This window comes from Chenopodium album, chromosome 9, assembly GCF_948465745.1.
Source record: "Chenopodium album chromosome 9, dcCheAlbu1.1, whole genome shotgun sequence".
Classification (NCBI taxonomy): domain Eukaryota; kingdom Viridiplantae; phylum Streptophyta; class Magnoliopsida; order Caryophyllales; family Amaranthaceae; genus Chenopodium; species Chenopodium album.
Window position 1 is genome coordinate 15,703,133 of NC_137842.1, and position 144,179 is coordinate 15,847,311.

The window sequence follows — 144,179 nt, forward strand, 5'->3', positions numbered from 1 at the left end:
GCTTAACATGACTCCAATTAACAAAATTTAAAGAAGAACTGAAGAAAAGAATATCAACTAAGAGAGAATCTAGATCAGAGAAGAAGATAGAGCCCTTGCACAACCGTTTAATGAGGACTTCACAGTCGGTTTCGATGATGATATGCGACAGATCAAAGCGCTTGGCTAACCTCAGAGCAAGAAGCACAACCTTCCTCTCGGTAATGATAGGAGGCCAGTGAACCCTGTACCTGATCCCTCCGTATATTTTCTTCGAGTAAGCCATATAATCAACAACTAGACGAGAGACGCGATCAATAATTGTGGGATGATACAATTCCTTGTCATTAAAAACCATTTTCATTCCTTCTGAACCATATATTCCACAAAAGAAAAGCTCCCCTACATTTCTTCTTATTGTCCAGCTTTGACCATGAGACAATTAAATCCAGAAAAGACATTCCACAAGGCCAAGTAGACATCTCAACGCAAAAAATCATACTTTAAGAGTAGCAAAACTAAAATATTAACAATCTAACTTTTAATTCCAATACCACATACGACAAATCCAAAACACCTAAAAAAAACTTCATATTAGCCAAAAAATAGTAGATTTTCTCCAACTAAAAATATAAAATATGAAAAATATTCATAAAATATTAGTTTTGAATTATTTTTTTTTTAAAAAAATCAAATCATAGCCATTGTCTGGTTAATCCATATAGAAAAAATAAATAAATAAAAAATTATTGTACCAATACAATACTACTTTATGTACATACGAAGTATAAAATTACGAGCTCTAGGTGTTGCATCATCAAAATACCTTTATTTTACAGTCATAGTGCTCTAGGTGTTGCATCATCAAAGCTGCAAAATACCTTTATTTCCTTCTCAACATAGTGCACTAGGTGTTGCATCATCAAAGCTGGAAAATTTATCTTAATTTTTTTTTACATATTCAAAATTAAGGCCATATCCAAATAACAGAGTTTATTTTTCTTTTTTGCTCTAGGAACTATGGATTTTTTCACAAGATTGAACAATAATTTATGTAGAGGAGACAATTCATTATGATTCATAACACTCACACCCTTCCTACCACCTAAATAGCTGATTACTTTAGTCTTAGTGTGTCTAGCAACCTTAATAGTCACTGCCCCTTCATATAGATGTCAAACCCCTCACAAGGAATCTGCAACATATATATAGTTCCTAACCTCAGGATCAAATTCTATATCCACCCCATTGATTTTACTAAAGCACATTCCCTCTTCAAACACACTTTCTTTGAAAAATTCATCCATAGCTAAAGGATATAAGTAAGAAATCCACACTTTGACACCCACGATTCCGTAACGAATTTTTAGCTTTCACCAAAAACAGAACTTTCCACCCCTGAAATTTTATTAGATCTAGAAATTCCAGAAAATTCACTTTCCTACACCAATCAAAGTCTATTATGTAGCCTACAACATACCTTTCAACCTGTTTCCCCAAAGCTTTCTGATCATCTTCCCCCTCAAAGTCGTCCTTTTTCCTCCCATAGCATCAACTTCCTCCATTTGTTCTTTGAGAGACTTCTCAGCTTTCTCTGCTTTTATCATTTTCCTTGCATTGAGTCGGTCTATGACATTGGGTAAGCTTGCAGTTGAAGAGGTCTCGATTTCTTCAATTTCCTTTGGCTTGGTATTTTTGATTTATGAGGTGAGAGATACCATAATATCGAGAATTACCATGGCAATTGGCTGTATGGTAGTTGGATCTTGTGTTTTGGTGGGTGAATTTTCGATTTGGTCTTTAAGGTTTTGGTTTTCGGATTCCAAGGTTAGGGATGGTTTAGCTGTAATATTATTTTTGTTGTTGAGAGAGAGTTTCAGGTTTAATGTGATTTGACATATGTGGTTGGGTGAGTATTTATAGTGAAGGTAATTATATGAGGCAGTATGTGGAATGTGAAGAGATACATTTTTGGAATAATGCATTTACTTTAATTTTAAAATAGTTTATCCAGATGGATTTTCGAATTCAATATTTATCTTTTCACAAATTTTGAGATAAAAGTTTTAGTTTATAAATATTAAATATTTTGAAAAAGGAATTTAGAAAGAAACATCCAAGAACGTGCCACATACATGTCTACATTAACTTGAAAATTATGTACACTCTCTTAAGTAATAATTGCAATGACCTCCAAGAATTTACCAACGATGACATTTCGGTTATGTTTATCACACCAAGTTTGTGATAGATGTTTTATTTCTTCTAATTGATCATGTAATTGACAACGCCATATCTGGGAACTTTAATTACAATCAATTCAACTTGATCATCCCAAGTTCCAGTCATATTTACTCAAAGCGTTCTCTGCTCAAAGGGTTAGTTAGAATATAAGCAATTTGATTCTTAGTTGAACAAAATAATAACTTAATATTGCCTTTTTCCACATTATCTTTCAAAAAATGATGTCTATTGTGGATATGCTTAACCTTAGAGTGTTGCACTGGATTTTTTGATATACAGATAGCACTTGTATTGTCACAATAAATTGGAACACATTCAAATTTTAAACCAAAATCACGTATTTGTTGTTTTATCCACAGCATTTGTGAGCAACATGCAGCAACAAATACATATTCAGCTTCTACTGTGGACAAAGCAACAATATTTTGCTTCTTAGAACCCCAAGAAACTATTCATGGTCCAAGGAATTGTGTCACAATTGACGGGTTCTTTTTGTTAACTAAATCACCTACATAGTCGGCATCAGTGTATCCTACCAAATCAATTGACTCATTTAACGGATAGTATAGGCATAAGTCATCAGTTCCTTTTAGACACTTCAGTATCCTCTTAACTTCTTTAAGATGTGATTCTTTTGGATTTGCTTGGAATCTTACACATAGTCCTACATTGAATGATAGGTCAGGTCTACTAGCAGTTAAATATAGTAAGGAACCTACCATACCTCGATACATATATCTTCTGATCTATGCAAGTCCCACCTGAGTCTTCATCCGGCCTGATGTTAGTTCCCATAGGTGATCTAATAACCTTGGAACTTTCCATCTGGTACTTCTTCACGAGTTCCTTCACATATTTTTGCTGGTGAATCATTACCCTCTCTTGGTTTATTTAATTTGCAGACCAAGAAAGTAATTCAGCTCACCCAACATGCTCATTTCAAACTCTCCACTCATAAGGTCGGCAAAATACTTTCACAAAGTTTCGTTAGTTGCACCAAAAATAATATCATCAACATAATTTTGCACAGCTAAAATGTCAGTTCATTTATATTTCAAAAACAATGTTTTGTCTATTTTACCACGTTTAAAATCTTTATCTAACAGGAACTTGGAAAATCTCTCGTACCATGCTCTTGGTGCTTGTTTCAGCCCATAAAGTGCTTTATTCTGTTTATAAACATGATCCGAGAATTTTGGATTTTCAAATCCAGGTGGTTGTTCCACATAGACGTCCTCTTGTAAGAGTTCATTCAAGAATGTATATTTGAAGTCCATTTGGAACAACTTAAAACCTATGAAAGCTGCAAAAGCAATAAGAATGCATATATCTTCTAACCTGGCAACTGGTGTAAACGTCTCATCAAAGTCTATGCCTTCTTTTTTATTGTACCCCTTGATAACCAACCTAGCTTTGTTTCTTACAATGATTCCATGTTCATCAAGATTTTTCCTATATACCCATTTTAGACCTATGCCATTCTAATCTAGTCTAGGAATTATGTGCCAGACTTTGTTTCTCTCGAATTCACTTAATTCAGCTTGTATTGCCATTATCCAATCATCATCTTGCAAGGCTTCATCACAGTTCTTTGGTTCCATTGTAGAGAAGAATGAGAAGAATGCATAGAAGTTTCTCATCTAGGAACAAGTCTGAGTTCATTTAGTTATATCACTCATGATCATGTCCACTGGTTGAGATTTTTAATGTTTCTAATGTTTAGGGGTAAAGTCTTTTATTGGATACAATTTCTCAGATTCATCGTTGTTGTCTTCTCCCTCCTGATTCAGTGATTCAAGATCCTTAGATTTTGGATTCTCAAGCTATGGATGTTCCTCATGAGGAACTTCTGTTTCAGCTACCGTCTAGTTTTTAGCTACATGATTTTTGTTTTGCTGCTTCATGGATGTTGATGATTCTTCATCTTGGTCATATCTTCTTACTAACCCTATTTCAAAATCATCATCATTCTGCACATTAATCACATAATCAGTTTCATAAAAAATTATATGTATAGATTCTTTAACACACATTGTTCTTTTATTATAAACTCTGTAAGCTTTACTATTTGAGGCATATCCGAAGAAAACTGCCTCATCATTTTTTTAATCAAAATTTCCCAATTTCCTCTTTCCACTGTTGTGTACAAAGCACCTACAACCAAATATTTGTTTTTCCTCCTTTCATCATCTCGTAAGGTGTCTTATTCGTTATTGCTCGAACAGAGACCCTATTTAATATATAACATGCCGTGTTTACTGCTTCAGTCCACAAGTTCCTAGGCAGTCTACTAGAAATCAGCATAGTTCTTGCCATATATTCTAGGATCCTATTTTTCCGTTCAACTCCATTTTGTTGTGGAGTCCTGGGGCTGAGAAGTTATGATCCATTCCATATTCCTTGTAGAACTCATCAAACTTGGAGTTCTCAAATTAGTTCATGATCTGATCTCAGATGAACTAGTTGGCAACCTGTTCTTCTCTGTTCTTTCTTGACAAAAGCAACAAACTCATCAAACGTTTCATCCTTGCTTACAAGAAAGAAAACCCAGGTGAATTTAGAAAAATCATTTACAATAACCATTACATACCTTTTGCCACTTCTGCTTTGTATCCTCATAGGACCACACAAATTCATGTGTACAAGTTGCCAATGGTTTTGTGGTACTTATCATATTCTTACATTTAAAAGATATTCAAGTCTACTTACCTTTAACACATGCACTACAGACTTTATCTTTTAGGAACTTGATGGATGGAAATCCTTCCACAAGTCCTTTTGATTTAAGTTTATCAAGTAACGGGAAACTAGCATGGCCAAAGCGTTTGTGCTATAATAGGGGATCATCCTCAATGACACTAAGACAGGTCAAGCTACTTCTTGGAACTTCATTGAGATCCACAACATATGTGTTCCCTTTTCGAGTTCCTTCAATAATAATTCTGTTAGTGTCATTCTTGATGATTCTACATAGAATAGAAGTAACGCTAGCTGAGTTACCTTTATCACAGAATTGAGAAATGCTTAACAAATTGTGCTTAAGACCCTCGACTAAAAAACATTTTCTATACCATGGGAACCTCACCTTCCTGTTTTTCAAATAGCAATAATTTCACCTTTCTTGTTATCTCCAAAGGTCACAGCTCCTTTGTAGTAGGCATTTAGTGAGAGAAATTTAGATTCTTCTCTAGTCATATGCTTAGAACAACCAATGTCGAGGTACCAAGTGTTTTTCCCCCTCACTAGAACCTTCATGAAAACTAAGCGTTAGAATCTTGAACCCACGTTTCCTTGTGTAGACACCCATTTGTGTCTCCCCAAAACCAAACCCGGTGATGAGTACCTTTCACGTCGAATCATAATTAAATAAAGTGAAAGTGTGGAAAGTCTAGTGTTGCGGATAGTTTTAATTTCTTTTCTTTTATCTTTGTTTTTGATATTTTAAGAAAACAGCCAACCAGTTTGGTTGGGTCCATAGAAAGGGTCCAATAATGGTGTAGTTGGATGGGGCTTGAAAAGAGCTTTCCACCGATATATTATAATCCCAATTCCGATGAATAATGAGGAAGTTATGGCCAAATTATTAAACTGGGCCCGGTTTGATACTTATATGCGGCCCAATGATCTAGAGGAGGGCCTAATATGGATTTATCATTCCTAATGCAATTAGAATTGATTTTAGTCTTCTAGATTCTTCTAGAAGGTTCTTTTCATTTCTAATTCAATTAGCATTGATAAATTGACTTTGGTTGACTTTTTAGAGTTTTAATCAGAATAAAAGAGTATTTTTAAGGAAAATACGATTTTGCCCCTCTATACGGCTAAATTTTATTAGAATTAAGAAAACGCATGAAAATAATAATTAGCGCCTGACGACAGACGCGTGAAAATAATAATTGGCGCTAACCTGTTTTATCCTCGTTGAAACTCTGATTTGTTTTTCTATCCGTTTGGCTGATTTTCTCTATAAATAGCCTCCTAAAACCTCCGTTTTTCATCATCAACTATCACCAATTCTCATCAACAACAATTATTTTTCTTCTCTCTCTCTAGCTTTTAAGAATTCTTCTCTCTCTCTAGCTTTCTCAACAAAATTCCGCATTCACAAGATCTAGAAATACCTAGCATTGTTTGAAGTTGCCTTCGCCCTAGACGTGAAAGGTTTTAATTTATGAGGGTTTGGTCCCTAATCTAGTCTAAACTTTCTTAATTCTTTCTCTTTCAATTATTTAATTTAATTGTTTTAACTATTATTTTCCTTGAAGTTACTAACACGTGTATTTTGTTATAAGAAAGAGATACGAGGCATCCAAGCAAGTGCTTTTAATTGATTTATTGATATTATGATATAGAAATCATATCTAGGTTGTTATTATGATTCCTAGTGTCATGTTAGGGCGTTTTGATCTTCCTAGTATCATGTTTAGGATAAAGAATAAGTTCCTTAAATTAAGTATGATTGTTGTGATGCTTCCTAATACTGTTTCTAATATTCATGTTTGTATCATGTTAGGGCTAAAACTTTGATCTTTAATGTTTAGTGACATGCTAGGTTTTGTTATTAATCTTGTTAGTATCATGCCTAGGATCTTGCTATTAATATTATGCTTTAACATGATTATGATTATGATTATAATTGTTTTGATTATTATTATGTTGCTTGATACATTATTTATTGTTATTGCTTGATCACGCCTTTTATGCATAAAGGGAATTGGTACTTGTAATCACGCTTATATAAGATAATTAATAATCTTGTTTAGGGTTAATTTAATTATAATTCAAGTGATCGCTAATAATAGTTTATTTGTGCATTAATATTTAACCAACATAGATTAAATAGGTTTAGGGTAAACCTAATGATTGCATGTTGGTCAGAAAGCGCACATGAATACGATCAGAATAAAGTAGAGGCCTATTATTAGGGCTGGTTCAATCTCTTTTAGGTTAGATTTGTACCTTCATCCCCGAACTACCAGTCATGGTTCCAGACCTATAGGAGTTGATGATCTCTTGGATCGTTATGGGGTGTAACCTTCACCCTGTGAACGGTTTACAAGTTCTTAAAACTTGTTGGCAACTCTTTTGCTCTATCTTCTTTCCCTTTGGACGCCACCGTACTTTAGTGTATGATCATAGTGGGGTTCAAGTTTGGGGTTATGCTTGAAATATTCCCTACACCTTGGGTTCCATTGTTTTGGAGGAAGAGTCGGATTTCTTCATCCAAACCTGTTTAGCATGTTCAGTATTCTTAAGAGTATCTTTAATTCTTTTAGGACATGCAGCTCGAAGATGTCCTGTAAGATTACAAAAGTGACATAACTTTTTACTAGCAGATCTACATATTTCTTGTCTTTTCTAGAGTTTTTTTTATATCCTAGTCATTCCTTATGTTTGTTCGGAGCATTAGCTATCCAGAATGGAATTACTTGATTGATAACTTCCTTACCTTTCCTATATAGAAGTTATACAACAAAGCAAACTGAGAGTTTTAAGCGTGAAAAACACTTAGTGCTTAAGAGTAAGTTTGCCAAAAGGTTAGTCTTTGTTATTTTAGTTCCGGGTTTCATGTGTAGCTTTACATTTATATATTAGAGTGAGTCTTTGTGTTATAATTGGTTTTGGGGTTTTTGTTAATTCTTGACAATTCACATTTGAGTTAGGAGTTTGAAAGTCCCTAAAATTTAAGTTGTAGCTGTGAGAGCTCATTGAATGAGCTTCAGGTAGGAAGCCGAGTGTAGGCACTTCGAGAGTGCTGAGTGAACCTAAGTGGGACTTAGGTTAGGTAGGATAGGGTCCTATCAGGTAGCAAGTGTCCATGGTGGAACTTGTGAGAAATTTATGTAATAATAGGTTATACTAGGAAAGTTGCCTATTATAGTGAAGTTTGTTTGCAAATCCTGAGAAGGGTCGAGGTTTTACTTCTAGTTAGGCCCTAGAAGGTTCCCTCGTACAATCTTGTTGTGCTCTTTAAGTTCCTTTTATGTTATGTCTTTAAATTCTGCAAAAGTTTATCTAATTGAAACCTACTAATATTCACCCCCTCTCGTAGTAGTTCATCTAAACTAACAATTGGTATCAGAGAAAGTTCTCACGAAAACACAAGCAACCTTGTAGAGTAAGTTCCTGGAGAGATGAATGCCCACGAGATACTTGAAAAAGGGTACTCGACCCAAAGACCACCAATGTTCAATGGAAAGTTCTATTCTTACTGGAAGAATAGAATGGAAATCTTCATCAAAGCTAAGAAGTACTAAGTATGGAGAGTCATTGAATCTGTTGACTTTAAGGTAACAAAACCAATGAAAACAAAGAGGTAATTCCTAAACCACTTTCTGAATTTGAAAAAGAAGATTATGAAAAATTTGAGCTAAATGCTTAAGTAGTGAAAATCTTGCATTGTGGAGTAGGACCTCATGGGAAAAACATAATCATGGGTTGTAAGTCTGCAAAGCAGATTTGGGATTTATTACAAATAACACATGACGGAACGAATTGAATGAAGTTAAACATTCCAAAATTGACTTTATTACTGATATCAAAGTCTGAAAGATTTGAAATGGTACACAAGGAATCCAATTAGGATATGTTCACAATATTTAATAACATAGTCAATAAGTTAGAATCTGTAGGCAAGTCCATACCCATTGATGAACAGGTAAGAAAAGTACTTAGAAGTGTTCCTTAAGATGAGAGGTGGAAATCTAAGGTAACTACTCTACAGGATTCCAAGTACTTCACCAAGTTCAACCTTGAACAACTCAATGGATCCCTGATCACTCATGAACTTCACCTTGGAGCAAATACTGAAAGTTCCAAGAGTAAAGCCTTGCTCTAAAGGCTTATGAATCAAGCGACTCAGAAGACAATGATGTTGAAACAACTATGCTTGTTCGAAAGTTCAGGAGTATGTTGGGTAAGAGAGGAGATAGGAGCAAACGAGGACAATCAAGTTCCAAGGAGATAAACTATTACAGATGTGGTTCCAAGGAACATCTTATTAGAGAATATCCTCAGCCTAAGGAAGACGAGAAACCCAAATATATATGGAAGGAGCAAAACAAGTTCTATAAGCCATCGTTCTCCAAGATAGATGTCAAAAAGGCCATGATGGCTGCATGGGGAAATTATGATTTAGAAGATGTAGAAGAAAGATAACCTGTGGAAGAAATAGCCAACTTATGTTTGATGGAAAAAACCGACAATGAAGCTCATCTAAAGGAACTTGAATCTGAGGTATGGTATGATTATAGACAACTTAAAAATTTGAATAAAGGAAATCTTGTGGACATTGTTTTGGAACTTCAAAATGACTATATTGAACTAAATAGATCAAAGTTCCAAACTGATCAAGCTTTAAAAATCCACAAAGAACATAGTGAATGGGTTAATAATATGAAAACAGATGTTCGACTAGATTTTTCGATTCATATGATAAAAATGTCCTTCTAAAAGAATAAGTTGAAAAACTAAAACATGATAACATTATGTTAAATGTAGAGCTAGCTCAACTAAAACTTGGAATTGACTCTCTTGATTTTGAAGTTCCTCATGCAAACCAACTTCCAAACTGAAAACAGATTTGGAAGAAGTAAATATGAAAAATCAAACTTTGGAGGGGGAACTTGTACGAACTAGCTATATTTATAAAAGTTCCTCATCTAACAAAGTAAGGTTTCCAAAAAATGATAAGTTAAACAGAAATTCATTTTTATCATTTAAAACCGAAACTAACTTAATCTCGATTTTAAGAAAACCTTTTTGTGTAAAATTTGTTTTATTTAAAGATAAAGTTTTATGAAAAAATAAAACTAATTAAACCAGATTATAAAAGATAAAATCATATAAAATATTTTTCATAAATCTAAACTTCTCTTTTACGAATTACTTAGCTTGCAAGGCTTTATCCGATTTCTAATAAGTTCCATGTATAACAACCAGATATATATTTACATCAACCTAGAAAACAAACTTATCTTTAATACAACCTAAGTTATGAAGTCCATCTTTTTCTGTTGATATCTCGAGCTCTGCACTGGTCCTTGATTGTGCTCCAGAATTACACCGGAACCAGGTCTTTACAACCCGTTGATAAGTTCCTATTAGGGAACTCCTTGTAGTTCCAACCAGGTGAATTCAGAGAACTACTTTCTGGAACTCTTCTTCTGACTTTACTTGTCATCCTGGACCTTCTAAGGTTCTTCTGTTTCAGTTCCTACTTCAACTCCTAGAGTTTACTTAACTTGTAAACATCACAACACTAGAAAATCCTTATTAGATGGAAGTTTGCTCAATAATAAACATCATCCTCAAAACCTCATAAGGGTCAACAGTAAAATAAAATTTAACCACATTACTATTCTTCAAAATATATATTATGATTATAACCATCACATTCTTGCAATAACTTGCTGGACACAAATAATTGAAGTCAAAATAGCATATAGAGTTTTGTTTAGAATGACAATGTTAAACAAAGCAATGTGATAACATTTCCTTCCAAAAAAAAAAAAAAAAAAAAAAAAAAAAAAAAAAAAAAAACAACGCAATAAACATAGAAATCCCATTTTTTTTTTTCTGTGAGAAAATAGAAATCCTTATTTTGTATCATCAATTTATACTACGCTAAAATTATCATTGTTTTTTCTTTTTCTTTTTTTATTTGACAAGATGAATTATCATTGTTCTGCTGTTTCTACTTAAAATTCTGATGGCTTTCATATGATATCGTAAAATCTAATAATATATATATATATATATATATATATATATATATATATATATATATATATATATATATAAAGGGGAGTTTTTTCCCGAGTTTTTATTGAGCCACATAGGATTTATTTTTTTCAGCATGCCACGTAGGATAATAAATTGTAGTAGTAGCCAATTAAATACAAGATTATTAATTTCTTATTGAATTAAATAATTTAACTGATACGTAAGCAAAATTGGCGATTATCTAGTTTAAATTAATTAAATATAAAATATTATCTTTTGATGTCAGGAATTTTATCTAAATATACAACAAATTTTAGCACATAAATATAAATATAAATATAAATATAAATATAAATATAAATATATATATATATATATATATATATATATATAATTATTTTAAAAAATTTCAGACAAACCGTGCATCGCACATGCTTCATCAAGTAGTATAATATAAGCTTTCAATAATCCACCAATTACAAAAATCTAAGATTATAATAAAATTGAAGGGAGTATTAAATGTGTACAACCTTAAATAATATTCATTTTTACTCACAATTTTCATATTAATTATTCTACTCGTAACAAAATTGTTTGAAAATTATTATGAGTTTAATGTCAATTAAACTTCTAATGTTGTACATGCATTTTATGCGTTCCATAACTTGGATGGACATTTCAACAAATTAAATATTTTTCTCTTCCACGAAATTTTAGAATTAGGGTTATTAAAAATTTAGCAACTACTATGTACAAAGCTTGTAGAATTTATGGATGCAAGGTGGGGGCTTGTGTTAGCTATGTAACTCGAGTTCAACAAGGTAGAGTAGGAAAGTGGTGCTCTTGACATGGTAAATGTGTCAATCAGATGTATATTGGTCGATCTCCACTTGATCTCGTCATTGAGAATATTAAGGAAACTAGAAACATCCTTGTTAGCTTTAGTTATAACCATGTTAAGTGTTGTGGTAATGTCGTAACACATTTGTCTGCTAGATTATCGCCTCCTAGTTGATCAAAACATGTATTTTTAACTCGTTTCCCCAAGTATCATAGCCTTGGCCGAACTCGATTTGGTTTGATTAATAAAGTGCGATCCTAACTTGCTTTTTAAAAAAAAAAAGCAAAATAGATGTCACTAAATAAAAATTACTAACCAATCATTGTATTGGTAGCGTTGAAAACCGTATTCAAGAAAGTGATGTTTCCCTCTCTAAGAGATACCACATTGGTGTTTTCCTCAGTGATTGTTGGCAGCATTTTAGTGATTTCACTCTCCATTGTATTAAGTTTTTTCACTCAAAAATAAAGTCTAGTATTGAATTTATTTTTATTTTTATTGTTCTTGTGTTAATGTAATTCTTAAAGTTGAGCTTATATATAAGGTCTTCAGGTAGTTAAATCTTTATTTTATTTTATTTTGAATAGCAGGTAGTTAAGTTTGGTGCACGCTTCTTTGGTGTTTTATTTATTTATTTATTAATTATTATTTTTTTTGTGGCATATGCATTTAGATTTTTATTGTGAAAAGTGCATTAAAATCTAAACACTAAATTCATTTTTTTTTAATATTGGTTTATTGATATGTTAAGCATAGAGATCAATTTATTGCCCTTATTAGAACAATGACAAAAACAAATTACTTGAATGAGAAATGTAATTAGTTTAAAATGCATAATAAAATTCTTAATAGAAAGATCTGTGGCAAATCTACCATTTTATATAAGTGATTCAAATTAACTCAAAATTAAATACATTGTATTTAAATTAATTATAAATTAACAAATTACATAAAACTTTATTTACATTATTGACGACACATATAATTATAGGTATTAATAAATTATCATAATTTTATATTACTTTTCTCATATTATAAATTTTATGTAGAATAACTTATTATACCTTATATTTCAAATATTTGTAATAAGAATTTATTTTTTTACAAAATAAATGGGGTCAATTGACCTTATTACATTGAACATAGATCCACCCCTAAGAGATATATAAGATTAAGTGAATAGGTTAAATTTCATAGCAAATTTTACGTGAAGAATCAAATAAGAAATTTCAATTAATTAAATTTCTATTTTCTTCAAAATGTATAGAGTACATAGTCACGTTAGAACATGTTTTTGGGAATTAGAAATAAAAAATTATGTTTCACTTTTGCATGATGCCCTGATTTTGACATAATGAACGAGAAGGTACTACATACAACTATTATAAAGGTAATTCTCGTAAAACATGTTAATTTTTTAGTATGATTGATTGTTAGTGTGTGAAAATGTGACAATGCTCATGGGGGAGGTGTTTAGAGAATGAGTAATGGTGGATAACTCACAACCATAACAAGTCACCTTAAGTTACCATTATGATTCACCATATTTTTTTATCTGCAATGATAACATTACTCACCACTCTTTCTCCTAATTTTATCAATACCCCACCAATTATTCTTTTTCTTGATTTGTAGTCATTGAACTTACATAATTAAGTCCTGTTAAAAAAAAATTAAATATGTAAGCTATTTTTTAGGAAAAAATATGTAAATTATTTCCTTTTTATTATTTATTTATTTTTAATAATTTTCAAAATGAAAAATACAAAAATAATTTTAAATTTAAATAACATATTTTATAAAACAAAGAGATACATAAAAATTTAAAATACAATCTTCATTCAAAACTACTATGATCATTCTAGACACCTACTTTTGGATTCTTGTCCCAAAGGGAAGTGCGATGATGTTACAAAAATCCGCTTTTCATGCTAGATCAAAGTTGAAGTGTTTTATGGACTCTGAAATGCATTATAAAGTAATTTAAAACCCATATTTGAGACCAAGTTATCTTAGAGCCTTGTTGAATTACTAAATACGCCTAAAACGTGCTCATACATGCTTAATCTTGATTAATAATAGATCTAAGTGCATCATATGCAATGATTGGATCAAATGGATCTTACATTGTTGAAAACCGAGCCAATCAAATAAATTAGCTATCTAATTTCTATGCAAGACCTATTGTAGACACCTAAAAATGTCTCCCCAAAACCAAACCTGATGATGAACAACCTTTCACCGCCATTATTGGTTGGGTTGAGTATTTAATCCTTGGAGTGCTTAATCCATATTTCCATTCAATACATTTCATAAACCAATCCAATTCCTATCTCATTTCCCTAAACCATAACTTATTACTCACTTTTCGTGTCCACATCACAAAATCGAGAGAAACTGATTTTGTGGTCCTATAATTTTGATCCAATTATTATTTGGTTGATAGGTCTTGAAATAAGCTTTCCAACAATATATCATAAGCCCAATTCTGATTTAAAACAAAGAAGATATGAGCAAATAACCATTCAAGAGTTAGTAGATGCCAACAAACTTCCCGTCCCTCCAGGTGGTAAGAAGTGATAAGCAACAATGAAGACAAGGCACATGGCGAGCCCTTCATGCTAGATTTCATGATGTCTTCTTATTATTAGTTTCTTTTTCCCCAATTCAAGTCTAGCATAGATTTCCCTTTCTATAATTTGATAATTTTGTTAGCTTATTCACTATTTTCAACAATAAAATTGTGTATTCTTTACATCTCGATCATTTTCAAAAAAAAAGAAAAAAAAACCATTACCGAACTAAACATAAGGTACACCAATGACTTGAGGCACCTTTGCAACCGTGTCATTCCCTATTAACCATTCAATCACATATCCATTTCTTCGTCAACCACTTTCAGCCTTGTTTAACGATTGACCTTATTATTTATTCAACACACATTCACTTAACCCTGGGATGGGAAGGTGTGCAATTTGTGTAACAATCAGAAAGAAAGTTCAAATTAAAAAAAAAAAGAATAAGCAAATAAAAAAATGTCTAAAGGCAAGTGTTCCAACGTCTTCGATATGAACAAGTCTCAAATTGCATCTCTCATCGAGTGCTTGTGCCTGAGAAACAAGAATGCTAAGTGAGTGATGGACCGCATGATCTGAGATTGCCTACATTGATTCAAAAGAATACGAAAAAAAAAAGAATAAAAGAAATTCAAAACAAAAGAAATATGAAAAATAAAACTCGCAAAGTCAAATACACAATTGCATATCTTTAGGGGGCTTCTCTTGGGTCTTGAGCCTTTACCCTTTTCTTATTTAAACCATCATCTTAACCACATTACAACCTTTGAAAGACCTTTTTGAAGTGTACATATACTTATGCAAATTCGATTAGAGCTACGTTCGGCCTGATTCCTAACGGATACGTAGGCAACCTCCCAATGAGGTGCGGCCACAATCATACTCACATACATATCCACAAATGATAGAGTCATTTCCAATGCTTATCCCTACCCATATATAGAGATAGACTTGGGGGCTTGAACACACGTCACTTAGCTTACCTAGCCTAAAGATTCACCATCTCGACTCTTCTCACATCTCTTTCCATTACCACAGTCTTTGCAGCAAGCCTTAGTATCACATTCACACACGTCTTTCACACATACATAGCCATATCATCCTTCCCTTAGGAACCCTTTATCATGAAATCTTGTTCCCTACCACGCATGCTTCATCATCTTTCAAGACAACATTCATTAAAAGAATCATTTAATACTTGCTTAGCTTCCTGACCTAAGCAATATTCATTGTATCACGCATCGCATAATGTGTTGAGCAATATTTATATATCAATGATTTGTGATCATACAAAGCATATCGTGCTTAGCTCCTTGACCTAAGCAATGTTCATTATGCAATAATTACTTCATCTATATACGTTCTTAGCTTCAAAACCTAAGTGACATTCAAGATCGTTTCTTTACACCATATACGATGCTTAGCTTCATGACCTAAGTTCATTCATCTATTATGTCACATGATGTAATTGTCCTTAGCCTCCTGGCCTAAGAACATGCATCATGCATACATTATTTTCAAAACAGGCAATTCAATCCATAAGATTTATTTCGTCTTGCTCAACGAGGAAGTTAAAAACTTCTTCTCTTTTTAATCTTTCTCTTTAGAGGAAGTTCAAAAAATTTTCCAAAAATTTTTTCACGGGAAAGTTAAAAACAAAACTTTTTTTCACGTCTTTCTTTTTCGGGAGAAAGTCGGTACCCTCCACTCATGACAAAAATGACGAAATTTTTTTGCTTTTGCATCTTATTTTGGTTGTGTCTGCACACACACTCACAAGTCATACACACGTCATGTCAGGTCAAGTCAAACTTGGTCAAGTCAGTTGCTCAAGTCAATCACAATATATACGAGTCTCTTGGCAAATTTATTTTTGCAGGTCTCATTTACTGCCCACGTTTGGGGACAAGCGGACCAACTACATCCCACGTTCGGGGACAAGCGAACCATTTACAGCCCACGTTCGGGGACAAGCGAACCATCTACAACCCATGTTCGGGGACAGGCGAACCATCTACAGCCCACGTTCGGGAACAAGCGAACCATATACAACCCACGTTTGGGGATAAGGGAACCATGTACAACCCACGTTCGGGGACAAGCGAACGATCTACATCCCACGTTCGGGGACAATCGAACCATCATAATTTTAGTGATCATCTCCCCATCGAAGACCCACCTTCATCGTTGGTTGACCCTCCCCTTCTTCGTCCCTTTCCCCTTCCCATGGCAGCAACCCTCTCACCCACCGGACCCGTCGCCCATATCTTCCCACCTCTGAAGACCCACCTTCATCGTCGGTTGAACCTCCCCTTTCCCTTTTATCCCCGTTGGAAACCAACTTAAATGAATCACATTAACGATTAAAACTAGATTGTAAAACTGATATTAGATGATTAAAAAAAAAAATCTTACCTCAGTTGCTTGCTTCAATGGAGGAGAGAAAGCTCACAAGCTTCTTTAATGGAGAGTTTAGAGTACTTTTCAATAAAGAAAGAGACAAATTTATTTTGAGAGAAGTCGGAGAATTTCAGAATTTAAAAGAAGTAACCATTTCAGAACCCGACCCGACTCGTCAATTCCCCGTATAAGCTCACCCCGTTAAAAGTCCGATCCTTTACAATATGTTTCAAGTTTAACCGGGTTTTTACAGGGGTTGGTACGATCCGGCTTATTATAGCAACTCCAATGGCGGACATGCTAAATATGTTTTTAAGCTAATTGTCATTTTAGCTATTTTGAGCTCTAATGGCTAGCTATTAACTTACAATTTAAAAAAATCTCAGTTCCTTAGTTAACTTTTTATATTCATTTTATTTAATCTACTAGTTGAAAACCCGTGACATGCACGGTTTTGCAGTATTGGCAACATTCGTTCATTAGAAAAGTTACATACTAAACATAATAAGTGGAAGTAAAAAAAAAAAAAACGTAGAAAAAAAAACATATTAATGTGATATACCATAGGATGAATCTCAATAAATATACAAAAATAATATAAAATGAAATACAAAAATAAAAATATCATAATAATTGAATGATCCTTAATTTATTAGTCACACTATCAATGGGTGTCATGTAGTTGGCGGGATACTTAATAGCTGATATCCCTACAAAAAAAGAAAATAAATAAATTAATAAATAAATAAATAAATATATATATATATATATATATATATATATATATATATATATATATATATTGCCTTCGTTGAAATTTGAATGGCAATGTTATGTCAGATGGACTTAAGATCATGCGAGGAATAAAAACTTTATGCCCAATGTTGCTTCCCGATATAATGTTTGCCTCCATGATATGATTGCCCAATTGTGTTATTGTAACACCGTACCCTAGAAATTCCTTTCTTTTAAAATACCTGTTTTGCCCTATTTAAAACTTTAAATAGGAATATCTAAGATATTACCGCCACCGTGAAAACGGCTAAGACAACTATCAAAGACATACAGTGGAATACTAATTTCAAAACCATCCTAAACAAGTCAACTTGAAAAGTCAACTAACGAAATTAAATTCAAACCCAAGTCAAACAAAGTAAAATAAAATCAACCTACAACTTGGAACCATTATAGGCCCTTATAAAAACCAAACCATCTTTAAAACTTTTGCGTTAGTCATGCATAATAATATTATAAATAATTAAAGCATTAAACACATCATATACTAATGGAAACTAGCATGATTCGCTCTTCACTCATGTCCATTCATGAATATGCTTCATCACCTAAAAAGCTTCTCTCTACTTGTTTCCACTACTCTCCATTAGAAATGGGTCATCATAGGGCCAAGATAAAGACAAGGCCAACAAACACACAAAACACACAATCAGCAAAGCTGAGTACATAAGCGTAATTAACACACTAACATGCATTTACCTATCAACACACAACTTACCTTGTCGTATCTATTTTTCAATCATACAACATCCAACAAAACTTCTCAACCAGACAACTACATAATTTATTTAGCGTTGATTACGCATCGAACGGGTTTCCCACTCAACCTCCCCCAATAAATGCGGTTACTGACACGGGAGCTAACCGTGCCAGCATCAAAACCACTCATAGGTGGCGGAATTTCTGCGCATAATAATAATAATAAAAAGAATGTGCAGCGTCCTGTACTCCAGTAGAAGTTACGATAAAATATAAAGTCACATAACTCCCCCCATATGTTCATACTCAAGGTATATACGTTCCAAGAGTTTTGGTGCGTAATCTCTTTCACTTTACGTTATTTACAGATTATTAAACTTGGTGATGACTCTCAAACCATAATCATTCAATCAACAACAATTATTCAATCAATTAAATATACCAATTTAATTCTTGAATAATTAGTGACCACATAATATTTAATGTTGAATCCTTTTTAATTCTACCTCGGTGCCAATGACACCTTAAACGCATAAAGCGCCACAAATCCTATCCCTCGGTGTTAAAAACACCTTAAGTGCACTAAGGCACCAAAATATAATTCATTCCTCGTGTACAAAGACACTTAACTAACTCCTTCCTCATGCTTATACCATCAATAAAAAATATATGAACCATAATAAAATTCTCCTTTTCAATATTCTAAACAAAATTAAATATTTAGTTTAATTAAACTTGCTCTCTAACAAGCCAAAAATAAATATGTGGATCATAAATAATACGCCAAACCATTATTTTCCATTTAATAATCTATCACAAATAAATCATGCTTCATAATCCAATCACCAATAACATCCAAATCATGATTTCCATTCCAAATCTAGCATGATACTACTTGTAATCAATTAAACACATTTAGCATGCTACTACATCAAAATAATTATGCTAAGTACGCGAAGGTACCACCAATAAGCTATTAAAATAGCCGAGTACACTACAAGAATTCCCGAACTAAGTCTCCTACATAAAGGGACCATAATACTATATTACTTCTTCTTGTATACATAATTTCCAGCAATTTAAATCCACTTTAGACTACTTAAAATAATCTGAAAATTATAGTAAAACCCTGAATTTATCCCTTCTTTAATGGGTAATTAAACCCTATTCATAAAACCATCATAAGTAGTACTTTGGGCAAAAATTCCAGCATTATTGTTTAATTGAAAACTCATCAAAACTCCAGAAAGATTCAATCTTTAAGCTTTATTAACACTTCCAATGAATGGGTATATAAAACCCCCAAATTAATTGCAAGATAGAATCCTAAAAATAAATTCTCTTATAATTAAAAAAACTAACTTTTAATACTTTATAAAATTTGAAAATAAAACACTTAATAATCTAAAATTTACAATCTTTAATCATCAAAACACAATTATAAAATATATTAATCATGTTTAAACAATTAAAATAAAAAACCTAAATTATAAAATTATAGGATAATAATTAAAACAAGATAAAGGAGGAGAGAGAGAACCACTGAGGGGTAGTGGCTACGACTGGGCGCCGGTTAGGCGTGAGGTCGTGGATGGTCGCCGGAGATGACATGGCCTCGTGTTGCGTAAGGTGGGTGCAAGTCTTGGCCATTGAAATCCCACATGTGCACGCACAAGCAAGAAATCAAATATAAGATAAAAAACAAAAAGAAAAGAAGAATAAGAAAAGGAAGAAAGAAATAAAAGAGAAATAAAAGAAAAAAAGGAAAAAGGGAAAAGTTACTTACATCTCAAAATCTAATTTGTAAGTCTCTTTTTGAGTGGGAAAATTTTGGGGTTTTGAGAGGTATTTATAGAGTAGAGAGTAGAGTTTAATTTTGGGCTTAATGAATAAATGGGCTTGAATTATAAAACATTTGACCCACAAGGTTTCAAATAAAGGGTTGAGCTTATTTAAATGAAATGGTTTATTCCAATAAGAGTATGTAGGAATAATTTACATACAATATTTTAAACAAGGCCCTGATGGGTGTCATAAATGGCACCCATTTGATGATCATTTAAGTTGTTTTTACCTTCTTTTCATGGCTTTCATGCTTAATAAATACTTATTTTTATGCTTTTGGTCGTAGTCTTACCTTTCCTCTCTTTTTTTGTAGCTTTTGTGCATTTCTATGATTTTTCTAGTCTTTTATCCTTTATTTGCTCTATTTTCGTGGTTGTAGGTATTGTACGAGGTTTGGGTCTTGATATTGGTGATTTACTAAGGTGAAGGAAGCCTTTGGAGCAAGCTTATGGCAATAGAAAAGCTCAAGATGCAAGGAAGTGGATTTTCCAAGTTCTAGCTCTTGCGCTCTCAAGTCGTGCTCTCATGAATATGGGGTGTAGAACCCACAATCATGTGCTTTTGGGACTGCCTCACTCAGTGTTCATCATCATCATGATTGTGCGTTCATTCGAAAACCTTAGCGAACGCACAAAGCCGCGAGAAGATCGAAGAAACCCAGCGATGCGCGGGCGCGCCACCCCTGCAGCATGGGCGCGCCTCTCCTGCAGCATGGGCGCGCCTCTCCTGCAGCGTGGGCACGCCTTCTTGGGTATTTGTTTGCTCGATTTTTGTTTTCGCGCCTCTATAAATACCTTTAAAACCCGATTTTTGGGCAAGTTTCGAATAAGTTTCATTTAGATTTTGATCATAATTTTAGCTTAGTTGAGAGCTTCTCTCTCTAGTTTTAGGGTTAGTTTAGGAGTAGATTTTAGAGAGAGAAAGTGAGGAATTTCAATGTTGATTGAGATATTGATGATTCAATGGTGACAATTGTGTTGAAGATCTTCTTTATTATCAATGAGCATTCTTAACTCTATCTCATTTTATTGTTTTGTTTTATATTCAAGTTTGTTTGATTTGATTTTGATGTTTGATTGTTTATTAGTGTAATTGTTCTTCATATATTGTTGATTCTTGATTTCTTTAGTTGTTAGTTGATTAGATGATGATGTTAGAGTAGTTGTTTGCTAGGAATTGGGTGAAACCTGTATGATTGATTGATTATGCTTAATTTGGGGATTGTGTTGATTAGTTGTTGAGATTAAAGTGATTAATGGAAGTTTGCATGTGTGTAATTCGATTAGGCCTTGAGAATTATGCTAGATTGCATTATAGTTTCTAATGATACAGACCATTGATTTAGGAATTGCAATTGTCGATTGAGCTTGATTAGTGATGCTCCTAGTTACAGTCTCTCGTAGTTGGCGCTAGTTTGACCTTTATGAGATAGCTTGTTGACTCTTTTGATTGAGCTTTCCATTTGTCTTCACAACCATTGATTTGCATATTGTTCCCGAGTTGGTACAATTGTCATGATTACTTGTTGATCCCCGTTCCTAGTGCTTTATTTGTTTGGTTTCTTTGTTTGCTAGTTGTTAGAGTTCTCTCCTTATCTTTGTCTTTGACCTAGCTTAGTGTAGACACCCATTTGTGTCTCCCCAAAACCAAACCCAGTGATGAGTACCTTTCACGTCGAATCATAATCGAATGAAACGAAAGTGTGGAAAGGTCTAGCGTTGCGGAAAGTTTTATTTCTTTTCTTTTCTCTTCTCCCTGTTTTTGAAAACTTTATTTTTAAGAAAACAGCCAATCCAGTTTGGTTGGTCCATAATATGGGTCCAATAGTGGTGTAGTTGGATGGGGTTTGCAAAGACCTTTCCAACGATATATTATAAGCCCAATTCCGATGAATATTGAGGAAGTTATGGCCAATTTACTAAACTGGGCCCGGTTTGAGCTTTAAGTACGGCCCAATGATCTAGGGGAGGGCCTAGTATGATTTATCATTCCTAATGTAATTGAATGGTTTTGGTCTTCTAGAACATTCTAGAAGGTTTTATCATTCTTAATTCAGTTAGGACTCTTCAGAGTTTTAATTAGATCAAATAGCATTTTCGACTGAAATTATATTATTTTATCTTCCAGTACGGGAAGTTTATCAGATTTTCAAAAACGCATTGAACGCCGGTTTGGCGTCCAACCCCAGGCCTTGGCGCCTGGAATCAGGATTTGCGCCAGACGCCAGCATTGGCGCCTGGCGCTAGCCACTGGTCCTGGCGCCAAGGTGTTTTTGTGGTCTTCAGACTCTGTTTTGATAAATTATCTTTTTTGGATGGTTTTCTCTATAAATATCGTATCAAAAACTCCGTTTTCATTCACGGATTGTCCATATTCATTCATCTACAATTATCATTCATCAATTTTCAATAACATTCATGCATTCTTTCTTCTTTGCTTTTTAATACAAAATTCCGCATTCACAAGATCTAGAAATACCTAGCCATATTCGAAGTTGCCTTCGCCCTAGACGTGAAAGGTTTTAATTTCTGAGGGTTTGGTCCCAAATCTCTCTTTTAGTTATTTAATTTAATTGCTTTGATTATTATTTTTCCTTGAAGTTACTAACGTGTGTATTTTGTAATTAGAAAGAGGTACGAGGCATCCAAGTAAGTACTTTAATTGGTTTTATTGATTTATGATGTAGATATCATGCTTATATTGTTATTTTGATTCCTAGTATCATGTCTAGGGTATTTTTAATATCAAATATGATTGCTATGATGCCTTTTATTCTCTTCCTAATATTTATGATTGTTAGTATCATGTTAGGGTTAAAGATTTGATTTTTATTGCTTAGTGACATGCTAGGGTTTGTTATTAATCTTATTACTATCATGCCTAGGATCTTGCTATTATTATTATGCTTTAATATTAACATGAACATGATTATGATTATAATTGTTATAATGATTATTTTATTTACGATTATTATTGTTTTGATAATGATTATTTTCTTTTATAATTATTATTCATGATGATGATTATTATTTATTATGTTGCTTGATGATTTATTTATTTATTGCTTGATCACCTTTATTGCATGTTAAAGGGAATTGGTATTTGCAATCACGCTTAATAAGATATTAATAATCTTGTTTAGGGTTAATTGTGATTATAATTTCAAGTGATCGCCAATAATAATTTATTTGTGCATTATATTCAACCAACATAGATTAAACAGGCTTAGGGTTAATCTATTGATTGTATGTTAGTCAGAAAGCGCACATGAATACGAGCAGAATAAAGTAGAGGCCTATTATTAGGGCAGGTTCAATCTCTTTTAGGTTGGATTTGTACCATCATCCCCGAACCCTTATTTGGTTCATGACCTTATAGAGTTGACGATCTCTTGGATCGTTAAGGGGTGTAACCTTCACCTCGTGAATGGTTTACAAGTTCCTTAAAAAACTTGTTGACGACTCTTTTGCTCTATCTTCTTCCCTTTTGGACGCCACCGTACTTTAGTGTATGATCACAGTGGGGTTCAAGCTAGTGGGATTTTAAAGGCTTGAAATTATTCCCTACAGTTTTTGGCGACTCCACTGGGGAGGATTTCTATTTTAATTCCTGAATTTGTTTCGGCAATGATTTAGAATGAGTGGATGAGACTCGAAAAGTTCTAAGTATTTCATGTGCGTAATTTTGATTAACATTGTGTCATATGCATAAAAAGGTTCTCATTGGAAAGACCATCCGTAATGAGTCAAAAACATAGGATTTTACACGTAGGAAATTTGAGAAATGTCTTTCACAACTAGGACTGAAATAACGCCGCGCAAAACAGGATGATTTTATTGAGCACAGAAAGCTGCTGAGGCATGTGGGAAGTAGCGTCAGGGGCCAGAGCTTGGCGCCAAAATTTTAGCCGTAGCGCCAGACGCTAGTATTGGCGCCAGGCGCTATAGTTAAAAATTGGCGCCAGTCTCTGTTTGCTGGCGCCAATTTCCCCCAATACCGAGCCAGAAATATGCGTTCTAATTTCGACCGGTTTTTCGCGTTGTTTGCTCGATCCTACTTCCTGATTGAATTTTTTCTCACTTTTCTGAAACCCATATGTGTTCTACATATGGACATAACCCTCTGGGAATTCATGCTCTATCTACCCGATTGAACGCTCCTGGCAACAAAGGGTACATCTGAGAGGTTGAATTCACCAAACCATGGAAGTGAGTTTTTTTTTTCTAAAAAACTCGCGGTGTTCTATCCACACGCGTTAACCCTTCACGATTAGGCTTCTACGCGGTGCATCTGAACAATTAACCATGGACCCTATTTGACTAAACCATATCTCAAATTTTAGAGAACTAGAGCCATGGTTAGGTTGGGAACTCATTGCATCATATTGTGCCTACTTGACTAAATTGTGCATTATTTGTTGTGCATATATATCCTATGCTCCTCCTAACCGTTTGTTGATTTGTGTTGAGATTAAAATTAATGACTTAAAGAGCTTTGCCTAATTAATTAATTAATTAATTAATTCGAGTCCATAACGTTTTTTCTTCTTTTAATCGGAATTGACCTAGTACGACTTTAGGCATACCCCAGTTGACTAATAATACCGAAAACAGTCCCGGATCAAGGCTCCAAAGTTGGTGCCAAAATCTGAGCTGTAGCGCCACTGTATGGTGTGTAGCGCCAGACATTTACTAAAAAGTCTGGCGCCAACCACCATATTGTGACGCCAGTCCTGTCGCTTGGCCGACAGTTCGGATTATTTGTCGAGTCATCACCTAATGTCTAATTAATCAGTTTCCTATTTAATTCGGTTAATTTTGCCGGCAATAATGCTTAATTGAATTTCGAGTTTAGGCACTAAGTCTCATGGTCTTACACAAGAGTCCAAGCATGTCACTTACACTCAATACACACATTAATACACATGTCTTGACCATGATTAAGGGAGTCTTGTGTGCGCGCGTTATTTTTCGTCATTTTTTTTTAGGGGGGTAAGTCGGATATTAATCCTCCAAATAAATAATAATACTTAAGTTCCCTAAAACACATGTACATTATTGCTCCCTAAAAATATGCATACCTTTTTTATAATAAAAGCCATAAAGTCAAACTGATTCGAGTCAAGTAATTAAAACGCAAACTGGCTTAATTTACAGCGCGTGGTCAAGAAAGGAAGGACGATTAATCAAAGATAACCTCTTCGTACAAGTCCAACTTTTCGACAAACCTATAGCTCGCAAGAGGAAGGCAAGAGTTATAATGGCAACTCAGGAAGAAGTTAATGATCTCAAGAACCAACTGGCTACTGTAACTGAGACACTGAAACTTCTCGCACTTAAGATCGAAGATCCCGCGAAACAACAACAAATGGACCTCATGCAAGAAAGCCTAAGCAAATTGTCCAGCGACTACAAGTTTCAAGAACTCACATCCCAAGGGGTCTCGGTGGATAAGGATCTTCTTCCACAGAAGTTCAGTGCCAACGACATCCCAAAGTTTAGGGCAATCGACAACCCCTACTTCCATCTAAGGGCATTTGAAACAATAGTGAGTATCAAGGGTATCGATAAGAAAGTTTTCCCTTCTCTGTTCTCGCTATCTCTCGAGACCGTTTGCCAACAATGGTTCTTTTCTCTTGAAAAAGAAAAGACCTCTACCTGGGAATCCATAGCAAACGCTTTCGTCGATAGGTACAAGTGCAACGTTTAAGTCGAAACTGACCATAAAGAACTTGAAATTCTCAAACAGAAAGAGAATGAAGGCTTCACATCTTTCTTTAACAAGTGGAGAGAAACCTCAGCTAAAATGATTGAGGTACCAAGTGAGAAAGAGTCCGTGAGATTGTTCATTAAAAACCTCCAAGAAAAATATTCAAAACATCTTAAATATCAAAATAACCTTCATACCTTTAAGGCTGTTTATGATATTGGGATTAATATTGAAGATGACTTAGCTAAATCTAAAGCCGCCAACAATAACTCCAACAGTGGCTGGAAAGGAAAGAAGAACGACAATCCTTCTTCTTCCAAAACCGCCCACTCAAATAATGTTAGCGCCTTTAATCTGGGAGAAGTCCTCGCCATGAACAACCAAGGACAAAAGAAATCGTTTAGGAGAAACTTCACTCCTATTGGCATGAGTTATGACATCGCGTTTGATCGGCTAAATGCAAAAGGTCTTATAACTCCCATTGGACCATTTGGAGATCCACCAGTTGAGAAGAGGTCGCCTAACTGGAACCCCAATGCGCATTGCAAATATCATCAAGGTAGGGGCCATTCTACTGAAAGCTGTTGGAAGCTTAAAGAAGCTATTCAAGACTTAATTGACAGTAACAAGCTGCCGTTGCCTCCTGCCAGTAAGAAACCGAGTATTGACAACGCACCTCTAGCCCACACATTGGCTATCTCCGATGAAGAAAACGAAGTTGACCCTTCATCTCTCATTAAACCTGTCAAAGAAACCAATGTCGAAGAGGAAGAAGAAGAGACCTTTTTCGATGTCGAAGATAATCTTCCAGAACCAGCAAATGAGGTAGAGATACGAATACTCACACTATATCTGAGGGAGACATCACAACTGTTACAGGAAAATCTCAAAATTTTGAATGAACTTCACAAGGAATATGATGAAGAACCTAAGAGAGAATTCACACCAGTAAAAATGACTTATGAGGAAAAATACTTTCCCTTACAAGTCACCGAAAGATCCAAGAAGAGCAATAAATTTTATACTCCAATTGGGATCCCGTATGCACAAATGTTTAAAATGCTCTCTGAGAGTGGCAAGGTCAAACCTCTCGAACCGAGACCATTTGAATCATTAAAAAGGACAGATAGATATTACTGTCAATATCATCAGTTAGGAGGACACTTCCTTGGGATGACCTTAGGAAAGAATAAGGGGATAGCAAAATCGATAGAGTCACCTGGCCTCCCTAAACTAGATACTTTCGGACTTGGTTTCGAACCGACTCAGAAAGATCTCAAGCGAGCCCAGGACAAATTGAAAGCACGCAGGGACGCTCGCATTCAAAAGAAAGCAATTCCAATGGATGAGTACCCTCTTACGCTTAATGGACAGTTTATAAAAGAAGGAGAAGATTATCCATGCCATGAATTTCCCGAACCATTTGTTGTAAATGGCATACGACAACCAGGATTCGAGATTTTCTTGGATTGCTACTTCACTGACGAAATCCCAACTCCCGTCCACAAGGAGAAAGCACCTCCATGCTTTGACTTTAACATCATGGGATTACTGTTTGGGCGAGAAAAGAATGAGCCAGTTTATGAGGAAGATAACTCCTCACTCATTCAAACGGTCCTACAAAGTGAAAACTTCGACCCCTCAAAGCTAATTACTCCAGCTGAAGGATCACTGCAAGGGTGGCGCAAGACTATCAAGGTGACCACTCCGAGTGGGAGGAAGATATCAATCACGATAGGACAAGGGCCAATGTTTGAAGAATCGTTAGAGTCAGAGTCAGAGTCTGAGTCAGAGTCTTTCCCTTTAGAATCTTCTGAGTCTTTAATGCCTCCCCTTCTTTGTTCCTCTCCTAGGATAGTTAATGATCTAGTCCCTGAGGACATATCACTCTTTGATGTAATGATCTCAGAGTATAATAATATCGCTCATTCTCCGTACTTCTCGTGTTCTTCCCTAACCCAAGATGATGAACTTTGCTTAGCTAACGATGAAAAAGATAAAGAATTTATTAAAGCAATGGAAACACTTGAAAAGAAAACACCAGTAATTGAAGAGACTGAAACAGTTGACATCTCAAATGATTCAACTCATAAAAGAGAAGTTAAAATCGGACTAACATTGAATAAACAAGAAAGAACCGATTTAATTAACTTGCTTAAAGAATTTATCGATGTATTTGCTTGGTCATATGAAGATATGCCAGGCATTAACAGAGAAATAGCTCAACACACTATACCATTAATACCAGGAATGAAACCTGTAAAACAAAAGTTACGTCGAATGAAACCCGACGTAGCACTTAAAATAAAAGAAGAAGTTCAAAAACAAATAACTGCAGGTTTCATCAAGGTATCCAAATACCCCGAATGGGTCGCCAACGTCGTCCCAGTTCCAAAGAAAGACGGAAGGGTAAGGATGTGTGTCGACTATCGAGATCTAAATAAGGCAAGTCCAAAAGACGACTTCCCTTTGCCACACATCGATATTCTGGCAGACAACACAGCAAATCACGCACTTCTCTCATTCATGGACGGATACGCAGGGTACAATCAAATTCTCATGGCGGAAGAAGACATGGAGAAAACAACTTTTATCACACCATGGGGCACTTACTGTTACACGGTAATGCCATTTGGGTTGAAAAACGCAGGTGCTACTTACCAACGTGCAGCAACTGCCTTGCTCCATGACATGATGCACAAAGAAGTTGAAGTATATGTCGACGACATGATTGTGAAATCAAAGGACCGTCCAGGCCATCAAGTAGCCTTAAGGAAATTTTTCGAAAGGTTAAGAAAATACAATATGAGGTTGAATCCATCAAAATGTGCTTTTGGAGTCACCTCAGGCAAGCTCTTGGGGTACATCATAAGCTCTAAAGGAATAGAGATAGATCCAACCAAGATTAAAGCAATCATGTCAATGCCACCGCCCAAAACCGAGAAACAGATTCGAGGATTCATTGGCCGGTTACAATACATAAGTAGGTTCATATCAAAACTAACAACGATATGCGAACCAATCTTCGAAAAGCTCAAGAAGAACGTACCAGTAGTATGGGATGACGAGTGTCAAAAATCCTTTGACCGGATCAAAGCCTATCTCGCAAATCCTCCCGTATTAGCGCCAGCACTTCCCGGAATACCTCTTAGGTTATATTTGACGGTTACCAAAGAGACGATGGGAGCCATGCTAGCACAAGAGGTAGAAAACAAAGAGAATGCAATCTATTACTTAAGTAAGAAGATGCTTGAATACGAAACACGCTATACACCACTCGAGAAATTGTGCCTCGCTTTGGTGTGGGCCACAACTAAGTTAAGACATTACATGTTGGTGCATACCATTTTCGTGGTATCTCGATTGGATCCACTCAAATACTTGTTCGAGAAATCAACACTCAATGGACGTATTTCAAGATGGATAGTCAACTTAGCCCAGTTTGATGTGCGGTTTATGCCACAAAAAGCTATTAAAGGATCTGTGGTGTCAGACTTTCTGGCAGATTTTCCAATAGAAGACTCGACACCAATACAGGACAACAAATTTCCAGATGAAGATTTGATGGTCACCGAAGATGATACTTGGACCTTGTATTTCGACGGAGCCTCAAACAAAAAGGGATGTGGTGTCGGAGTGCTACTAGTATCACCTAAGGAAGAACACGTCCCAATCTCAATAAAGCTTGATTTCGACGTTACCAACAATGCTGCTGAATATGAAGCATGTGTGGTAGGCCTTGAAACAGCTCTGGCATTGGGAGTAAAGAAGTTAAGGATATTCGGAGATTCCTCTTTAATCATCAATCAAATATCTAAAAGGTTGAAAGTAAGGAGCGAAAGCCTAGCCCCTTACCAAACTTATCTGGAAACTCTTACCGATCAGTTAGAGAAGGTAGAATACACGTATTTACCTAGAGAAGAAAATCAATTTGCTGATGCCTTGGCAAGATTAGCCTCAATGGTTAGGATTCCCACGGATATTGAGCAAATGCCTCTAACTATCAAAAAAAGGCACAAACCGGCGTATATACAGGCTATAGAAGACGACGACCCAGTCCAAGACGAAGATGAAGAACAAGAAGAAGAACCATGGTATACAGACATTCTCAACTATGTCACCAAGGGAGAATACCCTCCTCATGTTGACAAAAGAGCAAAACGAGCCTTGAGACTTTTGGCTTCTCAATATGTACTCATAGACAACGAGCTACATAAAAGGGTACCTAAAGGTCGAGCTCTCCTATGTGTAGGGAAAGTGGATGCACAAAGAATAATGAGAATGGTCCACGAAGGAATTTGTGGAACTCATATAAATGGCAAAATGTTAGTCCAGAAAATAATGCGAGAAGGGTATTATTGGACTACCATGAATAGGGACTGCCATCAATATGTGAAAAGATGCCCTAAGTGTCAAATTTATGCCAACTTACAACACGTTCCTCCATCTTTGCTCTACACCTACACATCACCATGGCCATTTTCTACATGGGGAATTGACATAATTGGCAAGATCGCTCCTCCAGGGACAGGAGGCCATGAATTTATTCTAGTAGCAATTGATTACTTTACGAAGTGGGTTGAAGCGCAATCATATGCTAAGCTCACTACAAAACATGTAGCACTCTTTATCGAGAGGAATATTATTTGTCGATATCGAGTCCCACATGAAATGATAAGTGACAATGGAACTCACTTTCAAGCCGAATGTGAAGAATTGCTACATAAATATGGTATCCAACATCATCATTCGTCCCCTTATAGACCTCAAGCAAACGGAGCAGTCGAGGCAACTAATAAGAATTTAAAGACTATCATCGAGAAAATGACAGAGAATTATAAGGATTGACCTGACAAGCTTCACTTTGCATTGTGGGGTCATCGCACGTCAATCCGTACGTCGACATGAAATACACCATTTTCTTTGGTATATGGAATGGATGCCGTACAACCTGTCGAACTAGAAATACCATCTCTACGTATTGCACTAGAAAGTAAACTCGATGAAGTCGAATGGACTAGGGCACGATATGAAGAATTGATCCTACTCGACGAAAAACGACTAGAAGCTCTACATCACACTCAGTGCTATCAAACTCGTATGGCTAGACATTTTAATAAGAAGGTCAAGACAAGAAATATCAAAATAGGAGATTTGGTATTAAAAGCGCTAAGAAAAAAATGTTTTAGATCCAAGGGGAAAGTTTAGACCTAATTGGTCTGGCCCCTACATTGTCAAAACAATCCTGTCAGGTGGTGCAGCAAAATTAACTGACATGGATGGCAATGAATTCTCAAACATGACCAATCTTGACCAACTTAAAAAATACTACCCATAATTGCTTGAGTAGGACACTCAAGAGAGCTACGTTCGGCCTGATTCCTTAGGAAAGGATACGTAGGCAACCCATTACGGGTGCGGCCACTTTATTTTTCGACATCTCCGCGTTCCAGAATCAACAAAAAGTCAACAAAAGTCGGAAAAGCAACTGGCGTCACAGAACAGAGTCTGGCGCCAGACAAAAGCCATTAGCGCCAGACGATGGAATTGGCGCCTAGCGCCAGACCTCAATATCTAGCGCCAATCTACAATCACTGACGCCAATTCAGTCATAAAATCTGGGCGAATTTCGGTGTTTTTTCGGAAAATTTTCGACTTCCGTACTCGTAAGAATTTCTGGAAAATTATTTTTTTTTTCGGTTTTTCATTGCTTTAATAAAATAAATTTAAAGTAACAATTTAATTGAAAGCTGAAATTTCATTAATAAAATAAAATTGCATTGTTAATGGAATTTAAATAAGGCTGAAATAAATTAACTTTAAATAAAAATGAACAATCTAATAAATCTAAAGCTAAGCAATGTTCTAGTCTTTCTTCTCCTTCTTTGCTCTTTTTCAATTCTTTTCCACCTCCTCCTCTTCATCCATTACTTTAGCCAGTAGACATCCTTTAGAGGACCTACATTCAATTTTAGAATAGATTGTTTCTCCTTTAGCTAGCACCCCATGCTTCTTTTCCACCCACATCTTCTTGTCTATAGCTTCCCTTTTCCCCTTGTCTTTAGTAGTATTCTTCTTCTTAGGCATTATGGGTATTTTGAACTCAATTCTTGCACCTAAGCGTTCCTTGGCCGGTGTCACCCTGTCACCTAGACGATTCTTCACATCGGTTCTACCCTGATCAATTGAAGACTTCTTCAACAACCACTTCTTTACATCATTAGGTAAAGAAGGGGGAACTTTTTGGGTAATCACTTCCCATAAAGGTCTAGCGCTCCAATAAGTGTCAAATTTATCTACTTCTTGAGATATGGGATACTCATAGGGAGGACGAAGATCCCCGGAAGGAATATTTTGAAGCAAGCCATATTGTCTCCTTACTGTGCAAGGGTAATAATATGTCATGCGAGACAAGCTTGGAAGACGGCAGAAAGGTTGCTTGTTAACACCAACCATCCTTTTTATTTTCCACCATGGGATGACCCACTTGATAGCGAAATCACGTGATTCAAAGACTTTCTTCCACCCATGGCGCCCAATTTTAGGGATGCGCTTCTTTCTTCTTACAAAGCAAGTGGGCGTATAATTTTCAATGTCGTCTGGAGGGCTAATTAATCCTAGCCTCTCCATTAGCCACATCTGTAAAAAAAAAATTTCCAATGCAAATAAATCAATATTGCAATACAAAAATATATTTTTTGAATTCTGTAATTAAAAATATTATTTTTCTACCTGTAATAAAATTGGAGAACCGTGAAGAGGTGCTTTTGGGTCCCTTTTCAACTCATCTAGACTAATCATAGTCTCTCCAACTATCAATGGCATTGGGTTTCTCCCTGATTCAATTTGTTCTAGCACAATGGTTATAATTGATTGACCCTCGTTAATTCTACCACTACTAAGACAATATTGATTAAGCATGCAGAATAAAAACGCCCTCCTTCTATATATGTGAAAAGATTCAGAAAGCGGTTTATCAAAATAATAGCGTGCGAATTCTTTTAAGTTCACTGCATTACCACCTACTATCTTTGATAAATCCCTTTCCTTCAAGTTAAAAAAGCGCTCAAAATCCTTATAATAATATGCATCTACTCTAGGGATTACTACCAGGTCTATTGCAGGGAAGCCTAAAATAGCACCAAATTCCTCTGGAAAAGGGCTAATTTCATCATACCCTATTCTAAAACAATGAGTATCAATATTCCAATATTCTAAAGCGGTATGTATGAAGTCTATGTCTAGATCTACCCCTTTAATGCCATATATTCCCCCCAAGTGAAATAAATCCAATTCTTTTTTTTCTCTAGCATTAAGAGATCGACACCATTCATGACAATATTGGTTGAAGGTTTTAGTGGCTAAAGACATGATTATTATTTTTTCTAAAGAGAAGAATAATTTTTTTTCGCTGGAATTATGTGAATAATAGGCTGAGCAGGGGGCTATTTATGCACAAATTGCGAGGAATTTCAACCTGACTGGAATACGAAGTCAGCATCAATTGGCGTCACACACCCGAAATTGGCGTCACCCATCAGCTATTGGCGCCACACGCTATGTGTAGCACCTAGCGCCACGCGCCACAGGCTGACGCCAGCTGGCGCCAAGTAAGCAGGACGGCCGCGCGTGCTCAGTTTGCGTTTTGATATTAAATTGGAGTCGGTTAATGGGTTTATGACCCCGCTTTAATTTCTTCTAAAAATTTTTCTATTCTTTTCTTAATTAATTAAATATAGCAGTTATTTTTAGTTAATTTTTATTTTCTTTTGAGTTTATATTAATTCTCAAAAATCAGCTTTTTTCTCCGTTTCGCTTTTCCTTTTTATTTTTCTTTTTGGGGGAGAGAGTCGGATAACACCCTCCATCAATAATAAAAATGACGGAATTTCTGCGCAAAACTGTTATCACATTTTCACACACTAACATACACTAACATAATAATAGATAAATTCACAATAACAGAAAGTACAAAGTGTCTAAATAACAAGTCAAAGGCAAAGTTCTATAAAAAGTCAAAATAAAATACAGAAATAAACTACGGCGCCGGAGGACGTAGACCCATCATGCCATAAAACTGCGCCGTCCGAGGAGTCACCTCTCCACCAACTCCGGCCTCAGCACCAGCTCCAGTCTCCGTAGGAGGAGGGAAACTCAAAACAGGACCGCTCCAGCCAAGGTCAACTTGAGGCTGAGACCGCGGAGGCTGCTGCGATGACGAGCCAACCTCGTACATCCCACCACCTCTGAAAGCCGAGGTAGCCTCTCCTACCGGTGCAGCAGGAGCACCCTCAGAAGAAGACCCGGAGCCCTCAGCGACATCGGCTCGAGCAGCCTCAAAACGACCACCTCTACCTCCTGACGAAGTGCGACGACGTCTCGAGCTAGACCTCGCCGGCTCTCTCCGCCCCTCAGGCCTCGTACGGGTGTGAGAAGAAATCGGCTGACCCTGCAAAAAGGATTAAATCAGAAACAAGGCAAAAACTGAAGCCATAATGCAGAAATAATAAGTAAAGAAAAGTTACCTCTCGGACGGCGTCGTCTCGACGACAGGTAGCCGCGTTCCTCATCCGAACGAGTTGGCTCCGGAAGGCATCTATGCATAGTGCCATAGCCGAAACCACCTCGCGTGAGAACTGTCAAGGAAAGTTAAAACAGTAAAAATGCATGATAACTGAATGAAAATTTCTGAATTAGAACTAGACTTACCCTGGTCTGGTGACGAGGAATCGACCGCTCCACGAAGCGCTCGCCCTCAGGAGCCGGAGAAATCATCTCCTCAATCGGCCCGTACATCCCCTGGTAGTGGATGGACATACGAGGTGGCACAAACTCAGTGGGACCATCCTGATGAAACAGAAAGAAATCAGCAAAGCATTACTTGGGGGCTACTTAGCGAAAAACAAAAAGTTAAGAATCTTACCCTCACATCCTCGGCCGGCACGGGGGCTGGAGCTAACAAAGAAAGTAGCTCCTCAGCATAACTCCGCCCAAGGATCACATGGGACCGCCAAAGGGAACCAGACTCCTCGGCCATGCTCGATAACTCTCTCTCGTCGAACATGTGATGTGGTGGAGGAGCAGGAACAACAAAAATATCGGAAGAGTGCTGTCTAGCAACTCTCTCTCCTAAGTACACAACTGCTCCGTAGGTCCCCAAAAAGTAGCGACGCTCAGCAGAGTACTGTGCGGCTAATCCAGGGACTGTCCAACCACCCCATGGTCGGTATACTACCTCAGGTCCCTACAAAAGCACCAATCACATAAAAACATATTTAAAACGTCGCAGAAGAGCAAGATAAACACTAAAAGTCGTACCGAGATGATCCGACTCCGGACACGTGCAGTAGACAGGTCCACATGGTGGCCGCCCCAAGAGGCGCTCACCGGATACCCCCTCGGCGATGGTCTCGCCGGCGCAATGGAAGGAAAGTACTCATAGAACCAGATCTATAAAAAAGGCTAAAGTATGAGTAAATGCTGCCTAACATATAGGGCTAGACTTTATAGGGAATAATGTTTACCTCTACGACTTTCCAGAAAGCAGACAGAGCAACATTCGTCCTAAAGGACCGGTGGCGACACGAGTCCCTCAGTGCACGAACGAAGTCAGTATAGGCCAAGCTGGCCCAATCATAAGTCCCGATCCGTCGGAGATCGCGAACAGCAGGGAGGTAGTAAAGCAACGCCCTACTACCCCTGTCAGGGGAGAATGTCCCTGACAACAACATCAGTACAAAGATGCGCACCCGCTGCTCTCGGGTGGTCGCATCGTCATCAAGAGCCGCTGCCAGCGTCGAGCGGCGAATCCCCCTAGCACTGAACTGAGTTGTCTCGACCTCAGCTCGGGCCCGAACAGCAATCGGCCCCAATAATTCCTCGACCTCTGGAGAAAATACATCGATACTGCCGTCGAATGGCAGCGGCACAGAAGAGAACTCCAGTCCTGTAATGAGACTGAAGTCTGTAGGAGTGACCATCATCTCACCCCAAGGAAAATGAAAGGTGTTAGTGGTGTCCCAAAAGAATTCCACCAGAGCGCGTACTACGTGGTGACCCCCGCTGGAGGCAACCATAGCCTCGGAGGTCTCAAACAGGGCAACCAGTCTGCAAGACTCCCATAGAAGTATCGTCTCTCGATCTCTGGCAATATGCATCCTATACAAATCGCCTAGACCATCACAGCCAGAGCCGTGATGCCGTGTCCTCCCCGGCTCGGTTCCCCGTCTCACCCTCTCAGAAATGTGGTGGACAGGGGCAAAGAACAAGGTCTGCTCATCCCACTCTGGGAATTGACCAAGCGAAGTGGACGGTGTAGTGTCGTCCTCCACAGGCTCATGCTCTCGTCTAGTGTTTCGGGACCGTGAACCTGAGCCTCTTTGTCTAGCCATGCTACATTGTGCAGAATCGTCATAAATTGAGGTTCTATAGTATCTCAAGGTTTTCCTAGCCGCATGATACTATGTTCGCAAAAAAAAAAAAAACAGAGTACGTAGTACTAAAACAGAGCACAAATTCAAATTGAGCATGACAGCATTTTTTCAAGCAAACAAACAATTTCTTGCAACACTATAGTGATTATTGTGACAAATATAACAAGAGTTGCTAGCAAAAACAACAAGAACGAGTTACATTGTTCTTCACGACCTTAAGAGGTCCAACAATGGTGGATTGCTCATTTCTTCACCAAATTGAGTCAAACAAGTCTCAAATTACTCCCAAGGCAATATACAAACATAAACAAGCAATTTCATGGCATAAAACTTGATAAACAAAGCAAATTGAGCATCATAAGTTTCGAATTTTCATGAAATTCGTGAATGAACATGCCAATAATTCATAAAAACCGGTGTGAGTTGGAGGAAAACTTACATAGATCGGGAATATGGATGAGAAGAGCTTTGATTTGCAACAAATTTGAGCGAATTCGGTTGAGAAACGAATGAGCAACGATCAATTGAAGTTTTCGGACTTCTCTCGGGCTGTTTCGTGACGAACAGAGCACGAAATAAAACGGAAAACCGTTTTTAAAGAAGAATCCGTGCTGGCGCCAGTCCCTAGGCATTGGCGTCACATTCTGTGTTTGGCGCCAGACGCCAATTTCAGCGCATAGCGCTAGTGCAATAAAGCTGGCGGTGATTGATTTTCAGCGACGCCAAAGCAGTCAGCCACCTGTTGGGGTTGTGCTAGCTTTCTGCAACATATTTTGGGTTCCTTGGTACGCCAGTTAGCCCCTCTAAGCAATTTGACATGATTAAGTAATCGGCTTGATTACATAAAGTGATCGACTTGATGAAAAGATCGTCTCACTTAGTTTAAAGCGCCTAAGCATTGGCTCAGTAGCAAAAAGCACCGACATACAGGTTCAAGAGCAAAGAGCACCGACATACAGGTTCAGAGCAAAGAGCGCCGACGTACAGGCATAGCAAGGGCAAGTTCAGGCGAACTTTTAAAGATCGACAGGCGTAGATCTTCGGTATTTTCCTTTGGGAGATTATCGCATCAAGTGAGGATGACTTCAAGAGAAGATGTCTTCGGCATCATTCCCTAGCATGCGGAAAGTTGTCACAAACAACTGAAGGTAATTTCAGGGCGAAATTGTCTTTGATCATAATTCCTGAGGTATGGAAGATGATCATAATGCGGATGAGAATTATTTCAAGAGAAATAATTTTCGATGATATTCCCTTGGACGTGGAATATTATCATAGCGGAGAGGATAGTTTCAGGCGAAGCAATCTTCTAATTGGAAGCAGTTACAAGGCGTAGCGGTTTTCAAGCGGGATGACATTCTCTAGCTTGCAGGAGGTCATCAAAAAAAAAAAAAAAGCAACATACAGCAACAATCGGTTACTTTCAGAGACGTGTGCTCGACGGTGCAAGATACGCGTTTCTTAACTCTTTTATCTGTTTAACTAATGCTATTTTTGCAGGTATCGGCGTTATAAGATTGATTTAGGATTGCAGAACATTCTGAATAATTCTCCGTCCCTATCGCTACTTTGACTTTCGTTTTCGAAACTTGCGTTTCTCCAAACTCAGTCAAAGTGGGGGCTTCTGTAGACACCCATTTCTGTAGACACCCATTGTTATAATGATTATTTTATTTATGATTATTATTGTTTTGATAATGATTATTTTCTTTTATAATTATTATTCATGATGATGATTATTATTTATTATGTTGCTTGATGATTTATTTATTTATTGCTTGATCACCTTTATTGCATGTTAAAGGGAATTGGTATTTGCAATCACGCTTAATAAGATATTAATAATCTTGTTTAGGGTTAATTGTGATTATAATTTCAAGTGATCGCCAATAATAATTTATTTGTGCATTATATTCAATCAACATAGATTAAACAGGTTTAGGGTTAATCTATTGATTGTATGTTAGTCAGAAAGCGCACATGAATACGAGCAGAATAAAGTAGAGGCCTATTATTAGGGCAGGTTCAATCTCTTTTAGGTCGGATTTGTACCATCATCCCCGAACCCTTATTTGGTTCATGACCTTATGGAGTTGACGATCTCTTGGATCGTTAAGGGGTGTAACCTTCACCTCGTGAATGGTTTACAAGTTCCTTAAAAAACTTGTTGGCGACTCTTTTGCTCTATCTTCTTCCCTTTTGGACGCCACCGTACTTTAGTGTATGATCACAGTGGGGTTCAAGCTAGTGGGATTTTAAAGGCTTGAAATTATTCCCTACACTTAGGCACATAATTGAGAGCGCTTGAACATTACCGTTCCTTTGGGTTCGATTCTTTACTTGCCTCTATACTAGTATATAGGTTTGTTAAGTGTTTATAAATTTAGTTTGACCGAGGGAGGATTAGTTTTAACGACCTAATTCCACCCCTCGTCAAAATGGCGTCGTTGCTGGGGAACGGTGTCTATGTTTAAGTGTTTTTGATTGCTTGAGTCTAGGTCTTTGTATATACTTTTCTTTTATTTGATTTTTGTTTGTTTTGTGAAAAAAAAATGGCATGTCTATCATTTCCTCAATATAACAATGAGCCTTTTTGTGAATATTTCCATAGACTTGAGGGATTTCTTGACTATCATTGTTGTAGTCTTTGAAAGGCTTGAGAGATTTTTTATTTTGGTTTGAATGAACAAACTAGGGATATAGTTGAAGGAATGCATAATGATAGATTGAGCATTTTCTATCGAAGATGCTTGGGATTTTTATGTTTGGTTTGCTTGGGAAGTCTATAATAGCGGTAATCGTGCTTCAATTTTTGATGTGCAATGTGTTAATTCTTCTAATGCTAGCATGATTTCCCATGATGTATCACATAATCCCATAGTTGAACCTAGAACAAATGCTTCCAATTCTATTTCCTCTTTTGTTCATGATAATGAGGTGCATGCTCAAGTTGACAAATCTCATATGATTGATTATGCCCCCACTCCCCTATTTAATGAAAATGCTCATGATTTTAATGTGCATGGTCCTACCCTTGGTTGTGACTCTTCTTTTACTATTGGTCAACCCTCTTTGCCTTTTCATTCTCCAAACTCTTGTGATGAGTCTCTAGTCCCCTATAGCCAAATTGATGAATCTTTGAGGGAGTTAGAGATGAATCCTAATCTTAATTAGGCCCTTAGAGAGACAAATGATAGAAATTTTAAGGAGCCAAATGGAGAAGATTAGAGAGCGTGAGGGTGTTTTGAATGAAGAGTTGAAAAGAAGAGAAGAGTTGGAAAGTCAATTGTCATCTTTGATGCTTGTGTGTGAAAATTTCAAATCGAAGGTGTGTGTTGAGGATGATAATGATATTTTAGAGCAACCAAGAGAGTGTGAGGATAGCTTTGATGAGCATATGAGTGATGGTGAAAGAGTTGAGAATGAAGAGATAGTTGAATTTGAAAATCCTAACCCTCTTTCCCATCTTGATGAGCCTCAAGTGTATGTTTGTGAGCCTTCAATCTATGAATACATAGACTCTTTTGAGGTAATGTCCCATTTGTTTTGTGAGAGTCATATGAAAATTTATAGATTTTTGGATGAGTTCATCGAGAAAGCTTATTGGGATATAGATGAGTTTACGATGACTCTACCTCCTCTCATGCATGGTTTTGAGGACTTAGGTTTTGAGATAGTTGAAGGAAAGGTGGTTTATTGTGGTGCAAAGAAGGATGAGGGTGATTCCTTTGGAGTTTTTGAGCTTGAGGGAGATGTAGATTGTGACATATCTTCATTTGAGGACTCTATGATTTATTTTCATGCCCTCATTGGCGATGTGAGACCTTGTGTTGAGGGAGTAGCTACCCCTTTGCCTATTTTTCATACCCCTTTTTCTCAAAGGTTTGACCACATCCCCTATTGCCCTATTTTTCTCCCTTCCTATCTCAAAGAGCCTATTGGGGACCCCCTTGTCTATGATGATTTGTATGTGGCTCATTTGTCCCCAATTGAGGAAAAGGGTGATGTTGCCACCCAAAAATATTGTGAGGAGAGTTTGCCTTCTTCTTCTTTTTCTTTTTCCTTTTCTTATTTTGTTAAGTTTTCTTTTGATTCTACTTCCTTCTCTTAGCATCTCTCTCCTCATAGGTGTGCACTAAGCTTGTTACACGCCTTATTTTTGTCATGTGCACACTTGCTTTCATATGAAATGTGTAGTAGTGAATTTGACAAGCTCTTGCGTGCGTTGAATTATTATTTTCTAGAGCGGTCAAGCTTGAACCTTAAGCAAGCCTTTCTTGGGAAGTAACCCGTGTTTTATTGCTTTCATTTTATTTTCTTTTTAGAATATATTTTTTCTTTCATGGAAATGTTTGTGTGCCTTTTGCTAGGTACATGACTTGATATACTTTGGTGCTTCAATTTGGATCAAGAATCAAGGAAGTTTGACTCCTATTTTTAATAGCATATGGAAGGCAAGGTTCAATTCTTAAGAAAATTAGCTTTGAAAGGTTAAATTGGGTCATTTGTGGGTATTTACACCCACCTAATATCCGGTAATATCCTTCCTTGTTCTTTCTCAAGTGGATGATGAGTTGTTAAATATATGTTGGTTTGTTGGATTGCTCTCCTTGTTTTCCCCTTCCATGGATTATATGATTTATGTTTGAGTGTATTGTCTCATTCAAGCTTGGGGGAGGGTATTCTATCATGTTTGGTGAGATATTGATTCATATATGCTATGCACCTTTGTATATGCTTTTCCATGTTCTTATATTTTGAAAAATCCCAAAAAGATTTTTGTTTCTATCAAGACAAATTTGCAATGTATCTTTGTTTTGTTCTTGCTTTGGACATAATACTTTTGGACTTGTATAGTTGAATTCTTTTCTTCTTAAATGGTAACGGTGTGCACGGTTTGAGAGTACGCTTGGTTGATTCTAGGATAAAGCATGCTAAGGTAGTTGGTTAGGACTAGTTGGACCATGAAACCGGATTCTACTTGTTTGTGGCATCACTACGTGAAAAAATGTAATTGGCACTGGTTCAAACCCGACCTAAGGAACCGGTTTGAACCGCTGCCTATGTGGGGGGTGCCAAAAGTGGTTTAATAAGGCACCGGTTCAAACCGGTGCCAAAACTCGGCAATGGCACCGGTGCCAAAAATGGTGAACAAAAATTTTTTTGTTGTTTTTGGCACCGGTTAACCGGTGCCAAAAATGGTGAACAAAAATTTTTTTGTTGTTTTTGGCACCGGTTAACCGGTGCCAAAATTGCCCAAATATATATATATATATATATATATATATATATATATATATATATATATATATATATATATATATATATATATATATATATATATATATATATATATATATAATATATATTTTTTTTTTTGTTTTTTCCATCTAAAAATTAAATAGCCTAAAATAAATAACAACAGCAAAACATAAAACCAATATCAATCATCATCAAAATTTGCAATATATGATCAAAAAAATATTACAACATATAAAAACTTCGACTACAGAATATAAATAAAAAAAAATTACAATATAAATTAACATTCCAAATTACAATATAAATAAATAAAAAAAATAAAAAAAAAAACTCATTCATTCTTGTATCTTGCTTCTTCGATTTCAGATCTAGAATTCATACCTGCACCAATTAAAACCAAAAAAAAAATCGATTAATATAATTAAACTTCGAAATCGATCAAAACAATAACCCAGACAAAAAAAACTTGAAATCGAAAAAAAACCCAGAAAAAAAAACATGAACTCAAAAAAAAACCAGGGAAAAAAACTTTAAATCGAAAAAAAACCCAGAAAAAAAAAAATTAAACCCAGAAAAAGAAAAAAAATTTGAAATCGAAAAAAAAACCCAGAAACAAAAAAACTTGAACTCGAAAAAAAACCCAGAAAAAAAAACTTCAAATCGAAAAAAATCCCAGAAAAAAAAATTAAACCCAGAAAACGAAAAAAAATTTGAGATCGAAAAAAAAAAGCCAAAAAAAAACTTGAACTCGAAAAAAAACCCAGAAAAAAAAAATTGAACTCGTAAAAAAACCCAGGAAAAAAAAAATTAAACCCAGAAAACGAAAAAATATTTGAAATCCATTTAAATCCAGTATTCGAATAAACCAAGAAATTGAAAAAAATTTAAATCGAAAAAACCCAGAAAAAATTAAATTAAAATCGAAAAACCCAGAAAACAAAAAAAATTTTAATCGGAAAAAAATTCGATTAAAATCTGAAAAAAAAAAAATCAAAATCGAAATTAATTAAAATAAAAAAAAATAGATTAAAAAGTCGATTCTAATTAAAATTGATTAAAATTTTTTAAAAAAAAACCCAAAAATTCGATTGAAATCAAAACAATAACCCAGAAATTCGATTGAAATCGATCAAAACAATAACCCAGAAAAAAAAAAATTTAAACAGATTACAATTCTAAAAAAATCGATAAAAAAAATCAATCAAAACAAAAACCCAGAAAATTAAAACAAATCCCATAAATTCGCAAAGTCATTGGTCTTGCATGTTGTCTTCATAAACCTAGATAGCTTTAGAAGGAGAAGAAGGAGATCGAGAAAGATAAATTGAAAGAGGAGGAGGAGAAGGAGATCGAGATCTAAGGGAGAAAAAGGAGGAGAGGAGAGGAGAGAGAAGGGTACTGATCTGATGAGAGGAGAGGAGTATTAGGGTTAGGGGATTTAAAGAGTGGTTCGGTTTTTTTTTTTTTTTATGGATCCGGTTCAAACCGGTGGCCTTTAAGTATTTGGCACCGGTTTGAAGTGAACCGGTGCCTTATGTCTTGGTTCATTAACCCGCGCTTTTTTTAGCCTATTTTTGGCACCGGTTTGGCCTGAACCGGTGCCATTTGGGGGTTGCCTTTTTGTATTTTTCTACTAGTGCATGTTGGTAGTTGCTTCCTATAGTTGAATTGACACCAATAGTGAGTTTTTGCTACATCCATGTGAGGTTCATTATATTTCAAGCCTTCAACATATATTTGCATGAGCGGCATGGATCCTTGACTATTGCGGACCTAATCTAGAATCTTGACTCATAATTCTCAAACACGAGACTGTGCCATCTAGGGAGGACAAAGGCATATTTTCGAGGTGGTAATTTTTCTTTTCTAGGTTATTTTCTTTCTTTTTACTTCATTGGGTTTACATTTGCCTTCTTGCTAACCATTTGAGCCTTTTCCCTTCTTTTCAAGCCACATCTTTAGAATTTTGAGCCTTTTGTTTCTTTTTGTTCCATTTTTGGTTTTTGTGAAGCAAATGGTCATATTTTTGGAGTTTGTGGTATATAAGGTTGGATATTGGTTATATTTGTAAGCAAGCTTGTCTTTTGTATATATGGTGAATAATGGCAAATGAAAGTTGGAAAAAGTCGTCCAAAGTCAAAAGAGGCAAGGACATAATAAATGCAAAATTGAAAAAAGTCGTCCTAAGTTAAAAAGGCATGGACAATTGCTTTGAAAGAAATGAAAAAAAAAATGAAAGGGAAATTCTCTTTGGTAGACCTCTAATAATAAACATTCTCAGTGGTCAAATGCAAAAAAAGTTATTATCCTTGGTGAACCATGTTTTAAAAAGTTTTATCAATGGTAACATTAAGCAAGGTAATTAGGCATTTTAAGTGTAACTATGGTTAACTAATGATGTAATGACTAATTTGACCCTATGGTTAACCCCTTCTTAAAACATGGTTCACCAAGGATAATAACTTTTTAATGACTAATTACCTTGCTTAATGTTACCATTGATAAAACTTTTTAAAACATGGTTCACCAAGGATAATAAGTTTTTTTGTATTTGACCACTTAGAATGTTTATTATTAGAGGTCTACCAAAGAGAATTTCCCAAAAAGAAATGAAAATAAGAAAAATAAAAAAATATTTTAATGTAATTTCTTTTCCCTTTTCAAGCATTGAGGACAATGCTTCCTTTAAGTTTGGGGGAGAAGCGTTTATGCTTTTTATATATATGATTGTGGTTATAGCTTTGAATAAGCTTGGAGGTGTTAGTTTGTTTTTGTTTGGTGTTCACTTTGTTTTGGCGTTGAGATTTGGCCAATCTTGCTTCACGACTTAGGTGTACGACCAAATTCTAAATTTAAGGCTTACCCCTAACCCTTTTTGCCCTTACGTTACAACCATTGGGAAATACCTTTCAACCTAGAGGTTGAGTCAAATTTCGGGGGATGACATTATGAGTTAAAGCCTAAGGAGAGGGGATACATTGTCAAGATGTCGAGTAGCCCAAAATTATCTCTTTTTCCGGTTCCTTCGTGGAACTTTTGAGATGCTCACTAGGGGAAGATATGAGACTAGTAGGGAGAACGCGGTAAGACAGTTTGGGATGAAAGTGGATTGCGTTTCTCTAGTTCCTATGCTTAGCATATTTATGTTTCAATCAACATCGGGTATCTTGAAACGTGCACTCCCTTACTTGTTTAGAAAGATTTGCATTCATTTATGCTTGTACATTTGGAAAAGTCCTTTCATGAACATTTGTTTGCTTTTCTTGTATTTTGGTTTCTTCTTCATGCTTTGCCTTGTTTGTATTATTACGAGAGTTATAGGTTAATCTCTTAGGAAACCTTTACGAGAGCATCACACGTCGTCTAGGGCGATCTAGGGGTTTAAATGGCTTGTCTTTAGTTGCTAAAATTGAACATGATTCCTAAGAAAGTGAGTTAGTGTTTATTCTTGTCTCTTCTCTTCTTTTTGTTTGCTTGGATAAGCTCATCATTTCTCCCTTGGTTTTGTTTTGCTCGAGGAGGAGCAAAAGGTAAGCTTGGGAGTATTTGATGGGTGTCATAAATGGCACCCATTTGATGAGAATTTAGGTTGTTTTTACCTTCTTTTCATGGCTTTCATGCTTAATAAATGCTTAGTTTTATGCATTTGGTTGTAGTCTTACCTTTCCTCTCTTATTTTGTAGCTTTTGTGCAATTCTATGGTTTTTATAGTCTTTTCTCCTTTATTTGCTCTATTTTCGTGGTTGTAGGTATAGTACGAGGTTTGGGTCTTGATATTGGTGATTTACTAAGGTGAAGGAAGCCTTTGGAGCAAGCTCATGGCAATAGGAAAGCTCAAGATGCAAGGAAGAGGATTCTCCAAGTTCTAGCTCTTGCGCTCTCAAGTCGTGCTCTCATGAATATGGGGTGTTGAACCCACAATCATGTGCTTTTGGGACTGTCTCACTTAGTGTTCATCATCATCATGATTGTGCGTTCATTCGAAGACCTTAGTGAACGCACAAAGCCGCGAGAATATGGAAGAAACCCAGCGATGCGCGGGCGTGCAAGGCACGGGCGCGGGCGCGCCACCAGCATGCGTGGGCACGCCACCCCTACAGCATGGGCGCGCCTCTCCTGCAACGAGGGCGCGCCTTCTTGGGTATTTGTTTGCTCGATTTTTGTTTTCGCGCCTCTATAAATACCTTTGAAACCCGATTTTTGGGGCAAGTTTAGAATAAGTTTCATTTAGATTTTGATCATAATTTTAGCTTAGTTGAGAGCTTCTCTCTCTAGTTTTAGGTTTAGTTTAGGAGTAGATTTTAGAGAGAGAAATTGAGGAATTTCAATAGTGCACTACTACAAAAAATGGAATAGAGAACTGTTGAAATAGGTCTTATAGAACGTCTTAGAGGCGATCTTCTACTAAGAGATGTGATGTGTAAAGTTTATAGAACGGGTATAGGAGGCGTTCTATGGAAGGGAAAAGATAACGGGTACAAGAGGCGTTCTATATGGAAGAGATAATCGTTCTCTTTCCTGTTTTTTATGCTTATAAAAAATAAATAAAAGAGAACGGTTAACACTGATAACAGTTCTCTTTGTTGTATTATTTTAAAAAAAATTATAAATTTTGGGAGATTGCTTATATAAAATATACATCAATAATCAATAAATCAAATTGAATCAATGAATTGAAGTTGTAAAAGTCGAAATCAAATGTTATATTAAAACAAACTTTATTATCTTATTCAATTAATTACATCTCATGCCTAAAAAAAAAATTTACTCTCAAGTACATTTTGATACATTTCAATTAGCATAACTATCAATGTACTAGTACTGTTCCCCCTAAAAAAAATAAACAAATCAATTTGCTTCAAACGCAGGTTGCGCTTTCACCAGCCTCAACAACCGCAACATGTTCCACCAACCACAACCACCGCAGCGCCTCCACCAACCTCAACCGTTGAAGCTCCTCCACCAATAGTGCACGCAAATAGTGAAGCCGCACCAAAAACCCAAAATCATAGATGAAAAATCAGAATTTACCAAATCATAACATCAAAATCAATTGATAAAAGTTATAGATAAAAAATTAACAATTGAGAATTAAACAAACTACCTCAATAATGTTAAACACCTAGCAACTTGCAACAACTTGCAATTGCAACCATAAACAGAGCACAACAAAGATTCAATGGTTCGATCTTTCACACTGGACTTTCGCGCAGCGCATTATATCGAAGATGGGGTTAGAAAACAAGGCTCGTTGTTCTTCATAACATTAGCGGCGATGCGACCTTAATCGGATGTCAGCTTAGAGTTTTTAAGACATTGAGCCATTGAAGGATTAAGGTAGTAGAGAAAGGAGTTAGAGGGGTTTTTTTTTTTTTTTTTTGAAAACGAGTTAAAGTTTCAGAGGAAAGAAGTGAAAGAAGAGGGGAACTTATGGATGAAGAATGATAGGTTGACGGCTATAAGAAGAAAGAGGAGTTAGGGTTAGAATTTTGGGCCCTTTTATATGTTAGATTATTCTTTTTTATTTTTTAAAAAAAATATTAAGCATGTACAACGGTTAACTAAGAGGAGCGATCTATATTGTAATTGTAAAATATTTGGATATATCAAATAGAACGGTTAACTAAGAAATGCATTCTATAAAATAAATTTACAATTTAATAAATATAATAAATAAATCAGATAGAACGGTTAACTTATATAGACGTTCTATATTCTTCTGGAGAACGCCTACCTTTGGTAACCGTTCTATATTTTGCGATCTCTAATCTAGTTTTTGTTGTAGTGGTGATTGAGAGATTGATGATTCAATGGTGACAATTGTGTTGAAGATCTTCCTTATTATCAATGAGCATTCTTAACTCTATCTCATTTTATTGTTTTGTTTAATATTCAAGTTTGTTTGTTTGATTTGATTTTGATGTTTGATTGTTGATTAGTGTAATTGTTCTTCATATATTGTTGATTCTTGATTTCTTTAGTTGTTATGATGTTAGAGTAGTTGTTTGCTAGGAATTGGGTGAAACTTGTATGATTGATTAATTGTTCTTAATTTGGGGATTGTGTTGATTAGTTGTTGAGATTAAAGTGATTAATGGAAGTTTGCATGTGTGTAATTCGATTAGGCCTTGAGAATTATGCTAGATTGCATTGTAGTTTCTAATGATACGGACCATTGATTTAGGAATTGCAATTGTCGATTGAGCTTGATTAGTGATGCTCCTAGTTAGAGTCTCTCATAGTTGGCGCTAGTTTGACCTCTAGGAGATAGCTTGTTGACTCTTTTGATTGAGCTTTCCATTTGACTTCACAACCATTGACTTGCATATTGTTCCCGAGTTGCTACAATTGTCATGATTACTTGTTGATCCCCGTTCCTAGTGCTTTATTTGTTTGGTTTCTTTGTTTGCTAGTTGTTAGAGTTTTCTCCTTATCTTTGTCTTTGACCTAGATTAGGCACATAATTGAGAGCACTTGAACATTACCGTTCCTTTGGGTTCGATCCTTGACTTGCCTCTATACTAGTATATAGGTTTGTTAAGTGTTTATAAATTTAGTTTGACCGAGGGAGGATTAGTTTTAACGATCTAATTCCACCCCTCGCCAGGCCCTATAATTAATAAACGTTTGACTCAAAACATATATTTTATTTTTATAAAACCTTATAATTAAAATTCTTTAACCCTTTAAAATATTTAATTAAAATACTTGAACCCTTAAAATATACTTTATAAATACTTAAATACTCTATAAAAATACATAAAAATACGGAGTATTAGAGTAATGATTAATCAAGTTCCATTACATAAACAAGAGGAATGGTCTATGTTTCTGAGTAGCATAACAGGGACACCAATCTTCAACTTAAGGATGTGATTCGGCAAGCCTGGACATTTGATGCTGTTTAAGTAATCATATGAATATATTTCTTCATTAATTTGCATATTTCTATCTGTCTTGCAAATACTATCTGAACTAAAATATATCCTCTCTTCTCTTGGAACCAAAGACAACAAATGTTCATTGATATTCTCAGCACAATCATGGGTGGGAGCAAGAATGGCCCTCTCTTTGAAATAATTTGGATCTTTCGAGTTTTGCAATATAAAAGGATAAACACCATCTGTAATGGTTGTAATAGGATCGATTGAGTCATCTCTTACTAATATATTGATCAGGATCTCTATATTTGCTTCACCATCATTTGGACCCCCCTCTGTACCATCTCCTATCCTCAAAACCCACTCAGATAATTCTCTTATCTTATCTGAAGCAATATCAAAACTTCCGATCTGAAGTCGCATATTTTTTGTCAACTTTAGTACTTTACAAGAACTCCATAAATAATATGAATTGATGGTTGAAAAAACAATATCTTGCCGACTTCCTTTAGGGATAACAGGTAAAATTTGCCAGAAATCACCTACAAGGACAACTATTTTTCCACCGAAAGGTTGTTCTGAACTTTGTCCATTTGAAAATATGAGAATATCTCTCAAATTCTTATCCAAAGCTTCAAAACAATATCTAAACAGCAATTGTTAAATTAAATAAATGTAAGAAAGCAAATATTTAGCAACTTAATTCACAACTTGTTAATAATCAGTTTACTTCCTCCTCATACTACATATTAATGATTTAGCCAAAAAAAAAAAAAGATATTGAAGTCAAACAACTAGAAAGATAATATTTGTGTAGTCCAACATAGTTAGCATTCTTAGCTTATCACTTAGCATTAAAATCACTTTAAATGGTTAAGTTGTTGATGTAGTTAGCATTCTTATCACTTAGAGTTGTTATCAAAATTGTAAATACTATCCTCACAATTGTACTTAACATGATAATATCCTCACAATTGTACTTCACATGATAATATTATCATCAACTAATAAAAAATACTACATATTTTTTTCTTAAAATAAAAGCCAAGAAAAAAGAATAAAAGTAAGAAAATAAATCAATTATTAAAATTTCGGGATTAATCAGAGTGATTTACGAAGTTTATACCGATATTTTAAATTTGACAATGATTACATCATATATATGCAAGGTAGCCGTAACATGCAATAATCAAGTAATATTAATAAACACATTTTATTCAAATTATTTTTCACCTAAAAACTAAGTTAGCATGATAGTTTTATATTAACACGTGGGAAGATTTTCTAATTATCAAGTAGTACTGTATTTATTTGATCATTAATAAAAAAATTAATTAAATCATCATACCACTTTGTAACTATTATTCATTTAGGAATACAAATTTTTTTTTTTTGAGCAATTTTTTTTTTTTTTTTTTTTTTTTTTTTTACTTATAAGAGTTAAAATCTTATATGAAGTATTGTAACATACCTGTGAACCATTGGTGCTTCATCCCATATTATAAGTTTTGTCTTGATTAAAAGCTCGGCTAAGGGAGTTCCTTGCTTAATTTTTCATATTGTATTTTCATTCACATTAATAGGTATCGCAAATCTAGAATGAGCATTTCTACCTCCGGGTAGAAGAATAGATGCAATACCACTTGAAGCGACATTAAGAACAATTTTCCCTTGGCTTCGAATACCGACTGAAAGAGTTTTCCATATAAAAGTTTTTCCAGTGCCACCATATCCATAAATGAAGAATATGCCACCTTTACCTCCATTAAGAGAATCCATTATCTTATCATAAACTGCTCTTCGTTCGTTAGTAAGGATTGCACTAGTAGAAAAAAGGGGAAAGGCACCGGTTCAAACCCCTTGTATGCCACCATATGTGAGGGGTGCCAATTCCTTCCACATTTGCCACCGATTTAAAACTGGTGGTATAAATAGGTTTTGGCACCGGTTAACCGGTGCCATTAATATTTTTTGGCCACCGGTTAACCGGTGCCAATAATAATTCCCCGTGCAATTTTTTTTGGTGGTCAGTCACTCTTTGGCACCGGTTAACCGGTGCCATTTTAGTATATTAAATTTTTTCCCCTGTTTTCTTGCAATAATATATATAAAAAAAAAGGTTTTTTTAGATTTTAACACCTGCTAAAAACACGAAAATGGTTTTTAACACCTCAAAAAAAAAATGGGTATTAACACCATACAAATTTTCAAAAAATTGGTATTACCACCACTTAACGGTTTCCGTTTAAAAATTCCGTTAAATGTGGTCCACAGTGACACGTGTCACTATTTCATTTGCTTAAAAAAAATTAAAAAAAAAATTAAAAACCTAAAACTACCCCAGCCCCACCCATCGCGCCACCATCGGCGTCCCCAAACCCACCCCCTTCCGGCGTCCCAGTGAATCGCCCACGACCCCGAAACCACCCTAAACGGGTTTTAGGGTTTCGTTTGGGGTGGTAGGGAATCGATTAAGGGAGGGTGAAAGGAGAGGGAGGGCGTTTCCAGGGGAGGAGGAAGGGGAGGAGGGGCGTTTTCCGGGGGAGGGGGCGTTTAGGGTGGTTTCGGGGTGGTGGGTCGAGAAATGAAAATGGGGAAAGGGAAGGGGTGGGGTGCGTAGGTGGAGGAAAGGGTGGTGGGGGTGGGGTCGCCGGCGCCGGGCGATTCTCTGGGACGCCGGACGCTGGCAGGGGGTAGGTTTGGGGACGCCGGTGGTGGCGCGGTGGGTGGGGCTGGGGTGGCTGGGGTAGTTTAAGGTTTTTTTAATTTTTTAAAAAAAAAAATTTTAATTTTAATTTTTTGTTTTTTAATTTTTTATTATTTTTTAATTTTTTTGGCCAATAACAAAGCGACACGTGACTATATGACCCTACTTAACGGATTTGTAAACGGAATCAGTTACGTGGTGGTAATACCCAATTTTTCGAAATTTGGGTGGTGTTAAAATCAATTTTTTTTTTGGAGGTGTTAAAAACCATTTTCGGGTTTTTAGCAGGTGTTAAAATCTAAAATAACCTAAAAAAACCTGTAATTCCAGCAATAATACTAACAAAAATAATAAATATTATTATTATTATTATTATAATTACCCATAATACTAATATTATTAATAATATTATTAATAATTATAATAAGATACAAATAATATTAAAAACAATAATTCATATATAGATATAAATATTCCCAAATGAAATACAATAAATAAAAAGTTATATATATATATATATATATATATATATATATATATATATATATATATATATATATATATATATATATATATATATATAACGATACTAAGTAATTAATGAATAATAATATACTACCTCCGTTAAATGTTTTCTGCAACTTTTGCCATTTCGGGATGATCAGGGTTATGTGCAACTTTCCTTTTTTCTATTTTTAGTAAAGAAAAAAGCTGAAATTTACTTTTTTACCCTTACTTAATTTTTTTTTTTGTTAATCATTACCCTTTATATCTCCTAATTTCATTAACCTAAAACTAATCAGATTCATCTAACCTAATGATTCCCTCCCTTTATTTTCCCATCTCCCTCCTTCTCCTATCATTTACTCACTTCCCCAACCACCAAAAATTAAATTCTGATGGTCGGGTCTCCCTTTATGTTCTTGATTGTTCTTCAGAAGATGAACCCTAGTTCATCGTCTTTCAGTTTATCTCTCCTCTTCTTCTTCGATTCTTCATCTTCCTCTCTCCAGATCCACTCTTCACCACTCCAATTTCTCACCAAAAGAGTCCCCCACGAAAATGTTAACCTCGATCCTTTGAAAGACGCGTACATGGCCACAAATGATAAGGGTGAGGAGAACTTGATCCAGCACTTCATCTATTACTTTGAGACTGGCAACCCTTTCCCTCGCGAGTTCTACGAGTCTACTGAAACCGGTCCCTACTGTACTTTGTACATCTACAAAGCTTTGGGTCAAGTTCTAAAGAGTATGGAGGAGGAGGAACGACTGAAGATGGAGCAGGGGCAAGTTGTTCCTGATGATCTGATGGCTGAATCTGCTGGTCCTGTAGATCTGGTGGCTAAATCTGCTGTTGGGAGTGTTGTGGCTCCCAAAAAGGCCAGATCTAAGAGGCCAAGGTCACCCCCCAAGGTCCGATCTTTGAGGAAGGCGGCGCGTGTCGCTCTTAGGAGGATGCGTGGGCTTCTAGACCATGAGTACATCGTTCTTTCTTCTGATGAGGACGAGGAAATGGAGGAGGCTTCACCTACTCCTCCCAAGAAGCCTGACTCTGGATGCTCTTCAGTCCCTGTAGTCAAATGCTATGTGAGGCGGATGAACCGTTCGGTTCAACCCTCTGAGTGACTGCTGTTGTAACGATTCCTAACTCTAACCTCTTTAATTTTAATTTATGAGTCTCTCAATTATGTTGGTTGTTCAATTTTTAATTGATGCATGTGTTCTGGGCTTGTTGATTTGTGTTTGATTGGATTATGTTGTTGATTGATGAATTATATAAGTCCTGTTGCCCATTTGCTGGTGGATTGTTATTGATCTGTGCTAGATCTATTGGATGAGCATGCTTGTGGTTGAATTATAGTGCTTGTGGTGTTGGATTGTTGTGCATATGTTGTTGGAGTTAAAATGTTGGTGCTATTGTGAGTCTCCTGTACTCCGTTGCTGGTTGATTACCTTGGATGCTGTTGGGATATGGTGTATGCTGTTTTTTTTTCTTTGTGATGATGCTGCCTAATAATGCTTGTCTTGTTGACAATGTGTTGTATGTATTCCTTAATTTTTTTTAAAAAAAAGGGGAACAAGGGAGTATGATTGATGAATGATGAAGGCTGAGTATAGTTTGGTGTCTTTCTTTGGTTATGTGGTGTATACAATGTTCTCAATGATCATATTGTGTAGAGAACAATGGCTCTGGTTTTGTGTTCATGTGTGGCAGTGCATGAAAGAGTCCCTCCCTTTTGTTATGTGCAACAGTGAAGGTATGGAGTCCCCCTTCCTGTATGAAATACCACCCTAAGTCACTTTTATTGTCCATATGATGAAGGGACTCTAATGAATTTCACTTCACACATTAGTCTTGCTCCAATAATCTCTTGTTTGAGACTGTTGTTGAGGTAACAATGTTGTGAAGTGTAGTATTCAAAACCATTTGAGACTTTCTGATGGACTTGTATTTTCACAACCCAACAAAAACTTTTCTTTGTCATTGCATTCATAGGGTCATTACAAAAGTTGATGCACATCATCAAAAGACTTTACATTTGACTGCCTAACATGTTAGCTCACTGTAAATCAACAAAATACACCTAGCCACCTATTCATTAAGCTAAACGTAATTAAAAAAAAATGGAAATTCTCAATGGTGCTCATCAACTTTTTATTTTTCTCAATGGCGAACAACACAAATTTTAATTATCTTTGGTACTCATGTGTTTTTAGTATATATTAGCAATAGCATTAATGATGTATTTTGGTTAAAACATTTAACTAGGGTTAGTTTTATTATTATTTTATAATAATTAAATGATTTAAAATTAAAAAAGAAAAAAAAACCACCACCCACTTCTTCCCCCTGCCACCCCGCCCTCCCTGCTCCAATCCGATCCCCTGCTCCCAACCCAACCAATCCCTCTCCCCTGGCGTCGACGCCGACCGCACTTGCCCAGACCCCTTTCCCGACGTCGTCGCCGCGCTAAACCCCCCTCCCCTATGCTGCAACCTCCAACAACAGCCCGATTAAACCTCGACATCACCATTATCTCCGGCGAACACCTCAAAAACGTCAACTGGAAAAACGACGATCTCAAACCCTTAAACAATCAAAGTTGCATTGGCATTAGTCACCAAATCTTTAATTGATTCAATAAACTTCTTTAGAAACTTCCTTAAACTAATCATAAATAATCCAACATTTTTGGGGGATTTAGGGTTTGAAATAAAATTAAAGTTTCGAAGGAAAGGGATTGGGTGGCCTGGTTGGGTCGCGCGACGAGTTTCGTGGGAGAGTGAGGAGATCAGTGGTTGGGTCGCGCGACGAGTTTTGTGGGAGAGGGAGACGCAAAAAGGGGAGAGTTGATGCCGGTGCCGGAGGAGGGTGGTCTGGCATGGCCAACGCCAGGGGGCAGAGTGGTTGGGGCTGGCAGGAAACTGGGGCTGTTGGGATTTTTTAAAAAAAAAAATATTTTAAAATAATTAAATTATTCAAAAAATTACAAAAAACTAACTATGGTTAAATAAATTATTAAATTAATTAGTAATGTTACCATTGAATTGATAAAGGTAATACAAGAGTACCAAAGATAATTAAAATTATTGTTGTTCACCATTGAGAAAAATAAAAAATTGAAGAGCACCATTGAGAATTTCCCAAAAAAAAAGTTAAGTGGTTATGTGTGGCAGTCCATGTTGTCATTGTGCATTACCTGCTTCCTTGGGGTCCCCTAATCTGCATCCACCTCCATATCTTCTGCTGCTTCTTAAGTCCCTTGAGTTGCTGGCCTAAGCATTGTGTTTAGGTACTCTACACTCCCCAGCACTATGTCCCTTTCCACCTCAACCTTGTCTAGCAAAATTCCCAAATTTTCAAGCTTCTTTTTGTTCATGTGAGGAATTTTGTACTTGTCACCCCCCTCTGCCTGCAGTATCATGATCATGCACTTTTGCAAAGTTATCCATATGTATATGTTCACCTCTGGTTTGAATGTTTCATAAGACTCAATCACTTTCTCCACTAGCTCATCTAGGTTGCTAGGAAATGATTGGTATTGCAGTGACTGAATAGACCTGAACAACCCTAAGTCTAGCACATTCAAATCTGGTGACTGTGGTGGCTGAAACACTAGTTGAATGTTGAATCCATTTGCTTTTTGTGCTGCAATAAATTCTTCATCTCTTGGTATCTGGTGTGGTCTTGCATTGTCCCACTATATTGTGACATTTTTGCTTAGACTTTCTGGCCATTTTGAGATGATTGATGGTATTACTTTTGTGAGCAACATCTCCCTAATCACCTCCCTATTCACATTTTGGACTGCCTTGGTTTCCCATGTTCCTGCAGGCCTGTTTTTTCTTGATTTCTTAGCCTGCTCCTTCACTGTAAAAGGAAACATGCCATATTTCCCATCATGTAGCAATACCCCATTTGTGTCATACAATGGCTTCCCCACTACTGCCATAAACATTTCCTTGAGTTTGAAGCTTCTGGATTGTTGAACTCTGTGTGGATCTTCTTCACTTGGAAGGAGATAAAATCTCCTTTTATCTAGATTGAGATAGAACCATTTCTCATCTATGTGGATGACATGGTCCATATCTTCAAATGTAGGGTCTTCATTTCTAATGATTGGATTAATGTGTGACAGAATCCATTTCAGTCTTGCAACTTTGTGGTCACTTGTGAGTGTCGGCTTGTTGCTGCTTGTATGTGTTCTGAGCCTGCTTTTTTTTTTTTTAAGTTGTGAAGAGTAACATGAGATATCTTCAAAGCAGCTGCATAACTCCTCTTTGTCTCCCTAAGGTGCAGAGGCACTGATTGTAGGAATTCATCAGTAAATTCCCTTGGTTTAGGCCCAGTTCTGCCAAACCTCTTGGACCTGACATCAATCACATCAACTTGTTCCAACTGTTTTTTTATGTCCTTGAATATCCTTGTGATTGTTGATTTGTGTACATTGAATTTGATTGATAATTCTTGCATGTACCCTCTAGGTAAGTTACCATTATGCATTTTGAGTAAGATTGCATCAACAATCTCTCTCTTCTTGTGCAAAGACAATTGTTTTCTGCTTGAAGGTTGTGTGTTGCCCTGATCTTGTGTTTCTTGCTCCCCTTGTTCTTGTGTTTCTTGCTGCCCCTGTTCTTCCATATCTTCATCATCAGACTCATCATACAAGCCATAATCTTGCATGTGTTCTTCATAGTCATAGTAAAGCTCTGCCAGTTCTTCCTCACTTAACAATTGCTCTGCCAGTTCTTCCTCACTTAACAATTGCTCAACATCCAAAAACACCCCTTCTTCTAACTCTGCCATGTTGTGTGCTTAACTTGAAAATTTTCAGCTCAAGGTTGATAAAACAGGGCTGCCTGCTGGTTTTTTTTTTTGTGAAGAAGGGGCTGTCCTGTTGGGTTGTATGGATGATGGAGGTGCCAAGCCAATGAAGCATCTATTATGTGAAGAAGATGTGCAACACTGACTTTAGTTAGGATAATTTTTTGGATAATTAGGGTGTTAATGAATGTGTTTATTGCTAACTTTTGAAAACAAATGGTGTAATTTTGAACAATTTCATGGCTTGTATTTTGGGGAAAACATTGAATGCACTTGTATTAAATGAGGCTGCTTTTATATGCCTCTTAAATGCTGAAAATTGAATGATGAAGTCTTTTTTTTTAAAAAAAAAAAAAAAAAAAAAAAAAAAAAACTGCTGGGAGATTTGAATCTCCAAAAATTTCAAATTGTTTGAAATTTTGGTGAAAATTTAAGAGGGAAAACTCTTTCCCTCAAAAGTGACAGATTTCCCCACTAAATTGCAAGTGGGGGTCCTACTTTCTCTCTCCTCAACTTTTATTAATATCTCTAAACTTCCTCTAATCTTTACCCCTTAAATTTTGCATCGTGAACCGCAAACCACTCCAAAGTTGCAGAAAACATTTAACGGAGGTAGTAATTAAAAAGTTAACAAAACATAAATTCACAATAAAACTGGCATTTACATGTTAAAGGTGATAAAAGACGACAACAAGTCGCGAACTTCATTAAGTTCCTTGATTGTCAACAGACCATCTTTTTGTACCTTGCAAAACTTGAAATATAGAAAAATTATGTTAGAATTAATTAAATAGGCTAAACAATATGTATTTTATAAAAAATGGCCTATATGACTTCTACTTTACCCATTTTCTACATTTCTTATCAAATGAACTATTTCTTCCTTATAACATGTCAATGTTGGCTATTATTAGGTGTATAAGGCTTGAAATCACATCAATAGAGCATTTTATTAAGTTTTAAGACGCATTTTACTCAAAATGGCCCAAATGTGACCTATATGACTTCTACGTTGCCCATTTCCTACATTTCTTATCAAATGAAATATTTCTCTCACATAACATGTCAATGTTACCTAGTATTAGGTGTCTAAGGCTTAAAATTGAATCAAAAGAGCATTTTACCAAAAATTGCCCTAATATAGCCTACATGCATGACCACCATTTTAGCCCATTTTCTACATTTCTTATCAAATGACATGTCAATATTATCTAGTTTTAGATGTATAAGGTTACAAATCACATCAAAAGAGCAAATTAAAAAAAAATTGGCCCAAATATGGCCTACATGACTTCTATTTAGCCCATTTTCTACCTTTCTTACCAAATGAACTAATTCTTTCTCATAACATGTCAATGTTACCTAGTTTTATGTGTCTAAGGCTTGAAATCACATCAACAGAGCATTTTATTAAGTTTTAAGACGCATTGTACTCAAGATGGCCCAAATACGACCTATATGACTTCTACTATGCCCATTTCCTACATTTCCTATCATATGAACTATTTCTTTCTCATAACATGTCAATGTTACCTAGGTTTAGGTGTTTAAGGCTTAAAATTGAATCAAAAGAGCAATTTACCAAAAATTGCCCCATTATGGCCTACATGCATGACTTCCATTTTACCCATTTTCTAAATTTCTTATCAAATGATCTATTTCTTTATCATAACATGTGAGTTTTGTCTAGTTTTAGCTGTATAAGGTTAGAAATCACATCAAAAGAGCATATTAGCAAAAAATGGCCCAAATATGGCCTATATGACTTCTTTTTAGCCCATTTTCTACCTTTCTTATCAAATGAACTATTTCTTTCTCATAACATGTCAATGTTACCTAATTTTAGGTGTCTAAGGCTTAAAATTGAATCAAAAGAACATTTTATTAAGGTTTAAGACGCATTTTACTCAAAATGGCCCAAATATGGTCTATATGAATTCTACTTTGCGCATTTCCTACATTTCTTACAAATGAACTATTTCTTTCACATAACATGTCAATATTTTCTAATTTTAGGTGTATAAGGTTGGAAATCACATCAAAAGATCATATTAACAAAAAAATGGCCCAAATGTGGCCTATATCAATTCGTTTTAGCCCATTTTCTACCTTTCTTATCAAATGAACTATTTCTTTCTCATAACATGTCAATGTTATCTAGTTTTAGGTGTCTAAGGCTTAAAATTTAATCAAAAGGACATTTTGTTAAGGTTTAAGACGCATTTTACTCTAAATGGCCCAAATATGGCCTAGATGACTTCTATTTTGCCCATTTCCTACATTTCTTATCAAATGAACTATTTATTTCTCATAACATGTCAATATTATCTAGTTTTAGGTGTATAAGGTTTGAAATCACATCAAAAGAGCATATTAATAAAAAAAAAAAAAAAAAAAGACCCAAATATGGCCTATATGACTTCTATTTAGCCCAATTTCTACCTTTCTTATCAAATGAACTATTTATTTCTTATAACATGTCAATGTTATCTACTTTTAGATGTCTTAGGCTTGAAATCATATCAAAAGAGCATTTCATTAAGTTTTAGGACTTACCTCATCAAGTTGTTGATTGTCCCTGAGTCACTATGTCAAGCATGAATCTCATCACATACAAAGCACAATCAAGTCCATTTTCTTGTTGTGCGCCCTAGCATATGACGAACAAATCAAATCAGTGAAAAATGAATAGCAAATTAGCAAATATTAACTAACATATATTTTTAAGATAATAACAATACCGTGTAAATTACCATCGGTGACTTCCATGTTGGACCTTGAGGAGCACGACAATGTAGCTTCTTCATAACACTGTAGTAAAGTACATTCAAATTTGATTAGTCATCTGACTACTAAATTAGTTAGCAATAATTATCATTAGGAAGCTATATATATTTACTTTTGCAATATAGCCTTCACGAGCCACTTCTCCGATGATCGAGCTGAATCAAGGTGATAGATTGTGTTATTGGAATTACAAATCACCATGAGGCTCCAATGCTCCCTACATAAGTTCACAATAGACAAACAAATTAATATTTAGGAGTCAACATATAATGAGGCTAAACGATTGAATTTGACATGGTTAGACATACTCTTTATAACATGGGGCGAATATGAACTTGTCTCCCGCACGCAGTGATTCCCTGGTACTCTGTTCAACATAATACAACACGTCACGGGAGTTGCCTAAGATTCTAGGAGTGGATATCTGCTCGGGACATAACCAATCAACTTTACAAGGAGAATCAGTTTAAGTTAAGTGCTCCTGTAGTGCTCTGCGTGCATGAACATTGAATAATTAACCAAATGAAGGATAATCACCACAAATTTGAATAACTTGAAAAAAGTGTAGATTATGTGGGAATTGAAAAACCTCATGAATGTTTGAATGAAGGAAATGTTAAGCTTTACACCACGTAGAAATTCCTTCACATCTTCTTTGTTAATCCATGCAACTGCATCCTCATCATAATGGAACATTGCCTTAGGAAGTGCAACTTCGATGGGATCGACCAAATGACAAGCACGATTGTGAAGAAAGGTCAAATCAATAGAGAACGATTAAAGAATAATGTCTTCAACAAGTGGAGTAGGTTGCATGGGTGAACCTCTCGAAGAGTACAACTTCGACGCTTGTTCACTCTTAGACCGTTGTTCACTCATCTTCTTATTATGTTGATCAATGCTACTAGGCTTCTCCACCCTCCTTCTCTTTGAAGTTTGGCTTCTATGCGAAATCTGAAAATTCAACGACCTAGTGAGCAAAGAAAAAAAAATAATGGCTCAAAATAATCCCAAAAAAATAGTGCAGCTTCCGCCGAGGCCAGAACAGCCGAGGGAGCCGCTGTCAAGGCCAGAATAGCCCAGGAAGCCGCCACCGAGGCCGGAACAGCTCAGGCAGCCGCTGTTGAGGATGCAGCAGCCTAGGCAGCCGCCGCCGAGGCTGCAGCAGCCCAGGCAGCCGCTGCCGAGCCTAGGGAGCAGCAGTCGGGGCCAGAGCAACCTCGGCATCGGAGATGGTGGCCAGGGAGTCGTGTTATTTCGGCAGTTTTATTTTCAGAGGTGCAGTTAGAGAGTGTCTAACGGTTATTTAACACTAAAAAAATGAAAATAAATAAATTACCTCGTCGATTAACCTCACCCACGCACGTGGCCAATCCACGAAGCTACCTTGAGCTTGCCAAATCTTTGTTATCTCAACCTCCTCTATCGGTACCGGTAGTGGGATGTCTTCGAACCTCGCAATCACCGAATCGATCCCAACCGAGTAATGATGTGGACCCACCGTATCACCGGTCGTCGCTTGTGCACTACCATACGCCACGAAATTCAATTATCCCCCATTTGCAAACCCCGGGGCTAGAAGTTCACACCGGGTGTCTTCCTACACTTGTAAAAAAAGAATTTATCAAAATAAGTCTTTTCCTACACCATTGATAATATGACGAAATTCATTACGCTAGAACCAAACAAATCACCTATAAACCTGGATATTCATGCGGTGTTGGATTATCAAGCTCCCTCGAGTCCGCATGTGTAGGAGTAGCAACCTGCAATAGTTCATCCATCATGCCACCTCAGATTTCACGTAACTCAATATTTTGAAACTTTTAATACAATTGAAACTACCTCATGTAGCACATCTTCTCCATGTATATCATCTCCTCCATGTCTGTCACCTTGTCCTTGTCCTTATGGGTGACTACATGAGTCGATCGGTGTAGTCGCGGGGAACGGCAAAGTTGGTAAGTTCATCTGCTTCGCCAAGCATTGAATTCATCTACTAACTCGTTGCGTACTTGTTCCTTAATTGATGCCACCTTGGCATCCAACTCATCCGGTGAGTTAACACTTGCTCGAGATCGACTCGATTTTGTGTATTCTGGACCCATCACCTTTTGCCATCCTAGCAATGACCCTCCCGAACCTACTACTCGTCCTGGATGGTATGGCTTTCCCAAAGCCAAGGTGAAAGGGTCATTCTCCACACTTGGGACCAATTCTCCCTCTACTAGTTCTTTAGTGTGCTCAAGCTGTAGCAAAAGGAAAAAGGATGTCAATAATACAATTAATGGTTTGTATAGTGATTTTGATGCAAAAGCTTCTTAAAATTCAACAGTTCATAGGTAACTTACAAGTTTATCTGCCATTTTTTTGGTTTTCGGACCCTTGATGACCCATTTTCGATTTCCTTATCACACGTATGGAGAGAACAAAAGAAATCATCGGCACGACTCACCAAAGTAGTGACCGTGAAACTAGAGGGTTCTTTCGATGGCACTAGAAGCGATTTGGGGTATAAACCCTTTTTGATCCACTCAGGTCTCTTTTCACCAAATGTCTTAGCCCCCATACGATGGGTGTATTCCTTCTGCAATGCATTTTTCGTATTTTGCTCTTGAATTTTCTACATAAACGCAAATGTTAGTATCAGTACTTTAAAAAGAGTCAAGCTATTATTCAATGGAAAAATACACTTTAATAATACCAACTATGGGCGATTTACCTACAATAATCTCAACTAACGTTTATTCTATAATAATCCCAACTATTAGGTCAGTTTTTCTCCAACAGTCCCAAAAACCGGTTACTTGCTGAAAAGGTAAACTTTTTTTTTTGTTTTTTAGGGAGGTGGTCGGCCGGTGCCGATCAACTGTGGGTGGCTGGGAACGACATCGGTTGGCGGCGGTTGGCTGGGTTGGTTGAATTTGGGGATCTATTTTTTTTCTTTTGTTTTTTTTTTTAATTTTTTTAAATTAAGCCAATCATGTGTTGACATGTGGCATTTAAAAAAAAGTTTACCTTTTCAGCTGGTAACCGGTTTTCAGGATTGCTGGAGGAAAACTGACCTAATAGTTGGGATTATTGTAGAATAAACGTTAGTTGGGATTATTGTAGGTAAATCGCCCATAGTTGGGATTATTAAAGTGTATTTTTCCTTATTCAATTGGCATCAGATTTACCCACACTTACAATTGCTTTCTTTTGACTTCTTTGAATAACGAAATTTTCCCAGTCATCTTTTGACACGCTCGGCCACTTTTGCCACGGGAGAAGGTCATCCTCAACAGCTTTCTTATCTTTGTACATAGAATCATACAAATTACTTCAATTGCTACTCTGCTAAGCCACTGTGCACATCTTCTTCTTATAGATCCATCCATTAGTTAAGGTGGTCTTAAAGCCTCTGAATCTTTTCGCTAATAAAGATTCAAACACTCTTCTCTTCTCGGCATCATTAGGAATACAAAATAGCTTCTGCAAGCACAAGTACAAACCAATTATTAGTTTCTATTTACAAACAACCGTAAGGTGAAGTTTTCTTAAATTGTTTAAATGTGTTAACAAAACACTTACCCTTATATCATACCAAAAGGTTTGAATTAAACCCGGAGGTACTTGCCGCATTGTAAGTATAATGGGGATTTTGCGCGCACACATGCCAACTTGATTACCATATTGTCGACGCCATTTGCCAGCGAGTTGGCCGTTGTTGTCATACTCCAAGACCATGGGACCGGTAGGTTTCTTAAAACTTGTCGTCGGACCCCTACCCCTTCTTTTAGCTGGTGCCTTTACACCCCCTCCACCACCTGTGTTGTTTTAATCTTGTCCTTGGCCATGAGTTTCATGAGTCGGGTTCTCATGTACAATCTCACATACTTTATTTTCAATAGGCGGCGCACGTTCAGCTGAAATTTCAAATTCTACAAGCCTACGCTCAAACTCATATTGAGCCTGATCCTCTAGAACACCTAAATCAACCTCCTTGCTCAAACTCATCTAGTCATTATCCTCAATGTCCTTTACACAATGAAGGTCATGATCGTCCTCCATGAGATATAAGCACCTGTCAAAACAAACATAAAACGATATTAGTGTATAGTAAAGTAATAGTGCAAATGAATACTCTTATGAAATTTCAAGCATCAAAAAAGTTAAATATAATGCATACGAGTTGTTATAATGATTAAATGTTAGTTTATACACAAAACAAAGGACTTGGGTTAAGTGAAAGCTCATTTAAGCCATTTTCACCTACTTATGGTCCTATAACCTTGTTAAATATAATGAATATGATTTGTTAGAATGATTAAATGTTAGTTTATATACAAAACAAAGAATTTGGGTCAAATATAAGCTCATTTATGTCATTTTATCCTACTTATGCTCCTATATACATGATAACTAAACTATATTTGCAATGAAACCATTACTAACATTTAATCATAGTACCTCAATCTGAAATTCCTTCGTTGTGGTCTAATCATATATATAACCTGCTTCGTCGTGTATGTCATTTGGTACAACAGGTCTAGGAACACTAAAAGGTGCAAAATTATCAAACGCATCATATTCTTCCTCATCCTCAACATCTCCAATGCCTAGGATTCTTCTTTTGCCAGCAAGCACAATAGACCATTATGAATCGACTAGGTCAGTTACGTAGAACACTAGCTTAGCTTGAGATGCAAGGATAAATGGTTCCGCACTATCATTCAAATGGCCAAGATCTACAAGAGTAAAGTCATCATATTTGACGTTACGCCTGATATTATCAACCCACTTACACTTGAAAAGAGCAACCGTGAAGTTACAATAATCAAGCTCCCATATTTCTTGAATTTGACCATAGTATGACAACTTTGCATTGACAGGTGATTTATCCTTAGCATTTGCAAAATCCCTTGACGATGCCACAAGCGTTACACCACTGTTTTGGGTGGAGGAAGATTTCAAATCCCGACCCTCATTCAAAAAAGTGTACCCATTGATGTCATATCCCTCAAATGAACAAACATCATCCCTAGGTTCGTATGCAAGCCACCGTACTGTATCGGTCAAATTAGTATCATCTAATCGACCCATTACTCGATCACGAAGCCAATTAATAAACCTCTTATAATGCAACTGCATAAGTGCCCTTTCACCTTTCGATGGAAATTCGTCACGCAAACTAGCCATGTGCTCGTCTAAATATGCGTGAACGTCTGCAACATGGTGCAACACATAAAGGTGTGCTTTTAAGAACTGATCTCGGTCAGGTGACATTCGTTTTGACCCAATTGTTCCATGACCATCAAGTCTCCCTTCATGTCAAGAAGTAGGAAAACCAATAGGTTGAGAAACGGCTATATAGTTGGCCAAAAAGTTACCTATCTTCTCACTCATGGTCCCTTGCATCATACTTCCTTCTAGGTGAGCCCGATTCCGTACTTTATTTTGCAATATACCCATGTGTATTTCAAAAGGATAGTACCATCTCATGAACACTGGACTGCATAACTCAATCTCACGCACCAAATGAAGAATCAGATGAACCATTATGTCAAAAAATGAGGGTGGGAAATACATCTCAAATTTGCACAAAGTCAAAACCACATCTGCTTGCAAAGCATCTACTGTACAAGGATCAAGCACTTTGCTGCATATTGTATTGAAAAACGAACAAAGGCTTGTAATCTCTTCCCTCACGTGCTTCGGTAAAATACCACGGATTGCAATCGGTAGGAATATTTGCATCATAATGTGACAATCATGGGATTTCATACTTGTCAGCTTCAATTCTCCATTCAAGGATACAAATATTTTCATGTTAGATGAGTACCCTAATGGAACCTTAATGTCATATAGACATGCACAAAACATACGTTTCTCTACCCTTGACAATGTTTAGCAAGCCGGAGGTAAATAAGTCTTTTCATCCTTCCCTGTACCCTCAACTTTCTTCTTTGACGCATACGTGGCCTTTCCCTTTCCCTTTCCCTTGCTCTTCTCCTTCCCTTTTTTCGAAACATTTTCATCTTCTTTTCCCGGTTTTTTTCCCTTTCCAACCTTTCCCTTTCTAACCTTTTCCCGAGCCCACAATTCTGGACGAATCCCCATCTTTTGCAAATCTAACCGTGCACCCTTTTCGTCCTTTGTTTTGCCTTGTATATTCATCAGTGTTCCCAAAAGAGCATCACACACATTCTTCTCTATATGCATCACATCAAGACAGTGCCTAACGTCATGTTCTTTCTAGTACGCAAGCTTCCAAAAGATTGATTCTTTCTTAAACATAGCAGCTGAGACCACCGTTTTTTCTGATTTTCCAAACATCGTTCGTATACCCTTAACCCGAGCATAAATATCAGCAACAGTCAATGGTCTAGGCGCAGTTCCTCTTCCACTGTCCCATCGAAAGCCTTTTTCTTCCTACGGTACGGGTGATCATGCTTAAGGCACCTTCGAGTCCGCCAGTAGACATCTTTGCGAGAATTCTTAAGGTATATGCTTGATGTGTCATCAATACATATGGGGCATGCTTTTTTTCCTTTGACCTTGTACCCACACAAGTTACCATATGCAGGGAAGTCATTCATGGTCCACATAAGGGCTGCAAGCGATGAGAACATCTTGTTCTTATGAGCATCGAAAACGGAAACCCCTTCGTCCCACATCTTTCTCAAGTCATTAATAAGTGGCGTAAGGTAAACATCTATGTCGTTTCCAGGTTGCCTAGGCCCCATTATTAGCAATGAAAGCATTACATACTTACATTTCATGCACAACCAAGGAGGCAAATTATAGATCACTAAAAGTATCGGCCATGTGCTGTGTTAGGTACTAAGAGTGCCAAATTGATTCATCTCGTCTGTGCACAACCTAAGCCTTAAATTTCTGACTTCATCACCAAATTTCTCAAACTTCAAATCAATGTTCCTCCACTGCGGGGAGTCAGCTGGATGCTTCAGCATTATGTTTTTCTTTCTTCCCTCTACATGTCACCTCAAGTTTTTAGCGTCTTTTGGTATTGAGAATAGACGCTTAAAACTTGGAATAATGGGAAGATATCACAACACCTTATCAGGAGGTCCCTCCGTACCAGGATTGCAACTCATGCGCTTGTAGCGCGATAGCTTGCATCGTGGACACTCCTGCAATTGTTCATACTCATTTCGATAAAGAATACAATCATTAGGACATGCATGTATCTTCTTATACTCCAAACCAAAGGGACACATGAGCTTCTTTGCATAATAGTAAGACTTAGGAATTTCATTCCCATCAGGCAACGTATCACTTAATGCGGTCAACAAAGAAGTAAAACTAATGTCCGTCCACCCATGCTTCGACTTAATGTTAAAAAGTGTTAGCATGGCTGATAGTTTGTAGTATTTTTTGCGCCCAGGATACAAAGGCTTTTTGGAAGCCCCCAATAATAACTCAAACACGCCACCTTCAACACCATGCATTATCTTATCCACGTCTTCATCCTCGACCTCATCCTCCTTATCATCATCGGCTCCATCCTCACCATTATCTATAATATAGTCATCATTCTCGTATTTCTCGTCCACATGAATCTCATTGCTTCTATCACACACATCATTCCGATCAAGATCCCCATTATACTTTCCACCTTCACCGTGCCAAATCCACACATGGTATTTATGCCTAAACCCACAACATAATACGTGATCTCTAATGATTTCAACACTCTTGACCACATTCACATGATTACAATCAATACAAGGACAATAAAGGCCTTTGTCACCCAGTTTGCGTTGATAAGATAAATCCCTCTCGCAAAACTCTTGAACCCCATTCAAAAATTCCAATGTATCACGTCTACCATACATCCAACCACGATCCTTCTCCATTTAGTAAATTGTCTCTAAACATATATAGCAACATATTATGAATAATGTGTAATTGCTACATATTTTATGTAAATCAAATTCAATTACACATCGTGAATATACCATTCATTTAGTGAAAAAAGCATGTTTCCAAAGGGTCCTTATCACTCCAACCTAACCCATCCTTCAATGTCTACTCTCAGTAGTGAATGTATGTCAACTTTCCAATTGTAAGGAAAATCTGGTAGCATTTCCCTCTAGTTCTCCAAGTACACGATGTAGATAACTACTTACCCACATATGTATCCAGAAAACATAGTGAGGAAATGGTAAGCCAAGATGTTCCTTAAAATCAAAAAAAAGACATACATTCACCACCTAAGTGAGAATACACATTCAAGAACAGTCCCAACCGGGGACTATTCAAGACTTTCTCCTAATAAGAAAGCCTTGAACGGGTATCTAGGCATATGATGATGCAAGAAATCTATATATTGTTGTATTTATTTGCAATTAAACAATACACAAGTTGTAATATCATGAAAAAACTTTTATTAAATGGATAATTAGAAAGAAATAAAGCTTAGTAAAGTTTATAATTCATACCAATATAGCAAGTACAATGGATGTACACTTATTAACTTCCCACTTGAGCTAAATATATATTCCTCAAGCTAAACTCGTGCTTCACATATGAATCATTAAAAAAAAACAAAAATTAGCAACGTCACTAATTCTCTAATGTATTCACAATTCTCTAATGTATTCACAATTCTCTAATTTATTCACAACTAAGTAGCAAGATCACTAATTCTCTAAATTATTCACAATTCTCTAATGTATTTACAATTCTCTAATTTATTCACAATTCTCTAATTTATCCACAACTAGGTAGCAAGATCACTAATTCTCTAATTTATCCACAATTCACTAATTTATTCACAATTTCCTATATTATTCACAATTCTCTAATGTATTCACAATTCTCTAATTTATTCACAACTAAGTAGCAAGGTCACTAATTCTCTAATATATTCATAATTACCCATTAAAACAACCTTAAATTACACATTAAAACATACCAAAATTCAACTAATTAAGTAACACTTTTACTAATCTTTAATATATTCAAAATTACTCATTAAATCAACCTAAAATTACCCATTAAAACATACAAAATTTCAACTAAGGAACAAGGTTAATATCTAATTAATCTATAATTTATTCAAAATTTTCCAATAAACCAAAATTAAGAAAAACTAGGGTAAAATTATATTCAAACCTTAAATTTAATTTGATTAACAATTGTTCAAAATACAATTGAAAATAATATAAGTGCATATTTCAAAATAATTGTCCAATTTTTAACTAAAAAATTAAAACTTACCCTAAGCTAGTTGGAGGTGCAAGCTAAGGGGAGGAGAAATTAAGGACGACCCTCGGTGGTGGAGGAACCAGCGGCGGTGGCGCGGTGGTGGATTGGTGGTGGCGGCTGTGGAGTGGTGGAGGCGGCTGTGGTAGAGTGGTTTTCGAACCTTAGAAAATGAAAGAGAAAGAAAGGGGAAAGAGAAGGCGGCTGTGGTGGAGGGTTTTCGACCCTCCGACAATGAAGGTGGCCGAAGTTGGTGGCGGTTGTGGTGGAGGGAAAGGGGAGAAGGACAGTGAGGGTTTTCGAATGCAACAGTGAGGGTCGAACGAAAATGAAAAGGAAAGAGAAAGAAGAAAGGAGGAGGAAGGAAAGGTGGTTTTTTTTTTTTAAAAAAAAAAAAAGCCACCGGTTCACATTGGCACCAGTTCAAACCGGTGGCCTAAATATTTTTTGCCACCGGTTTCAACTGAACCGGTTCCATTAAACTTCCCCGCCCATTTGTTTGCCTTTTTTGCCACCGGTTTGGAATGAACCGGTGGCAATTGAGGGGTGCCTTTTTCATTTTTTCTATTAGTGTTAAAAGCATATTCTTGTGATCTTTATCCATGGTTGTTATGTCATATTAAAGCTCAGCTTGTATAAGTTTGTTTAGACCCTCTGTGACTAATAATTGATCAGGAAAAGGCATTGGAGAATATTGTTTAAGACTCCGACCACTGCTCTATAACATCTTCTTTATCTCTACTAAAATGACATTATGTAATTGTTCTTCATTCAGCTCTAAGTCTAATAGACATACATAAGAAATTAGTATAAGTTAGCTTCTAATAACTAATTGTAACAATTATCATTATTTAATTTAGTTATAGCAGCACATTCTACATTTATATAAAACAATTAATATGTTTAATTTTTTTTTTTTTAAAAATAAAAAGGTACTTTATTTGCTACCTGAAATTTGAAGTATTGATCTTTGTTTATAAAGAATATCCTCTGCAAGTAATTGCCAGGTTTGCTCCCACACATGTTCCGGTCTAGATAAACTCCCTGATAATAATAGGGTCACAAAAACAGTTCTCAAATATTGTGAAGACCCCCAAAAGCTTGCCTCTGTAATACCATCTATGTATTTATTGTCATCATCTAATAACCCCAATTGATTGCATGCCTCTTTGAATGAAGGATACACAATACCATTGACAGTCCTTATATCATTATAACATGTTGGACCTTTAACTATATTCAACAATATCCTCAGATAATATATTTCTCCGCAGCCAGGAGGGACATGATATATTCGTCCAATGGAAAAATCTAGTTTTCTTCGCTGCCATTGCTTTAGTTGTGGTTTCCACACAAACTTGGTTGGAAACTCAACATATGTAAATTGTCTATCTAAATTGTCCCTTTTATTGCATTCCATCCAACCTAAGAACATTGAACGATCAAACCCCGATTTATTTGCAATTGAATCAATTGGTTCATCATCTTCAAATATAATGTTTTGTTCGCCTTCAAGATGGAAACTAAATATTTCAACGGGAGGACTTCTGTAATGAATATCAAATCCAAATATTCTCCAAACTGCTTCACATGGAGAAATGTACCTATTTATTGATCATAGATATATAAAAAGGAAATTAGGTAATTATAATTTCTTAAATAGCAATTATATAAAAAGTGATAATGAGATTAAAAAATTGTCCTTAAACGATGTCATGAAATAGTATGTATATCTATATATAGATAGTTAATTAAGACATGTAGGCATGTAGCTTTATTATATAGTAAATTGAGACATTGTAGACACCTAAAAATGTCTCCCCAAAACCAAACCCGTTGATGAACACCTTTCACCGCCATTATTGGTCGAGTTGAGTATTTAATCTTTGGAGTGCTTAAATCCATGTTCTATCCAACATATTTCATGAACCAATTCAATTTCTAGCTCTTTCCCTAAACCATAACCTATTTTCCACTTTTCATGTCCACATCGCAAAACTGAGAGAAACTGATTTTATGGATATAAAATTTTGATCCAATTATTATTTTGTTGGATATGCCTTTAAATAAGCTTTCCAACCATATATCATAAGCCCAATTCCGAGCTATAACGAAAAAGATATGAGCAAAACACCAAACTCGGCCTAAAACCGACACCCTTCCACTAAAACGGCCATATAATAAAATATACATATTATTTTGCTTAATTCTAATTGGGTTGGAAAGTAGACTTGATAATCTTTCCAATGATATATTATATGCCTCATTCCGAGTTACGGATCAAAAGTTATGATGGTTTTAAAAACGGGTAAAAACCTGGAATCACCGCGCACAGTGCAATTCCACCGTGTCACGGGAAATTGCACTGTCTGACGGTGGGAATCCCCGTGACACGATGCCCTTGCTGTGACGCGGGGCTATTCCGTGTCCTATTTGCGTTCTTCGTACCTAAACAACTCCCGCGTCACGGCATTTTCCACCGTGTCACGGGAATTTACACCGTCTGACAGTGGGATTCCCCGTGACACGGAGCTGTTTTTCCGTGTAACTTCCGCGTCTCCCATACCGTGACACGGTGTACTGTACCGTGTCACGGTGGATACTGCCGTGTCATGGTACCTGTGCCGTGTCACGGGACATTCCGTGTCTTTTCCGCGTAAACCCTTAACGCGTTTTCTTTCCCGTTTTCTGAAAATTTCCCGCGTCACACTAAAAATGTACCGTGTCGCGGGAAAGTTTGCCGTCTGACGGTGGGACTTCCCGTGTCACGGTACACTTTGCCGTGTTGCGGGATACTTTTTTAGGGTTTTTATCATTTTAGGGTTCTGTGTGCTCCCTCAACACATTTTCTCTATAAATACCCCCTCATTTCTGATGTACGGGGCACCAATAATCATTCTCTCTCACCTTACACCAAAAATCATTCTCTTCTCCCTCTTTAACCTAATTTCTAGCCTCCTTATTCTTTCATAATAATTCCCCTAAGCACTCCAAGGAGTCTATACTTAACCCGAGGTTCCGTCCTTAAACCAAGGCGTGAAAGGTACAAATAACTGAGGGTTTGGACCAAATCAACTCTACTTTTTATTTAATTTAATTTCCGTTTGATTTATATTTTTATTGAAGTTACTAAAAGTTTATTCATGGTGTAACCTTCACGAGTCAATCGTTGTTGCCTTCGTTGTCCCTTTATCGTGGTTGCCTTTTATGATCCGTGAACGGTTTACAAGTTCCTTAAAAACTTGTTGGCGGCTCCCTACTTTATTTGTCCCTAATCATATTATGTCAATTCCCACTTCCTATGAATGTCAAGCATATTCACAACATGCTTTTACGTAGGCGCACTTCGAGCGACGCCTACAATTTGGCGACTCCACTGGGGAGTTTTCTTGATTATTTATCGATTTGAGTGATCGGTATTTAATTAAGATGAGTGGATGAGACTTGAAAGATTCTTGAAAAAAATATTCCTGTGATTAATTTGGCATTTTTGCATCTGCATAGACGTTTTAACGTCGCATTCAGGTCTGTCCCGTAGGAAAAATTGGATAACTTGGTTGCGCGCGAAGGAAAACAGGGCACCAGTCAGATCTTTTGACTGCCGTGCCACGGCTAAATCTGCCGTGTCACGGTACAGTGCACCGTCTGACGGTGCACAGTAGCGTGACACGGGAATTTTTGCCGTGTCACGGCAGTCCTAAAATCAGTCCGGTGGCTTATTTTCTTTCCTCACAGTCGACTTCCTTCGATTTTTCTTAAAAAACGTATGTGTTCTACATACGTCTTAGCCCCAGGGGATTTAAGCTCTATCAACCCAAAAACGCTCATGGCAATAAGGGTTCATCCGAGTTATTAAATCCACCCAAACCATGGAGTCGAGTTCGATTTCATCACGAACTCGCGGAGCCGCCCGTTGGCATACACCCTCAAGGGAGGTTGCCTTGCTAACGCGTCCAAACTCTTAACCATGGTACCCTATTGACACCAAATAATCTTGACCATAGTCGAACATAGAACTTGACCTTAGGTTGCGAACTATTCTTTGCATCATTATGCCTACATGTTTTATGTTTGGTCGTTTTGATCCTAACCTTAACGATCTTTCTTTGTCTATGGTGGATTATTTTATAACTAACAATTGCCAACGGACCGTACTCACTTAGTAATTAGGAAAAAAAAGGGGGGGGGGGGGGGGGGGGAGGGTTGCCGCGACACGGGACTGTCCACCGTGGCGCGGTGGACCTGCAGCAAAAAAAAAAAAAAAAACTCGTGCCACGTCAGCATCCACCGTGGCACGGGAATGTTTACCGTGGCACGGGAAAGTTCACCGTGTCACGGCAATTTCCACCGTGACACGGTGGATTTTCCAAAAAAAAAAAAAAAAAAAAAAAAAAAACCACTACGTCACGGCAGCTCGTCACGTGACACGGTACAGTCTTCCGTGTCACGGTGCCCTTGAAATAAGTCCAGTCAGCTTTTTTTTAAGTCTTCCGTGTTAATTTGGTCCTCGCGTCAGTCATTTTGGTTATTGTTCACATGTCTAGCCATACGATCATACCACGAGTCTTATGACATCACTTAGTCACTCACGAGTCAAGTATAGTCCACACACTTTCTTTATGTTCCGACTCGAGTCATGCACTAGGTCGTTTATGGTCGTATATTAGGTTCATGCACCTTTTTTTTTCGTCATAATAAAAAAAATGAGTGGAGTTTTCTCACCTGTTTTCAAATGTCTATTTTTTCCTTCCTTTCCTATCTTGAGCAATGAGTCAAACAATTAAGTGAATTATTTTTATTTCACAGTACTTGGTCAAGGAACAGGGATAGATTAATACGGTTCGAGTCATTACCGCAACAATCTCTCAGATCTAATTCACCTTTCAATGGCCATTAAAGAAGATATTGAGAATATCAACAAATCCATCGAGGCACTGTCTGCCATGATGCAAACCCTTACCACTAGGGTCACTACCATGGAACAAAATAAGGTCACTGTTTCCACCCTTGACAAACTGAAGGAACAAATGAGTAAGATTTCTGAGGATTTCACTTATGTGGAACGGCCTCCCACTCCTTTGGATGTGAAGGACAGACTCCCTGAAAAGTTCTCCACTGCTGGTATTCCAAAGTTCAACCCTACTGACAATCCAATATTCCATTTGAAGGCATTCTCTGCAACCATGGCTCTTAAGGGATTGGACGTAACACTCTTCCCTACGGTGTTCCCTCTCTCCTTAGAACATGTTTGCCAACAATGGTTCTATTCCCTAGATGCCAAGCGTACTACGACTTGGCAAGATGTCATCGAAAGTTTCATGAATCGTTACAAGTGTAACATTCAAACTAAAACTTCTGAACGTGAACTCTCCATTCTCAAACAGAAAGAGAATGAAGGCTTCACCGCTTATCTGAACAGGTGGAGGGAAACAGCTTCACTCTTGGTAGATCCCCCCAAAGAAAGAGAGATGGTTCGCCTCTTTATTCAAAATCTGACTCATAAATATAGGGAACATCTCAGATTTCTTCCACTGAACACTTTCGAAGCTGTATACGACATCGGCATCAATATCGAGGATGAGCTAATAAAGAGTGCTGGTAGTAACAATAATAACACTTGGAAAAATAAGAAGAACGACCATCCTTCTTCTTCGTCTTCTAAGCACAAAAATACTACCAACAATATAAGCCAAGTTGATCTCAATGAAGTGTTAGCTCTTGATACTCCATTGCCCAAGAAGAAAAGAACTTACACTCCTTTAGGAATGACTTATGATGCGGCCTTTGATCGCCTTTACAGTCAAGGCTTAATCACACCTATTGGGCCATTTCCAGAGCCAAAACCTGAAGAAAGGAGCGCCAAATGGAATACCAATGCCTATTGCAAGTACCATCAAGGAAGGGGCCACACTACGGAGCAATGTTGGAATTTGAAGGACGTCATTCAAGACTTGATGGATGCAAACAAAGTTCTTGTCCCTCCAGGCGGCAAGAAGTAATGAATACAAGGCACACAGATCCTTCGTGCAAGATTTCATGATTTCTTTCTTTATCATTCTTCTCCATTCCCCCATTCATGTCTAGCATAGGTTTTCCACTTTGAATTTTTTTTATATGTTTCATGTGTTTCGTTCACCTTTTCCATTAATAAAATGAGCAATTTTCCTTTACATCTCGATCATAGAATTTTTCATTCATTCATTCATTCTCAATTAAAAAAAAAAAATCAATTACCGAACTAAACCCAAGGTACACCAATGACTTGAGGCACCTTTGCAACCATGTCATTCCCTGTTGACCGTTCAATCACATTCTATTTCTTCATCAACCATTTTGAGCCTCGTCTAACGTTTGGCCTTCATTTCTTCAACCCACATTCACTTAACCCTGGGATTGGAAGATGTGTAATTGTATAACATTCAAAAAGCAAGTAAAAAAAAAAGCAGCAAAGCAACAATAAAACAATATCTAAAGGCAAGTGTTCCAATGTCTTTGATATGAACACGTCTCAAATTGCGTCTCTCATCGAGTGCTTGGTACCGTGCCTGAGAAACATGAATGCTAAGTGAGTGATGGACCGCATGATCTGAGATTGTCTACATTGATTCAAAAGAATAAAAAAAAGAGAAAAAAAGAAATTCAAAACAAAAAAAAAAACAAAAAAAAAAAAAAAAAAAAAAAGTTGAAAATAAACTTGCAAAATTCAAAATTTTTAAATTCAAAATTACACATCTTGGGGATTCTCTCGGGTCTTGAGCCTTTTACCCCTTTCTTCCTTAAACCATCAACTTAACCACATTACAACCCTTGAAAGACCTCTTTAAGGTGTACATACACTTGTGCAAAGTTCGGTTAGAGCTACGTTCGGCCTGATTCCTGACGGATACGTAGGCAACCTCACATCGAGGTGCGGCCACATTCATATTCATATCCATGCATGATCGAGTCAAAGAATATCCAATGCTTACCCCTACCCATTTAGATCTAGACTTGGGGGCTTGAACCCACACCATTTAGCCTACTTAGCCTAAAGAGTCATCATCTTTGACTCTTCTCACATCTCTTTCCATCGCCATAACCCTTGCAGCCAGCCTTAGTATCACATTCACACATTTCACTCACACATTCATATCCATATCATCCTTCCCTTTAGGAACCCTTTATCATGATATCTTATTTCCTTACTGCGCATGCTTCATCATCTTTCAAGATAACATTCATTATAAGAAACGTTGTATACTTGCTTAGCTCCCTGACCTGAGCAATATTCATTGTTTCATGCATCGCATAATGTGCTGAGAAACATTTATATATCAATGATTTTTAATCATACAAAGCATATTGTGCTTAGCTCCTTGACCTAAGCAACGTTCATTATGCAATAATCACTTCATCTGTATACGTGCTTAGCTTCCAGACCTAAGTGACGTTCAAGATCGTTTCTTTACACCATATATGATGCTTAGCTCCATGACCTAAGTTCATTCATCGTGTCACATGATGTAATTTTCCTTAGCCTCCTAGCCTAAGGACATGCATCATGCATACATTACTTTCAAGAAAAGCAATTCAATCCATGCGATTCATTTTGTCTTGCTCAACGAGGAAGCTTAAAACTTCTTTCCTTTTTTCGCGTCTTTTCTTTTGGAAGGAAGTTCGAAAATAAAAGTTCAGTTTTCACATCTTTCTTTTTCGGGAGAAAGTCAGTACCCTCCACTCATGACAAAAATTGACGGAAAATTTTTTACTTTTGCATCTTCGTTTGCTTGTGTCTGCACACACACATACACACACACACACACACTCACAAGTCATACACATGTCATGTCACATCAAGTCAAACTTGGTCAAGTTAGTGGTCAAGTCAATCACAGTATATACGAGTCCATTGGCAAATTTATTTTTGCAGGTCTTATCTACAGCCCACGTCCGGGGATAAATGGACCATTTACAGCCCACGTCCGGGGACAAGCGGACCATCTACAGCCCACGTCCGGGGACAAGCGGACCATCTACAGCCCACGTCCGGGGACAAGCGGACCACCATCATTTCATGACGCAAGGTTCTCGATACACAGAGACTTGCAATCTCATCATCTTTCGACTTTCCTCAAGCATGGAAAGTATTATCCGGTGGATTTTTCTTCAAGTATAGAAAACCGCCAAATCGGCTTTCCTCAAGCATGGAAGGCATTATCGGTGGAATTCTTCAAGCATAGAATGACACCATATTCATCAGTCGGCTTTCCTCAGGCTTGGAAAGCGTTATCGGTGGATTTTTCTTCAAGTATAGAAAACCGCCAAGTCGGCTTTCCTCAAGCTTGGAAAGTATTATCCGGTAGGTTTCTTCAGGCTTAGAAAACTACCAAACTCCTTAGTCGGCTTTCCTCAAGCATGGAAAGTATTATCCGGTAGGTTTCTTCAGGCTTAGAAAACTACCAAACTCCTTAGTCGGCTTTCCTCAAGCATGGAAAGCATTTCAACAGACGTCATCCGGTGGATTCCTTCAAGCATAGGAAGCTACCAAGCTCATTTGCAACCAATACACTGGTGTTAGATAAGCATTCTATCCCTTTACTCTTTTATCTGTAGAACTAACATTTTTCTGCAGGTATCGGCGTATACAGAATGATTTAGGATCGCAGAACGTCTTAAATCATTCTCCGTCCCTATCGGCTACTTTGACTATCGTTTTCGAAACTGACGTTTCTACAAACTCAGTCAAAGTGGGGGATTCTGTAGACACCTAAAAATGTCTCCCCAAAACCAAACCCGTTGATGAACACCTTTCACCGCCATTATTGGTAGAGTTGAGTATTTAATCTTTGGAGTGCTTAAATCCATGTTCTATCCAACATATTTCATGAACCAATTCAATTTCTAGCTCATTTCCCTAAACCATAACCTATTTTCCACTTTTAGTGTCCACATCGCAAAACTGAGAGAAACTGATTTTATGGATAAAAAATTTTGAACCAATTATTATTTTTTTGGATAGGCCTTTAAAAAAGCTTTCCAACCATATATCATAAGCCCAATTCCAAGCTATAACGAAAAAGATATGAGCAAAACACCAAACTCGACCTAAAACCGACACCCTTCCACTAAAACGGCCATATCCTAAAATCTACATATTTTTTTGACTTGATTCTAATTGGGTTGGAAATTAGACTTGATAAGCTTTCCAATGATATATTATATGTCTCATTCCGAGTTACGGATCAAACGTTATGATGGTTTTAAAAACGGGTAAAAACCTGGAATCACCGCGCACAGTGCAATTCCACCGTGTCACGGGAAATTGCACTGTCTGACGGTGGGAATCCCCGTGACACGGTGCCCTTTCTGTGATGCGGGGCTATTCCATGTCCTATTTGCGTTCTTCGTACCTAAACAACTCCCGCGTCACGGCATTTTCCACCGTGTCACGGGAATTTACACTGTCTGACAGTGGGATTCCCCGTGACACGGAGCTGTTTTTCCGTGTAACTTCCGCGTCTCCCATACCGTGACACGGTGTAATTTACCGTGTCACGGTGGATACTGCCGTGTCATGGTACCTGTTCCGTGTCACGGGACATTTCGTGTCTTTTCCGCGTAAACCCTTAACGCGTTTTCTTTCCCGTTTTCTGAAAATTTCCCGCGTCACACTAAAAATGTACCGTGTCGCGGGAAAGTTTGTCGTCTGACGGTAGGACTTCCCGTGTCACGGTACACTTTGTCGTGTTGCGGGATACTTTTTTAGGGTTTTTATCATTTTAGGGTTCCGTGTGCTCCCTCAGCACATTTTCTCTATAAATACCCCCTCATTTCTGATGTACGGGGCACCAATAATAATTCTTTCTCACCTTACACCAAAAATCATTCTCTTCTCCCTCTTTAACCTAATTTCTAGCCTCCTTATTCTTTCATAATAATTCCCCTAAGCACTCCAAGGAGTCTATACTTAACCCGAGGTTCCGTCCTTAAACCAAGGCGTGAAAGGTACAAATAACTGAGGGTTTGGACCAAATCAACTCTACTTTTTATTTAATTTAATTTCCGTTTGATTTATATTTTTATTGAAGTTACTAAAAGTTTATTCATGATGTAGCAAATTAAAGGAACGCGCGGAATGTGAGTAATTAATTAATTTAATTACTCTTATGTTATTTTAATATTGCTAGCATCATGATTAGGTTATTTTATATTTGATTTGACTTACAATATTATTGTTAAATTGCTTCCAATATTAATGTTTATTCTATTATTTTTATGATCACCATATTGCATGTTTAAAGGGAATATATAATTGAAAATCACGCCTAATAAGATAATTTGGACAACCGGTTTAGGATCCTTTTTAATCTTGTTAATTAATTCAAGTGATCGTAATATTTTAGAATTATATGTTGCATTAATATTCAACCAATTTAGCTTAATAATAGTTTAGAGCAAATTGAATATTTTATTTGCATGCCTTTGAGATCGCAGGAATCACTTTTCACTATAAGAATCGAGTAGAGGCCAATACGGGCGAATGTGACTCCATGACTCACTTCGTACCATCATCCCCGATCCTCCTTTCGTGGTTCCGAACCATATGGAGTTAGTAATCTCATGGATTATGAATGGGGTGTAACCTTCACGGGTCAATCGTTGTTGCCTTCGTTGTCCCTTTATCGTGGTTGCCTTTTATGATCCGTGAACGATTTACAAGTTCCTTAAAAACTTGTTGGCGGCTCCCTACTTTATTTGTCCCTAATCGCATTATGTCAATTCCCACTTCCTATGAATGTCAAGCATATTCACAACATGCTTTTACGTAGGCGCATTTCGAGCGACGCCTACAGACATGTAAGCATGTAGCTATATTGTTGATGACGTATACTTAGGCTACAATGTATAAGCACTTTTTTTTTTTAGAACTAGTAATCGGAGCCATATATTGATAATAATAATTTATCCATGAGTACATACAGAGCAACCTCACAAGGACTTTGGTTCTCACAAATTTGTTTGCTACCAAAAGGCATTAAGCGAGCAAGATTATGAGCCACTACACTGCCACTACGTTTAACATGACTCCAATTAACAAAAATAAAAGAAGAACTGAAGAAAAGAATATCATCTAAGAGAGAATTTAGATCAGAGAAGAAGATATAGCCCTTGCAAAGCCGTTTAATGAGGACTTCACAGTCGGTTTCGATGATGGTATGCGACAGATCAAAGCGCTTAGCTAACCTCAGAGCAAGAAGCACAGCCTTCCCCTCGACAATGATAGGAGGCCAGTGAGCCCTGTACCTACGAGTAGCAGTGAACAAGACCTCGCCTTCGTGATTTCTAACAACCACACCCGTCCCAATCCACCCATCTTCATACAAGGAGGCGTCGCAATTGAGCTTAATGGACCCTTCTGGCGGGGCTTTCCACGTCTTCGAGCTGCTGCAGGAGTGTTTCCTGATCCCTCCGTATATTTTCTTCAAGTAAAACATACAATTAGCAGCTAGACGAGAGACGCGATCAATAATTGTGGGATGATACAATTCCTTGTCATTACAAACCATTTCATTCCTTCTGAACCATATATTCAACAAGAAAAAAGCTCCCATGCATTTCTTCTTATTGTCCAGCTTAGACCATGAGACAATTAAATCCAGAAAAGACATTTCAGAAGGCCAAATAGTCATCTCAACGAAAAAAATCATACTTTAAGGGTAGAAAAACTTAAATATTAGCAATCTCACTTTTAATTCCAATACCACATACGACAAATCCAAAACACCTAAAAAAAATACTTCCTATTAGCCAAAAAATAGTAGATTTTCTCTAATTAAAAATATAAATTATGAAAAATATTCATAAAATATTAGTTTTGAATTTTTTTTTTAAAAAAAGTCAAATCACGGCCATTGTCTTGTTAATCCATATCAAAAAAAAAAACATTGTACCACTACAATACTACTCTATGTACATACGAAGTATAAAATTACGAGCAATAAAATCTTTAGTTTAGACCATACCTACTGTAGGGAATATTTCAAGCATTACCCCAAACTTGAACCCCACTGTGATCATACACTTAAGCATGGTGGCGTCCAAAGGGAAGGAAGATAGAGCAAAAGAGTTGCCAGCCAACAAGTTTTAGGAACTTGTAAACCGTTCACAGGGTGAAGGTTACACCCCTTAACGATCCAGGAGATCGTTAACTCCAATAGGTCTGGAACCAAGACTGGAAGTTCGGGGATGAAGGTACAAATTCAATCTAAAAGAGAAAGAACATGCCCTAATAATAGGCCTCTACTTTATTCTTCTCGTATTCATGTGCGCTTTCTGACTAACATGCAATCAATAGATTAACCCTACACCTGTTTAATCTATGTTGGTTGAATATTAATGCACAAATAAAACTATTATTGGTGATCACTTGAATTATAATCAAATTTACCCTAAATAAGATTATTAATTATCTTATTAAGCGTGATTACAAGTACCAATTCCCTTTAAACATGCATAAAAGGCGTGATCAAACAATAACAATAATATATATCAAGCAACATAATAATCATAATCATAACAATAATTATAATCATAATAACAATCATGTTAACAATAAAGCGCAATAATTGCAAGATCCTAGGCATGATGTTAACAAGATTAATAACAAACCCTAGCATGTCACTAAACACTAAAGATTAAAGCTTTAGCCCTAATATGATACTAACATGCTATTAAGAAAGACAATTGGAAGCGTCACAGAAATCATAATTGATATTAGAAACTTAATTATTACCCTAAACATCATACTAAGAAAAGCATCCTAATATGATACTAGGAATCAAAATCACAATCTAAACATGATTTTTATATCATAATATCAATAAAACAATTAAAGCACTTACTTAGATGCCTCGTACCTCTTTCTAATAACAAAATATACATACATTAGTAACTTCAAGGAAAATATAAAATCAAAAAAATTAAATTAAATAATTGAAATAGAGATTTGGGACCAAACCCTTAGAAATACCAAACCTTTCACGTCTAGGGCGAAGGAAACTTCGAACTTGGCTAGGTGTGTCTAGATCTTGTGAATGCAGAATTTTGTTGAAACAGAGTTGGTTTAGAAAGAGAGAGAGAATCAAGAAATTCTTGATGAGAGTTGATGATAATTGATGAGAATTGATGATTAAAAACGGAGGTCCAAAGACGATATTTATAATGAAATAGTCCGGAATTGATAATACGAATCAGAGTTTGAAAAGGAATAAAACATGCCTCTGTCGCCAACTGGCGATAGGGTCTGTCTCCAGGCGACAGCCTGTCGTTTTGCGACGCAGAAGATTTTCCACACGTTTTCTATTTTTTTGATAAAATCAAAGTCGTAAAAGTCCGTACGAAGGGTAAAATTGTAATTTCACTTAAAACACTTCTTTTATTCCAAATAAAACTCATAAAACATAATTATCAATCCTAATCCCATTAGGATTCAAAAGAACCTTTAGAATATTCTAGAAGACTATAATCAATCCTAATTGCATTATGAATGATAATTCATAATAGGCCCTCCTCTAGATCATTGGGCCGCTTACAAAAACCAAATCTGGCCTAGTTTAGTAATTAAGCCATAACTTCCTCATTATTCATCGGAATTGGGCTTATAATATATCATTGGAAATCCCTTTTCAAGCCCTATCCAACTACAATATTAATGGACCTTGTTTATGGACCAAACTAAACAGGATTGTCTATTTTCATAAAATAGAGCAGGTTTTCAAAAACAGAAAGAAAGATTTTTAATAAAAACTAACCGCAACACTAGACTTTCCACACTTTCACTTTATTCGATTATGATTCGACGCGAAAGGTATTCATCACTGGGTTTGGTTTTGGGGAGACACAAATGGGTGTCTACACCTACAATCATAATATGCCTTGATCTCATCATTTTGTTGGTTATTCTCATCATTGCCGACTCCTTGATACAATGCCGCAGTTATTTGATCGTGTCTCTTGTTTATATATTTAAACAAATATTTGATTGATCTAGATTGATTACACCACTCGACATTGATGTGAGCTTGGTACTTCAAAAGGAGATGAGAATTATATGGAACGAAAAATCTATTATCTAGAAGTACTCCATTCTTTTTTACTATTCTCCCATTATCTCTTCTCCTATACAAAGGATAGCCATTATCATCAACACTCGTTCTCTCATTGTATTACTTGGGAAAATGCTTCGAACATTTACCATTTTTCATACATGGTGAACTCATATTCGATGAACCACATGGACCATGCATCATACTTACCTTAAATAATTGATACGATTCAGGATGTGTTTCCTCACACGGTATTTCTGCAGAGATGATTTTATCGATGTCATCCGCATTAGGAAACTTTTCCTCTTGATTCAAGAACAATAAAATATGAGCATGAGGTAGGCCACATTTTTTGAAATTCAATCGTATAGATCACTGCATGAATTTAAAATGAATTAATATTAATAATTATTCCTATAAAAAATATAACATAGAAAAATTAGATCAACTAAAGTGTAAGCAATAAATATATACCAGCTCTTACTCTCCCAAATACTTTATTTTCCTTTAAATCATTGATCATGAGATCAAGTTTGATTTTGAAAATCCTGCAAATTATCTAGTCGATCTTCAGGTTTAAGACCTCTTTGTTGTACGAATCTCATCACTTCTGCCCATTTAGGATTACAAGTGAAAGTGATAAATAAATCAAGATATTCATACCATTTGCAAATGGCCATAGCATCTTGATAATTCTGAACAATATATCTAGCACAGCCAGTAAATGATGAAGGTAGCAGTACATACTTTCCTATAGTAGACGAATTAAGATTATTTGTGGTACTAAATTGTGTAAAATTTTTGTATGAATCTACTCGTAGATTTTTTTGATGAGTTCGAACATAACACAATCTCTAAGATTCTATCATAGTGTAAGCATCGACACAAAATTGTTGGAATAACTTGCGAGACCATAACATTGTAGGAGTCTCTCCTTCTCGTTCTTGGATTCTGAATGCAAAGAATTCTCTCATGCTTAACTTAAACCTTTTTCTAGACGATTTGGTGCTTGCATCATCTCTTAGTTTAATACCAATCCTATATCTATCCTCTCCATATGGGAACAATAGGGGATATTGAAGAGCAAGATAAGATGGATGCAACTCACTTATACGTTTTAATTGGCCATCTTGTGTCTCTATGATTATATCCCTTTCCTCTATTGAATTTCTAATGTCCCCTACTATAAGAGCAGCTACTTCAGATGAAGTTGGGAGATTACATGTTCTCCCATCAGATTCTCGTCTTCCAATGAGCTTTAGCTTAATAGCTTCTTGGTCATTGGAGCTAAATCGATCCCTTGCTACTCTAAAAGCCTTCACCAAGGGATTATATTCATCTAGCATAGCTTTTACATCATCCATAATCTCAGCACCTAATGAATTATTGTTGACACTTGAACTGCATGTGCAAATTAATAATAATAGTGAGAATTTGTATGTCATTATAATAGTCTCTTATTAGTTGTAAACATGTAGTTGATGCATCTTTATAAAAAATAATTATAGTAACAAATCTGAAAGAATTCATTCGATTATCTATATAGAGTTTAGAGAACTTTGGAGAACATCCTGTTTTTGGTATTAAGCTTCCTATTCTGTGGTAATTCTGACCATGTAATCTAAAAACATAAGGTCAGCGTCCCTTTTTTATGGATGAATCCACCTTTCCACCCATATATGTAAAAGAAAACATCATGTTGTATGCTCTTATACAATCAAGAAAATGTTTGCTCTTACCATCTCCATTTCTCGAAAACTTGAGCAGAATTCGAGGTGGGTCTTTCAATTTTGGAAGTTGTACTTTTCCTTGCATGCAACAGAGTAAAAATTGTGGATTTGAAATTCCATCTCTCCTTGCTCGTTCCTCAAGCCATAGCATTGCACACTACGTACTTAATAATTTTATATACATAATAGGATAGAGAGCCTTATATTATATCATGGATATCAACATTCATATTGCATTATATATATATATATATATAAAAGAAGGACCTTAATTAAAATAAGAAGAATGAGAAGGAATCTCAAGCGTTCAAATAAGAAGATCTAAGGGCTCTAATTACAAGCTTCATTAATGGCAAAATTGTAAATAATATGAAAAACTTATTTTCCCCAATTTCCTTCTCTTTCCCGTTTACCTCCCCTTCTCTTTCCTCCATATTCATCAAACTTCCCCATTTTTTTTTTTCTGTGATCAAATGAAGATCCAACCTCTCTCTCTATCATTGATCATCTTTTTCCCCACTCTCTCTCCCGTCTAGAAGGAAAATTCAATCACAAATTCCAAAATCAAATCAATCGAATCTGAGGTAATAACAGTTCTCTAATTTTTTCGTATTATTGAAGTTTTTGTTAATTATGCTATGTTTGGATAACAAATTAGAAGGGAATGGAAGGGAGGGAAATAGGAGGAAAGGGAAGGAAGGGAAAGTGGAGGAAATGATGAGCTCCAATTTCCCTCCAAATCTCTCCAATTTTGAAGGGATGGTCTTTATAAAAGGAGGAGGGAAAATGGATCCCTCCCTCCCCCTCCCCTTCCCTCCCCTTCCCTCCCTCCCCCAACATATTATTCAAACAAGGAACTTTGTCTCCCTCCCTTTCCCTTCCCTTCCTTTCCTTCAATTTTTCCTTTTTGTTATCCAAACATAGCCTTAAAGATGGATTAGTGTATGAAATTAATGCAAAATAGGAAAAAAAAATTGATTTGGGTATTGATTATAATTAGGCGAAGGAGAGTGAAGAATAGAAGGAAGGATGGAAATTGAAATAAATGATTATCTAGGAACTGGAGCTAATCCAAATCATGAGCCAAAGCATCCAGGAAACGGTGGTTAATTTGATCTTAATCTTTAATTAAATTAATTAATTCTTTTCTTTGTTTGTAATAATACATGTTAGTAAATTGTACTGGTTTCTTTTAATTTGTGTAATTATGGAGTTGTTAATCTGGGAGTTTCTGGGGTGAAAAAAATCAAATCAACTTTATTTAAATTTTAGATCAAAATTGATTTGGGAGTTTCTGGGGTGAAATAAATCGAATCTATGAACATGCGTTTGATTAACTAACTCAAATTAGTGTGTCTTCTGTCAATGAATTAATGTATCTCATATGCATAATTATTTAATTAAAAATGCATTATTCTTGTATAGATTGTGCATATATTTGTGATGAAATGTGCATGTTTATGAAGTTAAATGTGCAAAACTTCTGCACTAAATGTGCATACTGTTAAATATTTTCCAAACGATTCAACTTTATAGTCTAATTTTCGTTCAATAAATCCTTATGACGGGTTGCAAGTCTTTTAGGCCACAATTAGTATCTCGATCATCTCTAAAGTTAAACTTTAAATATACGTTCGAATGGAGAAGATAAAGAAAGAGAGTTGTTTGTGAATGATAAACAATGGGGAAATTAAAGTGAAATTAAAATATGCATAGTTTTTTTTTAATCAATATGAAATTGATCAAAAAGATGATCGTTATACCTGAGGTATTTGATACATTCTAAATATTGTTGTCTATGAAGTCACTACCTCTAGAAATTTGTGCATCAATATTGTTGTCTATAAAGTCACCAACTCTAGACATCTGTTCATCAATATTTGAAGTCACCAACTCTAGAAATTTGCTCATCAATAATACATGGAATGATCCTCCCATTTTTAATTAAGTGTTTGTCGGTTCTTAATGAAATAATAGAATGCTCATCTGGACCAAAATGAAACTTTCTTGTTGAATCACAATTATAATATCATTTTTTTTATGGGCGTATAAAATGGTGTCGTTGATGTTGATTCGTAAGTCTTGCAATCTACGAAAATAGACGCTTACATCAATTTAATTAAAAATATAGAGTAAAGCACAAATACGGTCCCTAAACTTTCGTATTTGTGCACTTTTAGTCCCTCAACTTTCAATTGTGCATTTTTGGTCCCTCAACCACCATATTTGGTGTTTCTGACATAAAAGTTGAGGGACTTTGCCTAGTCAGCGAAAGTTTAAGGACCTTGAGAAAACAATTTTTTTTTTTTTTTTTGTGAGATTTATTTATTTAATAAGAATCTTTATATGTGAGGTGGCTAATGTGATGATGAAAAAAGTTTAGGACTGAAATTAGCCACATTGAATTAGTATAACCAAAACTAAATCATTAATTAGAAAACTAAAGTAATTAAATTTAAAACAATGTTCTTCAATATTAAAACCAATTAAAAATCTTTTGTTCTTTTGATTGAAAAAAAATTTAATCTTTATCTATCTTTTCATGGCTTCTTCTCTCTCCCCCTCTTCCCTAACCTTAACCCCCCTTCCAATTTTCTCTCTCCTCCCTTCTCCCCTAGTCCCATGGCTTACAACTCCCTCATCTCCTTCGACAATGGCTCCCACCCGACCACCCATACAAAAATTAGCCAAGCTCCGACAATGGCTCCCTTTTCTCTCACAACCACCACACCACCACCACTACTCGATCGATTTGCGTCCGTTTTCATCATAGTCGCCGCCTTCCACCTTGTCAGTTCGTCGCCGCCTCCTTTTCCCCTTTTTAAAGTTACTGTCTCATTTTCCCTTTTCAAGATTTTCGATTCGCAATTAGGGCAGGGTTTGATGATTTTTTTTACCAATATGGGTGAGGTATTGGTGGTTGTGCGTTTCTGATCTTTGCGATGATAAGGTGGGTTTCAAATCTAAGTGGTGGTGATGATGAGTTTGGGATTTGGTTCGCTGGTGGTGCTGGTGACTGGTAATGTGGGGTTTTGGTTTGTTAATGGTGGTTAGTGATATGGGGGTTTCGGTTCGTTGGTGGCTTGGTGGGTGGTGACGTGGGGTTTCAAGTGGTGGTGATGAGGTGGGATTTCGATCTTAGGGGTAGTGATGTGGGGTTTCAAATCTCGGTGGTGCGTAGTTAGACTGTAAGAGGGTGGTTACTGGGTGGGGGTGTTGCTGGTGGTGCAAGTTGGTCGGGTGGGTTTTTGTTGGTTGTGGAGGAGTTTCAGATGTAAATGGTGGTGAGAGAGTGGTGGTACAAGGTGGGTGCTGGTGGTGTTTAATGAGTTATTATTTACTAATTAAAGTTTTCTTTCTTATTTTAGTTAAAGTAAGTAATAAATATTAATATCAATAGTTGAAAAAAAAAAAGAAAAAAAAAAATAATAATTCATGGTCCCTAAACTTTTGCTGACTAGGCAAAGTCCCTCAACTTTTATGTCAGAAAAACCAAGAGTGGTGGTTGAGAGACCAAAAATGCACAATTGAAAGTTGAGAGACTAAAAGTGCACAAATACGAAAGTTCAGGGATCGTATTTGTGATTTACTCTAAAAATATACTACATACCACTATGTACACCATAATAATGTACATGAATAATTTAAAATTAAAAAAATAAAAACCCACTATAATGATAACAAACTTACCATTTGATATATCACCTAGTGGACTTCTTGATTGTTTTCTTGATCTCTCTAGCCCACTATCAGTTAGGCATTTTCCCTTCCTAATTAGTATTCTATTCTTCCGTGAATTCTTGGCTAGAATTTGATCCATCTTGCTAATAGTATACAGTTAAAAATATTCATGAAATTTTAGTTCATATATCTGTCATATAAAGAATGTAAAGAATCTATTCATTATTTTTAAATATTTAAAAGAAGTAATAAAAAATGTAAATTGATTTTTATTTGATTGGGTAAAATAACAAAATTACAGATAAAGGTATCTTGAATAGATATTTGGATATGATAACATTATTCAAAATGCTCATAAAATTTTAGGTAGATAATATCATACGAATTTGAATATGTAACAATTTTTTTGTTTTTTACTAAGTCAAAATTAAATTTTTGATGTGTATGTTAAGATTAGAGATTTTTACCTTATCATTTACTTTGGAGGCATAACTACCTTTTAAAATTAAATTTAGACTTTTGTGAGTTGTACTCACCAATAATACCCACTTATTTTAGTCTTAGTTATAAAAGTAGGCGAGTACTATGTTGAGAACTTGAGATTATATGCTTTTCCAAGCTAGTGGGACCTCAATGTTGTTATTGATAGAGAATAGGATATTCTCATCCTATGTTTAGGATATATTTTGTATAAGATTATCTTTGATATCTGTACATATTTTATAGTTATTTATCACTCTAATTAAGGAGTTTATATCCTAAACCTAGGATTAGAATATTCTATCAGTTATTTTGTGGAGTAATCTTTATATTAGCACTTTGTTAAACAAATTGAATTCAATTAGGGATGTCAACGGGGCGGGTTTTGGCATTCCCATCCCCATCCCCGTCCCATATTTTCATCCCCATCCTCACGGCGGGTCTGATATTTATCCCCATCCCCTCCCAACGGGTCCGACCCTAAAACCATAATCGCCCCACCCCTACGGTGAATATCCATCCCCGCCCCAACCCCACCTAGTCCCCACCACAAATTATATAATTTTGCTATGAATCTGTAAAGTGTAGCCTAAATATCAAAAATTAATATGTATAAAATAAACTACAACAAATTAAATATTAAATTACATAATAGAAAATCCATGAAGCTATTCTATGAATTAGTTAATACATCTTCAAACTTGTTCCGATCCAGTTTTGACATCCCAAGATTCATATTCTTTATCCTCTTTGAATATTCCAAAGTCTGAGAATTCATGAAATAATAGCTCTAATCAAATAGTCAATATATATATACAAGTAATTATTTAGGCATATAGGTAGTAAGTTAATTGGATGATCAGAACATTCAAGCTAATAACATATAACTACTTCGTATTCATGTACAATATAGTTTCAAACAATGTCTAATGATTAATTTCTTAGTTAATTTGTCAAATTATTTGTCATTTTTTTTAATGTAGAGGAGAAAATTTTTTTGGGGAAAATTGAATCAAAACTCAAATGAAAAGAGAGAGAGTACATACCGAAGAGTAAGAAGAACAATGTGGAGGAGCGACTTCAAAGTTCAGAACAGATCTTCACGTTATAGAGGAATTGATGGAGCCATGGAGGACCTGCTGCTTATGTTTTGTGTCGACTAGAGTAGTGTTATGCTTTAGGGTTTATCTGAGAGAGAAGTGAATGAGTGAGAATATTTACAGTAAGTAATTTAGCTTCATTCTGTAGAAACTTCAGTATGGTACAATATAGTATTTTTTTTATTATTGTATTATAATTTAATTTTTAAATATGTATGGCCGGGTATAAGGTGGGTGGGGCAGGTATGGGGCAAGTCTGGCGGGGCGGGTCAAGTGGGGCGGGTATGGCTTAACATCCACCCCCGCCCCACCACCCATGGCGGGTATGGTTTTTATTCTCATCCCCGCCCCGCCCCACCCCACCATCCGCCAAACCTAGACCCTAGATCCATCCCCTCCCCATCGGGGTGAGGATGGGGCGGGTCTCCTACTTGACCCGCCCCACTGACATCCCAAAATTCAATGTTAACACAGTACTAATCACCGTACAATTAGAATCTTCAAGTAAAAAAAAATTAATGGAAATGTGTCTAGATTCGACTATGTGATTGCTTCCCAAAAAAATAATGCGGAGTAAGAGTTTTTAGAGAGCCAAGTAGGATTTAATTTTTTTAGCGCGCCATGTAAGATTTTAAATTTTAGTTGTATCCAATCAAATAAGAGATTTTTATTTTCTTTTAAAATTGAATAATTCAAATGTCACGTAAGCAAAATTGGCGAATGAAATTTTTAAGTTTAAACTAATTAAATGTAAAATAATATCTTTTGATATTAGGAATATTATCTAAATATGTAATAAATTTTAACACATAAATAAAAAAAAAATGTTTTAAATAGTTCAAACAAACCGTGTATCGCACGGGCCCCATCTTGTTAGATTTAAAGAAAACTTGGGATAATATAATATGATATAATATGGTTGCACAAAGGTTTGCAACTATGTAGCTTCATTCTAATATCTCAACGTTAATTAAAGTGAATTGGAATATATATAATAAGGGTAAGATCATTATATTCACAAAAATTATATGATTAAATTAAAATTAACATTAATTATACCAATGGATAGAATATAACCTATTAAAAAAAATCCTATTAAAACTTCAAAGCAAAACGAACAGGTTATTTTTATTCAAAATAAATAAATAAAACAAAAAATCAACACCCTAATATTATTGATAGAATATAACCTATTCTACTAAGATAATGCCAATAACTCTCGATCATGACATATTTGACGAACTAAATCTCAATCTTCATCTTCTTCTCTTTTCACCACAACCATCCTTCTCCTTTTGTTTGTAGACAATTCAGCTGAAGCGAGATGATCTTCCATATTTGTATTCCCTATATCCCGGAACACCCTTTTCTAAATCGGAGTTGTACAATTGTTCGAACAAATTTTCAGAGCAGTCATCATTATCATTCTTGCTTGGTTTAAGCTACAAAACAATAAAATTAAAGGAAAATTTTATTAGTTGATTATTTATATTTATTCACGTGACTTGAACAACCTTTTTAAAAAATTAAGAAAGTGTTTGGGTCCAATTTAGTCCAATTGGGCCTAGTCATTAAATGATCCAATTAAAAGCCCAAGGTCAAGGTTCAACTCTCCAATTGTGCTAAAGTCAAGATCAGTCCACAAGACAAGTCAATTGGGCCAAGGCCCACTTCTCCCATTTATGCAAAGGTATAAAAGCCATCAATATCACATTTGTACGTTCATGCACACAAAGCCTCAAGCAATTAATTCTCTTGCATAGCTTTCTCTCTCTACACATTGTACTGACTTTAGCATCGGAGGGGCCTTCCTCGGCAACACCCCCGAGGCTAGTTTACGTGTGTTTGCTGTGCAGGAAACCCTCGACCCAACATCACTTGGACCGAGCCTAGTCTTCATCCACTAAATTGGACCTTCGGCAAGGTCCCATTGTTTTCACCCGAAACAATTTGGCGCCGTCTGTAGGGAAGACTTTCAAAAATCTTTAAGCCAATCAAAATAATCTTGCAATCATCTTAGTAGCAATGGCTAAGAACTACAAGAACAAAAGCCTACGTCAAGGAGCAGGCGAAAGGCCTAAAACTCCTACACCATCACCTTCGCCGGACCGGAACTCTTCCAAGGGTGCTAGTTCGGGGGGAGGGTCAGACCGGGAGGATTCCCTTTCTCCCGTAATTCACAATTCTCATCATAGACCGAGTCCCCCTCGGTCTATCAGAAGTCAGTCCGATCATAAGACTCATTCGGTGCCCCAAAGCCAACCTTTGACCATCCACTCTCACTCTCACACTCAGCCGAGGACCCCTTTGACGGGGCCCAGCTCGGAAGAAGTGGCGAGAGCACTGGCGGTGCTCATGGAGGCAATGAGGGCACAAAACATGCCTCCACCTCGTGATCGAACTCCTCCGCATACCAGGCACCAGCGGAGGAAGCTAGACCATGAGGGGGGGAAGCCTCCCTCCTTCCGGGAGCTGGAAGAGTGGGAAGAGGATACTTGGAGAACTGAAAGAGAGAGGAAAAAGAACCCTCAATTTTTCAAAGGATCCTCAACCTCTCGGCCAGAAACGCACAAGAGCAACATCTCAGCCTCTAGGCCGGAATCTGCCCACCGAGAGCGACCTGAGACTGTTCGCCGAAGCGTACTCGACCGACTCGGCGGCAGGGAGCCGAGCGTGCACAGCCGCCTCTCGTTCCCTGTAGCCGAGGCCCAAACTTCCCAGCCAGGGACGAAAACCACTCCTACCTCTCTAAGAGGGCGGAGCGCGGTCCCTTCGGCCAGGAACAAAGGCAAGGTCGTTATGCTACCCACCAGTTCCCCATTCGAGCAATGGATTCTGGAAGAGCATGTGCCTACGGTTAAAATACCGTCGCACATTACATATTATGGGACTTTGGATCCGAAGGACCACATTGCCTCGTACGAGGCTCATATGCATCTTTGCCCCAGGTCCGAAGCGACTTGGTGCAAATATTTTCCAACCACTCTCAAGGGGGTCGCGCAAGCGTGGATCTCCAAGGGAGTGAAAGAAGGCTCAATCACCGGGTGGGACGATCTGTCCTCCAAGTTTAAGAGCAAGTTTTCCACGGCAAACCGCCGGGAGAAGACTACTACAGAACTCATGGGTCTGCAGCCCAGCCTCCGAGACTATCTGACTCGCTTCAGCAACGAGTCGTCCAGCATTTCTCAGCTGGACCAAGGGCTGGAAGTTTTCGCCCTTCAGCACGGTCTTAGAACTGGGCCGTTCTCCGACTTCATGGTCATGAATGCACCCAGGACCTTGGAGGAGGCACTGAATGCTTCGGATAAGTTCATCCGAGCTGAAGAGTGGAACAAAACAAAAACCCAACCTCAATTTGGGGGAGGGAAATAAAAACAAGCACCCTCGTCTGAAGGCCAAGGCCAGAAGGCAAAGGGAAAGGCGAAAGCCTTGGAACAATCTTCGGCCAACGAGTCGAAGAAGGAAAAATCTGCTCCTTTTGCGGGCAGATACGAATCCTACACTCCGCTCTCTCTTCCGCGCGCCAAAATTTACAGCGTAACGAAGGAGGAGCAGAGTTACAGAAAGCCGAGACCACTCCCAGAGTGGTATCAGCGAAAAAATAAAAATCAGTGGTGCGAGTTCCATGAATCACCGGGACACAACACTGAGGAGTGTATCCAGCTGAAGGACCAAATCGAAGATATGGTCCGGAAGGGGTACTTGAAAAAATATACCGCGGATCACCGTGAGAAAAAAGAGGCTGAGAAATCCGAAAAGGACTCTCGGCAAGAAATTGACTTCCCCCGAAAGAACAGCAAAGCCGCGGAAGGGAAATTCCCTCCAATCCATGTTATTTCGGGAGGAGCATGCTCTCGGAGGGAGCACAAGCGTCACCTCAGGGCTCTGACCCATCAGGTGAACCATACTGACATTCAACCGCCCCAGTCACCGGTGTCGAACATTACGTTCACATCCGCTGACTGCCGGGGGGTGACGTACCCTCACGAGGACCCGTTGGTGATCATCGCCACGGTGGCCAACCACGACGTCAGCAAAGTCCTAATTGACGGTGGTAGCGGAGCAAATATTTTGTTCCGAAAGGCCTATAACCAAATCAAGCTGAAGCCCAAGCACCTCACGCCGTTATCCTACCCAGTATCCGGATTCAATGGGGCTTCAACTTATCCTGATGGGAAGGTTATGCTTCCTGTCACCATCGGCTGCGATGAAGCAGCTAGGAACGTTATGACTGAATTTCTGGTCATCGACGCTCCTTCAGTGTACAACGTGATCTTGGGGAGACCCATAATTCACGAGATCCAAGGGGTTGTCTCAACATATCATCAGCTGATGATCTACGTTTCAGACGCCGGCTTCCTCGAAAGGATCCAGGGCAGCCAAAAGGAGGCCCGAAGGTGCAACTACCTCAAGCCATCCACTAGTCGCCCTGACGACGACGATTAGGATGAGGAGGAGAAAGAAAAAGAAAGAGAGCCGAGCACAAAAAAGCCGAAAGGTCTAAGTGCTTCGGCCCAAGGTTCTGTGCCCAAAGAGAAAGGGCCAGAAAAAGGAAAGGCTAGCTCTTCATCTGAGCCGAAAGACTCAGAGAGCCAGCCGAAGAAGAAAAAGTCTGGGACGCCTGCTGACATAGACAGCAGGCCAGATTGTGAAGAGTCCAGCCCATCAACAATGGACCTGGACCAGCAGACTGAAACGGTTGAGTTGACCGAAGGAGATGCTGAGAAATGTGTAACAATCGGGATGGACCTTGATCCGAGCACCCGTTGTGAACTTATTCAACTCCTTCGGGACAACAGAGATGTGTTTGCCTTCTCGGCAGCTGATATGCCTGGGATAAGTCCAGACCTCATCTCCCATAAGCTTAACGTTGACCCAACGTGTCGGCCAGTTAAGCAGAAGAAGAGGAATTACTTCGCAAGTAAGAACCGAGACATCGCAGCCGAGGTCAAAAAGTTGCTGGATGCAGGCTTCATCGAGCCTTGTCAATATCCAAAATGGCTGGCTAATGTGGTGATGGTTCAGAAGGCCAATGGTACCTGGAGAATGTGCGTTGACTTCACGGACCTAAATAAGGCTTGTCCGAAGGACTTCTATCCCTTGCCGAGGATCGATCAGCTAGTTGTCTCGACAAGTGGTCATGCCTTGCTTAGTTTCATGGACGCATTCTTGGGGTATCATCAGATCTTCATGCACCCCGACGACTGAGCAAAGACGGCATTCGTCAAGAACGCCGGGGTGTACAATTATAAAATGATGCCCTTCGGATTGAAAAATGCGGGGGCAACTTATCAAAGGCTGGTGGATCAAGTTTTTGCCGATCAAAAAGGCTGAAACATGGAAGTTTATGTTGACGATTCAATCGTCAAAAGCAAAAAATCTGAAGACCATGTTAAGGACCTGGCTGAAACCTTCGCCACCTTAAGAAAACATTAAATGAAGCTGAATCCAAAGAAGTGTGTCTTCGGCGTGAAGTCAGGGAAATTCCTTGGGTTCATGGTCAGCAAAAGGGGGATTGATGCCAATCCCTCCAAAGTCAAAGCAGTGCTCGATCTTCCTGAGCCGAAAACAAAGAGGGATGTTCAGCGGCTCACCGGAAGAATGGCAGCCCTCTCGAGGTTCATTTCCAGAGCTTCGGACAAGGGGTTACCTTTCTTCAAAGCCCTGAAACTCCCAAAAACAAAAGAGCTCGTTTGGGAAGAAGAGCAAAAAGAAGCCTTCAAGCAGCTTCGGGAGCACCTGGCTCAACTCTCGACACTGGCTAGTCCAGTAGAGGGAGAAACTTTGTATCTATACGTGGCTGTCAGCCCATCCACCATCAGTGCGGTGCTGCCGAGGGAAGAAAATAAAATTCAGCAACCGATCTACTTCGTTAGTCACACTCTGACGGATGCCGAGACTCGCTACCCTCTACTCGAGAAAGTCGCCTTTGCAGTAGTGGTAGCTGCTCGGAAGCTGAGGCCCTATTTTGATTGCCATCAGATAGTGGTCTTAACTGATCAGCCGCTGGAAAAAGTTCTCGGCAAAGTTGAAAAATCTGGTAGGCTGGCCAAGTGGGCTTTCGACCTCACCGAATTCAGCATCAGCTACCAGCCGAGAGCAGCCATCAAGGCTCAAGCTCTAGCGGACTTCTTGGCCGAATGCTCGTACCAAGAGACGCTAGACGATGAAAAGAAAATCTGGACCGTGTTTACGGATGGATCCTCCACCGTAAATGGTTCGGGGGCAGGGGTAGTGATAACCTCTCCCGAAGGCAAATCCTTTGAGTATGCACTAAAATTTTCTTTCAAGGCTTCGAACAACGAAGCTGAATACGAGGCAGCAATCGCTGGCCTAGAATTGTGCATCTCTCTGAAAGCCGAACACGTCTGCCTGAAAACAAACTCTCAGCTAGTTGCATATCAGATCGATGGCAGCTACGAGGCCAAAGAGCCCTCCATGATAGCCTATCTTGCCAAGATCAAATCAGTCATTGCAAAGTTGAGAACTTTTGAAGTTCAGCTGATCCCAAGGGGTCAGAATGCTCAAGCCGACACACTCTCCAAACTTTCCAGTTCAACTCTCACTGAGCTGAACAGATCTGTATATGTGGAAGTGCGCCGAGAAAGAAGTGTCGACGAAGCACCTGAAGTGTGCTGCGCTGACCCAGAGCCCAGCTGGATGGATCCCATTCTAGCTTTCAAGCTTCGGGGAGAAATTCCCGAAGATAGAATTTTGGCCTCCAAACTGAAAAGAACCAGCTCAAGGTTCATCGTCTTCAGAGGGGAGCTTCTGAAAAAGTCCTTCTCAGCCCCATTGTTGAAATGCGTGGGACCAACAGATGCAGATTACATCCTTCGGGAGATTCACCTCGGCATCTGTGGGAACCACATTGGGGGAAGGACCCTAGCCCATAAGGCATTGAGGGCCGGATATTACTGGCCCACCATGATCTCAGATGCTAAGGAGCTGGTCCGAAAATGTGAAAAATGTCAAAAATTTGCACCAGTCATCCATCAGCCAGCTAGAAATCTTCAGCCGATCCTTAATCCACTTCCATTTGCCCAATGGGGGCTGGATATTTGGGACCTTTTCCAGATGCACCTTACCAAAAAAGATGGTTAATTGTCGGCATCGACTATTTCAGCAAATGGATTGAGGCTGAAGCAGCTTCGAATATCACAGAGCAAACTGTCAGGAAATTTATCTGGCAGAACATTATTACCCGCTTCGGTATTCCGAAGGTTTTTGTCTTTGATCATGGGAGGCAATTTGATAATTTACCGCTGAGGCGATACACAGATCAGTTCGGCATTAAATTGGCATATTCAGCAGTGTGTCATCCACAAAGTAATGGCCAAGCCGAAGTTGCAAACAAACAAATCCTCAATGCTTTGAAGAAAAGGGTTGAAGATCAAAAGTCCAAGTGGATAGAGGAACTTCCAGGAACCCTCTGGTCGCTTTGGACGACTGAAAATGAGGCAACGGGCTATTCACCTTTTGAGCTGGTGTATGGTGCCGAAGCCGTTCTTCCAGTGGAAATCGGCTCTGAAAGTTTACGAGTGCACCACTTATCGGCTGGGAATGAGCAACTTATGAAGGAATCTCTCGATTTCCTCGATGAAGTAAGAGACTCAGCCCGAGACAGAATGGCCGCTTATAAGCAGAGAATCAGCAAATTTTACAACCGAAGGGTCCATGCAAGGCCTCTCAAAATTGGAGACCTTGTCCTTCGTAATGCTGCCGCAGTTCAGAAAGGCCGAATCCACGGGAAACTCTCAGCTGCATGGGAGGGACCCTATGAAATCTATGATGAGCTTCAGCCAGGGACATACCGACTTCGTCAGTGAGATGGAACTGAGCTGAAAAATCACTGGAATGCTGATGTACTTAAGAAATATCATGTGTAAACCCTTCGGGGCAGAACAATCTTTGTAAGTACATTTTGAATCATTAATGAAAGGCCTCAGAGCCACCATTCCTATAATTATTTACAACTTTTTATTCTTTCAAGTTTTCTTTATTCTATCTACTCTTTAAGGGTTTTTATTCAGCCTTGTCTGAAACCTTCACCTTTGGGTAACTGGGTTTCAGATTGCTGACAAACTCGTCTTTTTAAAGAACTCTGGTCTTTCAGCTGAAGTCAAAACTTCAGTAAGACTTGTTCTCTAAAGACATGAGTCCATGGACAAGTCTGGGATATTGCCTTAACTGAGCTTTGTATCCCAGAAAGCCATTATCTGAAGCATTGCCTTCAGTTGGCCTTGTGTTTCAGATATCCATTTTTAAAGATAGACAAAAAATCAAGGATAATAGCAACTGTTAGAAATTTTTTATTCAGCTTAGTCTGAAAGTTAAAGAAACAAAACCCAACTCAGCAATCCAAAGACTTGACTCTTTAGATTTCTGGGGGGGGGCAAGAGGCACTATCAGTGCAAGTTTATCTTCAGCAGAATTCTTCAAGCTGAAAGCTTTGTAATTAGCAAAATTTTTGCGAAATTTCTCAAGTTCAGAAATAGTAAAGCATTCAAAATAAGACAAAGCAATTGAAGAAAAAGCATCAGATTAATGAGATTAATGCTCAGAAAGTGAGCTACAAGTTCAAATGTTCAAAGAAGCATAATAAAGCATCGGCAGCCGCCCACAAGCGGAAAATTATAGATGCCGAGGTACATACAAAAACAAGAAAGCAGTTTGTACATCAAGGCAAGCTGAAGCAAAAAACAAGGCAAAAAAAATTCAGAAGGCGGCAAGTCTAAAGTTGAGCGCACGATGAACCGCAAGATTCTGAAGACGACTGCCCGAGTTCCTATGCTTCAGCCCGAGGAACAGACTGATCAGCATTACTGGGTCCCATGGTGGCCTCAGTCCCAGCAGCAGAAGAAGCAGGCTTTGCACTCTGCTGAGCCTCCCTTTCCCTTTGTTCAGCCTCCAACTCCTTTCTTTCAGCTTCCTCTTCGGCTTCTTCAGCCTCAAGGATTTCAGCTTCGATTGGAGTTGCATACTTCATGTGAGGGTCTTCGGGATCCTGGATCCATTCAGCACATTTGGACCAGTCCAGCTTCTGCTCAGCATGTAGGCAGACTCTTTGGCACACTCTGAACCCGTTTTTGAAACCCATTTCATACTCTTCTTGGGTGTAGATACGGACCTTGAGTAGAGCCTCAGCATCAGCCAACTTCTTCTTTGTCTCCTCCAAATCTTCCTTAGATTTCTTCAGCTCATCAGCGATCTTGGAGGAGGAATCTTTCTGCTCGTTCAGCTCCTGCTGAACTTGGGAAGCTTCAGTCTGAGTCTGGGTCAGTTCATCCTTTTTGGCCCTCAGCTGATCCTCAACCTCTTGGAGCTTAGCTCTCTGAGCTTCAGCAACAGTAGCAGCCTCTGAGAGTTGGACATTTTGAGCTTGGAGCACCTCTTCAGTAGCCATTCTACTGGCTTCAAGAGCTTCCAGCTTTTGCTGCACTTCAGCTTGTGCAGCAGCTCCTTCTCGGATTCGGCTCCCAATGGCAGCCTTGAATTTGGAGATGTCCACTCCCATGTGCTCCTGAAGGAATTTCTCCCCTTCTATCAGTGGGGGAAAAACTTCCTTCTCCATAGCAGCGCAGAAGGTCTGAAGAGCTTCAGGAGCTTTCTTTTCATACTCTTCACCCTTTTGCTGCTTTTCTTCAGCCGCTGCTTGCTTCAGCTTAGCAAGCTTCAGCTCCTCCTCTGCCACTTTCTTGTCGTACTCAGCGGCATCTACCCTATCTTGTAGGGTATCTATCAGCTCCACAGTGAGAGTCTGATTGTGCACAAACTGGAAACAGAGGCACAAGTTAGTAAAAAAAAAAAAAAACTGAAACTGAACTGAAGAGCTGAATTGAAAAGGAGATAAAGGCAAGGAAGGAGATTTACCTGCATCATCAGCAGCTGATTAGACCTTGCTGGGTATGGAACTGATCTTCTGGATTCGCCCATCCCAGCAGTGGCCTTCAGCGACCAGATCCTCGCCCTATCTACTTCGGACAGGCCAGCAAAATTGCCGAAGTAGGCTGCAGCACCTTCTCGGTTCTGGCCCCATATGAGGTCCCAGATGTGATCTGGAATTGGCATTCGGGGGGCCGAGAAACCCATTTCTCCAGACTGCAGCGTCTGGAAAGAAGGGAAGGATGACGATGGAGCTTCCTGAGTCTTAGACGGCTCAGCTTCCTCCTTCTTCTCAGCAGAGTCAATTATTATGACCTCTGCTTCTTCTTCTTCTTCTCCAGGTGTGAGGACGAAAGCCTCAACCTCTCTTGCAATATCAGCTGTGAAACCCTCAGCATCGGGCATCACAACATCCTCAGCATTGTGCTCAGCGGCACTCTCTTGAACCTCCTCTTGGACCCCTCCCTTAGGATCGGGAGTTTTCTGATCCACCTCCATCTCAGGAGGTGGTGGAGGGGTCTTCGGCGGTGATTGATGTGGTGGTTGAGGAACCCTCGGCGATCCACCGCCTTCCTCAGGTTCCCTTATTTCGACGCCGACGGTCCTTGGCCTCGTCTGGAAGTCGTGGGGGCCGATGATGGCCATCCTTCGTCTTCTTTTGTGAAGAGGCTGCTCGTCAATGTCTGACTCTTCAGACTCTTCTTGTATTTGATCTTCGGGACGAGCAGGGGCTTTCCCTTCTCTTTGTCTTTTGCTCTCTTCAGACTGCAAAAGACAGGGGGGGCAGGAAGAATGTGAGTTAAAAAAAAAAAAAAAAAGCTAAAAAGCCAAGTCTAAAAACTCACCGAGGTCTTCAGCAAAGCCTCGTCTTCTTCAGCTGCCCTGGCTGCTGCTTCTTCTTCAGCAGCCCTGGAGGACCCTTCTCCTCCTTCACAAGCTTCAATAACCCGTGCAACCTCTTCGGCTGTACGGGCAGCTTCAGCCTCTTCGTCTAACAACTGAAACCAGGGATCTCTCTTCTTCCACCAAGGCTTCTGCTTCTGATACAGAGCAACAACCTCAATTTGGAAATGGGAATGATCTAGATGAACTTCCCTGTGCTTCGGATCGGTGATAGAAGGGGCCCGATCAGTTATGACTCTTTCTCGGTTGACGCCGAAACGATTGTAGTCAATGCCGAAGTTGGTCTCGTTTCGCTCTGAATATAAGAAAAAAGGAACAAAGATCAGTTTAGCAAAATAGAAGATGCTGGATTGGCTCAGCAGAAAAGTGCGAAGCAAAAACAGAGAAAAAGAAACAAATAAAAAAAGCCTCGGCCCTAGCCGAAGAAGCTTACCATCCCTAAACTTTCGGCTGAGGCCGACAGCTGCTAACATTTTCTCTTGGAAAACGTAATGCGTATCCGGGAGTCAGGTCTCCGGGATATGCTTCATTCGGCCGCCGCCCCCACGGTTCGGTAGTTTGCCGAAGATATTCTGTTGATTAAGGTTCAGATCTGGGCCGTTATCTTCGGGAGGGCCTAAACTTCCCATTTCGGGATCAGGTTCAGCATGATACCTGGGAGCGCTGAAGACGTAAAGGTGGTCAGGGTCCGTGGGCGCTCTGACCCAAATCCATTGACCCCTCCAGTCCTTGTCTGAAGAGTCGTTCGACCACATTGTTAGGTACGGGGGCCGGGACTCAATCCGGTACCACCCAGGACCATGATCTCCGTGCCCACTTTGAATGTTTGGCACTAGCCGATGGAGCTTTTTGAAGCAATGCAGGTTCGGCACATATCTGAAGAACTTACAGACCCACAAGTATGTCATCACCCTTCGGATGCTAACAGGAGTTAGCTGACACAGGGAAACATTATAGTGGATCAGCAAGTCTCGGACGAATACGTCCAAAGGGAACCTCAGCCCATACTGTAGTTGTCTTGTGTACACCCCCACATATCTCGGGGGTGGACGATGGATCCTATCGGATGCCACAGGCATTCGGCACCAATACCCATCAGCTTCAAGGATGCCGTAATGCAATTCAATCTGCTCGGCAAACTGATATTCTTCAGCATTCCCTACCCCCCATGAGTAGGGGCAGTTCTTTATCATGGCCGGAGCTACTTCGGCATCCTCCCACTCTGTAAATCCAGGGAGGATATCCCAAAGGTAGGCGGGGACTTCTTCGTCCCGCCCAGAAACGCTCGGCCCCTCCGTTCCCTCAGGAGGCGCCGAAGAAATTGGAGTCGCCCTGATCCCTTCAGCAGGGTCAGACCCCACTCTTTGTCCATTCCATGTCCCAGTCCTGTCCCTAGGATCGGGAACCTGCCTTGCTCTCCTTGGAGCACGGGCCCTACCTCTAACTCCTCTCACCATGGTTGAGTTTCGAAGAAAAAGTCGAAAAAAGGGGAAAGAGTTCGAATTCGAAGAAAAATAAACTAAAATCAAAGGAAATTACCTTAATCTGAAGCGGAAATTGCCGATCTACGAGTTGGTAGTGACAAATTTCAGTTTCTAAGCTTAATGCTCGGGGAACTTGCGAAGTTTTGACGCGGGTTCTTGGGTTTTCTCGAGAATTCTGGGTTTGTGTTTGTGAAGAAGTGAGGAGAGATGGTGCGCCTCTTTGATTATATTTCCAGAAATGGGAATTCTGGGAGTCCGCGCTTTAATTTCTCTTAAATACCCCACTAAGTAACCGTTAAACACACGTTCCCATGATTAATCGCCCATTATCCATCCAACTTCCACAATTATCCATCCAGCCGCCGTTATTTCATTAATTGCGGTTTAAATTCAAATGTTTTGGATTAATTAAATCATTCACTTCCCTCCTTTTTCTGATTAATTAAACCCGACCCGTCATACTTCCAAATCGGGTCTGGGGGGCAAGTTGTTTGGGTCCAATTTAGTCCAATTGTGCCTAGTCATTAAATGATCCAATTAAAAACCCAAGGTCAAGGTTCAACTCTCCAATTGTGCTAAAGTCAAGATCAGTCCACAAGACAAGTCAATTGGGCCAAGGCCCACTTCTCCCATATATGCAAAGGTATAAAAGCCATCAATATCACATTTGTACGTTCATGCACACAAAGCCTCAAGCAATTAATTCTCTTGCATAGCTTTCTCTCTCTACACATTGTACTGACTTTAGCATCGGAGGGGCCTTCCTCGGCAACACCCCCGAGGCTAGTTTACGTGTGTTTGCTGTGCAGGAAACCCTCGGCCCAACATCACTTGGACCGAGCCTAGTCTTCATCCACTACATTGGACCTTCGGCAAGGTCCCATTGTTTTCACCCGAAACAGAAAGTATAAGGAATTCCTATTAATAAATACATCTATTATTAATGAAGTCATTTTTACCTTTGAACTTTCTCCTATATATTCCATAGTTCCTATAGATTTGGAACTTTTATCACCTGTTTCCTGATGATCCTATATAATATTAAAAAATAAATTAACATTAAATTATACTATCAAATTAAAGATACATTATAGTGAAAAAAATATAACATACATAAAATGTATTAGTTGAACCAATGAATGACTTAATCAACTTTTCATCCGTAGTCAATTTGGTTACTGTGTAAACTGGCCATTGTTGCGGCAAGTTATACTCGGAAACCTTGCTTTTGAATAAAAACTTCTTGCCCACCATTATATTCAACTCATCGGGGATACAATCATCATTTCCATCCTAGATAATATTTCTTGTTAGTAACACATGGTGTATACGAAATAATATTGATTTTGTTAAATATATTAATTATGAAAGTACATTTGCTTGGCGCTCTCGTATAGATTCAGCTGATTTTCCTACAATTTGCGTAACCTCACAATCAAACATAACAAATGATGCATTTCCCGTCTCGTCAACAACTCTAATTTGCAATTTATATTTCACTTTGACATCTTCCACATATGCATTGCACTTGTCACACCATGTCTTCGTCTTCCCCTCATCTGTGACTTCCTTAATCTTTTTTAAATCCTTCTTGCATTATTTGTACCACCATCCATATGTGGACTCAATACTATCAATAGTTGCTAATGTAACATAAGTAGTCACCTAAAAAGAAATAAATTTATGCAATTGTATAAGCATAGGCACACGTATACTTGATTATATATATATATATATATATATATATATATATATATATATATATATATATATATATATATGATTCTCAAATTTCATCAACATGTTTTCTATCAATTAATCGAATTGTGTGTGATGAAAAGCTTGCAAAAGAAGATGTTTCTCCTCAATCGCCTCTTCTATATGGTACATGATTATAAATCAAAATTACAAAATTTCTGTTGTTAAAAATTAGAGTTGCAAAATAAAAGTTTGTGGTAAAAGCAACTCCAAGGGCAAGCTAATTAGCAAATTAGCTTGCCATGCCACTTAGGATTGCAAAGCTATTCTTTCTTCTAGCTAATTCATACCACAATGGTTAGGCTAATTAGCATTTAGATTTTTCAGCTTTATTTTTTAAATAATTAGTATTTTATTAGAGACAATTAATTTCTAAGCTAATTAGCTTAGTTAAGCTAATTTGCTTGGCATTAGCTTGGCCAAACTAATTATCAAAGTATCCTCCAATGGTTTGGCTATTAGCTTGAAAATTATTAAAATTGCAAGCTAGTCCTTAAAAGCAACCATTGGAGTTGCTCTAAATTACTCACTTTATCTTTTTCCTTTTTAAAAAAATAACTCACCTTCCCATAAATTCATGAACTTTTCCAGTGTTTGCATTAATAAGAAGTTTAGTTGCAAAAAGTGTGCTTTGAACGCCAATGGCTCCTACAAAATTATCAAAGAAATATTAAATACTTCGTATACTATATTTAAAAAAATCATGTTCTATAGGAAATAATGAATGGAAAAAACTATGTTATATGAAGATAATGAACGAAATTATCACCTTGCCAAGTCTTCATTTTTGCAAATTACAATACAACAATAATTGGTTGGCCTTCGTGGTTTGATATAAGTTTTCATCATATCAGCATATTCATCCAAACTTTTTTTTACTACAAAGTAACATTATATTTAGCATTCATGTAGATTAAATAGTTATAAACTATTAATTTTAATATGTATACAATAACAGATACTTACTCTAAATCCTCTAGATTAATTAAAATTTTCCTCTTCATCTTTCCATTGCTTTCCCACGTTTCAAAAGTATACACTTTTGTCACTTCTCTAATAACATCTAAAAGAAAAATACCTAATACACATGAGTACTATTGTTTGTTTAAGTATTAATAACTAAATATGTAATACTACTATAAGAATAATTCATACCTATTAAATATTTATCATCAAAATGATTTGAAATGATATCAACAAAGGTCACAAAATTCTACACACCAGCATTAAGATCTATGTCATTCAATTTCACAAGAATAGTAATGTAAATAAAATTAATTTTGTACGCACGTTGAGTTGGCCAATATTCTCCATTTACTTGGCCTACCCCAAAATCTTGAAATTGAATATATTCTTCCTTCATGAAGAGCACATCCAAACTTCTGTAACAAAGTTTTTTTCACAGTAGCTTGTATTTTATCACCCTATAAAATTAACCCAAATAAAAAGGATTTTCAATTAATTAGTTTACGAAATACTGCAAAATTGAATAAAAATAAATGATATAACCTTTAATTTAAATAATTTATGTATTACTTTTTCATCCATGACAACCAATTCAACACTATAATGATCTTGTGGTTTGTAGAAATCGGGAGTAGTCCAAAGACGAATCGCTTTTACTTTAATACTCCATGTTTCTTTCGCTGGGTTAATTTCTCCAACGAAATCATATATTTGTGTCATTTGAGATGAGATGGAAGAAAAAAGTTGAATATTTTTGTGAAAAATATGTATGATTGATATGAATGTAAATATATAAAGTCATATACTCATATACTATGTAATTATATTTTTCAAAGTGTAACAAACTTTTTTTTTAATCTGAGCTGATAATTCGCGTAAGATTATCTCAAACAAAAAGTTTTATTTTTATCTCAAACAAAAATTTTTATTTTAATTAATTTATTAATTATTTAAGAGATAATTATCCAACTTTCATATTTAAATTCAATTTTACATAAGATTATCACCTTTCATATCCAACTTTCATAGTTAAATTCAACTTTACGTAAGATAAATATCCAACTTTCATATTTAAATTCTATGTTACATGGACTCGGGTATGTGAGTCGGACACGGACACGTGTCCGAGTGTCTGATTCGTCAATTTCCAAAGTTTTAGGACACGGGGACTCTGTCCTATATTTGGACACAGGTGCGGGGACACATCACTCTCATTTTTTGCAATAAATACATTACAAAATATTTAATATTTCATTAATATTAAAAAATTTTACAGTTTGCAACTTTTCTGTTTTCATAATTTTCAATACATATTCTGATTTATATGCACCCATATTACATATTGGATGACATTTTTTAATTTCGAAGTTTCTAACTTCTTTCTTACATTGATACCAATCAGAACATAGTTACATAGATATGTAACTCACAAAATAAAAGCATTTTTCCATGTACATTAAATTAGCTATACATCTATCAAACTAACATGGCCATGCAAAAGGAAAAAAGGCTACTAAATACTAACACTTAGTCACTAACAGTGCTAAAGCAATCCAAAATAAAGGAGTTTAGTTTGATATCACCAGGGATCCTTAGCCTTCTTTCATCCAACTCAAACCTCTAACATCATGGCTTCAATCTCAGGTTCATTAAGAGATAACTCGACCAGCTCCAAGATGTGATCTACATCCATGACATCTCCTCGTTACAAGCTTTTTTTTAGAATAAGATTCTTTAAATTTAAGTTTAAAGATACTTTGTTCACAATAACTTACCTATGTCCCAATAAGAGCTTGGCCCCTCATGATACTCGTTTTTCTTCCTAGCAAGCAAACGGAGGTTCATATGCATATAAACCAAGTCTTTAACTCTGCTAGAAGTTAATCTGTTTCTCTTAGTGGTTTGAATAGGTCCATATGTGCTCCAATTCCTCTTGCAACATGATGATGAGGCTGGTTGGAAAAGCAATTTAAGTGCCAACCCTTGGAGTAATGGTGTGGAAGCACCATAATTGGCCCACCATGACAGAGGCTCCTCTTCATTTCTTGCATTCATGACATGAATTCGACCAAAGTAATCCAAACCACAAGCAAAAGCTCCATACTCCTTGTATACTTTTTAAAGATCAACCGGGTTAGGAAACAATCTACAAAAGCACAAATCTCTATTTATAGACACTTCTTCATCTTCATTAGGAGCTACTCGACGTACCCCGTTGCTTGAAGCTTTCAACCAGCCCTCACTATAGTATTTAGGAACTAATGAGTGAGCCAAACAATGCAAAAGAGTGTTGCTCTTATTCCATCGAGTCACCAACACTTGATGAATTGCATTGAAGAAGTTTGAGGTATCGGTTAGTATGTTTTTATCCTCTTGCTCAAATATAACTCTTTTCACTTCTTCTATGGTTGTATCCCACATGTCATGAACATATGGTAGAACATTGGAATCCATATCTGCGACCCTTAAAAACTTCATCAAAGGCTCGGTGAAACTCAAGAAATAATTTACTTTGTCCCACCATCCATCACTTACTATCAAATATTTGATATCCCTTGCTTGGATTACAGTGGCAGATTTTCCAGTCACCTTAAAATTCTTCCAATCCACATCCATAACCGTCTTCTCAAGTGCTTCTTTGACCCTTCGAAGTAGCGTGGCCATCGCAATGTTAGAGGCAAATCTGGTTTCTGCTACTTTCAGAAGTTTGACATCAGAATATCGATTGAAAATTGTCTTTGACAGACCATGACTTGTGATTAGAGGTGGTTATTGGACAGGGTAGCCCAATGATAATAGGGTCAGGGCCAAGCTTATAGGGCTTTTAATGGACATGGCTTTTAATGGACAGGGCTATTAATGGACAGAACCCTTATTGGGTAGGGTCAATATAGGGTCAATATGTTTTTCCAATTTAGTTGATAAAGAAAATACATAATGTAAAAATAATTATATAGATTAATTTGTATCCATATGTATTTAATAATGACTTTGTCCAATATTTATTTTAATTGATATTTTGTAGGCCCGCCCATTATCGATCCGCGACCCGCATTGGCCCGACCCTATATTGACCCTATAAAATGTGACCCTCTTTGACCCTGACCTGCAACCGACCCGCACCAACCCTGACCCGACCCGCCCAATAACCAGGTCTACTTGTGATGAACACATTGATCTCATTTACTTGAGAAACTAAGTCTTTTATCCATTTTCACTATTCATAGTGAGAAGATTTCTCATTTGGCTCACTGTAGGCGTCGTTCGAAGTGCGCCTACGTTAAAGCATGTGTGAATATGCTTGGCACTCATAGGAAGTGGGAATTGACATAACGATTAGGGACAAGGAAAGTAGGGAGCCGCCAACAAGTTTTTAAGGAACTTGCAAACCGTTCACGGATCATAAAAAGGCAACCACGATAAGGGACAACGAAGGCAACAACGATTGACCCGTGAAGGTTACACCCCATTCATAATCCATGAGATTACTAACTCCATATGGTTCGGAACCACGAAAGGAGGATCGGGGATGATGGTACGAAGTGAGTCATGGAGTCACATTCGCCCGTATTGGCCTCTACTCGATTCTAATAGTGAAAAATGATTCCTGCGATCTAAAAGGCATACAAACAAATATTCAATTTGCTCCAATCTATTATTATGCTAAATTGGTTTAATATTAATGCAACACATAATTATAAAATATTAGTGATCACTTGATTAAATAACAAGATTAAAAAGGAACCTAAACCGGTTGTCCAAATTATCTTATCAGGCGTGATTTTCAATTACATATTCCCTTTAAACATGCAATATGGTGATCATAAATATTAATAGAATAAACATTAATATTGGAAGCAATTTAACAATAATTCCAACAATATAAAATCGTTAGAAAAATAATAGAAATAAAAGGAACATAATTCTTACTTTGATTCTGTTTGCTTACTACTACAAAATAATAAACGAGTTAGTAACTTCAAGGAAATAATAATAAAAAAATAATTAAATTAAAGTAAAATAGAATTGATTTGGGGCCAAACCCTCAAACAATTCTACCTTTCACGCCTTGGTTTAAGGACGGAACCACGAGTAAAGTATGGACTCCTAGGAGTGCTTGAAGAAGGAATTTTGAAAGAATAAGGGTAGGATAGTGTTTAGGCTAGATCATAGAGGAGAGAAAAATAGAGAATTAATTAATGCCCCGTACATCATAAATGAGGGGGTATTTATAGAAAAAATGTGATGAGGGAACACACGGAACCCTAAAATGATAAAAACCCTAAAAAAGTATACCGCGACACGGAAAAGTGTACAGTGACACGGGAAATCCCACTGTCAGACGGGAAACATTCCCGTGTCACGGTGTACTTTTGTGTGACGCGGGAAATATTTAGTGAACGGGAGGAGAAAACGCATTAAGGGTTTACGCGGAAAGGACACGGAAACCCCCGTGTCATAGCAGGTGTCCCGTGTCAGAGGGAACACCACCATCAGACGAGAAAGTTTCCCGTGACACGGTGGACTATTGCCGTGACGCGGGAGTTTTCAGTCCGCTTTTCCGTCTAAAATTCATTTTTAACCCTAATTTCGTTCAGCATTCTAAGTGCCGATTGGTAATTCCGGGCTATTTTCTAATTTTATTATTATTTGGGCTAAAATAAAATAAAATAAATAAAAAGTTTGGGCCAAAAATAAATAATAAATCAATAAAATAAAAAAGGTTTGGGCTAAAATAATAAAACAGTAAAATAAGTTTGGGCTGAAATTAAAACTATGCTTTGACCAAACATCAAGACTGATCCATGGACTATTCAAAAATTGAATTAAATACGATTTTTAAGCACTCTCGGGATTAAATACTGAACCCGACCAATAATGGCGGTGAAAGGTTTTTCATCATCAGGTTTGGTTTTGGAGAGACATTTTTAGGTGTCTACAGAAGCCCCCACTTTGACTGAGTTTGTAAAAACGTCAGTTTCGAAAACGATAGTCAAAGTAGTTGATAGGGACGGAGAATGATTTAAGACGTTCTGCGATCCTAAATCACTCTGTATACGCTGATACCTGCAAAAAAATGTTAATTCTACAGATAAAAGAGTAAAAAGATAGAATGAGCTTGGCAGCTTCCTATGCTTGAAGGAATCCATCGGATGACGTTTGTTGAAACGCTTTCCATGCCTGAGGAAAGCCGACTGAGGAATTTGGTAGCTTTCTAAGCCTGAAGAAACCTACCGGATGATACTTTCCATGCCTGAGGAAAGTTGACGTATGAATTTGGTGTCATTCTATGCTTGAAGAAATCCACCGATAATGCTTTCCATGCTTGAGGAAAGCCGACTTGGCGGTTTTCTATACTTGAAGAAAAATCCACCGATAACGCTTTCCATGCTTGAGGAAAGCCGACTTGGCGGTTTTCTATACTTGAAGAAAAATCCACCGATAATGCTTTCCATGCTTGAGGAAAGCCGACTTGGCGGTTTTCTATACTTGAAGAAAAATCCACCGATAACGCTTTCCATGCTTGAGGAAAGCCGACAACTACTGAAATCGCTGAAATTTACGAGTGTATGATAGTTCGATTATCCCCAAACATGGGCCGCAGATGATTCACACCTACAAGTCGACTATCCGACCATATTAGGTGTTTAAAACGTCGACAAAATTGACTTTGACGCTTCCTAGGGGAAAAATAGTAATTTTGATACCCTTCAAACGTCAGTTAGAATTTTCCGCGTAATTTTACTGAAAAATTAACTGTCCAATTTGCGCGGAAAATCGTGCAATTTTGGTCAAAATGCCAGGAGTATTCGCTGTCAGCTTCGAAGAGTGTACAGGACAGAAGCTAGAACTCCGCGCTACGTGGACTAATCCCGCGACACGGTGCTATATTATATTACCGTCAGACGGGAGGAATTCCCATATCGCGGGATTTCTTTTGGCCCAAAAATCCCACGCACCTCGTGCTTCACACCGTACCACGCGCCTGAACACCGTTACTTAGTAACGGGAAACGTGGAACGGTAACGGGGTCATGTAACGGTCATTCTTTGGCTTTAAATATTAGACATTGCTCCCATTTTCTTCATTCACCATTTCTTGTTCTTCTCCTGCTCTCACTTCTCCTCTCCATTTTTTCATTTTAAGCTGCTCTGATTCCCGTGCCACGGCGGGGCGGCACCGGCGCACGGCCGTTTACACCGTGTCACGAACCCTGGCGGCGCTGCTGGGTTTTAGTTTCTTTTTTTTATTATTTTTCGCTACTGCCGCTGTTCAGAGCTCGTTGTTGCTGTCGCCGTCACCTGAAGTCGCCGCTGCTACCGCCGGAGCTCCGTCACGTCCCAGGTTCACCGTGACACGGGTCCTGGTTACCGTGTCACGGCTGCTTCTGAACATGTCGCGGCGGTTGTGCTGCTGTCTTCACGGCTTTTCGAGCTTTTGGAGCTCAAATCTTCATCTATTTTGCTCTAAATTTTTTCTACTTTCTTTATTTTTGGTTCTCCACAAGGATCTATGTAAGTTTCCTTTGATTTTTGTCGCGAATTTGCTTCAAATGAGTAATTTCATGAAAAAATCCTTAAAAATCAATTTGGGGATTTTTTTTATTTTGAGGTTTATGTTGAAATTCTTGTCATGAATTTACTTGTATATGTATGTATGTGTGTTTGTGAGCGATTTGAGACAAAAATTGCATGATTTGGTGAAGAATTGAGCAAATCACCATTTTTGGTACTATTTGTGTGAAATGGTGTTCTTGTTGTTCTTTTGCACTTGAAATAATGACATATTGGTTGTAGATCTTGTAACATATGCCATGATGCGTCGATCTATTGTTTTCGTTCAATTTTGAGACATGTTTTGTGTTGTGTATGTACTACATTGTTAGGGTGAACATAGTATCATGCAATTAGGAGAACATAGTATTAGTTCGTCATGGAGAAACTAAATACTATAAATAATTCCATTGTTTTGCTAATTTTTAGCCTTGAGGTAAAAATTTAGCGTATAATAGAAAATGCATCTTGAAATAAATAACTAAATAACTTAGGAAATGATGCTAAGCATTTAGGTTTTTATTAAAATGCAACTCGATATAAATAACTAAATATCTTAGGAAATGATGCTAAGCATTTAGATTTTTATTTTTATAATAGCATGCCTAGACGACGGGGTCGCGATCTTTCCACTCATGGCCGGCGTCAGGCTTTTCGGGAGGACACTCCCACGATTCCCGAGGGTATGGATGATGACGTCTTAGAGTCTGAGCCTCGACCCTCTACGGGTAGAGGTAGGTGGGCTTCACCTCCGTGGACACCAGACCAGTTGGTTTTCTGTCGTGAAAACCACGTTTCTCATCGTCCACTTGCCGGCATAGTCGATGGCACACTTCGCCATCACGGTTCTGGAGCCGGAGATTTGATTCCTCGACTTCATCGGATTATCACGAGGGATCCTGCTACGAACACCTTATGGGAATCAGCAGGTCTAGTAGACTTTTATTCGGCGATCGTAGGGTTTCGCAACCCCCGGGGTTGTGGTGCGACAGTCGTTCGCGCGTTGTTGGAGTATTTTTGGGATACTACCAACACTTTTCACTTTGCTTGGGGGGAGATGACAGTGACCCCTCTGGACTTTAGCATGATCTGTTTAGAAATGGGACGAGGTTTACAACTACTCCAAAATATATGTTTGGAAATGGGACGAGGTTTATAAATTCCCCAAAGAAAAAGAAATAAAATAATAAATAATAAAAATAAAATGATAAAAATAAAAATAAAAATAAAAATATTAATATTAATAAAAAAAGTTGAGAATTTTATTAGGAATGAAGCTCTCGAAAAACAGAATTAAAAATAAACGGTGAAGATAAAACAATAAAAATAATCCGGATAGATACAGGAAAAGGATAACAAAAGAAAACGCGTGGGTACCGCGACACGGCACCGTACACCGTGTCCCGGCAAAATCTGCCGTGTCGCGACACAAATTCCCGTGACATGGTGGGAGTTCCCGTGTCACGGTGCGCGTATTCTACAATGGTGTGGTTTACGCGTATAGAAAGATAGATTCTAAGTAGTTCCGAGCGTTTATGCTATAAAATAGGACCAGTATATTCGTGATATGCATAATTACAAAACACAAAATAATTAGAATTTCATATTTCAATGATAATGTCTCAGAATTTTGATAATACATTGCGCGACTGGTCTTATTCTTTGACCAATGCAGACCAGAAATCTTATTGCCATGCCTACCCTACGTGAGTATTATTACCAAGACTTTGAACGCCATGTGACTCTAACAGATCCAGATTTAAATAAAATTGTGTGTGGTAATGAAGTAGACTTAGAAAAACTTGCAAATTTATATTTCAATCGCCCTGTCTCTGAGTCTTATCATGTATACCGTAGAAGGGCTTATATTTTTTGCATGTTTAGCAAGCTTTTATTTGCAAACGGTAGGGTAGGACATTCTTGTCTAGCATCCGTGCTTGAACATGTCGAATCTGGGAGATTTCCTATGCCCACGTACCTTGGAGAAACTTTACGTGGCCTTGACGAAGCAAAAGCTGACCGGAAAGCCGTCAGGAAGGGCTCTCTAGTACTGCTGCAGGTAAAAACGCATTCTGAGTAGCCCCCGTGACACAAAATAGGCACCGTGTCACGGTGGTCTTCTGCCGTGACACGGTGGAATCTGCAATATATTTTTTTTCAACTGTTTTTTTTGTTTTGCAGATTTGGTTGATGGAGCCTTTAGAACTTTTTGAAGCCCCCGACGATGTTGAAAAATGTAGTCCCAACGATCTAGTCCGCAGGAAGAAGAATTACTCTGTGAACATGTCGTATAAAGATTGGAAGAATTTCTTTGCAAAGAGGGAATTTTCCATTCGTTGGGTGGTGTCTTGGTGGAGGCTTAATAGGATGGTTGGTACGAATTATACTCCGTATTGTCGTGTTCCTAGTATCTCAAGACTGACTTTTTATTGTCCTTCTCGATTGATGCGACAGTATGGACTTGAACAAGTAATTCCACGTTATAACGATAGTCCTCGTGAAGTATCGTTGCATGAAAGTAACGTTCACAAGTACGAGGCTTATTGGATTGGAAGACCTTTGTGGACCGTTTCTGCAAGTAAGCAAGCTCCGCCTCCCTTATCTAGTGCATACAAGGCATGGTTAAATCCTAGAAGTAGAAGGGCTCGAGTCGGATCACGCAACTTTGATGTGAAGGGGCGTCTCGGAAGTAAGAAGGCGCCTCCTAAAGATCGTCTCGGTCCGAGAACACAAGGGATTGAGTTTAAGACTCCTACAATGCCTAAGAGGAAGAACTATGTGAAAGGGAAGGGTAAAGAGAAGATGGTTTATAGATAGAAGCAACCAAGGAATTCTAAGAACGGTGAAAGGAGTGGAAGTTCGACTAGGGGTGTGACGGTTCGGGCTACAAAAGACACATTAATGGTGAAGGCCGACCTAGTTGAAAAAGAGAAGGAAGTTCCTAAATTGAAGAAGGATTAGATCAGCATTGCTTTGCTTTTATGATTTATAATTTTTAAAATAAGGCGCATGATGCCAATAATTGTAGTCACATTTATTTCAATAATAATAGCATAATTATTTTCGCCTTAAATAAAAATTACAATTTTTTTTTATATATATATCCGAGTCAAGAAGTCGAACGCAATGGAAGAATGAAAATAAAAAACGTCGAACAAATAACTGAATTTGCGAAGACTGCGTCACTAAAAAAATCGGAAAATCTGAGATTCCACCGTGTCACGATGGAGCTTGCCGTGACACGGTGGAAATTCCCGTGGAGCGGCAAACTTTTTTTTTTTTTTTTTCTTTTGCAGGTCCACCGTGCCACGGTGGAAGTTTGCTGTGACACGGTAGATTTTCCCGTGGCGCGGAAAACTCCTTTTTTTTTTGCTCCAGGTCCACCGTGCCACGGTGGAAATTTTCCGTGACACGATAGACTTTCCCGTGGCGCGGCAAACTCTTTTTTTTAGCTCCATTTTATCGTGACGCAATGTTGAACTGGCGCGTATAATTGGCCAACGGAGGAATGATTTTATTTTTTTTTTTTTTTAAAGTGGCCGGGCCCCCTTTAGGGGTTGCCTACGTATCCTTAAAAAGGAATCAGGACGAACGTAGCTATATTGGGTCATGAATCCATGCAACTAGGCATAGAATTTCTTGAGTTGATCTAAGTTGGTTAAATTGTGGAAACCGTTACCATCCATGTCTACCAATTGTGCCGCTTCGCCGGACAAGATGACTTTAACAATGTACGGGCCTGACCAATTTGGTCTGAATTTTCCTCTTGGATCCAACACATTTTTGCAAAGCGCCTTAAGCACCAGGTCACCTTCTTTAATGTTCCTAGTCTTGACTTTTTTATTGAAATGTCGCTACATACGCTGTTGGTAAGTTTGGACATTGACAATGGAATAAACGCGTCGTCAATTGTCTATCCCTAGATCAAATACAATTTATACAACCTAAACAAACCTAATACGAGTATAAGGCAAGCATAGGGGTCGAACCACAGAGAACGGTAAACACCACCAAATGTTATCGACAATTAAGCTAGTCCGGAATAGGAGATAAATAAACTAAAGTCTAAAGATGCTAAAACAAGAAATAAAACATTAAGGCACCAAGGGAAATGGGTAGGTGAAGTTGACACTTGACCATACAATAACAAAGTAGTATATCAATGGTAAACTAAACATGCATGAATATCGAAGTAAAGGGTCCAATCTAGCCGCCTTCCGGGGTCAATTGGCTTCTCCTAACATAGCCTCTATGTTTCCACATTAGAACCATATACTAGGAGGCACTATTAAATAACAATCGATAGTAATGAATCTCAACTAAGTCAACTTCCGTTACTTGTTAGTAAAGACTCATCTTTGATCAACTAACAATGTGCACTTGCAAGAAAGACCAAAGAATATCAAGCATGCAAAGACTTTAATCACCATTAACATAACCCCAACATTAAAAGCATGAACAATTAGCAACTACACCATCCCCACACCCTTGGCTAGGTGACTACTCACAAATCATGTTGAAAACAATATCAATCATCAAATCAATAAGCATCAACATGATTAATAAGCAAAGAAGAAAAATAAAAGCAAATAAACAAAATCAAGAACAAAGGTAAAGAGAAAGAGTAAGAGATTGCTCATTAATTGAAGATGAAGGTCTACAAAGGATTGAACAAGCTCGTTCTTCAAGATCCAAGTTCATTAATGAAGAAAACCACACTTTCTCTCTCTACCAATGAAGACTAATCCTAACCTAACCTAACCTAAAACTAATTAGAGAGAAGAATAGATGATAGTTATTGAATGTTGTTTCTAAATACCCTCAAAATTGGGTATTTATACTAACTTAATAAAACTAGGGAAAAATAGAAAAAAAAGAAAATAAAAAGAAAATAAAATAAATTAAAAGGGAAAGTAAAAATAAGAAACTAAAATAAAAATGAAAATAAAAGAAAGAAAATAAGAAAAAGGGAAAAGAAAACAAAGAAATAAAAATAAAATAAAAAGAAAATAAAAATCGAATAAACCCACAAATCCCCACCAAACCATCAGCTACCCCATTCCCCTTTCTTCTTCGAAATTGGCTGCTTCAATAATGGGAGACAATCCCCTACTTTGAGCCTAACCAAAATCCATCATCAAGCTTCCATATGAAATCGCCACCGTTAATCTTCAACAGCACTCATCGAGCATCAATTCAAGCCGTTCGATCTTCATTAAAAACCATGCGCGAGTCTCGTGAAATGGTTCGATCGAACCGATGTCTGGTTCGACCGAACTACGGGGTTGGTTCGGTCGAACCAAGGGTATGTTCGACCACTCCTCTTCGAATAACAAAACCCCCAAAGTCTCTGACTCGAAGTTCGGTCGAACCACCAACGGTATGCTCGAACTTGATTGATTTTCTATTTGTTCTGATTTGGGGTTGTTGTTGTGCGAATTGGTGACGATGGGGCGCAATTGTTGCTGTAATTGATGCTGGTGGTGGCTGCTCTGTTGCGCGGTGGTGTTGCGGGGTGATTGCGTGGCTGCTCTGATTTGGGGCGCTGCAGTGTCGGCTTTAATTGGTGGTTGCGGTGGTCGGGTGCGTGGTTATTGTTGATGTTGTGTTCGTTGCTGTTGTTGGTTGTTGAGAACGGTGGCGCGGCTGGTGGTAATTGGGTTGATTGGAGGTGGTGGTTGTTACGGGGATGATTGGTGGTGTATTGGTTGGTTTGGTTGATGTGGCTGCACGGATTGGTACGGGGGTGATTGGTGGTGTTGGTTGGTGGCAGCAGGTGAGTACGGTTGTGGTTGGTGCTGGTGTGTGTGGTTGTCACGGTTGCTGTGTGGTGGTGTTGGTGGCAGCAGCTGGTGGGCTATGGTGGTGTTTGATTGGTGGCAGCAGGGGAGAAGCAGAGGAGGTTGGTTGAGGGGCTGCTGTGGTTGATGTGGTGGAGGATAAGGAAGGGTGCGGTGATGGATAAGGGGCAGCAGGTTTGTTTGGCGTTTGACTCAATTTGGAACCCGAACCCACTTGACATAAAACCCGAACCCCTACACACAAAACCGAGGAGAAATCAAGACAAATAAGAATGAAATAAATAAATTAGGAATAAAATAAAGTAAAATAGGAAAAGAGAAATAACACTAAACTAATAAAAGTTAAATAAAACTATACAAGTAAATAAAATCAAATAAATAACAAAATAAACTTAAAACTAATAAAAACTAAACAAAAACTATACAAGCGAAGAAAGTGAAATAATTTAGACTCAAAACCAATTAAAATAAATAAAAGTAAATTAGAAAACTTTCAAGGAAAAATAAAGAACGAAATATAACAAATCAAAAGCAAATAAAGTAAAATAAAATACGAAAATAAACTAAAGCTAATAAAATAAAGAAAATAAACTAAAACGCTCCAAAATTACCAAATAAACAAGAAACTTTATTAAAGATAAAACAAGAGAAAGAAAGGGAAAATAAGATAAAATAAACACGAAAAAGACTCTAAAACTACTCCTTAGGAGTGACATAAATGTCACTCATCAAATTCCCCCAAGCTAAACATTTGCTCGTCCTTGAGCAAAGCTAAGGCAAAAGAGAACAAGATGGAATTATTTAAGGCAAAAGAAACAAAATAGAAACAAAGAGAAAGAATGTACACTAACTCACTGTCGTAGGAATCACGGATGCATTTAGCGTATGCATCAAGCCCTTTAAACCCCTATGTCGCCAGAGAGGACGAGTAAGCTCTCGTGAGGGTTTCCTAAAAGGTTTAACCCACAACTCTTGGCAACACATAACATTCAAGGCAAAGGTGAAATCAAGAAAACTCGAGTTTTGATATTTCAAACCAAACACAAACAATGGGCTAAATGCACAAGAATACAATCCTTTCTAGACATTAAAGGTAGCCAAGCAAAAGAATAGCTAAGGTTGATGCACACATAAAGCATGCAAAGGGTAGAGAACTTAGGGGGACTTACACTCCTCCTTATCTCCGACCAAACTCCCGCATCCTCACTAGTTTTGGATCCACCTTTAAGGTGATGTCTCGAGATTCCTCGAAGGAATCAGAAGAAATAATCAATGAAAAACATTTAGGCTACCCGACATCTTGGCATTGATAGCTCGCTCAATAGGCTTGGCTTGATTACCCTCCATCGGTAGTAACTAAACCTTACTAAGGTCAAAAGGTCTTAAAAGGGTTGAAAAACGTTTAGGTTAGGGTAAAGGGTGCGGAAATAAATTTGGAAATTGGTGGTAAACTTAGAAGTGAAGCAAGGTTGATCATTCCTCAATTCAAACTCAATAAACTACCAACTTTCAAATAAAAAATTCTAGCAACTCCTCCCCCAAGCTTATTCTTTTTCAACCAAACAACAAATATTTTTGTATTTTCTCAATATTTTCTTCTTTTTTTTTTATTATTCTTTTCTCTCGCCTCTTTTAACTTTGAGCGGCTTTTTCTTTCATTTCCTTTATTTTCTTCTCATTTACTCAAACCATTCAACATAACAAATATAATCATAAGTACCAAAATTTGAGAAAAAGAATGAAAAAGAAGGTAAAATGGCTCAAATTGGGTTACTAAATGAGCAAATGCAAAAGAAAAATAAAATAATAGAAAATAATAAAACAAAACAAAAATCCTAATTGCCTTCGTCTTCCCCTAGGTTGGTTCGGTCTCGATCTTGGGTAGATTAAGCCAAATTCTCGATATAAGCTAGCAATGCCAAGGATCCAAACGCCACACATGCAAGAAATGTAGAAGGATAGAACAAAATAGACACATCCTCACAAAAATGACGGTAGTGGAGTAGCAAAAATCACCTTTAAAGCTTTAACTAGCTAGAGAGCGACAACCATCTTACCACAAACCAAGCTAGCTAAGGTCTCATAGCCCTTAAGTTCTACTACCTTGGCAATGTTATATGTGTGAACTAACCTCGACATTCAAGTGCACGAAAACCTCTAACAACTAGCAAAGAGGGTATTCTAGGTGCTAAAGCCCAATTATGTCCAAGTTTAAAACAAAACATTTTGAAACTTGCCTTGAATGCCATGGAAAGACACTATACACACAAATATTCACAAAACCAACAATACTCAAGAATGCATATACAATAGTGTAATATGAAAGCATGATCAATCAAAACTACATATACAAAAAGTCAACTCAATAAGGCGCTCATGGCCATCAAAACATAGAAAACCAATCTCAATAATAGACTTTGGCAAGTATGAGAGAAATAAATCAAGCAATCATGAGACTATGGATTAAGAAACCACCAAGAGATATAGATAACCCCCCCCCCCCAATCTAGCGAATAGCTACTCCCCCAAGCTAGAATGGAGCATTGTCCTCAATGCTCAAAATAAAGGCACAAAGGGTGGGTGGGAGGGGAAGAAAGAAAACACATTCACACAACAATTCATATTCATTCAATCCAGATGCAATTAAGAAAGAAAATCCAAGATGAGGGAAGAAGGAAAGAGTAAACCAAATGTGAGGTGGGTGTTGAAACCCGCAATTGAGCACATTGTCCACAATTTCATCTAATTCCTCGTCTTTGTTGCTTTTCCAAATGCAAGCAATCATTGGTGTGCTTCTTCTCAAGGAGCTTAATCCAAAATCCTTGCACATGAGTATATGCATCGAGTACCTATACACATAGACAAGAGAGTAAACAAAAATGAGAAACACAAAAGAAAGAAAAAGAAAGCAATAAAACACGGGTTACTTCCCGCAAAGGCTTGCTTAGCGTCCAAGCATGACCAATCTAGTAAATAACCCGACAAAGAACGCAATAGCTTGTCATATGCACCGGCAAACATATCAAGAAATAGAGAATACGCGATGCTCATATGACAAGCAAACATAAAGTACAAGGAGACTTTATGCTTGAGAGAAGGGAGAAAAGAAAAAGTAAAAGAAAAATCAAGAAAATAAGAAGAAAAAGTAGAAGAAGAAAAAGAAAAATCCTCACAAAAATCTTTTTGGTTGGCATTATAACTCTTTTCCTCATCAACAATGAAAGAGTTGGGGGCTTCGGAAGCATGAATAGGAAGAGGATCCCTAAGAGGTTCTTTGAGAAAAGAAGGGAGGAACAAAGGATAGTAGGAGATATGGTTAAACCTTAGGGAAAAAGGTGTATGAGAAAGGCAAAAAGGGGTAGCTAATCCCTCATCACAATATCTCACATAACTAATGAGGGAATGAAAATCAATCATGGAATCCTCAAATGAAGAACCCTCATGTTCTACATCTCCCTCAAGCTCAAAAACTCCAAGGTAATTAACCTTATCCTCCTTTTCACCACAATAAACAACCTTTCCTTCTACTATCTCAAAATCAAGAGTGAATGGGGGAAAATTTCTCTCAAACTCATCTCTTTCTAATGAAGCCTTATCAATGAACTCACTCATAAGGTTATGGGCTACCGTTTGAAACTCAAGAAATATTTGGGCCATAATCTCAAATAAGTCCAAATCATCATGGATAGACGAGTCAAAAGCTTGCTCATTGGAATCATCTAGGGGACTATGGGGCACACCTTTAGAATTCATGCAAAAATCGGATGCAATATGAGAAAGAGCATGCACTTCATCATCATTAGAATGTACCTCATTACATTGAGCTATAGAGGGAGGGGAGTTGAAATCATGCATTACATGGTCACTATGGGGAGCATCAAGCACATCATGGGAATTCATATTAGACAAATCATGACAATTAGCATCAACATTAAAAGCATGAGAATCCCGAACATAAGTCTCATGATTGGCCCTCTCCTAATCATAATTATCCCTAGCTAACCATGAATAGAAATCCCAAGCTTCATCCAAAGACATGTCTTGAAATTTACCATTTAACATATTATCAACTACTCCTCTAAAATTCTCATTTAATCCCAAATTGATGATTTCACAATAATCACCCTTGGTTAAACCTTTAACACCATCTAGGAAATCCTCAAGTCTATTGAAATACACCCAAAACGGTTCATTATCAAATTGAGGAATAGAAATATAAGCCATTTTTTCTCAAACAAAACAAAGAGAACAAAAACAAATCAAAAGAAAAATATACAATGGACTAGTCTCAATAAGATAACACAATGGTAATGGAAGCCGTTCCCCGACAACGGCGCAAATTTGACAAGGGAAATAAACGCGTCGTCAATTGTCTATCCCTAGATCAAATACAATTTATACAACCTAAACAAACCTAATACGAGTATAAGGCAAGCATAGGGGTCGAACCACAGAGAACGGTAAACACCACCAAATGTTATCGACAATTAAGCTAGTCCGGAATAGGAGATAAATAAACTAAAGTCTAAAGATGCTAAAACAAGAAATAAAACATTAAGGCACCAAGGGAAATGGGTAGGTGAAGTTGACGCTTGACCATACAATAACAAAGTAGCATATCAATGGTAAACTAAACATGCATGAATATCGAAGTAAAGGGTCCAATCTAGCCGCCTTCCGGGGTCAATTGGCTTCTCCTAACATAGCCTCTATGTTTCCACATTAGAACCATATACTAGGAGGTACTATTAAATAACAATCGATAGTAATGAATCTCAACTAAGTCAACTTCCGTTACTTGTTAGTAAAGACTCATCTTTGATCAACTAACAATGTGCACTTGCAAGAAAGACCAAAGAATATCAAGCATGCAAAGACTTTAATCACCATTAACATAACCCCAACATTAAAAGCATGAACAATTAGCAACTACACCATCCCCACACCCTTGGCTAGGTGACTACTCACAAATCATGTTGAAAACAATATCAATCATCAAATCAATAAGCATCAACATGATTAATAATCAAAAAAGAAAAATAAAAGCAAATAAACAAAATCAAGAACAAAGGTAAAGAGAAAGAGTAAGAGATTGCTCATTAATTGAAGATGAAGGTCTACAAAGGATTGAACAAGCTCCTTCGTCAAGATCCAAGTTCATTAATGAAGAAAACCACACTTTCTCTCTCTACCAATGAAGACTAATCCTAACCTAACCTAACCTAAAACTAATTAGAGAGAAGAATATATGATAGTTATTGAATGTTGTTTCTAAATACCCCCAAAATTGGGTATTTATACTAACTTAATAAAACTAGGGAAAAATAGAAAAAAAAGAAAATAAAATAAATTAAAAAGGAAAGTAAAAATAAGAAACTAAAATAAAAATAAAAATAAAAGAAATAAAATAAGAAAAAGGGAAAAGAAAACAAAGAAATAAAAATAAAAGAAAAAGAAAATAAAAATCGAATAAACCCACAAATCCCCACCAAACCATCAGCTACCCCATTCCCCTTTCTTCTTCGAAATTGGCTTCTTCAATAATGGGAGATGATCCCCTACTTTGAGCCTAACCAAAATCCATCATCAAGCTTCCATATGAAATCACCACCGTTCATCTTCAACAACAATCATCGAGCATCAATTCAAGTCGTTCGATCTTTATTAAAAACCACGCGCGAGTCTCGTGAAATGGTTCGATCGAACCGATGTCTGGTTCGACCGAACTACGGGGTTGGTTCGGTCAAACCAAGGGTATGTTCGACCACTCCTCTTCGAATAACAAAACCCCCAAAGTCTCTGACTCGAAGTTCAGTCGAACCACCAACGGTATGCTCGAACTTGATTGATTTTCTATTTGTTCTGATTTTGGGCTGTTGCTGTACGAATTGGTGACGATGTGGCGCAATTGTTGCTGTAATTGATGCTGGTTGTGGCTGCTCTGTTACGCGGTGGTGTTGCGGGGTGATTGCGTGGCTGCTCTGATTTGGGGCGCTGCAGTGTCGGCTTTAATTGGTGGTCGGGTGCGTGGTTATTGTTGATGTTGTGTTCGTTGTTGTTGCTATTGTTGGTGGTTGAGAACGGTGGCGCGGCTGGTGGTAATTGGGTTGATTAGATGTGGTGGTTGTTACGGGGATGATTGGTGGTGTATTGGTTGGTTTGGTTGATGTGGCTGCACAGATTGGTACGGGGGTGATTGGTGGTGTTGGTTGGTGGCAGCAGGTGAGTACGGCTGTGGTTGGTGCTGGTGTGTGTGGTTGTCACGGTTGTTGTGTGGTGGTGTTGGTGGCAGCAGCTGGTGGGCTGTGGTGGTGTTTGATTGGTGGCAGCAGGGGAGAAGCAGAGGAGGTTGGATGAGGGGCTGCTGTGGTTGATGTGGTGGAGGATAAGGAAGGGTGCGGTGATGGATAAGGGGCAGCAGGTTTGTTTGGCGTTTGACTCAATTTGGAACCCGAACCCCTACACACAAAACCGAGGAGAAATCAAGACAAATAAGAATGAAATAAATAAATTAGGAATAAAATAAAGTAAAATAGGAAAAGAGAAATAACACTAAACTAATAAAAGTTAAATAAAACTATACAAGTAAATAAAATCAAATAAATAACAAAATAAACTTAAAACTAATAAAAACTAAACAAAAACTATACAAGCGAAGAAAGTGAAATAAAATAGACTCAAAACCAATTAAAATAAATAAAAGTAAATTAGAAAACTTTCAAGGAAAAATAAAGAACGAAATATAACAAATCAAAAGCAAATAAAGTAAAATAAAATACGAAAATAAACTAAAGCTAATAAAATAAAGAAAATAAACTAAAATGCTCCAAAATTACCAAATAAACAAGAAACTTTATTAAAGAGAAAACAAGAGAAAGAAAGGGAAAATAAGATAAAATAAACACGAAAAAGACTCTAAAACTACTCCTTAGGAGTGACATAAATGTCACTCATCAGACATGATGCAAAGCGGCCAAGCGTTTTTTGTCAAGTAAGACTAATTCATCATATCTTGCTCTAATCCAGTCGACTTCATCTAGTTGGCTTTCCAACGCGATTTGGAGAGTAGGGATTTCGAGCTCTATTTGTTGTACAACTTCAACTCCATAGACCAAAGAGAAAGGGGTAGCCCCCGTTGATGTACGAACAGAGGTTCGATAACCCCAAAGGGCGAAATGTAGCTTACTCGGCCAATCTTTGTAATTTTCCGTCATCTTTTCGATGATAGTTTTCATATTTTTGTTGGCCGATTCGACCGCACCATTTGTTTGTAGTCTGTAGGGTGATGATCTGTGATGCTTGACATGATATTTCTGTAATAATTCCGCGCATTCGGCTTGGAAATGTCTTCCATTATCACTGATCATCTCATAAGGTACCCCATAGCGGCATATGATATTTTTCTCAATGAATTGAGCTACGTGTTTTGCCGTTAACTTAGCATATGAGGCAGCTTCGACCCATTTGGTGAAATAGTCGATTGCTACGAGGATGAATTCATGCCCCCCTTGTCCTGGTGGCGTTATCTTTCCAATGATGTCGATACCCCAAGTAGAGAAAGGCCATGGAGAGGTATATGTGTAAAGAAGCGAAGGTGGAACATGTTGTAAATTTGCATAGACTTGACATTTCATACATTTCTTGACGTATTCATGACATTCTCTCTCCATGGTAGTCCAATAATAATCCTGTCGTTGAATTTTCTAGACTAACATCTTAGCATTCATATGCGTTCCACACATGCCGGCATGGAGATTTTCAATGGTTTTGTGTGCTTCTTTCTTGGCTATGCATAAGAGATTTCTTCCTAGTGTAGTCCTTTTGTGGAATTCTCCCCTGATGAGCACATACTGTGAGGCCAGAAGCCTCAAAGCACGGCGTGCCCTTTTATCAGTATTAGGAGGGTATTCTCCTCTTGTCACGTAGTTAAGGATATATGTATACCATGTCTCTTCATCTTCTTCTTGCGATTCCTGTTCATCGTCAAGTGCGTGAACATAAGCCGGTTCATATCTTTTTTCTATGGTCAACGGCATTCTTATTGTATCCGTTGGAATTCGCACCATTGATGCTAATTTAGCTAGTGCGTCGGCGAACTAGTTTTCTTCTCTAGGCAAGTACGTATATTCCACTTCATCTAGTTGCTCCGTGAGAGTTTCCAGATTAGCTTGATACGTAGCTAGACTTTCACTCATCACCTTCCATCTCTTGGAGATTTGGTTAATGATTAGTGAAGAATCACCGTAGATTCTGAGCTTCTTAATTCCCAAGGCGGTTGTTTCTAATCCCAAGATACATGCTTCATATTCTGCAGCATTGTTGGTGACATCAAAGTTGAGCTTCATGGAAATTGGGATATGCTCTTCATTGGGTGATACAAGCAAGACTCCTACACCACAACCTTTTTGGTTTGAAGCTCCATCGAAATAGAGCGTCTAGCTATCATCTTCGGTCATGAGTAAATCTTCGTTAGGGAAATCGTTCTCATCTTCTTCTTTCTCAACTTCTTCTAGCGGAAAGTCTGCTAAGAAGTCAGAAACCGCAGAACCTTTGATGGCTTTTTGTGGTACAAATTTCAAGTCAAATTGAGCAAGATTGACTATCCACCTTGATAATCTGCCATTGAGTATTGCTTTTCCGAACAAGTATTTGAGAGGATCCATCTTGGACACGACATGCATTGTATGAGTGAGCATGTAATGTCTTAGTTTCTGTGTGGCCCACATAAGTGCGAGACACAACTTTTCAAGTGGTGTGTATCGTGTCTCGTATCCTTGAAGCTTCTTGCTCAAGTAGTAAATTGCATTCTCCTTGCTTTCGATCTCTTGTGCTAGCATTGCCCCATCGTTTCTCTTGTGACCGTAAGGTAGAGTCGAAGAGGAAAGTCATGTATTGCTGGCGCTAGCACGGGTGGGTTTGCCAGGTACTCTTTGATTTTTTTCGAAAGATTTTGGCAATCGTCATCCCATGTGACTAGGACATTTTTCTTAAGCTTCTTGAATATAGGTTCACATATCGCTGTGAGTTTTGATATGAACCTACTTATATACTGCAGGTCTGCAGCCTTCCAATGAAACCTCGAATTTCCTTCTCATTCTTGGGCGGTGGCATGGCCATGATCGCTTTGACTTTTGTGGGATCTATTTCAATCCCTCGAGAACTGATCACATATCCAAGTAATTTGCCTGACGTGACTCCGAATGCACACTTTGCTGGATTTAATCTGATGTTGTATTTACGAAGTCTTTCAAAGAACTTGCCAAGTGTAACGATGTGGCCTGGGCGATCTTTAGACTTAACGATCATATCATCGACATAGACCTCTACCTCTTTGTGCATATTATCATGTAACAATGTTGTGGCTGCTCTTTGGTAGGTGGCACCCGCGTTTTTCAACCCGAATGGCATTACCGTATAGCAATACGTACCCCATTGTGTGATGAATGTGGTTTTCTCCATATCTTCTTCGTCCATTAATACTTGATTATATCCGGCGTAGCCGTCCATGAACGATAGGAGAGCATGGTTTGCTGTGTTATCGACCAGAATGTCAATGTGAGGTAGAGGGAACCCATCTTTCGGGCTTGCCTTATTGAGGTCCCTGTAATCAACACACATTCTGACCCTTCCATCCTTCTTTGGAACTGGAACCACATTTGATATCCACTCTAGATACTTGGATACTTTGATGAAACCTGCGGCCAATTGCTTTCTGATTTCTTCTTTGATTTTGAGAGCCACATCCGGTTTCATACGGAGAAGCTTTTGTTTGACAGGCTTCATGCCTGGAATGAGTGGTATCGTATGCTGAGCTATATCCCTGTCAATTCCTGGCATATCTTGGTATGACCAAGCAAATACATCAACAAATTCACTAAGCAAGTTAATTAGCTCTTTGCGTTCATCTTGACTTAGTGTTAATCCAATTGTTACTTCTTTAATAGTCGTATCATTGGAAATATTAACTGTTTCTGTATCTTCGATAACTATCGTTTTATTTTCATGTTCTTCCATTGATTTTATTATTTCTTTGTCATTTTTATCATTAGCAAAGCAATATTGATCAGGGTTAGGGAAATGACACATATCGTAAGCAAAGGTATTCATTTTATTGAATTCATCGGTCAATACATCAAGAGGGGCAAGGTCAGCTGCGACCTCACCGGAATTATTAGGGCTAGAAAGAGAAGACTCAATAAGAGACTCAGGATTGGACTCTATAGCAGAAAAAGGGTCGGCCTCATACCCTAAAGATTCGTCTACAGACTTAGACTCAGACTCAGACTCGGACCCAGACGACTCAGACTCATCGAACATAGGACCTTCGCCAGCGGTTATTTCCAACTTCTCTCCGCTTGGAGTAGTGATCTTCACTGTCTTGCGCCATCCCTTTGAAATATTATCAGCTTGGACGATTAACTCGGAGGGGTCAAAATCCTTGTTTGATATAACAGCTTGAATGAGCTCGGAATCATCATTGCAGGTAGACTTGGATTCATTCTTTTCTAGTCCAAAGAGAAGGTTAATGTTTAGATCATCAGAGCTTGGACTAGTTGGTTCCTCAGTTGTGAAGAGTTCTTCGCCTTCATCGACAAAGTCACAATCGAGGAACATCTCGAATCCTAGTTCACGCTTCCCATCGTGGACGAAAGGCTCAGGGAATTCATAGCATGGGAAGTCTTCCCCTTCTTTGATGTACTGGCCATTGAGGGTGAATGAATATGGATCCATGGCCATTTCCGTCTTCATGATTCGAGCGTTATTGCAAGCCTTCATTTTCAAGAGGGCTTGTTTCACATCTTCCTTTGTTGGCTTGAATCCCAAGCCAAAGGCATCTTTCTTGAGTGCACCAGGATGGCCCCAAAGTTCAGCCATTTTCTTTTTGAGTCTGAGGGTCATTCTAGGGAAATGCCCTTGCTTCTTCATAATGGCATTAATGTTGGTGTTTGAATAGGGATCGAAGTCGAGATGACACTTCTCCCCTTCTTTGATCATGAGAACATCATCGAGTGAAAACCCCCAAAGATCTTCATCTTCTTCGTCATGTTCGACATGGACGATAGGAGTGTCGATAACTTGAATGCGCATGGGAGAGGAATCAATGGTAATTGGAACCCCTCCAACTACAGCCTTCACTTTCTGGTGCAACGACGATGGAATCGCCTTTAGCTCATGAAGCCAAGGACGTCCTAACAACATATTGAAAGAGGCCTTAATGTCCACAACCTGAAACTTGGTGCGACGTTCAATGGCCCCAGTAGTTATGTTTAGTGTGATAGTACCCACGGCTTGACGGCGAGTATTATCATAAGCGTGAATCCCTTGAGTAGAGGGAGTCAGTTCTTCATTCTTTATGCCCAACTTCTTTGCAGTGCGGAGTGGGCATACATTGATTACAGAACCATTATCAACCAGGCTCATAGGAACATTCATCTACCTACACACCACAGTGAGGTGTAAGGCCTTGTTATGTTGGTCCCCTTCCGGGGGCAGATCCTTGTTAGAAAACGAAATCAAATTACTAGTACTTGGCAATTCAGTAGTGAGAAAGTTGACCAGTCCTTGAGGAGTCATATCATCATCAACTCCTATTTTCACCAGCGCATTCATCACAGCCTTTCGATGCTCGTGAGAGGTGGCCAAAAGCTTCCATACATTCATCTCCACTTTGGTCTTTTGTAATTGTTTGACCACATCGTTGTTCACAGGATCGATGGGATCAACTATTGGTTGTGATTGCGGTGGAGGTGGAGGTGGACTAGGCTGTTGCAACCGTCCACTTCTAGTGAGAACCTTGACCTCAAGGTCTCCCCAAACATCTTCACTTGTGCCAAGAGACGAACAGGCTATATCCTTAAGATAGACGTCTTCATCGTCACTATCCCAAATTCCACTCACTTCTTCATAGCTCGAGATAAATACAACTTCCGGCAAAGGTTCATTCACAGGTTGAATGAGTATTGACGGATCAAAGGAGACTTCATCTCCCATGATAGCCAAAGCATCAGAAAGAGGACTTGTTTGAATGTTAGGCTTTTTTCCCCCTAGAGGGACAAGAAGTTGATTAGCATCAATTAGGTCTTGGATTGCATCCTTCAACCTCCAGCACTTCTCAGTATTATGACCCTTGCCTTGATGAAACTTGCAATAAGCATTGGGGTCATAGCTAGCGGTTCTATTCTCCGGTCAAGGTTCTGGAAACGGTCTGATTGGCATAATCAATCCTTGACCATGCAAACGGTCAAAAGCAGCGTCATAAGTCATTCCTAAAGGCGTGTAAACCCTCCTTTGCCTTTGGAATCTTTGAGGAGGAGCATTAAGGGCCAGCACATCATTGATATTGATATTGTTGGTAGCGTTATTGGGCTTGGAAGACGAAGAAGAAGGAGTGTCGTTCTTCTTGTTTTTCTCAGTGCTGTTATTATTGTTGCTACCTGCAGTCTTCATCTGTTCATCCTCGATATTGATTCCAATATCGTATACAGCTTCGAAGGTACTCAGAGGCAGAAACTTCAAGTGTTGCTTGTACTTATGAGTCAAATTGGCAATGAACAAGCGAACCATCTCTTTTTCCTTGGGGAGAACCACCAAGAGCGCAACTGTTTCCCTCCACCTGCTTAAGTAAGTGGTGAAGCCTTCATTCTCTTTCTGTTTGAGAATGGAGAGTTCACGTTCAGAAGTCTTGGCCTAAATGTTACACTTGTAACGATTCATGAAGCTTTCGGCAACATCCTCCCAGGTCGCAACATGTTTGGATTCCAAAGAGTAGAACCATTGTTGACAGGCATGCTCTAAGGAAAGAGGGAACACCGTAGGGAAGAGTGTCATATCTACTCCCTTATGAGCCATGGTCGCAGAAAAGGCCTTCAAATGGAAGAGCGGATTATCAGTAGGCTTGAATTTGGGAATGTCAGCAGTGGAAAACTTCTCAGGAAGCTTGTCCCTTATGGACGAAGAGGCGACAGGTTGTTCTACATAAGTGAATTCTTCAGAAATCTTACTCATTTGTTCCTTAATCTTGTCCATTGCAGTGGTAGTGACATTGTTCTAATTGTCTTGCTCTACCATGTTGACTCTAGTGGTGAGTGTTTGCATCATGTTAGACAACATTTCAATTGTCCTGTTGATGTTCTCGATATCTTCCTTAGTAGCCATTGGTTGAAAGTAGACTGGAGATGGATCTTGTGGAGATGATTGTTGTGGTTTCCTTGTACGCCTCTTTGGTATAAGAGGTTGTTGAGGTATTGACTCGAACCGTAACAATCTCCCCCTGCTTCTTGACCAAGTGCTGTGACACCGAAACAAACACACCTTTAATGACCACACTTAACCTTAACCCATCCGGAAAAATAAAAAAAATTGAATTTTGAAATTCTATTTATTTATTTATTTTTGTTTAAAAAAAATATATGGGAGGATACCATCCGAATTACTCCAAAAAAAACGACACAAAAAAGGCTACCCTAAAATACGGTCATGAAATGGTGCACGACTAACGAGAAAAGTGTGTGAACACGACATGTGAGTGATTAAGTGAAGTTAAGAACGCGTGTTATGACCGTAAAACTAGACATGACACCAAACTGGACACATAAACCACATACATACGCACAAGAACCAAAAAAGGACTGACGGGACACTTTTCCTGGGCACCGTGTCACGGTGCTGACTGTCGTGACACAGTGCAGTCTACCGTTAGACGGTAGAAAGCGCCGTGTCACGGCACTATTCACCGTGGCGCGGCAGGACTTGCCGTGACACGGTGCTTAGTTCCAGGTCTTTTTTGTGAGTTTTTCCAGATTTTAGTCGATTTTAGGTCCGTACTAATTACTATGTGGAAATAAAAACCCTCGGTCATGGGTTAAACAAAAAGAGTAAACACATGAGGGTTAGCACCAAACAAACCATGTAGCATTTAGTCACGATGATGTAAAAAAAAAGTACGCAACCTAGGCTCAAGATCTATGTTCAACTATTGGTCAAACTTTGGGTGTCAAAAGGGTACCATGGTTAAGAGTTTGGACGCGTTAGCAAGGCAGCCTCCCTTGAGGGTGTATGCCAACAGGCGGCTCCGCGAGTTCGTGATGAAATCGAACTCGACTCCATGGTTTGGGTGGATTTAATAACTCGGATGAACCCTTATTGCCATGAGCGTTTTTGGGTTGATAGAGCTTAAATCCCTCGAGGCTAAGACGCATGTAGAACACACACATTTTTTCAGAAAAATCGAAGGAATTTGACTGTGAGAAGATAAAACAAGCCACCGGACTGATTTAAGGACTGCCGTGACACGGCAGAGATTCCCATGCCACGGTACTGCACACCGTCAGACGGTGTACTGTACCGTGACACGGCAGTCAGAAAATCTGACTGGTGCCCTGTTTTCCTTCGTACGCAATCAAGTTATTCAATTTCTCCTACGGGACAGACCTAAATGCGACGTTAAAACGTCAATGCTTATGCAAAAATGCCAAATTAATCACAAGAATATTTTTCAAGAATCTTTCAAGTCTCATCCACTCATCTTAATTAAATACCGATCACTCAAATCGATAAATAACCAAGAATCCTCCCCATTGGAGTCGCCAAATTTTAGGCTTCGTTCGAAGTGCGCCTACGTTAAAGCATGTGTGAATATGCTTGGCACTCATAGGAAGTGGGAATTGACATAACGATTAGGGACAAGGAAAGTAGGGAGCCGCCAACAAGTTTTTAAGGAACTTGTAAACCGTTCACGGATCATAAAAGGCAACCATGATAAAGGGACAACGATAGGCAACAACGATTGACCCATGCAGGTTACACCCCATTCATAATCCATGAGATTACTAACTCCATATGGTTCGGAACCACAAAAGGAGGATCGAGGATGATGGTACGAAGTGAGTCATGGAGTCACATTCGCCCGTATTGGCCTATACTCGATTCTAATAGTGAAAAATGATTCCTGCGATCTCAAAGGCATACAAACAAATATTCAATTCGCTCCAATCTATTATTATGCTAAATTGGTTTAATATTAATGCAACACATAATTCTAAAATATTAGTGATCACTTGATTAAATAACAAGATTAAAAAGGAACCTAAACCGGTTGTCCAAATTATCTTATTAGGCATGATTTTCAATTACATATTCCCTTTAAACATGCAATATGGTGATCATAAATATTAATAGAATAAACATTAATATTGGAAGCAATTTATTAATAATTCCAACAATATAAAATCGTTAGAAAAATAATAGAAATAAAAGGAACATAATTCATACTTTGATTTTGTTTGCTTGCTACTACAAAATAATAAACGAGTTAGTAACTTCAAGGAAATAATAATAAAACAATATTTAAATTAAATTAAAATAGAATTGATTTGGGGCCAAACCCTCAAACAGTTCTACCTTTCACGCCTTGGTTTAAGGACGGAACCATGAGTAAAGTATGGACTCCTGGGAGTGCTTGAAGAAGGAATTTTGAAAGAATAAGGGTAGGCTTGTGTTTAGGCTAGAGCATAAAGGAGAGAAAAATAGAGAATTAATTAATGCCCCGTACATCAGAAATGAGGGGGTATTTATAGAAAAAATGTGCTGAGGGAACACACGGAACCCTAAAATGATAAAAAAAAAAAAAAAAAAAAAAAAAAAAAAAAAAAACCCTAAAAAAGTATACCGCGACACGGCAAAGTGTACCGTCAGACGGGAAATCCCACCGTCAGACGGAAAACATTCCCGTGTCACGGTGTACTTTTGTGTGACGCGGGAAATATTTAGTGAACGGGGGGAGAAAACGCGTTAAGGGTTTACGCGGAAAGGACACGGAAACCCTCGTGTCACAGCAGGTGTCCCGTGTCACGGGAAACCCCACCGTCAGACGGGAAAGTTTCCCGTGACACGATGGACTATTGCCGTGACGCGGGAGTTTTCAGTCCGCTTTTCCGTCTAAATTCATTTTTAACCCTAGTTTCATTCAGCATTTTAAGTGTCAATTGATAATTTCGGGATATTTTCTGATTTTATTATTATTTGGGCTAAAATAAAATAAAATAAATAAAAATTTTGGGCCAAAAATAAATAATAAAACAATAAAATATAAAAGATTTGGGCTAAAATAATAAAACAGTAAAATAAGTTTGGGCTGAAATTAAAAATATGCTTTGACCAAACATCAAGACTGATCCATGAACTATTCAAAAATTGAATTAAATACGATTTTTTTAAGCACTCTCGGGATTAAATACTGAACCCGACCAATAATGGCGGTGAAAGGTTGTTCATCATCGGGTTTGGTTTTGGGGAGACATTTTTAGGTGTCTACACTCACAGATTGCCTTGATGGCCCAATTCACACAATGGACAGCACAGGGAGTCTAAAATATATGAGGGAATCTTTCTTCAATCTTACCATCTGCTGCCTTGTAATTTGCAGCATTATCAGTCACAATCTGCACAACCTTCTCATCTCCAATCTCTTCAATGATCTAAAAAAAAAAAATACCTGCAATATAGTCTGCACTTTTTTAGTAAAACATCACTAGAGTAGCATCCACGGCTTTGAAGACCCCCTCTTCTTCCATGAATCTTTTATAAGCAATAACTCTCCTACATGTGCTTTTAGTTGGGCTAAGAGAGTGGTACTAAGTCTTGTAGGGGTTGGAGGTCCATATCCACTTAAATTACCATTAGCAAGTCTTTGACAAAATGCCTTGAAATAGGGATTTCTTGCAAAATTAAAAGGAATAGCACCTGTGTAAAATGCCATGGCACATTCTTTATCAGCCTCCTCTCTCTCTAGGACATTGAAGCATGTTTTGACTTTTGTTCTTCTGCCTCATCATATTCTTTCTTTATTTGGCGGTAAACATCATCAGAAATTATTTTGCAAGCTTCAACACCTTGGTTAGGAATTTTTAATAAATGTCCTTTAAGTCTTAAGTAAGAACCAGTTACCTTCTTGCCACAATACTTGCATGTCCATAATCTGTTTCCACCTCCTCCTGTAGTTGAGAGCACTGTAACATGATTCCACAATGGTGCATTATCGAATCCGATATTTTTTGTTGGAGGATTGATGGGCTTCATTTGTTTTGGTCCTGATAGTGAAATTACATAAATAAATTAGGTTGCAAAAATAAGCATTTTGTTACTGGTAGTATAATAAATTGTCAAAGTGAAAATTAAAAAGTCAAATGAAACAAGTTAGCAAGAACCTGACTAATTACCTAGTAATTAGACGTGATAAAGAGTCTTGATCTTGTTTAATTTCGTACTGATTTCTTGATCTTGTTTAATTTCGTACTAATTTCTTGATCTTGATCTTCTCTGAATAATTGGAGAAGAATGATAGAGATGTTTCTGTAACTATGGTGTTGAGAGGGAAAATGAAATTTTAGGAGGGAATGGGGCTAGTTGTAATTGAATGGGCGGTGGAGATTAAATCATGGAAAAGTTTTTTTTTTTTGAAGACATCATTGCAATACAGTGCTAGGCTTATAGACCTTAAGGCTAGTGTGCTTCCACTAAATATAATGAATTATAATAGTATAAAGAATCTATACTATATATTAAAAGGCGTTCATAATCAAGGATATACGCCACGTATCACCCATCTCCATATTCTACCAAGAAGATGACATGTCTCCAAGGAAAATTATGCATCAAATGTACATGTCAAATTAAAAAAAGTTTATGTCAAGAATTGAACTCGAGTCCATTAGGAATGGAATAAGAAGTCATACCATCTTTGCTATCTTATATTGTTGCTTATTTATTCCTCTTAAATATAGTTTATATAGGCCACAAATTTATTTATTTTTTTTCAAATTATTTCTTCAACTAAATATATAATAAAAGTATTTAGGATAATTATTTATTAAAAAAAAAGGAAAAAAAATTGTAATACGAAGTTAAGAATATTTAACGATAGACCCGGGGCATCGCCCGGGCTGAACACTAGTATTATATTATAAGAAGAATCTAGTAATTGTTTTTAGAGGGAGAAGATTCTAGTCATCTTACCACAATATATGGTATGAGTATGTGGGTTAATTATTATTATTAATTTTTTTATTATTATTATTATTATTATTATTATTATTATTATTATTGTTGTTGTTGTTGTTGTTGTTGTTGTTGTTGTTGTTATTACTACTTAGTAATAAGTTTTAAGATGTTAAGTCCCTCAATTTCTAATTACTTAATAAGTTTTGACATGTTAAGTCATAGTACAATGTAATATTATCTAGTAAATTTTAATAAGTTCAGACAAATAAGTTCATAAAGTATTACAAAGTACTTATAATAAGTTTAATCAACTATTATCTAATAATCTCTTATAGGTTAAGAAGTTAAGAGTAGTTAATAGTAGTCCATTTCACTATTACTTTATTACCTTTATCTCATGATAGTCTAATAAGCTAGATCTTATAGGTTAACATTAGTTAACACTAGTACATATTTTATCTAACGATAATTACACCTTTTCATACTTTCTTTATTACTTAATCACCTTTTTCTCACGATAATCTAATAAGCTAGATCTTATAGGTTAATAGTAGTTAAGACTAGTACACATTCAATCTCACGATAATTACACCTTTTCATACTTTCTATATTACTTAATCACCTTTTTCTCAAGATAATCTAATAATCTAGATCTAATAGGTTAATAGTAGTTAAGACTAGTACCCATTCAATCTGACGATAATATCACCTTTTCATACTTTCTTTATTACTTAATCACCTTTTTCTCACAATAATCTAACAAGTAGCATGGTACATTATCATAATTAAACCCAAGATGGTAAATATAAATTGATTTACATCTTCTTAATTTTAAATATTTAAATTTAGAAAGATGTTGTATATTTTTGTTAAAATACATTTTTTTTGGGTATACTAATTGCTAATAATTATTTTCAGCATTTTTAAAAAAAAAAATGAGTATAAGTGTTTCCACTTAGTTATAAGTTAAAAATTAAAAATTTCCAAACAATTGCTAACAAACGAAAAAAAAAATGTTTTCAAAAAAAAAAAAAAAATAAAACAAAAAAGGGAAAAGAAAGATACAGAGTACATAGCAAGTTACCAACAAGATAAAGTCCCTCTACTTGTGATAAAGTCCCTTTACTAAATTACTTATCTTATAAACAAAAGTTACAGTAGTACAGCTGTATAGTACTTTATTTTTAATTCTTATCTTTGTCTGCCTGTCTTCTTATCTCTCTTCACCCATTATTTTCTTTCATCATTCTTATCTGTTTAAATGGCTTCCTTCTTCGACTTCTTCATCTCTTTTCCTTTCCTAATTATTTTTTCACCATTCTTCGTCTTCAAAATGACATGGCTTCATGATTTTCCCATTAAATCTTGAATCTACCAAAAATATGAAGTAGGATGTGAAATTTTCAACAGAAGATAATTTTAGATCTAAAGAGAGAAAGGCTGCCCGCAAGTCCGCCTCCGCAGATGGTGCCGACAACCAGTACACAGCGGAAACTACCTGAAAACTTAAGTTTTTTTTTTAATAAAAAATTTCAGCTCTGTTTCTCACTTTCTCCCATTCCCCTGTCTCTGAAGTGTCTGAGATCAAATTGCCGAATCTAACACGAATTTCGTGTTCGTGTCGACACGGACACTTTGGGTTTTTTGCCGAGTCCGGTGAACATAGTTTAAATCAAAAGTAACTGTTTGTTTTTAGAAGATAACCAAGAAAAAAACTATAGGCGGGAAAATATGTAATGAGAACGTGGCACGTGTTATTAGGGGATAAGCACGGTAATTACTTCAGTATAGGAGTATTGATTGATTTTTTAAAAAAATTGGTAAGTTTATTTTTTCAAAGCAAATTAGTTTGGCAAAATTAATTTACTTAGCCAAACTAGTTGCATTTTCTAGCACCAAGGGTCAACCTAGTAGGTAGGGTAGAATCTATTAATTAACTATTACTAAAACAGAAGATGTTGATGTCACCATTACCCACGTGTCGCTCTATTGGTAAAAAATTTCCTACCTGAATGCAATGATAATGTCATTTTTTTTTCCCTTTTTTTTAGAGCTATCCTATTTAACATTTTTGAAATTTAAAATTAGAATCTTATACCTTACCACTAAACCCTATCATATTATCGTAGGAAATTGAAACAATTTATATTGCATACTAATAAATGACCTCCTACATTAAAATATGAATTAGATGACGTCAAACAGATACTATATCATAATTTTGAAGAAAATAAAAGATTTTAATTACAAAATGTATGTAATTCATATATAATAGCGATTTATTATTTAAATGTACAAATTAAAAGTTGATTTTATATAAACCGTGCATCGCACGGGTTCTAATCTAGTTATTTAATATTGCAAGCAAGTCCCTAACTACAACCATTGGAGACTTGGAGTTGCTCCTAAACACAGTAGACACCTCTAAGGCTCTAACTTTAATTTCTTACTCTCTTTGTTTATGCATACTTATAACAACTTAGTTTAGACTCCATTATTTATCGCAATAGATAGATTTTGTCACTATTTTGTTTACAATGATTTTTTCACTATTTAACTATAAACTTTGACCACATTTTTTTATTAATTTGAAAAGTCATAATTTATTGTATACAACCTTCGTTTTTGAATAATTGATATGTTAAATACGGGTCTGGGCCGCATCCGTCACGGGAGAGTGCAAGTCCACCACTTACAAGACCAAGGAGGTTCCACCTCAAAACCATATGACAATGAGGGGAGTACCCCCTTAGCCTTATATTGTTGTGGTAACTCTTGAATTCTTTCAATGTGGGATTTTATTACCACTACACTCCCCCTTTTAGTGTTTAGTGTTTTTAATGTGGGACAAGAAGAATGCTCACATGTGGGTTGTTCATTGGCTCAACACTACCCCTCACATGTGAGCTGTCCATAGTGTTTGGCCCAGTATACCTTAGCCATTAAGGCCCCGATCGTGGGCTTGGCTCTGATACCATGTTAAATACGGGTCTGGGCCGCACCCGTCACGGGAGAGTGCAAGTCCACCACTTACAAGACCAAGGAGGTTCCACCTCAAAACCATATGGCAATGAGGGGAGTACCCCCTTAGCCTTATATTGTGGTGGTAACTCTTGAATTCTTTCAATGTGGGATTTTATTACCACTACACTCCCCCTTTTAGTGTTTACTGTTTTTAGTGTGGGACAAGAAGAATGCTCACATGTGGGTTGTTCATGGGCTCAACGACATTCAAACTTGACACACACACCAATGCATTATTTTGACCTTAGATTAATTAAAATACTCCCTCCTTGTTTTAATAAGTGTTACATTTTGACCAACACATAATTTTAGGCAATTATATTGACTCAAATAAAATAAGAGGAAAGTGGGGTAGTTCGAGTATTTAAAAATTATAAGAGAAAGATAGTGGGGTTAATAATTTATTGAAAAGTAATGAATGTGAGATGAGGGAAATAATAATAATAATAATAATAATAATAATAATAATAATAATAATAATAATAATAATAATAATAATAATAATAATAATAATAATAATAATAATAATAATAATAATAATAATAATAATAATATAAAAAAAAAAAAAAAAAAAAAAAAAGTAGTAGTGGGTTTAGATGGGGACCATGAGAGGAGAGAGAGATATTATATTAAAATGTAGCTTTTTCCAAAAAAAAATGTAACACTTGTTTTGGGTGTTTTTGTCCCTTGGGAGAGTTACGTCACGAAGTCTGATCCGGCTGAGCTGTACCTGCAAAATAACGGAGACTCCGGGTGGTTGGAGCTCCGCCTCCGACAGTCAAGTTAGTAACTTGAAACGGAATAAAGAAAACGGATATTTAGGTGGTTATCTGCTCGGATTCCAAGCTCAGGTCTTTTTCTGATGTAAGAGAATGCAGGTGTAATAAATGATTGAATGTGTCCCCAAAATGGGGAAATATCTCCCTATTTATAGGGTCTTTGGGATTAGTGCCCCTGATTAGGTCACTGAACCCTAATCATTGATGGGATGCGCCGTTTTACGGCTTTCTCGGGATTTGGGCCTGAAGGTCGCCTTTTTTCCCTTAACTTCTGGAGTGACACGTGTCAAACAGGGATTGGTCCACTTTGGGCCATCCTGAGGCTGACACGTGTCATCCTCTGATTGGACCACGTAGCGGGGTAAAATTACCCTAAACATTTGCCCCTCACAAATGTGACATGGCACGTCACGTGGCATTTGTGACACGTGTCACGCTCCGGTTGGTGGTAATTTTACCATAAAGAAGTAACCGTTCACCTTCCGAGTAAATTACGGAAATGCCCCCGTATTTACCCTCTACATATAGCCGTTTTACCCTCATAATTTTGTACGTTTACAAAAATTTTCTAGAGAGAAAACTTTGAGAGAGCAGAAGTCATCCGTTTGAGTCAGGCGCAAGTAAGAAAGTTTGTTCTCCATCAACCCAGCCGGACCCGCCTATCTTCATATATCACATCCAAAGGTACCGTCTCTGACTCTCTTAGCTCTTTTTCTTTTTTTCACCGCTTGTATAGGATCCGGGTGCCGCCTGAGAATGGCACCGTCGCCTGGGATCCGGGTATAGGATCTGGGTGCCGCCTGAGAATGGCACCGTCGCCTGGGAGGACGATCAAGAGAACGCCAACAGCTATTTCGGCTGTTATGAGGCGGCGTTTAAGGCTGGTCTTCGCTTCCCCCTTCACCAGGCGGTGAAGGCAATTTTGAGAGGCTACGGCCTCGGAGTCTGGCAACTTACCTCCAACTCTTGGACAAACATTCTGGGGTATGTTGCCGCCTGCGAGTTTCAGGGGCTTAACCCTGGCTGGGAGGCTTTTGCTAGTATGCATTATCTAAGCAGAAGCCCAGGCGGCTGGAGGGCGTGGTATACTCTAACCACGCATCCCCAATATATGATGACCTTGGACAAGGTCTCAAAATTCGACGGCTAGAAACACAGGTTCTAACTGATGTCAGCTCCAACCAGACGGGAGAACTATGAATTCCGTCTGTACAATAAGAAGCCCGACTTGATGGGCAGGAAGTGTGCTCTTCCCCGGATCCCAGAGGAAGATTTTGACAAGATCATTGAGGCAGACTTTTTCGGCCTCTCAGACGCAACCTTGTCAACCGGGGAAACAATAAAGGTCCCCAAGAACTGGATCCCCAAAAGCGCCTGGTTCAGGGACGAGTGTTTCCTAGCCGCCTGCGGGCTAGGACACATGTTCACCAAACGTATGCAGGGAGGAGAGGTTGGAAAGACGTTTGAGAAGCAACTCAAACGGGCTAGGGAGGAGACCCCCTCCGTTCTCAACAAATCGAAGAAATCCACCTCCGCCTCAACTCTTGGCGTCTCATCCGGGAATCAACAATTACGGATAGCGGGGCGAATCGAGAGGGTAGGCGGCAGCCTAGGCCTCGACCTCGTCAACCCCGTAACAGCGACCGGGGGGTTCTCCACGCCTGCAAGCGGTTCCCGCTTGGCTGGCTCTGAAGGTAAGAACCCTTTTGAATCCCCGCTTGAGCTGGGGTGGCCTTTGCGGGTGAAATCCCACTCTCAACAGACGTCATCTTCAGACGGTCGGCAACAAATAGGTGTTGCCTTAGTTTCGCACTCATCACGTATTGATTGTGGTGCAGATCAATCTCCCCGCTGGCCAGACGTCCAAAAGCATGCCAAGGCCATGCTTGACGCCGTCCGGAAGAGGGATAAAGACAACATCCCTGGGATAGAGACGTTCAATTTGGAACGCATTCTATCCCTTCTGGCTGAGGTAAGAAACTTGTCAATTCAATTTATTTTTTCCAAGTGTTTTATCCCGCCTGCAATAGTTATACCGCCTGCTTTTTTGAAGGCCATGCTGCGGGTGGACGGGCTCAAACGTCCTTATTCCCGCAAACGGGAAGAGGTAAAAAGGGCCAAGAAGTCCGCCATAGACGCTGACAATATTGCTTTACACTCGACTATCGTAAATGAACTTGAAACTAAAGCAATCATTATGACACAGGCGTCTAGAATCCAGCAGCTGGAGGCGGATCTGGAGACGGCCAAACAGCGGGCGGGTGATGCTGAGACGGCCCAGAAGAAGGCGGAGGAGGCCCGGAAAAAGGCGCATGAGAGCGCCAAGAAGGCTAATGAGGAGCTCAAGAAGGCTCAGGCGGACCTTGGCACACTTCAGGGTGTTTCTGAAGAGAACACCAACTTGAAGACCAAGGTTGAGAAGCTGGAGAAGGAGGCTGCTCAGGCTCAGATAAACTTTGCAGCAACCCTGGAGGTGGAGCAAAACCGTCTAGTTGCTAAGAGTGACGCTGACAATGATGCCCGAATGAAGATCGCCTGGGCTGCCTTGTACCCAGACGCAGATTATGGCGTCTGGACACTGGCTCACAAGTGCGCCGAGGACGTGGTGTACTTGAGAGAGAAGGGTGAGCCAGAGCCTGAGTCCTTCGACGCCTGGGTTAACGCCAACAATGTGCCCCTCGTGCCTTGGCTACCTGGTCCGGGTGAAGCACAAGAGATTCCCTCAGACGGTGAGGAAGAGGACCAGGAGGAGCCGCCTGCAGGCCAGAAGTGACTTTTCAGCGGCAGTATGTCAATCTCTGTTTTTTGTTTTTTCTTTAATCTGTGGCAGTATGCCAATAACTTTGCTTTTCCGGCTTGCGTGCCGAGTTTCTTTGTATTTACCGGCTATGGAGCCGGGTTAATTAACAATTTCTCTATTTTCCTGGACGGGGTCCGGTTAAAATTTGTTCCATCACAACCGTTTGGTTGGGTGGACTTTAATGAAATGCACCGACTGAGTCGATTTTGATCATTTTGCGTTTGCGTTTGAATTTCAATTTTTGCGAGTTTTAATTTTTCATTCTTGCCTAACTTATCAAAAGCATGCGGCGATTTGTTGCCTAACTTATCAAAAGCCTGGTTGTCCTTGCCCCTGGACGGCTGTGTGATTGGTTTCAAGTGGAGTTGGTTGATTGACTTGGTAACGTCTGATGCTGCAAAGAGCATGATGCGTTTGTAAGTCAATCAATCACAGTAGTGATTGCCCCAAACCAAGTGCACAGCCGTACATAAACAGGCGTTCCAGTCACTACTCAAACGGTGCTTGTCCGTCTTGGTAGAGATTTCATAGCCATTGAACAACTCTGCCCCAATTGGGATAGAGAGTGCAATTTTGGAATAAATAACCTAAGTGAGAACTTCAGCCGGTGACCGACTGATGCCCCAGGGCATCCGGTATTCGGTAACTTGATCGTTCTTCACAAATCATTATGGTCAGACGGCTATGAGTTGACCAATTCGGTCATTCAATTTTTGTCGTCTGCATAGGTACGTAGAACCGACAAATAGTTTGTTCTCTGCGACGATTGCACCCGGAGGGGTGTCGCCGGACGCCTTTGTCCATGTTGGGACAGGCGATTTTATAAAATGAGCAACCATCCGGCCATTTTAGCCTTTGGTCTTGTTTAGGACCGGTTGTATAGCCACTAAGTGTTTTTGTGCTTAGCTTTTAATCAGTTAATTTACACTAAGTGTCGAACTTAGTTGGTTAAACCAAAAAGCCTGTCAGGGTATTACCCAGACGGACGGGCAATTATTAAATCATACCAAGTATCAAACTTAAGTAAATAAACAAAGGATCCGTCTGAGTATTACCTAGGCGGTCAAGCAAATGCAACCTTTACTGAGTATCAAACTTAGTTAGGTAAATGAAGAATCCGTCTGAGTATTACCCAGGCGGATAATCAAAACAACTTTGCAAACAAATTCTGAATCTTTATTAATTGACTGACTGTTTACAAAAAACTTACATTCTCAGAAGTAGTACTTTTTCAAATTATCTACATTCCAAGTTCTAGGCAGGCGCCTGCCGTCTGGAGTTTCCAGGCGGTAGGTGTCGTCTCTCACTTCCTCATAGATCCGGTAGGGGCCTTCCTAATTTGGAGTTAGCTTTCCCAGCTCATTTGCCCTACCGATTGCCTCCATTTTTCGTAACACTAAGTCGTCAACTTTCAAAGGACGCTTGTGTACTTTCTTGTTGTAGGCTCTAGTCATTCTCAGACGGTAAATCTCATGACGTAAGGCGGCATTGCCCCTGCGTTCTGGGAGTGAATCCAATGCCAGGCGCATTGCTTCCCAGTTTGCCTCTTCATCATATAGCATGACTCTGAGAGTCGGCTCGTAATGTTCGATGGGCAAGACGGCTTCAGCACCGTAAACCATGAGAAATGGGGTTTCACCGGTTGCCCCTTTTGCTGTTGTCCGGATGGCCCATAGGACATGGATTAACTCTTCTGCCCATAAGCCACCGGCTCTTTCTATTTTCTTCTTAATGCCGTCTGAGATGAGTTTGTTGAAGGCTTCAACTTGGCCGTTTGCTTGGGGCCGGCCAACAGATGCAAAATAGCTTGAGATCCCCTGATCTCCCAACTAGGTTTATAGCTGAGGCGTCTCAAACTGAGGACCATTATCAAACACCATAGACATAGGTACCCCATGCCGGGTGATAATGTTCTTCCAAATGAAGGAAATTACGTCTGAGGTCTTGATGTTTTTAACCGCCTCAGCCTCCACCCACTTGGTGAAATAATCCACAGCCACCAAGATGTAGCGCTTTCCGCCTGGAGCAGGCGTGTAAGGACTTAGAATGTCCATGCCCCATTTTGCAAACGAGATTGGGCTGTGGATGGTCGTCATGTCAGTAGCCGGACGGTGAATGAGTTTGCCGAATTTTTGGCACTTGTCACATTTCTTTACCAGCTCCTTGGCGTCTGCCTCAAGAGTGGGCCAAAAATAATGTCGTCTGGCTCTGACGGCTAGGGACTTGCCGCCTATGTGGGAAGCGCAGAATCCCAAATGCAAGTCTTCGAGAACTTCTTTCCCCTTTTCTGGGGTGACACACTTCAACAAAGGCTTCAGAAACCCCTCCTTGAAGAGTTCTCCATTTTTCAGCTCGAAGCTTGCAGCTCGCTTTTTCAACACGGCTGCCTCCTGTGGCGAATCAGGAAGTGTGCCGTCTGAAAGATAGGCCCGGATGCCATCCATCCAGGTAGAGCTTCGGTCCAAAATTCCAATGGGATCTTCATAGATGCTTCTCTTTTCAAGAACCTCCCAAAAGACTGACCGAGGCGTATCATGGCAAGCGGAAGACGCCAGTTTTGACAATGCATCCGCCTGGTTGTTTTCCGACCTAGGCACTTGACTTAGCCGGAATTCCTCAAGTGCCCCGGCCTCTTCTTTGACTGCCTGAAGATATTTGATCATAGCCGGATGAGTAGCCTCGTAGCTTCCCTCATACTGGCTCACAACCAATTGGGAATCAGAGTAGGCG

The 144,179-nt window shown here is 37.9% G+C and overlaps 1 pseudogene; it reads right to left on the reverse strand.

The window, feature by feature from the left end:
• Nucleotides 1-17,458: 17,458 nt before the first annotated feature.
• LOC145557476 (uncharacterized) lies at nt 17,459-84,388 on the reverse strand (annotated as a pseudogene).
• Nucleotides 84,389-144,179: the final 59,791 nt, after the last annotated feature.